The sequence below is a fragment of the Pezoporus flaviventris genome, unplaced genomic scaffold (assembly GCF_033815535.1).
Source record: "Pezoporus flaviventris isolate CSIRO_AGI_PZ_B2104156 unplaced genomic scaffold, CSIRO_AGI_Pfla_v1 ptg000043l, whole genome shotgun sequence".
Lineage (NCBI taxonomy): Eukaryota > Metazoa > Chordata > Aves > Psittaciformes > Psittacidae > Pezoporus > Pezoporus flaviventris.
This window is the reverse complement of record NW_026892591.1, coordinates 555,237-677,132: the sequence shown is the minus strand read 5'-3', so window position 1 is coordinate 677,132 and position 121,896 is coordinate 555,237. Positions and strand designations below refer to the sequence as shown.

At 53.5% G+C, this 121,896-nt stretch overlaps 3 protein-coding genes across 7 annotated transcripts; 2 read left to right on the top strand and 1 right to left on the bottom strand.

Annotated features, from left to right (window-relative positions):
- The first annotated feature begins 287 nt into the window (after positions 1–287).
- On the top strand, positions 288–39,222 carry REXO1 (RNA exonuclease 1 homolog). Of its 4 annotated transcripts, none has more exons than XM_061466732.1 (16): positions 288–605; positions 13,991–15,777; positions 19,547–19,648; positions 22,286–22,487; positions 23,149–23,312; positions 25,157–25,294; positions 26,187–26,310; positions 27,401–27,514; positions 28,972–29,109; positions 30,858–30,971; positions 31,613–31,686; positions 34,884–34,994; positions 35,349–35,464; positions 35,640–35,778; positions 38,237–38,357; positions 39,059–39,222. In XM_061466732.1, the coding sequence occupies exons 1-16, from the start codon at positions 419–421 to the stop codon at positions 39,145–39,147; spliced, it is 3,720 nt and encodes a 1,239-aa protein (XP_061322716.1). In that variant the 5' UTR covers positions 288–418; the 3' UTR covers positions 39,148–39,222. The 4 variants fall into 4 exon arrangements, with proteins under 4 accessions (XP_061322716.1, XP_061322717.1, XP_061322718.1 ...); XM_061466733.1 differs by lacking the exon at positions 288–605 and adding an exon at positions 6,603–6,815; XM_061466734.1 differs by lacking the exon at positions 288–605 and adding an exon at positions 9,816–10,003.
- A 6,240-nt stretch (positions 39,223–45,462) lies between these two features.
- On the top strand, positions 45,463–82,415 carry ATP8B3 (ATPase phospholipid transporting 8B3). The gene is made up of 29 exons (XM_061466755.1): positions 45,463–45,558; positions 47,647–47,715; positions 48,185–48,276; positions 48,874–48,987; positions 49,393–49,491; positions 50,314–50,375; positions 50,956–51,028; positions 51,131–51,201; positions 51,526–51,608; positions 52,145–52,303; positions 53,075–53,163; positions 53,948–54,141; positions 54,832–55,063; positions 55,899–55,955; positions 56,834–56,954; positions 57,440–57,628; positions 58,041–58,153; positions 58,507–58,671; positions 58,945–59,056; positions 59,330–59,405; positions 59,799–59,940; positions 60,367–60,631; positions 61,095–61,318; positions 61,897–61,980; positions 62,260–62,499; positions 62,665–62,803; positions 63,028–63,158; positions 63,658–64,243; positions 82,331–82,415. The coding sequence occupies exons 2-28, from the start codon at positions 47,667–47,669 to the stop codon at positions 63,886–63,888; spliced, it is 3,606 nt and encodes a 1,201-aa protein (XP_061322739.1). The 5' UTR covers positions 45,463–45,558; positions 47,647–47,666; the 3' UTR covers positions 63,889–64,243; positions 82,331–82,415.
- Positions 72,609–93,608, bottom strand: ONECUT3 (one cut homeobox 3). 2 transcript variants are annotated; one of them, XM_061466744.1, is made up of 2 exons: positions 92,541–93,608; positions 72,609–73,465 (listed from the first exon to the last, which is right to left on the bottom strand). In XM_061466744.1, exons 1-2 carry the CDS (start codon positions 93,568–93,570, stop codon positions 73,173–73,175), a joined length of 1,323 nt encoding a protein of 440 aa, XP_061322728.1. In that variant the 5' UTR covers positions 93,571–93,608; the 3' UTR covers positions 72,609–73,172. The 2 variants fall into 2 exon arrangements, with proteins under 2 accessions (XP_061322728.1, XP_061322727.1); XM_061466743.1 differs by lacking the exon at positions 72,609–73,465 and adding an exon at positions 88,479–88,876.
- Between the last annotated feature and the right edge of the window lie 28,288 nt (positions 93,609–121,896).

The window sequence follows — 121,896 nt, the reverse complement described above, 5'->3', positions numbered from 1 at the left end:
TGCTCTGAATCTCTTCCCCTCCCAACCTGCAGCTGTGCCTGGGTTTGCCCCGACCCAGCTGCAGGACCTCGCACTCGGCTTTACCCAGCTCCATGAGGTTGCCATTGGCCGCCCCACACGCGACCCAACCTCCCTCCGCATCCCCTCAGCGCCTCCGCCGCCCCGCGGCCGCCATTATCCCCTCAGGCTCCCGCCGCTTCCCCTCGCCCCGCCCTGCCCCGTGGCCCCGCCCCTCGCCGCGCTCAGGCGCGCTGCGGGCAGCCCTGTGCGGGCAGCGGCGTCGCGGGGGCCTCGCTGCTGGGCCTGGCAGTTCCAAGATGGCGGCGGGGCCGGTACCGGCGGTGTGAGGCGGGAGCGCGTTGTCGCCGCCCGCTCCTCCTCCATCCCCGGCCCCGCGCCCCGCCCCGCAGCCGGCGGGATGTTGAGATCCACCGGCTACTTCCGCGGCATCGACTGCCCGTTCCTCAACGCCGGGGGGCCGGGCGGGGGCCCACCTTGCCGCCGGCCCTACTGCCACTTCCGGCACCCCCCGGTGGCGGCGGCGGCGGCGCGGTGCGGAGCCTCCGGTGGCCCCGTCTCGGGGCTCGCAGTCGGTCACGGCGCAGGTACGGCCCCGGCCCGGCCCGGCTCCCTGGGCCGCGGTACCTCCTTCCCCTCCGTTTGTCGTTCTCCCTGCTCGGACTGGGGTTGGTCCCGGCCCTGCGCCGCTCCCCACCCAGTCCCTACCCCGCAGCAGGAGCGTGTTCTCCCCTGGCAAGGGCAGGACCGTGTCCTTCCTCCTCCTCACGCCCGCCCGCCCTCCAGGGCCTGAATCTGCCTCTGAGTCCTCTAAATCCCACCTGGCCGCGGGGCTCTCGTGTTTCCCCCTCAAGCCCCTCTCGAGTGCGGTGTATCCCCATCACCCAGGTGCGTCCCCCTTGCCCCTGAGCTCTTGTGTTTGCCTGTGCTCAGCCCTGCCCGCGCTCTGGGCCCTTGCTTGTCACCTCTTGTTGCATCTGGAGGAGGGTCTGAAGGGGCTTTTTTGCCCCTTTGGGTGTGAGAGAGGCGGGTGCCTCCCGCGCCTCATCATCGGTGGCATCCTGCAGTTGCTATCTGACACAGGGGAGGTGATGAGCAGCTTTACAAAGTACCTGCTTGCCTGAGGACAGCCTGATGGAGGCTGCAGGAGGACAGCTCTCTTCTGGTCCCTTTCTTTGTCCCTCCGGGCAACCTGGCTCACGTGGCAATGAGGTGTCATTGTGCCTTGCAAACCACTGCTGACAATAACTGTGCTGTCACATCCCTGCAGGAGGTGCATGGATTTGGGGACCTGGAGGAGATGGGTTTTCTAGCCCAGTCCTGATGGGTTGCCCTGGGGGGCTGTGGTGAGCTGGAGCCCCTCGTGAGAACTGGAGTAAGGCATGGAGTGCTGCGAGGCTTCTCGAAGCTTGTCTACCAAAGAGCTACTGAGCTATTCTCCTCAGTTCTTGCAGCAGCTCTTGTTGTTTTACTTACATTATTTGCTGAGCTCTTTATTTTATTTGGAGAGAAAAGCTTTTATTCCTCTCCCTAAAAGAATGCTGCTTGCTTTCTTTTTGTTAACACTTTGTTATTTCAGCAGGTGTTCTTGCTGGTGTGCATGTTCTCTTAACAACCTGAAGCGGAAGTTGTCAAAATAAAGCACAAGTTACGGGGTTTTTTATTGTGTTTGCCTAACTTCAGGTTATCCAGAAGTTTGGAAGACCATTAATTCTTTGTGGCTCCTGGTTACCAGGTCAACTTACCACGACTGTGGTTTAGTTGAAAATAAAGGAATCTTACACAGACCTGTCACAGGCAGACCGATGTCCTGTTAGAAAGACAAAATATTTCGCCTCTTTCAGTGTTCTTTTGCATTTGAAAAGGTCCCTGTGACCCTTCAGGATGGTTCTGTAGGTGCTTGATGCAGTCCTCTTTCGGTTTACTGTTCCTATTTCCCTTTAAAGACCTGTAACGAGTCAGTTTTGGAATCAGACTTGCTCATTTGGGTCTGAAACAGATGCTGCTGTACTAAATAAGAACGGGTGCTGGTTTTGGTTTTCGAAACGGGGAAGTGAAGGTTGGTCTTCAGTAAAACCTCCTGGTGCACCTGGAAAGTGTGTGCAGCTTCTAATACCATCTGAAAAGTGTTAATGCAAGAGTTGAGTGTGAATGGCAAGAAAGAAACCATCTCAATGTCTTGTTAGGCCTGGCTTGGATGCTGGTGCCTCAGGAGAGCTGGTGTTCTGGGGAGTGAGAGGGGTTTAATTGTGGTGTTAGGGCTCTAGGAGAAGCTCTGGCTTTTGAAAAACAAAAGCTAGAGCGTGGCTTAGTTTTCCTGGGTAGAAATGTCTGCCACTTGTGAAAGAACAGGATCATAAAGCTTAACTTCCAGCCTGCTGCCTCCCACATCCCACCACCGGCTCCGTGCCTCTTCCCGCCCCCTTTCCCAAGCTCTTGGCCTCTAATGTATGACACAGCTGTCATAAACAGGGATCCGTAAGTTCTGCCTCTGCTCAGTGTCGGATTTGAGCCATTTTTGCTATGTTGGTTTCGATTGAGAAATGGAAGCTGCTGCAGAGTGCTGCCTTTTAGAAAGGACTCTGCTGGCCTTGCGAAAGGGGCCTGGTTTCTATAGGAGCAGAAGAGGCTTTGGCAGTTATTTTGTAAGCAGTGCTATGGCTTAGCTTCATCTGAAGGGTTCAGGTCGGAGAGCTCCTGTCTTTTCCTCTCTCTGAAGCTCATCTAGCCTGGAAGGATGTATTTAAGATTTACACTAGAGGGTGTAGTAGTTTAGCTGGCAGTCAGGCAACCATCTTCTTGAGAGCAGGTTCTCAGCCAACGGAAGCCTGTCTTGTTTTAAAGTAGCCTTATAACAGTGCACTTGGGCATATTTGACCTATTTAAACGTGTCACTCAAGAAATAAGCTTTGAAAACATAACTTTTTTTGCCAAAGCAGGTGGGTATCTACACCAAGAGTTATAGTTTTCTGGTACAGTGCTTAGAAAAAAGGATAACATCTAAAGAACCAGCCTTCTAAGCATATTGATTTGAGACTGATGCTGGCTTTGATGTTTAAGGATCACTGTAGCACTGTCAGTAACCCCAAAACTCTTAGTAGATCTTCTGTAGCCTTGAAAATAGCTTTTGAAAGCTGAGGAGTGGAGCTGGCCTTGCCAGGCTGTGGTGGGAGGAGGCTGTGGATGCATGCCAGATGGAGCAGAGAGGAGGTGAAAAGAGGAATTAATTGGGACATAGCACTGTTCCCCTTTTCTTTGTTCCCCCCCACCCCTCAATCCAGACTTGCTGGAGTGGTCTGTTCAGTTGTTCATAATAGATGATCCTTATTTTTCATACAGTGCTCTTACGGTCCCAGCTACTGGAAGATAATGGTGAAGAGGCCTTCATGCCATGTTAGATCAGCAGCAGCAGGAGGCCTGAGTTCCCCCCTGTCTGCTGCAGTTCGCATATTGCAGCATTCCCTTTTCTTCCCCTCTGAAAGCAGCTCAGTAAATACAAACTTGTCAGGTGAGGAGGGAGCCAATGGGCTAGGGCACATTTCTGAGTTCTGGAATATATGATACTGGAAATCTGTTCCCTTGTCTTTACTGCAGGTATCTGCCTGCATGGTAAAAGACTGGGGCTACCTGGAGGCTTGTGGAAATCCAGGGCTGGCTGAAAGCTGAGGAAGGTGCTGGGATGGCAGCATGCATCCCTATCTCCACAGCAGTGTTGGTGGGCTGGGAAGTGGGGTGTGAGCCTGGGGAGGACTGGGAATCTGGCGGTCGCAGATTCTCATCCTGACTTGGCTGAAGTGCTTTTTCCAGCTACAAAATGACTAAACCCCACCTGCTTCAGAGCAGGATGAAAAGATTATTGAATGTGTGTGAAGTGCTTTGAAAGCATGCTGTGTAAGTAGGAGGGAAGAACTGCCTTCAGTCCTAAAAGCATCTCTTCAAGAGCTGTAGAGGAGAAAAATAGGGCTCTCTTTAAAGTCTAGGTCCTGAGTATGCTGAAAGACATAAAAGAATTGTAATACGTCTCCTCATAAATATCTTAAGGAAACCAGCTCTTTGGTTTGATGGTAGCTGTCAGGAGATGCATAGGAGGTGGATGTTTTTTTCAGTCCGGAGCCAAAAGCTGCATCCAGGTCGAGAGGTCCAAGTTCCTCTTTGTCTGCTCTGATCCTTGTGTCAGCATGAGCAAAGCTTTGAGCACCCAGCTCGAAATACTTAAGACTGGTGTGTCTTGGCAGTCTGGGCATTTTTCTGGTATGGTCAGAGGTGGTGGAGCAGTTTTCTTGCTGTGTGGATTTTGTATTTGGGTGGGCAAGGCTTTGCTGATGGCATCTTTGAAAGGTGTCTGGATGGGTTGGTTTGGTACCCTGTGATTTGCACTCCCCAGCCCACAAGTTAAGCTGCTGTAACACTGGCTCCTGTTGGCCCAGGTCGGTTGCAGAGAAATCCTTAGGCTTATCTCCCCAGCTTTAACCCTGCTGATCCTGTCGCTGGTGTAGGAAGACACTTTGCTTCTCCCTTCTTCAGAGCCTTCATTCGAAAAGCAACCACGTGGGATAGCTGTGATGTGTACCTAAAATGCTGTTCCAAATAATATTTGGTAAAACCTAAAGAGGCTCTGTAAATGCGAACCCCCAGATTTAATCCTTCTCAGCCCATGTGGCACCACGGGATCAAGGCTGTTGTCTTCTTCACTGGTCAGGTTCCCAATACAGCACATTACTGAGGGGCTGCACATTAAACTCTGCCATGTTTGGTGGGAGCAGCCTCTCTGCTTTGTCTAAGATTGCCTTTACATTACTTGTATTTCAGTGCAGGTTCACACCGTGTGTAGAAAGGAGGAGAAAGAAAGCCTTTACAGATGCATTTTCCTTCTTGAGCTTCTTGTAGGAAAGAGCTTTTATTGTTGTATTTGCCACAGGGAAATGGAATGAGATGGAAATTTCTTAACTGCCTTCATTATGGGAGAGGAAATGGGGTGGTGAGCGTTGGGTGCTGTAGCATGTGGGGGCATTGCTCATACTGCTTCCCCACCCCCCAGTTGTTTTTTTTTAGGCCAGAAATGACCAAAATGTCACCAGTGGATGTTTTTTTCCTTACTGAGTTCTGAAATGAAGAACAGAAACCCCATGTGATGGTAAGGTCGAGCCATGCCTCCTCATGGCCATCAGCATGGTGGCTTCCCAGTGGTTGGGGATTTCTGGTCACGTACCCTGTCAGTGGTGGCAGGTTTCCTGTGGGTGCTCAGCTGCAGCTGCTCTCTGTGTTGGGATTTCAGTGTGGGCTGATGGGGCACTGCCAAGTTCTGGTCTTTCTGCAGGTGGGGAGACTTGGTCCTGAGCTTGTGTGTGGCTCTTCCTTGCTCCGGTTACAGACGTGTGAAAAGCAGGAGGTGGGAGCAAATCTGTGTCAAGCCGGGAGGATTTTGAAGGCTAAAGGTGCAGTGACCTGCCTTGGTGTTGGAGGTGCTGCAGTTTTGAATGTGTGTGTGAGCTGCCTGCTCTCTGCCTGCCACAGGAGCCCTTTGTCTCCTCTGATGGGATTTCTCTCTCCAGTGTGGAATATCTTACCTGACCTTTAAACACTTCCTCTGATTTTTCATAGAATTGTTGAATCCCAGCCCGGTTTGGGTTGAAAGGGACCTTAAAGCTCCTCCAGCTCCAAGCCCTGCCATGGGCAGGGACCCCTTCCACTGGAGCAGCTTGCTCCAAGCCCCTGTGTCCAACCCGGCCTTGAACACTGCCAGGGATGGGGCAGCCACAGCTTCTCTGGGCACCCTGTGCCAGCGCCTCAGCACCCTCCCAGGGAAGAGCTTCTGCCTAAGAGCTCATCTCAGTCTCCCCTCTGGCAGGTTCAAGCCATTCCCCTTGGCCTGTCCCTACATCCCTTGTCCCAAGCCCCTCTCCAGGTTCCCTGCAGCCCCTTCAGGCACTGGAGCTGCTCTAAGGTCTCCCCTTCAGGAGCCTTCTCTTCTCCAGGCTGCCCCAGCCCAGCTCTCTCAGCCTGGCTCCAGAGCAGAGCTGCTTCAGCCTCTTGGTCATCTTTGTAGCCCTCCTTTCCTCCCCTAATCGAGCACTGCAGGGCTGTGTTAGCGCTGAGGAAGTGGAAATCACAACTCATTGGTCCAGGGTTTGCCAAACCACGTTCCCAGTGCTGGGTGAGGCGGATGAGAGGTGCCAGCCCAGTGTGGCAGCTCACCCGGTACCAGCAAGGCAGCAGCGCTGGGTGCAGGCAGGCAGAGGCAGGCACTAACAGGCAGGGCCAGGTCAGGTCATCTCCCTCCCCTGCAGCTTCCTTCCCTGCTGGGACTGAGCACGGAATGTGGGGCTGGAGAAGTGGGATAATGTTGGGCTCTGGCTGGGAAGTGTGTTGCTTTGTGGGCTCAATGAGATCTCACAGCATGACCCTGGGGATCGTTCTTTGGGAAGACCATTGCGTGTGCCAGCTCGTGTTGCTCAAATCAAGTCCAAATCAAAGCGTACGGTTGGGAAAGTGAGATCAAAAGATCCCCCAAGCTGATGGTAGTGCTGCGAAAGAAGCAAACAGTCCAAAACCCCTACAGACACTCGAGTAAAACCCAGTCCCATTTGGGAGTAAATGAGGGTGAAGGCGGGACTTTGGCTTGGGAAGTCCTGCCCTAATTATCTCCGCAGCGCAGAGAGTGCTTTGTCAGCACATGGTCAGCGGGGTTGTGCCAGAAGCCTTTGCTGGAGTGTCTTAGCAGCACCAAGCAGGTATTAAAAGCCTCAAGTACAGCATGAACAAATATCTGCAGTATTTATTAACCACGGGGAGCTCAGGTAATTCTTTGAAGTTTTTGACTTAACTGTGGAGTGAACTGGTGTTTTTTGTGTGGGTTGCAGGACGTGAAGAAGCAACTGCAAGAGAAGGGCCTTCTTCAGAGAGGTTTTCACGTGTTAGCCATTCATTTAATGTGAGACCTTGGTTCCTCAGGCTTCCATCTGCCTCTGAAGTAGAGGGAGGATGCAAAAAACTCAGCTCTGCTTTGAGAGGGTTTTGTTGCACCAGGATTTTCATTGCCCTGTGGGATATACGGCCTCTTTATGAAAGAGAAGATCTGCGCTGAGGAGCAGGCAGTGTGTTGGGTTTGCTGCTCAAGGGTCCGGAGCTGCAGGTGGCTGAGTTGTAAAGGAGTTGTGGAATTCCAGCTTTTGAATTAACTAAAGCTGGACAAGTTTTAAAAGCTGTGTAAGTTTTGGTTCTAGCCCTTCGTAAGTCTCAGCTGAAGTTTCTTAAATGGAATAGGACTTGAAAAGTGCTTTTCTTTAGTTTTGAGTATTGTTTTTAAAAGTGCCTACTTTGACTGCGTTGAAATCCTGTAGTTTTGGGTTTTTTTTTTAAACTTAAATGGGAATTCTTCACCCAAAATAATGAAAGAAAAAAGTCAGGTGTTGATAACTTATCTTGAGCGAGCCAGAAGGCGGCTGAAATGAAGGGACTGGTGGGTGAGGTGAAGTGTTGCTGCTTGTGACCATGCTGGGCAAAGGAAGTTCTTAAGGTGGAGCTGAACAGAGGGAAAAGAAGACAGCAGGATACTTGAAATACTTCTTTTCTTTTTCTTTTCCTTCTGCTTCTTTGCAAGGATGACTTGCTCTGGTAACTAAGTCTTGGAGTAAATCCTTAGTTTTACTGGAGATAGGGAAATATTTCCCTGACCTTTTTCCCAGAAACACAAAAAATAAACCCCTTGTTATGTTTTTTTTTTTTTTCCCCAACAGAATTTCAACTTTTCTTATATATTGAGGAATAACTTTAAAGGTAAAATGAGAGAGGGAGTGGAAAAATCTCCAAAGAATCCAAACATTGAGTATCCAGATTAAAATGGTGAGACACCACTTGTGACTTGCCTCTGATGTTCTTTGCCTCCCACTGTTGTGTTAGCACCAGGGCGGGTGGGACCATCCATCACTGTGGCCATGCAGGAATGTAAATGATGGCTTTTGCATGGGCCTGACCATCGTGTTCTGGCTTCTGCAGCCTCATACTTAACTGATGTTGCTGTGTGGAGCCATGGTGGTCCCAGCTGTCCTCCAGGACTATCTGTGAGGCTATCGAGAGGGTGAAGCCACCATGTTCAGTAGCTTGAGGGCCTTTTAGATGTCTCTTCTGCTGTGGCAGAGACAAAAATGGACAAAGTTGTGTATTCCGGACTAAAATGGGAGGTGTTGCTGTCTGAGCTGCTTTGAGGGGTGTGCCTTAACGTTCTCCTACCTGAGTTGTTCCATGATAGTGCTGCCTGCTCAGGAGAAACATGGCCCATGCTGGAGCTGGATTGAAGCACTCATGCAGGTCCGTGTCTCCTCTCTGACTGCAGTGTGTCAGCAGTCCTGGGAGGCTGAGCTGAGCTAATAGCTCATGGCTCATACAAGGATGGTGTCTGGCTGCTCTTGTCCCTCGGTGTGACCCACTCCTCCCTGTGCTGGTTGTGGCACTAGCTGGAGAACCCCCTGGTCAACCCTTCCAGCCCACAGAGACAGCCCTTTGGTGGCACCGAGAGCTTACATTGGCCAACAACACCTGGTGAAACCAGACCCTGACCTAAAGCAGGCTTTGTCGCAGCAGGTTTAAAAATACCACAGTGTGATGGATGACTGTTCAAACCTTTTTCAGCCTTGCTAATATAAGACTTTCTTTTCTCATATTCGCTTCTTTTTTTCCACTGAAGAAATGATTGTGTTGGTTCACGATGTACTTTGTTGCTGTGGCATCAGATACCTCTTATGGAGTAACAGAAGTTGGGCTTCTTCAGCCTGTAGAAGGGAAGGGTCCTTAAGGGGAGACCTTAGAGCAGCTCCAGTGCCTAAAGGGGCTCCAGGAAACCTGGAGAAGAGCTTTGGCCAAGGGCCTGTAGGGACAGGCCAAGGGGAATGGCTTGAACCTGCCAGAGGAGAGACTGAGATGAGCTCTTAGGCAGAAGCTCTTCCCTGTGAGGGTGCTGAGGCGCTGGCACAGGGTGCCCAGAGAAGCTGTGGCTGCCCCATCCCTGGCAGTGTTCAAGGGCAGGTTGGACACAGGGGCTTGGAGCAAGCTGCTCCAGTGGAAGGGGTCCCTGCCCGTGGCAGGGGTTGGAGCTGGAGGAGCTTTAAGGTCCCATCAACTCAAACCGGGCTGGGGTTCTGTGAAATGGATAGTGGGAGCATCAGGAGAGGCCAGCTTGGACTAGAGTGGCTGTAATACCTCTCAAACCTTGCTTCCCTCATGTTCTTAGAGCAGTACAAGGTTATCGATGCTTTTTATACTGATTTTTTTCATAATGAGATTTACTATTTAAAAGAGGAAAAAGGAGCAAAAAAAAATATATATAAATCATTAGGACTAGTGTTCTATTTAAAGGTGAAGCATTTCTCTCAGCTCCTCTTACCTGCCCTCCTAACCCATTTACTCTGGATGGTTATTTGAAAAGTACTGTTTTAAATCTCAGTGTGAATTATTTCCAGGTGGTTGGATCTTATTGTGAAATGATTTGTTGGAAACTTGCTTTGGGTGCTCGCAGATGAGCTGTGTACCCAGAGCTGCTGTTCCTTTTGTGCTCTTTCCTTCTGGCAAGCAGCAGAACTCAGCCTCCTGGTGAAGCCTGTCTGAAACGTTTTGTTCTTGAAGCCGCCGTCTCTTCTGCAGTGCATTAAATAAAAAGCTTAAAATAATTTTCCAATGCTAATTTTTCTGTAATCACAAAGGTCCATTTGCTGAGTGCTGGCACTGCAAACACAGGCAGGCTGTTAAGCTAACAGAGCTGCTCTGGTGACGTTAAGGTAAAAATGCTCTTCTTTTCTCCAAAGAGGTCTCCCAACAGCTTTCACCTTCCCCTTCTCCCAGTGAATGGATCTTTTGTTGCCAGCTCCAGGTGACCCAGGAGAATGAGTGGCTTCAGTGATGACAGGGCTTGAAATGTTCCCTGTCCTTTGGCTTGTGCTGGTGCCGCTGCTGTGTGGCCAGCAAACCCTCCTGTTCCGAGATCCTCATTGTTGTAAGTGTGAGAGTATCTCATGTTTGCTTCCCTTTTGTTTAGCAGCAGCCACTGCTCCTTAGCACCTCTGTTACATCTGGAAGCAAGGTAGTTGTCATGCACGGCCTCCATGCAATTGCTTGGCTCCTCTTCCAGAACCTGCAACCAGTACCCGTCACACGTTCAGGCTTTTCTGTATTTAAAGCATCTGAAATATGTGTTCTGGTAGGGTGCTTGGAGAAAACAAAAGGACATCTTTTTCTCCAGAATGATTCACTGTGAAGTAAGTTTGAACATCAAACAGGTGACCTTGGACTGCCATTATTCCTTTGATGTCAGCCTTTGTTTACTGCCTTTCCCTGTTGCTCAAACTCGAAGGACCAGTGTACAGCCAGGAGTTGTCAGCTTGTAGAAGCTGTAATAAAACAGCTCCACCTCGGAACTGAGGCCTCATTTTCCAGAACCAACAGGACTGTAACCAGGAAAAAAACCCCAATCAGTCTTAATTTTTGGAAGAATCTTGATTTATGATTCTCTGTACTTTGGGCTGAAATGGCTGATTTGAGTGCAGTTCATTTTGGTGTATTCTAAAGTAGTTCTAGGTGAAATAAATTGTTCAGTGTAGTTCTTTGTAAATTATTAATCACTTGTTCTGTGTAGTGTTGATGTTAACTTCACCTTTTTTGTGTCTCAGAAGGACTATTCCATATGTCTGAGGTACATTAATATATTAAAATTGTTTGTATTTTAAAGTGTCCTGATAGCAGTTTCGTTCGCAATCCTATAAGGAGTTGTCATCTCAAGTCTTCTCTTGTGATTCTCAAAGGACAGCACAGGCTCAATTTTACATCCATCCCCAAAGTTATTTCACTACAAGGTGCCTCTCTTTTTGCTTCAGCAGAAGTACTGCAGACACTGTGTCTATCAGAATAGCTTTCTTTACACCATGGGTATTTGTAGTAGTGTTTGAAATGGAGAGGAATAAATGCAGAAGCTGAAGCTTTTTTGACTCTTGTATCTAGGTTTTAAGAAGGGGTGTGGGGTGTAGCTGTGTCCCTGCCTGTGTAGCACTGGGTTTGGTTACCTAGAGATCCTTTCCTTTCATTTCCTCTCATAGCTTCCTGGGAGTACAATTAGGCATTAGAAAAGGTGGCCTGATTTCAGACAGCGTATTTGATTTCTCTGGCTTTGGAGACTTGCATGTCTATGGCTCTCCATGTATATGTGTGTGTATATTTAAATAAAACCCCTTTCTGGTTGTGTTTCCATTACATTACCTGTAAATGTATCATGGCCAAAGGTGACAGCCCTGATGAGTACCGTGGAGCCCACTTACACAAGTGGCTTTCATGGGAAAGGTAGCCTTTGATCAGCGGTGGTGGGTAATCCATCAGGCCTCTACACGCCTACAAAAGAGCTCTTTCTTTCATGCCAGTGTCTCAAAGCCTTCTGGCATTCTCAGAGATTCTAATGCAGTTTTACATCTGGTCATTCCATTGAAAGGAAATGTGCAATTAGTTTTCTACTACAGATGAACTGCAGAGCATCAGACGCCAGGTCTGTGCTGAGGTTATCTCTATTTTCTCCAGGTCTGTGCTTAGGTTATCACTATTTTCTCTGTATCCTGATAGATTTAAAATAGTTTGCTTTTCTATGTGGACAAGATGTCTTTTATGTAGTTTGGGTTGTTTTTTTCTGGTTAGTTTTAGTGTGGGAGTGTTTGGCTTTTTATTTTGCAAGTCTTTAGATCCACACTCTTGCCTCTGTTTCTTTACAGGCCACCTATATACTTGTCTCTGCACACAGTTCCAGGCTTTCAGCTCTTCCCTTAACAATGCTTGTCCTAAATTTTAGGTCTCCATCTTGAGTTAGAGGGTAATAGCTGACTCCTCCAGTCTTCACTGCACTGGCTTCTCTACCACTATGGAGTTATGTGCCACAAAGGGGTAAGGAATGAAGTGGTGGGTATGGAGGACTGTTCTTTATCAACTCTTAGGCTAATATTTACACCTAATTGTTCCAATAATCTATTTACATACACTAGCCTTGATGGTGCTGCTGTTTGCATCTAGGCTTTTTTCCCTTGTTACTTGCATTTCTTCATGGTTTCTTTTTCTAAGTGGGCTCTGGATATCAACCTGTCTGGTGTTCACCATGCACTGAGGTGCTCTGGTCTGCCACCTTCTGCCATGTGTCAGCTGTGCTGGCTGTAATGGGGATGAGCAGACACTAGTTTTGAAAATGCTCTTTGTGGCTTGGTTGTAAATCACTTTGTAAGGGGGGGGGGGGGGGGGAGTTATAGAAATACATCCCCTTGTTCCTTTTTCCCCACGTTCCTGGTCCTGGGCACAGCTCAGGCTGTCCTTTGGAAGCTGGTGCCATCAAGCTGCGATTGCGTGGGGTCCCTGCTCAGTCAGCAGCTAATTGGTTTGGCAAAAAATCTTTGCAAACCCAAGGGGTTAAAAAGTATTTTATGAAGCTGTTGCCTTTATTTTAATCCAGTCTTTTATTACTCTGCTTCCTTGGAGGCTGGCTCTGCCAACTGTGAGATGGGTTCTTTTCTTATTACCAAGGGAGCTGTGCAGTCACGGATCCTCTTAAAAAAGCCCCCAATCCAAGTGAAAGCTCAGTCTTGTGAGAGTGGTAGAAACAGCCCCTGTAAACACTTTGTTTCTGGCTGTGAACAAGAATTCTGTCATCCTTCTTTGACCTGGCAGGCTGGGTTTTTTCCTGTCTTTCATCTCTCTGCTTATTGTCTTGTTCTTCTGCATACTCAAGCCGGAAAGCCAGTTTTGCTACTACTGGCCTAGCAAAGAACAAGAAGTCCCTCTGGCACAGCAGCATCCAGAGACACTATGATAAAACAAGGATTGAAATCTGTTCCAAATCAAAGAGCAGCTATTAACTCACCTGTCACTTCTCTTGGCTTCCTAAATGCTGAGTTCCTATGTTACTAATCTAATATTTCAAGGTGGAAGTACTTTCCTGCCTATTCTGTGTCACTACACGTGCGCAAGTGACATCCTCTTCCCTTTCCTTTTCACCAGGAGTTGGGAAGGTGGGAGAGTTTGGGATATCGTGGCAGCGAATTGAGTGTGTTTGTGCTTGTGACAACTGCTTGCATGCCCTTTTCAAGATGAGCTCTGATGGACTCTCCAGTTGGAAGCTGTCCCATGGACAGGTTGCTTTGCCATTTCCACATAGTTCTGTAGGGTGGTCCAGCACTCACCAGAACAGCTCCTGTAGAGCTGTGCAGCATGGTCAAAGTGTATCCTCTGTTCATAGTCCTAGAACTGCCCGTGTAAGACAGGCCACCAAAGGGACTTGTCTGCAAAGACAAACGTCAGAAAAGAGAAATGTTCTGGGTGTTTCATTTTCCCATTTTGGGGGTTGTTCTGTGTGGTTGAGTCGTGTTGCCTTTGCACCTGTAGTGTTTTTCTTACTAGCAGCACTGAGTTTGTCAGATAAGAGTGGTTTTCCTGCAGCTGCCGTGAGAAATCCTGAGCTTTGGGGAGTATTGAAAGCTTTCAGTGGGCTTTAGGCATTGGCATCAGTAAGTGAGAACCTAATCCACAGTTTTCACACTGGAATCCTCTTTCCTCCCTCGGTCGCTTCACTGAATTAAGCAGATAATTCTGCTCCTACTCCGCTCCTCTTGGTCCTAATACAAAGATTATTCATTGGTGCCCTGAAGAATATTTAATTTAATGGAGCTTTTCCATGAGTAATAAAAGCACTTTGTTAATAGATCTTTAGCCCTTAAGACCTGGGAGTAGTTTGTAAAATCCAGTCTAGCCACACGCCTGCTGCTGAGCAGAGAACATCACTGTGGCTTTAGGTATCAAACATTTGCTTTGTGGTGCTGAGAGCGTGGCTTTTGGTGGTGTCTTTCAGTACTGGGTTTTGATGAGAGCAGACCTTAAAAAATAACTTTTTAAAGAATTTTACTCCAGAGAAAAATGTACCTCAGTTGTTGGCATTAACTTCTGTTTTCTTTCTCTTTCGTAGAGCGAGGCTATGATCCCTACAACCCCGAGCTGCCCCGGCCCTCGCTGGAGGTGGAGGATGGCGCTCTGGCTGACATGACAGATGTGACACCCGGTATTCTGGAGCTGGAGCTGGTCAACAAAGCCATTGAGGCAGTCAAAAACGAAGTGGAGAGAGAGCAGAAGAAGTATGAGGAGCTGCTAGAAACGACAAAGGAGTTGAGTGCTTCAGAGGCCTCCTCGCTCATTTCAAATACACCTGTGTCAGCTGGTGGGACGCAGAATGATTCCTTTACCTCCTTAGAGTATAATCCAGTTAGCTACAACTTTAATAATAACTCGGACTACAACCCTACTCCTCTGGCTGCTGCTAGCCGGTCAAGTAAATACACTTTTGATGCTTCCCGATCTAAAGGGAGCTCACTGGAATATGTTCCCAAGGCTGTAATACAGAATAAAAAATACAGTAGCACTGTCACTAACAGTAAATATGTGATTGATGACTCGAAGCCTTCTACAGACTTGGAATATGACCCACTTTCGAATTACTCAGCGAGGCTTCTGAGCAAAGCTACGACAAAGGAGCCAAAGGGGTCCAAAAGGGGTAGAGTGCCCAGTTATGAGGAGTCTTACTCTCCTTCACGAAAGAGGCTCTGTGAAGAACTTGATGATGATGATGAAGTGTGTGCCAGGTTCTCTTCCTCTGAGGATGAGGCTGATGTGGAATATAAGGGAACCTCTGTTAGTTCCCAGTCAAAAGCTGGTTCTGAAAGCGAGTCAAGCGATGGGTTATCCCACAAAGAGCAGAGCACCAAGGTGGATGACTTTGTTTCCCAGGATAGCAAAGAAACAGCAGTGCAGTATGGCATGGAAGACCATCCAAGTTCACAGAAAAACCTTGCTAAAAACTCATCAGACAAGAGTGCAAAAGCAGGGAAATTGTGTGCTGGTAAGAACGGCCAGGAGATTGAGCATAAAAACAAAGACTCAAAAGACAAAACGAAAAGGAAGAAATCAGATGTTAGTAAAACACCTGGGCTAAATGAGTTTGGTAAGAAGGAGAAAAGTAAAAGTACAGAAAAAGACAAAGTGCTCAAAAAAGAAGAAAAATTAAAACCCAAGAATGAGGAGAAAAACTGCAAAGAGAAAAGTGTCAAAGGGAAAACTGATGGGAGTTTAAAGAAACCTGAAAAACACAAGTTGGAGAAAGCAGATGGACTTAAGAAAGAAAAATCCAAGTTGGGCAGCAGTAGTTCAGGGAAAAGCAAGAGTGAAGGTGTCAGCAAAGGCTCTAGCACGGAGAAGCTGGGGAGCAGCAAGAAAGACTCCAAGCTGAAAACAGCTGATGCGAAAAATGGTAAAGAAACCTCCAGTCATAAAAACAAAGAGAAAGGGACCAAGGCTCCGGCACTGGAGCGAAAGAAAGAAAAGGTCAGTTCTGTAGAAAAAGGAGATCCAAAGAAGGGTCAGAAGCAGCAGAGTTTGAGTCATGTTGATTTGTTTGGTGATGAGAGTGGAGATGATGATGACAAAGGCTGGCCTTTGCCATCCAAGTTACTTGACGTGAGCTCGGACTCGGATGGTGGTGACTGTGGTTCAGACTCAGAGAGTGAAAACGAAGGGACAAAGAAAGTGAAGCGCTCTAAGTTGTCGAAGTCGTCATCATCTTCCTCAACATCTGATGACATTGATTATTCCATCCTGGAGAAAGACTTGGACTTTGAATCAGATCCAATGGAAGAGTGTCTCAGGATTTTTAATGAATCTACAGATGTGAAAACTGAAGACAAGGGAAGGCTGGGGAAACAGGTAATGCTGGTTTGGGTTGCTTGGTTCTCACCTCTGAATGTGAAAGGATTCTGGTTTAGTTCAGTGCTGTTGCTTATCATAAGTAGCTGAAGAGGGCATCTGTTGGAAGAATCTCACCCTTGTCATGACTGAGTTCTCTGAAGAGTTTGCACTTGAATTTACATGCTGGATTAAAAGCTGCTGTGAAATGTAAGAATGCCATTACCTTTTGTGTGGAAGGCTGTAGGGATAACTCTCAGTTACTTCTGTCTCCATCTGGCCTAAGAAGCATGGTAGCCTAGATGGTTGGAGGAAAGGCCTCAGAGAATATGTTGTGGATGTTTCAAAGCTAAATTTGCTGATCTGGGCAATGCGTTGTTGTTGTTTAAGGAATGTAGTGATAGGAATAACCAGAATAATGTGTTGGTGCAGGTAAGTCAATTTAGTTGGCACTAGACACTTTGGAGACTTTCCAAACTGTTTCCTGTTTTAAATGCATACTGTAGATGTTGTACAAGTCAGCTGTATTACCTGGGAGGTTTAAGGAGGCAAGGTGACAAAATCAGGTGCTTTCTGCGTGCTGAGGGAGAGGGAGGACCAAAGGATGAGTGTGTCTATCCAAGGAATTACTGAGTGGCTTCAGCTGCAGCTATCCTGTATCCAAAAGGTAATGGAGTTACTGGGGTGCCATCAGGGCTTGCAGTGTGTTCCAGTTCAGGTCCCTTCAAACACAGGAAGACTCCCTTTGGGATTATTTAAGATCCCCATGACCTGGCAGTGTGCGCTTGCAGCCAGAAGGCCAGCTGTATGCTGGGCTGCATCCCCAGAGTATTAGCACCAGGTTGAGGGAGGGGATTCTTCCCCTCTGCTGTGCTCTGGGGGGACTCCCTCTGCAGTCCTGATCCAGCTCTGGGGCAGCAGCACAAGAGGGACATGGAGCTGCTGGAGTGAGTCCAGAGGAGGCCACGGAGATGCTGCAAGGACTGGAGCAGCTCTGCTCTGGAGCCAGGCTGAGAGAGCTGGGCTGGGGCAGCCTGGAGAAGAGAAGGCTCCTGAAGGGGAGACCTGAGAGCAGCTCCAGTGCCTGAAGGGGCTGCAGGAAACCTGGAGAGGGGCTTGGGACAAGGGATGTAGGGACAGGCCAAGGGGAATGGCTTGAACCTGCCAGAGGGGAGACTGAGCTGAGCTCTTGGGCAGAAGCTCTTCCCTGTGAGGGTGCTGAGGTGCTGGCACAGGGTACCCAGAGAAGCTGTGGCTGCCCCATCCCTGGCAGTGTTCAAGGGCGGGTTGGACACAGGGGCTTGGAGCAAGCTGCTCCAGTGGAAGGGGTCCCTGCCCATGGCAGGGGTTGGGACTGGATGAGCTTTAAGGTCCCTTCCAATCCATTTCATGATTTTGTGATTATTGATCTGAAGGAGGGGCAGGGTGAGCGCAGAGGAACCATGATACTGCATGGTGGATAAGCAGTTTCTCCTGGCATGATTGATTGTGGACTTTTATTCTACAGTCAGCATCAGAAATGAGTGCTGGTTTCAGGCTTTTGTCAGCTGGGTGAGTGAAGGGGACGTGAACAACGTTTTTCCATTCACAACCTTCTGTATGGGGAGGCCAAAGTGAGGATCTGCAGTGCTGGGAGGAGAGCTCCTCTTTTGGAAAGGATAGCTGGACTGTTAAAGCTTTTTGCTGAGCCCTCTGTTGCAGTCATGGCCCTGACACGTTCAGAGAGAAGTCTGTGTTGCTGACAAGTAAAGTCCTTGTTTCTACTCCTATGAAAAGCTTTAGTAGAAGAAACTATGTAAAGCAGGTCAGTGGAATGATTTTCTTCTGAACTATTACGTGTTACTTGATTTCAGTTGATTAAAATTCAGCTGTTCTTTCTTCAGTGTTTGCTGTAATTCCCAGCTAGGAAAGAGTGCTTTATTTTTGGTTTTGTTTCTCCAAATTGCCCAGGTGAAGTGAAAAAATAGTTTAAGGGCACCTAATCTATAGTGGGAAATCCTGATCCATTGAGAGCTTTCCAAATGGGCTGGATTCAGAAAGTGCTGAACCAGGGGCTGCCACTCACTGCAGACAGTTAATGGAGCTGCAGCGTTGAGCTGTCAGCAGCCACGTGTGTGTCCTTCGATGTGCTTCACCTTACATCCCATCCCTGAATAATTCCTTCTGTTTTGGAAAGGGAGGAACATGCATTGCAGAGGAGGGGGTCCTTGTATGAGCAGTGGGTGTTTGTAAGTAGGTACCTGCTTTCCTCTGCATTTCTGGTTGGTAGGGAGTTTTTTTCCACTGTTTATAGAATAACTTTGTAGATGGAGCCAGTGTTGTTTGGTCTCAACATGCTCGTCCAGAGGGAAGCATGGTACTTTTCCACCTGGAAGGATCACTGGGTGAGAGAGTTTATTAGGGATGTAACTGAATTAACAGACCGAGTTCCTAGAGAGTGAAGTGATTCAGTGGTGATGGACACGTGCTCAGCCTTAGTGGAGTCTGAGCTCATCCCCACATCCAGCCCTCAGCTTTGTTGCTGCATTTCTAAGAGGTTGGCAGGGTTGTCTCTGTGCAGAGCTTTGCCAGGGGTTGTGTTGGAAAACCCAAGGCAGGGTTGGCTGGAGAGCAGCTGGAGTTTTGCAGAGTGCTACCTGAAAGGAGGATGGAGCCAGGAGGGGCCTGGTCTCCCAAGTAACACGGGATGGGGTAAGAGGAAATGGCCTCAGGCTGCACCAGGGGAGGTTTAGGCTGGAGATTAGGAGCAGTTCCTTCCCCAGAGGGTGGTCAGGCATTGGAACAGGGTAGTAGTGGAGTCACCGTCCCCGCAAGTGTTCCCAATTCGTGTAGATGAGGTCCTCAGTGACATGGGTTAGTGGTGGCCTTGGCAGTGCTGGGCAATGGCTGGACTTGATGATCTTAAACCAATAATGATCTTAAATCTTTAATCCAAACCAGTTGATTCTATGATTCTAGGAAGTGTGTTTTATATGAATGAACAGCGGAATCAAATTCAAAGCCTTTAAAGTCTGTCCCCACAGCCTTTAAAGTCCAACCCCCTGCCACGGGCAGGGACCCCTTCCACTGGAGCAGCTTGCTCCAAGCCCCTGTGTCCAACCTGGCCTTGAGCACTGCCAGGGATGGGGCAGCCACAGCTTCTCTGGGCACCTCCCAGCAAGCCTGAGATGTTTGCTCAAGAAGCATCTTTACTTGGAGAGGGGCTGTTACTTCCTCCTGGGTTTCTGGCCATACAGGTATGTGACCTGGGGCTTTGTCACTGCAGTCTTTCTGCAGATAGGGCTGTGGATAAAACTGCAGGGAAACATTTCCCTAAACATGGAGTGTGGGCACCATGGTTTGGTAACAAGCAGGTTTTTTCAGGACCTGCTCTGGCAGCACGTTGTCCAAGGGTAGGCATGAGTCAGCTCCCAAGATCTCTCAGAAAACAACCCAAAACCCCCTGGATTTTGAGATGCCTGGAAAGATGAGGTGTGAGTGGCTGGCAGAAAGCTCTTCAAGTCTCTGGTGGCAGGTAGGGACTGTTGTGAATCATGCCAGTGCTACTCCAGTACACAGCTCATGGAGCGACTGCTGGGGGGAGAACTGTGCTGCTGCTGCTTGTTGGCTTCATTGGTGGCTCTTGGGTTCAAAACAAGGTTTGGTTGAGTCGTTCAGCAGCTGACCACATGTTCTCACCTGCCACCTGCAAGGACTTTCTGTTAACCCAAAAGGAGACTTTTGAGATCTCCTCATTGAGAGGGATCTTCAAATCTACTCAGTTTTGGAAGCTTGTTCTTTTGTATTCCAGCCATCCAAAGAGGAAGGAAATGAAGAAAAGACAGAAGACAATTTAACTACCTTGTTTCCTGGCCAGAAAAGGAGGATCTCTCACCTTGTCAAACAAGGAAATGTAAGTGAAACTTTCAGAAGCAAAAGTTTAGATTCTGGAAAGTGAGGATTTTCTGTCCTGTTACAACCCTGGCAAACAATGCAGCCCAGGTTCAAGCAGTAGTGTTAGTGCTGGAATCCATCTGTGTCAGTTTTCTTCCCTCCCCTTTCTGATTTCTGAAAAGGATGGTTAGGCATGTTACACATAGCAGCAAAACTGTGATAACTTTCATAAAACCAAGGGTAAACTATGGAAGAGTAAATGGGTTCTGCATCTTGCCACACATTGAGATGGACTGAGAGCGTCATTTTTCTCTAGTATAGCTTCATCCAATCACTGAAATAAAAACTAGCTGGACACAAGGTCAGTCTGGGTCTGCTGGTGCTTTTCTTTGTCTTGTGGACCTAAATGATAGCTGTAGGAATTTTGTCATGTGTTTCAAACCATTACCTTGTGTCTGTTCTGAATCAGCCAAGATACCAACAGTATCTTGTTTGATACTCTTCTTTCACAACTGTGAAAATACTTAAAAATACAGAGGTGAAAAATAACAAGAAAAAGCCAAGGAAGACATTCTGATTTCTTTTATTTCTTTCCCACTGGGATTTTAATTCATGTTTTCTCTGAGGGTTTAATGTGTTTCCCTCCAGGTGCCGAGTACAGATTAGTCAGCTTTATGTTCTAGCAGGATAAGAGTGGAGACTTACGCACCGATTAGAGCTGGGGAGTTCAAATTAATTGTTCTCCCTTTCTTCCCTGCCTAGAAAAGGTTTCTTTTAATAATTTGAAGCCCTGAGGTCAACACAGTGTGTTTTATTTAACTACATATCTTCAGCCAGTTCATGTGTTTTGATAAGGGCCCTTTCTTCCCAAGTGAAGAGATAAGAGGCTGAAGCAAATGGGTTGGAAATTCATTAACTCAAATATTTATTGTAAATGGGTGCCTTTTAGACATGTGCAAATCTTTCCATACATTTTCTTAATGTGACAGCTGATCCCAAAATGCTTTCCAAAGATGTGAGCCCCAGTGCAGCCGTTGCATGGGCAAACAGAGCCGATCTGGTGTGCTCAGCAGCAGCAGCTGCTGTGAGAGCACGCACTGGGACCTGTGTTCCCTGGATAACCTCAGCCTGGTGCTGCTGTCAGCTCTGCTCAGGAGGTGCTGTAAGACCTGAGCTGCTGCTTTTACACGCACAGTTATGGCTCCTGCTTTGCTGTGTCGCTCCAAGTCGAATGCTTGTTCTGCCTGTGCTTGTGTTTTATAGCTCCAGGACTGAGCAAAGCAGAAGGGGAGGGAGGTGAGTTCTAGTTTAGTTGCTGGGGGAAATGGTGGGCCAAAGGAATTGAAGGTGAGGCAGAAAATGAGTGTCCTGTCCTGCTCAGAAGTCTGTAATTACACTTTAATGGCTGACTGCATGCACTTTGGTATCCAGAAGCTGGTGTCAGCATCAGAGACAAGGAATGCAGGAGGTGCCAGTTTGCCCTCAATTTGCGGTCTCCGAAACGCCGTGTTACGCATGGGCTGTGCGAGCGCACCCTTCTCAGAAGAGATTTTGTGAAGAAAGGCCTGTTTCTCACAGTTCAAAGGTTATTAAGGAGTGTGGGGAAGTTTGTACTACTGATGCTTCTCTTCTGCTAGAAAACTTCTCTCTTTGCTGACATAATTTCTGGCACCTTTCCTGCAGCCTAATTTTGGACATCAAAGAAAATGCATGTGGGACTTGTTTGTGCTGGTAATGGCTACAGCAGTGAAATGCCTCCAAGAAGCAGGCAGGGGCAGAGCCTGTTGAAAGTTCAGAGCTCAGTTTATGTAATGCTCTAATCCCGTCAATAAGTATATGTGAGCAGTTACAGGAACTTAGAGCCCCGAACCAAGGCTGCTAAGAGGTTTGGAGCTGCTATAAGGTGAGGGTAGATGGCTCTTCAGCATGGGAAAGAGAGGGAGCGAACTGGAAAACTCAAGTGTCACATAGCAAAGGGAAATGCAGAGTAGTTGGTAGGTTTTTCATTGTAATATAAACTACAGGAGAGTGCAGTAGGCAGCAAGGACCTGAGAGTGTGGACAGCATCCAGAACCTGAAAGGAAGTTATAGTGAGGTGGGATTGGTCCCTTCTCCCAAGTAATAAGGGATGGGACACGAGGAAATGGCCTCAAGCTGCACCAGGGGAGGTTTAGGCTGGAGATTAGGAACAATTCCTTCCCCAAAGGGTGCTCAGGCATTGGAGCAGGCTGCCCAGAGCAGTGCTGAAGTCATCGTCCCTGGCAATGTTCCCAAACCAGGTAGATGAGGCCCTTTTAGTGCCATGGATTAGTGGTGGCCTTGGCAGTGCTGGCAACGGTTGGACTTGATGAGATTCAAGGTCTTTTTCAACCTGGCTGATTCTATGATTCTAAGTGGGTTAGGCACAGTGGTGGGGACCATCATGCCATTAAGCCAGCAGTTCAAATACCACTGACCAATTTAGGAACATGGCAGCGTGCTGGGAGGCCTTGCCAGAGGGCGGATCATTAGTGTCATGGTCTTTGGTGAGTGCATATGTTCTGGAAGATGGTTGGGATCTTCTCTCAAAAGCCTGTATTTGCTGATGGAGGGGAGTTGAGGAAGAGAGACCTTTGTTGGGTGAATGGAAGCCTCTCAAACCTTTCTGTCTGTGCAGGCTGAGGTCCCAAGCAAGCCCGTAATCCGGCCGTACCGTCCCCCCACGGCTCAGGAGGTGTGTTACCAGAGGATCCAGCTGGCTCAGCAGCAGGCAGCACAGCTGGCTGTGGCCGTGCAAAAGGCATCTCTTTCCTTGCCAGGAGAAAAGAGGAGGATTGCTCATGTGCCAAATGTAGCCCTCCCCGCAGCGGCCAAACAAAGTAAGCCAGCAGCGTTATCTGATCTCTGTCCTGTCCTCTCGCCTGCTAAAAGACACTGACTTCTGTTTAGGTTTCTCCTGAGCAGATATGAAACTATCAGGAGATGTGGAGCATTGGCCATGGCTTGACTCTGTCCTGTTAGTGGCCAGTGGAAAGTCTTTACCCTGAGATAGTCCATCCTGTGAAAAGCAACAGACTAGATATACAGCCCCGTTCCTTCCTCTGTCTCACACAGCCTCCGTCACTTCAGCCTGTTCTATTTCTGTTTCTTCCTTGGAGCACGTTTGCTCATTTGCTCTTCCATTTAAGCCTCCAGAGATGGCACGAACAGGAGGGAAGTACTAATTAATGCTCATTGGTATCCCTTTGTAGTTGGAAGGACTCAGAGGTGACGTGATGGGTAGTTAGTGAGTATAGCTGACAGGGTTACCTCTTTAAACTCTGCTGACTCAGTTACCCCAAAACAAACAGAAATGAAGCACGTTTCCTGGCAGAAGGTTCCTTCATCCTTGCCTGGAAGGTGGCAAAATTGCCCAATTTGTATCCCTTTGGAGGCTTCCATTTGAAAAAAGCACAGCTTGCAGCATGGGCCTTTTATAGTAAGTTCCTTGTGGCTACTTGAAGCCCAGTGGCAGGATTTTACCTTTTCTGTTTCTTACAGGCCTTGTGAGTAGTAAGACGTCTGCTGCTGGCAGGAGTGTCACACCTTCCAATGACTCTGAAGCACCCACCCTTTCTCTGAAGGCTTGCACCTTAGCTGGGATGGCTTCAAAGACCACCAGCACCATCATGCCGAAAAGGATAGCACACGTTCCCTCTTTACAGGTAAGAAACTGGAAATCTCTCTGGTCATTCCCCATTGAGGTTTAACCAAGCTGCTCCAAACTTAGCTTTCTCTGAAGAGCAGTGTTTTGATTAGGTTGATTAAAAGGGATTGTTTCTTCCTGTGGTTTTCCTCGACAGCATTGTATAAAAAATTAAACACTTGAGGGGCAGAAGCTTAAAAAGATAGAAATACTTAAGTGCTGCTCTGATCTCTTTGAATATTGATCACTCCTCTTCAGCCTGAGCCTTCTGTTGTGCTCTGTGCCTAGGTGTGGAGCTGTTTGTGTCAGAGACTTGGAGCCTTTCGTGTTCAAAAGGCATGGCTGGATTAATGGCCTTCCTGGGCTTTGTGGGCTGTACAAAGGAAGGTGGTTATGAATAATGGCCTGCTGTGACTTGTATAGTTAAAATGTGATCATTTAAACTTCATACTGCTGTTAATATTTGGGGGAAAACCTCTTTTTTACCTGCCTTAGCTTTTGGGTACTGTTGCTATGGGTTCCTTAGCACAGAAGTCCCTCCTTTCCTCATGAGCACTGGGGAACAGGTTACTCACTAAGACAGTTCCAAATACAGTTCCTAATGCAGCAGCAGGTGATGGCATAAGCAGCTGTTAGCTGGAATGGATGGCGAGGAATGTCCTGGTTAATGCCAGGGCTTGATTTAAAGATATCTTTATTGGTGATGTCTTGTGTCAAGATATATCATAACTCTGCTTATTTCTCTAGGAAGGAGAAGTCGTTTTCTTCCTTCCCCACCCAAAAAGCCACCATAGTAACATAGAACTTGAAGCTGATTACAAATAAAAGAAACAACTGAAAGGATAAAATATTTACCAGTGTTACAGAGGTGCTTCAAGGGTGTCATATGGGAAAATGTATATTTGTGAAGAAAAGGACCAAACCCCTGTGAACAGGGCATTAAAGTGGAAGTCTCATGAGGAAAACGAATACTCTTCCCATTGAGCTAACCAGTTGTTCCCCCTTGAATGTGCTCATATCTCCCATGGAGCTGGTTTTATTACATCATTGCAGCAAATGGTTTCGTTTGTGGATATCTCTTGGGTGGGATGGAGACTGACAAAACAATTTGGGTGCTTTAGAGGTGAACATACAATTTCTTCTCTGGAAAAGAGGCAAATTGTGTGATCTGAGGGGTACACTGATGTTTAATGGAAAACTGCAGTGGTGGGTTGTACCTTGTTCCAGTGTGCAGTGTCCAGTGTGCTGGTTTTGTGCCTGAAAAACATGTCATTCAATATAAAGGGGGAATCTTTTCAGGAGCATTATGATTTGCATTAACAAAAGAAGAAAACCCCACTGCAGTAAAGTTACAGGAATCCTACAGAATGTGTGATGATTTAATTGGCTGCCAGCTTGGCAGGAGTGGTTCTCCCATTCTCTTTTCACAGCCAGAGCACCAAAAAGAATATCATGTCTGTTGTGCACATAACTGTTGTGTGTTCATGTCTGCAAAGCGTGGTGCTTGGTACCATCCTAATCTTGAGCCTGCTAATTCAAACGTCAGCATTCTTGTGGTCTGGAATGCTTGCGTGTGTAAATGTAGTACTGTGACTAACGCCACTGGGAGTCTTTGGCTGCTGGATGAGTTGTGTAATGAAACATGGTTGTTTTCTGAGGTAGTTCAAATACTGAAGGTGGCACAAAAGCTTCAAGTGCCGTTTCTAGGACCAAAAATGATGCATGTTATGTTTAGCTTTGGGCAGCTTTTCAAAAAGGAAATTGTGCCACTATTAATAACAGATCAGGAAATGTGACAATCTCAAAGCAACGTACTTCTTAAGCCCTGAATAGCCTCTTTCTCTCTCCCTGTCTCATCTCTAGAGCACCAGCTTACAGAGGCCTGTTATTCCCACAGAATTTGGTGCTAAAGTCCCAACAAACATTCGTCAAAGATACCTGAATCTCTTCATTGATGAGTGCCTGAAATTCTGCTCCTCCTCCCAGGAAGCATTTGACAAGGTCTGTACAAATGCTTGCAGCTTATGAATCAAGTCCACAGCAGTGAATAACCTCCTCTGCCTTGGCTAAGACCTTCTAAATTGCAGCAAACCCACAACAGAACTGCTATCCACATACAGTTCTGTGGAGGAGACTGGCATTAAATAATTCCAGAGTGGATCCCAGGAAGTGCAGTTCCAGGAGGGGTTCCAGTAGGAAATCCCATCTTTCATTCAGAAGGCATTCACAGTCTGTTTAGTAGGGGAACGTGTGTTATGGTCAAGCTGGACAGAAAGGCCTTTAGGTCTGGTACAGCAGCAGACACCTCGTGGAATCTGAGTGTTCAGCACTGATAAGTGAGATAGATGTAATTGGTAAAACTTGCTGCTTGTGAAAGCTTTCAATGAGGCTTTTAAGGAGCCTTCTAATAGTAGAGAATAGCAGAGTAGAGAAAGTGATCTGTTTTATTGGAAAACTTTGGCTGTTAATGTTAGTTGGGTAAATATGGGACATGATATGCTGTGTTTTGTAACCAAAGCAGATGCCACGAGGGTTTCTTTTGTGGGATTTCACCTTCACAGCTCTCTAAGGGGAATGTTCCTATTGCATCCAAGGAGTGACTATTTGTCAGACTTCCTTTCTTGCCAGTTACGATTTTGCATTGCCACCGAAGTGGAGAAAACGGCCTTTCCCTGGCACTTCCACGGCTGCTTTGTTAATCTGTCAGGGATGGTTTCACATGAAAATGCTGCTTCTAGCACTTTGCTTAAAATACAGTTATTTTTTTCCTCTTAGTCACCTAAGCGAGCCCCAGAATCATCCTTGGACTCTGTATTTTAAGAGCCAAACATTTTTGTTCTCCAGCAGCAGCAATGGGAAGGGAGGGTGTAATAATGAATTGCACTGTTTGCAGGCCCTGTCAGAAGAGAAGGTGGCTTATGAACGTAGCACCAGCCGCAACATCTACCTGAATGTGGCAGTGAACACCTTAAAGAAGCTCCGGAGCCTGGTGCCCAATTCCCCCAGCAGTACAAACAGTACGTACCACATTTGTGGTTTACTGATCAGAGCCCTGCTTGGATTAGAAGCCACCGAGAGAAACTTGTTGAAAAGGCAGACCCATTTCTCAGAAGCATTATGCTGAAAGGCAAACAACTGCAGTTAGCTTTTTATAGCCTGGCAAAGCTTTAATGGGCCTTCAAGAGGCAAGTCCTACAATGCTTTGTTGGCTCTCTGAACCTAAATGGAGATAATGCCACATGGATTATTTTTTTTTTTAGCAGAAGTTCTTTAAAATGAAAAGCCCCACTAATGGAGTAACTTTCACATGATGCCTTCAAAGTGATAGACTCGTCCATCACCGCAGAAATCTGTTACACACATTAAGCTTCAAGAGAGAAACCAAGAGGGTTAAGACATTTCATTATTGGCTCTCGAGAGGGTACATTAAACAATCAATTTGTGCTGTTCTTGTGAATTTTTTTTTCCCCCTGGTCTCTTCCCTTTTCTCCCCTCTGTCTTCATTACCTTCATGGCCATTAGTCAGAGCGGCTGAACTTGGGAGGCTGGCCTTTAGGAGAGGCCTGCCAGTTAATGATTAGTAAAAAGCACCTCTCTGCCATTATCTGAAGTGCTGAGTATATTCTAGAGCTCTGAAGCTCTTCTCTGAAAGAAGTTGAAAGATTCAGCATGGGAGTCTGGTCTGCAGGGACCTGACAACAAAGCTTCTCTCTGCAGGTGGCTGATGCCACCAGGCAGCACATGATCAGGTCGAGTTGCTTCTGTGCACAGTCCTCTCTTGCCTTCCATCAGTAGGATGCCTTCTATGCAGAGTAAGCAGGTAGAGCTACCAGAGTTTCCAAGGAGAACTGTAAAAATGGCCTTGCTGCCCTTAAAAAGAAGTTGCTATGAGCTGACAGTGCAAAGAGAAAGCTCCCCATCGTGCTGGAATGAAAATGCTAGGCCACCACCTCACACATGCCGGTTACTGGAGCAGAGCAAGAGTTGCAGAGGATAATTGCAGACCTCCTTTTACTGATGTGTAGCGCCCCAAACTCTAGGACTGAAGTCACTTAGCTGGTTATCTGATCTCTGTCCTCTTTTGCTGCTTCCCTCTTCTCACTACAGAGACAAGTAACAAGAAAGTGGTGTCCCATGAAGCTGTGCTGGGAGGGAAGCTTGCTGCTAAGACAAGCTTTACTCTAAACCGGTCAGGGAGCTTGAGAGCAGAGGATTTAACAGGTAAGACCCTGCTCCTGTGAGGCTGCAACCTGTAAATTACAGCTGGAGGTGTAATGCTGTGACTGGGGAGAGCAGGATCTGGCTGATGCGTGAAGTGCTGTGACTTTTGCCAAGGGCCTGTAGGGACAGGACAAGGGGGAATGGCTTTAACCTGCCAGAGGGGAGACTGAGATGAGCTCGTAGGCAGAAGCTCTTCCCTGTGAGGGTGCTGAGGCACTGGCACAGGGTGCCCAGAGAAGCTGTGGCTGCCCCATCCCTGGCAGTGCTCAAGGCCAGGTTGGACACAGGGACTTGGAGCAAGCTGCTCCAGTGGAAGGGGTCCCTGCCCGTGGCAGGGGTTGGGACTGGATGAACTTTAAGCTCCATTACAACCCAAACCATTCCGTTACTCTATGATTTATCTGCAGGCCAGTGTTAGGGGCATTACCTGATTGTTGTGCAGTGCTGCAGTGTCAGTGAATGTCACACCACTGATCAGCACCTTCTTGTTTCCCCGCTTCAGGCTGCAAGTTCACTGATGTAGCCCGCATGGCTTTGATGTAACATCAGTAACTGCTCAGAGCTGCGTCATGTGTTTTGGGTATTACTGACCTGGGCTCTTATTCCTGTCTGGATTTTACTTGAACTTTCTTGCCCTAAAGCAGTTCTTCACAATGTGCCTGTCAGATTAAAAGCCAAACCTTCAAATACCTCCTCTAGCTCTTCAGGGCTCAGTTTCACTTTTATGAATGTCATAGTAAGGTCGTATTGTAGCCAAAGGGTTGTGCCACAAGCATTATTCATGTTGGTTCAAATCAGTTATGGGTATTTTGGTTGCCAAGAGATGCAGGCAACTAGTTGAGGAGATCAGAGAAGAGGCAGGCAGGCCATGGAGCAGAAGGAATTGACATGGAGAAAGCTTAAAAGGGCCTGTATAGCTCAGCTAAGCAACATCAAAGAGTGCACAGCAATATTGGAAGGGTTTAACATAGCAGCCAAAGAACAGATATTGAGCAGAGGGCAAGATGTTATAATTGTTCAGTGAAATGAAATGAGCAGCCTGAATTCAACAACAGGAAGAAAACTGCTGATAATGAAGTTTTTAACTAGCTGTGGGTGGCTTTTGATGGGGGATTCTTTGGGCTCTGTTCCATATTATCAGTTAAAGCATTTAAAACAGTAAAATGGAAAAGTCTCACATTGGTAACAAAAAAGCCCCTTGGAGAAGTTTGGTTTCAGCTGTGTTTTTCAGATGTAACGCTAGGAGTTGGAGGGGTTAAAGATCAGCTTGTGCACCAGTAACCAGGTCTTAAAAAATGCTGCCCTGACACCTATTTCCCTGTCAATCCTGAACAAAGGCTGAGGAAGCAAGTTCAAAATAGTGGGAGCCCCTGCCAGGAGGCTTGATAGAGCAAACACCAGGAAGAGAAACAGCCCTTACTTAAGTGATGTGTCTTCAGCGTTGTCTTTGTGTGCAGGGGCTGCCTTGTACCGGCGACTGAAGGAGTATCTCATGAGTGAAGAGCAGCTAAAGGAAAATGGTTACCCAATGCCTCACCCAGAGAAGCCCGGCCGTGCTGTCCTCTTCACTGCAGAGGAGAAGAAAACAACTGACTGTAAGCTCTGCTGGCTCTTTCATTCTGCCAGGTTTGATAGATACATCACAACCGGAGATGCCTGTCCTGCTTGCAAGTGCTCTTTTTGCATAAGCATGTTCATGGTCCTCATTTGCTCCATTGGCTGTGACCTCTGTCTCTGTAGGCCAGCCCATGGCAGAGTGTGGCTGCAGGAGTCTGCTGTGTTTCTGGAGGATGAGTTTCTTCAGCTCGCCTGTCACAAGGATATGATTTCTGACACAGGGTTTATGGTTTGTGGCCCGTGGGGCTGTGAGACTGAGGGAGGTTTCTGGTTGCTGCCAAAGAACATAAATTGGCCAGGTTGCCTCCCTGGACAAGCTGCCTTCATTGCACTATCTTGGAGGCTGCCTGCTGTTTTTGCTATGGAAGTGGTTGGAGAGAGGCTCCTGCTCAGTGCTCCCCTCTTGCAGGGGAAGGTTTTTTGTGTGTCTCTATGCACAATGATAGAGTGGGATGTGGGCCAAGCTGGTTGTGCATCATGTCTCGCTGGTTTGGCTTGCATAGGTTTCTGCTTGACCTCATGGTAGCACTGGGCCAAGTAGTTCCCAAAAGCCCTTTTTGCAACAGGACAAAATGATCCCCCCACGTTTCCTCAGGATAGGAAAGGGTCTTCCTCTGTCTGAACTTTCTGAACTCCTGTAGCAGGATTTATGCTTCTCAGACTGATTGGAGCAGGCTGTGGTGCAGTAGGGGTAAAACACATACTAGGGCTGTATTTTGATGTGCATTGCCACATTCCTCTGAGCATCTCTTTGGAGAGACCTTGCTGAAGTGTGTTAAGTGCTCATCCATATTAACACCTTGGGTCTACATTTGTCCTGTGGTTGCTGAAGCAACCTGTATGAAAGCTCTCTTGCATTAACACTGTCGAGTACTGTATTTGTCAGAGCCCATTTCTCCAGTGAACCAGCCAGCTCCTTCAGAGGCTTCCGAGTTTATATTCCTGGTTCTGTTTTTGTAGTGTCCTGCAGATGTTGCAGGATCTTTGAATTTGTCCTTAGTAACTACTGCTGGTCTGTTAATGCTCTGGCCATGGTCAGTGGACAAAAATGGGTTAGACCTGTGTTATGGAGAGCTGGGAATGTGTTAGCAGCTTAAATGCCCACACTCAGGGAATTGCAGAAATCAGTCAACCCTTTTTCTGTGGCTTTTTGTATCTTTCATGTTTGAATTGTGGGCAGTAGAAGCACAGATGACAGGAGGGAGAAGTCTGTAACTGCCCCCTTGGTGGAACAGGCATTCCTGGGTTTAGATGCTGGAGAATCCTTACAGAAAAGCTGTTCGCAGGAAGAACTAGGATGCCATTTGGAAGTGACAAGGCACAGATCCCCTGGAAACCAGGCTTCATTAGCTCCCATGTCCAAAGAATGACTTATTTATCCTGTTTCTTAAAATAACTGTATTGGAGTACAACGCAATTTGCTGTGGATGGAGAAATAATGCAGCAAATGCTGATGTGAACTGTGTTGAAGCTGATGTTACACACCAAAAACTGCAGGGGGTCTGTGAGAAGCATTTGGGAGGGCAAATGCTACAGGACTGCAGTTTTAGGGGGATTGCTGTGTCTTTGTGGGAGTTGGGAACAACATTTGGAATCCTTTTTAACAAGCAGAGTTGTTTCACCAGTATTTGGGGCTTCAGTGATTCCAATTTACTTCTGCTTTGGGCAAGTTAAACAGGTGAAGGATTTCTAGTGACCTGACTCTTGCTTCTCTCTTCTCTTAAAGCCTCCTGCAGGATATGTTGTCGCTGTGGCACCGAGTACATGGTCTCAGCATCTGGAACCTGCATTCGCAAAGAAGAGTGTGTCCATCACTGGGGAAGGCTACGCAAGCAGAGAGGTATAGCAAAGCCCTTCAGAGAGGGCTTAGTTACATGCTAGCTGTGCTCCAGCCCCGAACAGTCTTCCTCGAGCACATCCTGCCTCGGAGCTGAGTTGCTTTGGAGTACTTTGTGGCTTGTCACGCTGGCAGGTGGTGACAGTTCCGAGTTTTGTCACTGGGTGGCTCTGCCGCTGCTGAAATAGCCTTGCAAAGAGCTGCTGGGATGTAGTGGTACCCTCCTGGAAATGTACCCCTGGGGCTGGAGCAGAGGTTGTTCGTCTTTCTGGTTAAAAAGAGTAAAAGAAAGAGCAAACCTTCCTGTGCCTTTTGAAAAGAGTCAGCCTTTTTAGGAGGCTGGCTGGGGAGCACTAGGTGTCTGTCACTGCCCAGGAGAGTTTACTGGTCATTTACAGCCAGGCACTAACCTGGTTTGAGCTCTGCTGTGGTTTTCCATCCAGACTTCTAGAGTTTATCTTCCTGAATATGGGAAACTTAAGCTCTTTAGTTTCCTATGTGTAAATCCATACTTATTTCCCCCCTTTGTTTCACACATTATTATTGCTGTGCTCATCCCGGGTATCTCTTCATGTGAGAGCTAAAGGTTAGATCTCTTGTTTAACAGGACTCTCCTCTTTGACTCTTATCTCTTGCTCTTTCAGTGCCAGGCGGATGGGAAACTCATTACAGCTGCTGCTCAGGAGCTGTGGGTTCACCGGGCTGCCAGGTTGCTAAAGTAAGTTATTGAGCAGCACCTTTTTGTTCTCAGTGACATTTGTCCTCTGCTTACAGTGCTGATGGCTTTGTGATTGTTGCTTGTGCCTCTAGAAGAACGGTGGCTTCCCTGAAGGGAAACCAAGTACTTCTTAAATATCTTTTGCTATGCAAAGGTAGGAGAATTCAATGTTTGGCAGGAGGGAGGAGACTGAGCTGTCTGGAGTGAGGTGGTTTCATTTGCTCTAAGCAAATGTCAATGGATTAAGCTGCCCAGCAAAAGCTCAAATACAGACTTCTTTAAGGAAACATTGAATAAATGAGAAATTAAAGATTTCCTTGCAAGGAGCAGTCCTGGGGCCTTGATAACAGTGTGCCAAAACCTTTCTCCCATTTTTATCTTTCCCAGAAGCCCATGCTGAGTAACTTTCTGCTGCAGGCCAGATCTTCTCATAGTTTTCTATTTACTACATGCCCTTTGTTGTCTTAAGGGGAGGAACCTTCCTAAGGATCTTATTGTAACTCATAAATATTACACCTCTTTGAGGAACAAGAGGGGGAAGGGATCCTAGCACTACAAAGCAGAATGAGAAACCTGCTTGGGGGTAGAGTTTTGGCCCTTTGGTGTAGCTGAACAGGGTCATATCCAGTGGAAGAGGTTCCACATGTATAAAGCATCTTCTTGCCCCACTGTTTTAAAGACCTCAAGTGATACAGGGCCAGCAAGGCTGGCTGTAGGTTCTAGAGAGGTGTGTGTCCTTGTTCTGGCCAAAAGCTAGAGCTGGGAAGTGAATTCTGGGGCAAAATTCAAGGTTTCTTAAATAGGAAGAGTTGTCTGTATGGGCACTATAAAAACCTGCCCTGCACAGTCTGAAGTGAAGCATGGGTAGGATCAGGCAAGCTGATCTGTGTTCCAAAAAACCATCCAGCAGGGAAGTTGGGAGAATTGATAGGGCTATAAAAATATGACTGCTCTGCATGTTTTTGCATGGCTGTTGTAGACCATAAACATTCATGGCCTTTTAAAAAACACACAATGTCTCTAATAGGCTCCTACTCAATGAAGCATGGTACCAGTGCTCCGGGGCTCAGGCATCCTTTCACATCTGCCTCCTCGTTGTGCTGCTGCACATCTCTATGTTCTTCTGGCTTCCTTGGTTTTCCCATCCAAATGAGTGAATTTCACAGGATCCTTTGGTAGATTTAAGCTTGGAGTCTATAGCCTGCTCAGGATGAGGGTATACAATGAGATACTGGGGAGCAGGGTATCTTCCAGCTTTAAAGGGCATTGAAAAGGGTAAATATTTGTAATAAGAAGCTGTTCTAAGTAAGGAGATCTGTAGCTGGTTAGAAAAGCAAATCCGTGTCTTCTTCCAAATACATTGGAGATGGGCCGGTCTGGATTAGGCTGCAGTTAATCAGTATGGCAGGAGATGGCAGGATGGAGCTGTGCTCGTGTCTACTGCTCCGCAGGAGCAGGTGGGTCTGAAGGTGATGTTCTTTGTGATAACTGAGTCTGCTTCTTTGGTCAGAAAAACAGAAGCAACTTCTCTGCCCTTCTCTCAGCAAGGAAGAATTGGACAGCTGAGAATATCTGCAGAAGTGTTCAAGGCCAGGTTGGACACAGGGGCTTGGAGCAAGCTGCTCTTGTGGAAGGGGTCCCTGCCAGTGGAAGGGGGGTGGAACTGGATGAGCTTTAAGGTCCCTTCCAGCCCAAACCATTCCATGGTTCTGTGATCAACTAGTGCAGAAAATCACCTTTTTCCTTCCCTTTACTGCCCAGTTATATTGTATGACAGAGGGAGAGAGGGGCTTGAGCTGCAAGGGAGAGAAACATTTGCTGTCTGTTGGCCTGGTAATCTGCAATTTCTGTAAGCAGATATTCATGGGCAAGTATGGCCTCTTGCTCCTGGGAAGCAGCTAACCATGAGGCCTTTGAACTTTGGATAAAGGGACAGATTGGATTTGGTGTTGTCCCAGCTGCCTTGTTAATGTCAAATGATGCAATTCTCTGCACTGTGGCTCCACCTGCAGTGAAAACTTGTGCAGGAATATATGCAAATGTTCTCCATCTCATTACAGGTTTCAGCTTTACAAGTGCCTCAGTTCCTCATCTCTCCAGTCTTTCTGTCCTGAGACAGACAAGTACAGTTTGACTCCTTGTAGGGTGAGATCTGTGAGAAGCACGATGAAGGAGGCTGTACACAGGCTGCTGGGTGCGAATACATTGAGATTTAAGGGTAGACAAAACTTAAACAGAACAAAACACCCACTGGGGAGCAAGGGAGAGACAGCTCTGGGTGTGGTGCTGCAGTTTAACCATGTTAGTGGGCAAAAGGGCAGTCACAGCCTCTGCCTTGCCCTCCATTACCTCTTCCTGCTTCCCCTGGTGCCGTGGGGCAAGTAACCGAATCACTGCAATCCTACAGTTTAAAGCTTAAGCCAGGAAGGCTTTCAGGCTGACCAGGTAGGGTGGATCTATGCCCGCAGAGGAGAGTGGGAGTTGCACTGTTGCAGCAGTGGCTTAGTGTTGCATTGGCTTAAGGTACTCATGAAATCACTTCCTGAGTTTTCCTGCTGGCTCAGGGATGCTCTTCAGTGCTGGATCTTAGATCCTAGAGCTTTAGGTGGGGATAATGAAGGGTGGTTGGAGGTACTCTCTGTTGCCTCAAGTGCTGGTAGGCAGTAGCTGCTGTTTGTCTGTGAACTGTCTGGTTTTGGAATACAGTGGTATTTATTTGTACACACACATAGGTGTGTGCTCTCTACGGGCTGTGATACATCCAGTGCTAATGCTTGAATGAGGATGTCTGGGATTAGAATCCTGCACCTGGGCATGTCTCAGCCTCAGGCTAAACCAGGAACCCAGCAACTGGAGTTAGATCAGTGCAAGGCTCAGTGTGACCCTTCCTGGGGAATTTCGTTCTGAGTTGAAAGTTGAAAGGCCCTAGATGAGTGATGTCTTGCTCCTACTCAGCATGATGCCAGTAGCCCTGGTGTGGCTTTTGGAATCAGGGTTGCACATGGCTGTGTTTGCTGTTGTGGTGAACTTCTCTGACTGGCAGAGAACTTCCTCCCTATTAACCTGTAGAACTGATAACAGAAATATTCCTGTTTGAGTGGACTTTGAGTGGGAGGTTCTCTTGGAGTGGACTTTTTGGATTCTTGTTCCTACCATCAACAGTTGTCCATTGCACCCCTTTTTTTGTTGTCTTTCAGCAACACGTCCATGATGGGAGGAAGGAGAGCCTCGATGGCTTTGTGAAGACTTTTGAGAAGCTGCCTACCACTGATGGCTACCCTGGAATCTACGCATTAGACTGTGAAATGGTGAGTTCCTGATGATAGGAATTCCGTTTTTGGGGAAGGCTGAGGGTATGGTACAAGTGGCTGAAGGAAAGCTCTTTTTTCTTACCATCTTCTTTGCTTTCGGCTGTGTGCTGTAAATCATAGTGGTCCTGTGCATTTAAATTGGCTCTTATTAATGACTGTTAGCAATGTGTGTTTCACCTGGGGGGGCTGCAAGCACCCTTGAGAAGCTCTAGCTAGCTGGCTGGTACTAGGCAGTGTTTGCTGCCTGGCCTGGCTACACTGGATGTGCTGCATTCTGGGAGTACTCCACAGTCCTCCAGGGAATGGCTCCATTGATACCACTTATCTTCATGTCTGCTCTGTTGCTTGCAGTGCTACACTAAGCAAGGACTGGAGCTGACGAGGGTAACGGTGATCAACTCTGACCTGAAAGTGGTATATGACACCTTTGTCAAGCCAGACACCAAGGTGGTGGACTACAACACCAGGTAAGGACAGTATTCCTTGGGTCCCAGGTCTGTGCTCGGAATCAGGAACTTAGGGGGAATGGCTGGGAGCACTTGTTGAAACTCCACTGACCATCGCTTCCTAATGGCTGGGACACCTTGGCCCTGAGGTGTTCTTTTAGTGAAGGGAGCCCTTCCTTCTGCTCTCACTCTGCAGATTCTCAGGTGTGACAGAGGAGGACCTGGCGAACACTAGCATCACCCTGCGGGATGTCCAAGCCGTCCTACTGAACATGTTCAGTGCAGATACCATTTTGATAGGGCACAGCTTGGAAAGTGACTTATTTGCACTAAAGGTAATTTGCATGTCTTGCATTTATGCCTCCCTCTACTTCCTTCCCACCCTGGTGTGTGTTAGGTGACTCCTTTAAACTTAGGAGCTGTTTATTGCCAGTAGCCAGGAGGACACAATAGATCTGTCTTGTCTCTGAGCCAGTGTGAAGCTGTTTGTGGTGGAAAAGCAAGGGAGTAGGTCATATGAGGGTGAACAAGAGCAGGTTGGAAGGACTGATCCTGAATCATTTGCCTTTCACCCTTGCCATACAGTCAAGAATCCTTTGATGGTGTCAGCATCCTTTGACAGTGACCCTGGCTTGAAGATGTGACTCCTGGCTCTGGAGTCCCCTGTGACCTCTGGATGCCCACAGTAACTTTTAGAAACAGGCCAAGCCTCTTTTTTTCCTCTGCCACTGGAGATAATCATCACAGTTTCTCTCCTGATGTTGAAATGTCTGTTTTCTCTGAGTGAAGTTCTCTGCCTGGTTTGCTGTGATTTATGATGTTACTTAGATCCGGCTATTTTGACCTCTCGTCTGTCTTGTTTCCTGCCTGGCCCATGTCAGTCTGACCTGCATCCCTCAGCCATATCTGCTGTCCTGCAAGGGAGGTCTGTCCTCTCCCCTTGCACTCTGAACCCAGATCCCCAGGAGCTTGGCCAGGGGCACCAAGAAAACGTGCAGCAGGAAGGAGCTGAGTCTTTAGTCTGTGCTTACAAGCCAGAGCTTCCTCCAGCCACTCTTCATCGTGCAGCTGCTTTGTTGAAGAAGCTGTGGCTGCCAACTCGTGGCAGTGGTTTGGAAGCAGGAGGTTTTAATGCCTGCAAAGTGCTTTACCTCTCCGTGGCACCCTTTATCCCAGCCTCTCAGAGCATTCATCATCATCAAAAAATTATTTACAGTTTTAACAGCACAAGATGACTGTGTTGGCCTCTTAGAGGCATGATTCTCTCTTAGCAGTGCAGACACTGCCAAGAGAACGAGCCCAGGAGCAATAAAGCAGTGTGACAGGCAGTGGCATGTCAAGTTGTAATGTCTGAGGGCCGTGGCAGTAAAGTCGACATCTCGTTAATGGCCATGGCAAGCTCCAAATGGTGATAGCATTCCTGTTTTGATTTAAAGCTATATTATCCGATTTCCCCAGTCCTCCTGATCTCCATAAGTAATTATGGTTGGGCCTGGGTGGGTGCCAAACTTGACTGCAGTCAAGGAGGGGTTATCCTTAACGTTGGCAGTTCTGTACTCCAAAGGGTGTAGCAGGTTGCTGCTGTTAAACTCCAGCTGTTCTCAGGCATGACAGAGTTGCACTGTGAAACTATTAATGACCAAGATATGGATTGTCCCGCAACATGAGCTGGTGCATAAGAAGAGTCAAGGCAGAGGAGGAGACTGGATTATCAGGGTCCTGTCTGAGTCATCCTGTGTTGAGCTGGGCAGAGCTGTCTTTTGGTCAGGCACACAGGCCTATCTCTGTGTTTTACTCCTGTACTTGAGAAGTGGGACTACATTCATCCACATTCCTTTAGCTCTCGTTGAACTTGTGCCAACAGAGGATTAACCTAATTTTAGCCTGAGAGTATGAAATTAGTATTTAAAGGAGCCATCTTACTCTGTGTTTATAGACTCTGTCAAATGTGGCCTTTTGGCCCTCCACAGGGCCCCTTGGTGAAGGGTAGGTAGCGTGTGGACCGGTTCAGCATCTTCCTCCACCATGATGACACTTCATACCTAGAGGATGGCAAACCTCTTGCCTCTCCTATGTGCCCAGGCACTTTGACCCAGCTGCAGGACCAGCCCAGGCCTCCCTCCCACACACTGTGTAGTTCCTTATGCCCAGAAGTACAATATCTCTGTGTCTCATTTCATCCTTGCTTAACTGGCACTGGTTAAAAACTTCCTGTTGACTCATTGATGACGAACTGGAGGTTTTCAGGTCAGTTTGCACCTTTAAGGTTAGGCCTTTTCTGTAGAAGCAGTGTGATGTGCAGTGGGTTTTGACTTGCATATCCTTCCTACAGTTGTCCACATCTTGAGAAACAGCTGAAAGGCTGTCACAGGCTTTATGGGGTCAGTTGGTTCCTTGGCTTGGTTTTTCATTGTAAAAGACACTCAGAGCTAAAACCAGCTTCTTCAGGCCAGGGGATTAGGAATTGGCCTGGCCTGTTTGAGTTATACAAACTGTAGCAGCCCTGAATATCTGCTGCTGTGAAGGTGCACTTAGGCAGGGCTCTGAGGGCAGGTATGTTGGCTGGCAGAGCACTGGGAAGCCTGTGTGCATGCATCCTTCAAGGGGGAGTCATCTTTGATTCACCCAGAGCCTCTTGCAAGACTGGTTGGGCTGGAGCTTGGTGACAGCATTACACAGAGCCCGAGAGCCTGACCGGAAGGAGGATTGCTTTAGCATGGTTAATCCTAAGGAGTGTCCATCCTTGTGGGAGAGGGAAAATAAGCATGTTTCTTTCCTGCTCCCTCCCTCCAGCTTATCCATGGCACAGTGGTGGATACGGCCATCGTCTTTCCCCACCGCCTGGGTTTGCCTTACAAACGGGCTCTCCGGACACTGATGGCAGACTACCTCAAGCGCATCATCCAGGACAATGGTGAGAACAAGGAGGAGCTCAGAGTGGGGAGGGTCTCGTGTCCCATCCCACCTGGATGTGGGCTCCTTAGACCTGCCCTTCTCTGCTCTCCCCAAGCCCCATCCTCTTGCTCCTAATCTTTGGTTTGCCCCACACAGTATTTGGCAGTAGCTGTGAATGGCTGGCGTACAAAGTCTCTACCACAGTTTGTTTGAACCCTGCTCTGAGGGCCAGCAGCACTTGCTTCTTCCCTCTCTGTGCTAAGCAGGGACCAAAGAAGTGGTGTGAGAAGGCCAGAATTAGCTCTGACAAGGCTGTGTCATGCCCTCCCTTCCCTCTGGCAAACTGAGATTGACCTTCCTGTTTGAAGCATGGCATGTTCCTTGTAGTCTTCCTTGAGCACATTGGGAACATACTGCTGAGTAAATTGAGGCCTCTCTGACCTCCATAGCCTGAGGTCCTACAGACTAACAGCACTTCAGCCCTTGATTTAAACAAGGGAATGGTGTCAAGCTGAAGTCCAGCAAAGCACGTTTAGTGGAAACCCATCACTGTTGTTCATCATGATCACAGATGCCCCTGTGGCTGCTGGGGCAGAGGGCAGGAGTGTGAGGCAGGACGTTGTCTCAGGAAGCCTTGCTCTGTGCTGTCAGCAGCCCCTGTGCAGCAGAGAGGCTGCAGGGCTGTGGGGGTAACTGCCATCCTTGTCATTCTCTCCGCAGTGGAAGGGCATGACTCCAGTGAGGATGCCAGAGCTTGCATGGAGCTAATGGTCTGGAAGATCAAAGAAGATGCTAAAGTGAAACGATGACTTGCGCTTTCTCTTTCTCCTGTTCCTCCTCCACCTCTTTGAAGCAGTGCAATAAATACTCAGAGTAACACTGTCCACCTGTACGCAGCAGCATGCTACCCCAGGCTCCCCGTGCACTCCCAGGTATCTATGGGACTTCAGGACTCCTGCTGGCACTGCTGAATGGCACCAGCTCACTGCTTGCAGGTCCCTCTGACCAGATAGTGGCTGTCAGATCCTCTTTACTCCACCTGAGGGATACTCTGTGGTACAATTGCCTTGTAGGCAAGGCAAGGTGGTTTTGAGTAGCACAACCAGAGAAAGAGCTGCTTGGTTCCTAGAAGAAGTTTTTAGAGGTAGGTCAGATATGTGCAGAAGGATCTTTTTGGTTCAGTTAAAGGTAGATCTTTTTCCTTTTCTTTCAAATGTAACATATATTGCCTCTGTGCTCTAAAGCTGCTGGATTCCCAGTGTTTGGAGATGGGGGAGCTGGAAGAAGGTTGGGCAGGAAGCTGGAAAGTGAATGGATTGCCTATTTTCTGTGTGAATGGCAAGCAAAGGGTGGAGAGAGCTGAGGATCAAGCCATGTGGGAAGAGATCCGAGTGCAGTCCCACTATGGAAGAGAAAGCCAGAGCCACAAGAAACAGAGGTTATCTGTGAGAGCATGTGGTGGGAGCAGCAGGTCAGAGAGGAATGAGATGGGTCAAGGGGAATTACTGCGTACTGCAGCCCAAGGGATCTCTTTAGTGAGGGCTGGTGTCCTGGTGCTGCAGTTGCTGCAGAAGGGACAAACCACCAGTGTCAGCCCTTGCCCAGAGCTCAGGGAGCTGTGTGTGGGGTAGTGAGGCAAGGGGCAGAGGAGGGGCTTGGACAAACTGGGCTCCCAGAGCCAAGCAGCAACTTGCAGCCTTCCAGGGGAGGAGAGTGGGAAGAGCAGGCAGTTGCAGGTTAGAATCATAGAATCAGCTAGGTTGGAAAAGGTCTTTAAGATCATCAAGTCCAACCTGAGCTTCCAGCATGTCTCCAGTGAGCTTGTCTGTAGGGATCAAGGTTTTTGGGAGCACCTAGGTGTAAGATTGCACCTAAGGGTGGCCCTTTGCAGTCTGCAGGACTTCCCACCAGTCCGTCCCTGAGAGCAGGGACATGGTGCAGGCAAGAGCAAAAGCAATAGTAAAAATTCCTCTTTTAAACCAGTTTACACGTTGGTTGTTTTGAGATGAGCAGAAGACCCTGATACTGTCTGACCCCTTGGACAAAAGCAACTGTCCAGAGTGTGCCTCCATCGTGCTTGTGGCGCCTGGGGCAGGAGCACGGGTGCACTGGTGGCTGTGGTTGGAGGAAGAGCAGAGCTGCTTAAAGTGGTCCCTGACAGATGTGGTTTTGTAGCTGAGGTCCATCCAGGCAGCACCTTAGCCCCATTCTTAGCACAGCCACTGCCTCAGCTGGAGCTGTGACCGCTTCCCAGTGGTGGCTGCTGATGGCCCTGGCACGGGTGGGCTGCATGGCTCCAGTGGCAGCTGCTGGGCTTTGGTTCCTGTTGGAGCTGGATCTGGCTCACTCCTCTGTAGCCAGTGGCAGTGCTGGGTTGGAGGTTTGGGGATGTGCTGTGTGTCCCCCAGCACATCCTGTGGCCTGTCCCACCTCTGTGTCCGGTGTGGTTGGGGGGTGCTGGTGTGTGCACAAGCCCTGGGGGGCTCTCCCCATCCCACTGCTGTCCTCAGAGGTGAGGCTGTGGCTTCCAGGGCCAGATCTCTGCCAGGCTCTCCTGAAGCCACCAGCAGCAGTGGGGACTCTACAGGCTCCTGTTACTGCTGAGCCCTCCTGTGTTGCTTCTGGCAGGCAGTGGCACAGCCTGTTTGTTATCCCAGCTTTCAGGCTGTGCAGCTCCCTGCCACTGCCCCAGTGCTCCGTAGGGCACATCACATAGAATGTGATCACATCCAGCTCTCCTTTGCCAAGCTGCCTCCTTCCCTGCTGTGGGGCTTCCATGTGGAGCAGCCTTCGAACACGTTGGTCCCCCCTCTCCCATTGCCTGTGGGGAACAATCTGTTCCTGCCCAGGCTGCGGAAGAGATGGGAAGTTCTGGGCTACCTACCCAAGCAGGGAAGGCTTGTTCCTGCTTCTGCCTCTTTTCCTTCTTCATCCCCCTGTTTATCTTCCCCCTGGCTGCAGTGTACCTGGAGCAGCATCCATCTACCCTGCAGCCACGTTAGAGCTCAGAGCTGGCTCTTGCCTCCAGCTTCCCCCATGACTGGACAGGCAGTCCCAGCTCCCAGCCCTCTCCCACACCTGCCTTCCCTGGGAAAGCCAGCCCGTTTCTAACCCGGACCTGGTGCACTGCTGGCCTGCTTGGGGAGCTGCCTGCTTGGCTGGCTCCCACCGCCTGGCCTGGGGAAGGCAGCGCATTGCTGCAGGGCCAGGGGACCTCATTCATTCCCTTCCCTTTCCCCACGGTTCACTGGGGACCCCCTAAAACGAGGCTTCTGCTTCCACCTGTGCTGTCACTGGGGGTCCGAGCAAGTGCTGGACCCCTGTAACACTGTAAAACCAGGAGCTGGCGGTTGGTGAGAGGGTTTGGGGTTGTACAGAACTGTTGTAACCTGTAACTTTTTGTAATTGTTTTTAATAAAAGGGTGTTGACTGAATGCATGCTCCTGAGTTTGGGTCTGCTCTGCCTGTGCCTGCATCGGGGAGGAGGGCTGCTGGAGCCGCCCCAGAGGTGAGGAGAACCTGGGCAGGCTTCCCTGGAGCATCCTTTTAATTTGCTGACAGGACGAGGGGAATGGCTTGAACCTGCCCGAGGGGAGACTGAGATGAGCTCTTAGGCAGAAGCTCTTCCCTGGGAGGGTGCTGAGGCGCTGGCACAGGGTGCCCAGAGAAGCTGTGGCTGCCCCATCCCTGGCAGTGCTCAAGGCCAGGTTGGACACAGGGGCTTGGAGCAAGCTGCTCCAGTGGAAGGGGTCCCTGCCCGTGGCAGGGGTTGGAGCTGGAGGAGCTTTAAGGTCCCTTCAGCCCAAACCAGGCTGGGATTCTGTGCCTGCAAGAGGAGGCAAAGCCTGGGGCCGCACGTGCCAGACCCGCACTCTGGACAATCCTTTCTCCCCCCTCCACAGGATGCCCTGGGCCGCAGCGGGGCAGGTCCTGGCTCCTTGTTCCTCCAGCCCAGAGCTGGGCTGGGATCCCAGGAGCACCAGCACCCACCCCGGTGCCCGGCTGCTGCGGGAGAGCCTGCATCAATCTCACAAATGGGGCAGGAATTCGAGTGCCAAGGGAAGGAGCTGATTCAGCACAGAGGAAGAGGTGAAGGTAAAAAGTTCAAATCAAGAAATAAGAGGCTATTAGATGACCTCACTGGCAATGTGTTTTATTTAACGTGCTGGTGATGGCTTGGCGATGGCAGCGGTTACTTGGGATGCTATAAAAGTCACGGCTGACCCATGTTCTCTATGGGCCTCTTGTGGTGCTGGGTGCGCTGAGCTATGGCAGTCACCTCCTGGCTGACACCTGAGGTGGCCGCAGCCATCGGGGGACTCCTCGTGGTGCCCAAAGCATTTTGCTTTCCTGCTTTTCCAGAGCCTGCAGGGTGGAAAGGAGCCCCCGAATCTCCTCTGGGTCATGGATTGAGGCAGGAGGGAGCAGCGCTCACCCAGCCCCAGGCAGCTGGGGGGACCGCAGGCACGAGTGCATGGTCAGTGTCTATCCCGGAGGTCTGAGGTGCTTGGTTTTCCCTGGAAGTGCTGGAGCTGGGGCATCTGCCATGGCAGCAGTGCCCTGTCAGTGCAGGGGGGCTGCGGGGCTCAGTCCCAGCCCTGAACTTGCAGCAGGATGAGGTGGGTGATGCTGCCATCACTGCAGTGACTGAGGTCCTCCTGTACCCTTCAGCCACAGCGAACCGGCCAGTGTGGTGGGCAAGAAACGATCACCACCAGTGCCCAGCCCTGTCCCCTTGTGCCCTGGTCTGAGGTGGCTGCAGGGTGGCCGGGAGCAGAGGAGGAGGGTGCGGAGCAGGAAGGGGACTGGTTGTGCAGGTTTGGGAGGTGGGGGAAGTTTTTGGGTGTTGGAGGCAGGTGCTGGGTGCCAAGGGCATCACTCACTGCTCCATCGGCACTTCTGGTCCAGGGCCTGGTGGGAGGCAGTATCCTGGGGTGCATCAGAAGCAGTGTGGCAGCAGTCAAGGGAGGTGATTCCTCCTCTACTGGCCCTGGTGAGGCCACATCTGGAGCACTGTGTCCAGTGCTGGGCTCCTCAGGACAAGAGGCAAGGAGATGCTGGAGAGCGTCCAGTGAAGGCCATGAGGATGCTCAGCGGTCTGGAGCATCTCTGATGAGGAGAGACTGTGGGAGCTGGGCCTGGTTGGTCAGAGAAGAGCAGCCTGAGAGGGGATCTCATCAATGCAGATCAATAGCTCAAAGGTGGTGCCAGGAGAATGGTGCCAGACTTCTCAGTGGTGCCCAGGATGAGGAGCAATGGCCAGAAACTAAAGCACACCAAGTTCCACCTCAGCATGAGGAAGAACTTCCCACTGAGGGTGGCAGAGCCCTGGCACAGGCTGCCCACGGGGGCTGTGGAGTCTCCCTCTTTGGAGACATCCCAAACCCACCATGGGCACGTTCCCCTGGTGGCCCTGCTTGCACTGGGTGATGTCCAGAGGCACATCCACACTGATGATGCTGGGATCACATCTCCCAAGCTCTGGTCCAGGCTGGGGCATCAATGGGAGCCCAGGAGGTGGTGGCTGGAGCCCCAGGGCTGCACATGGGGCTGTTCCCATGCTGAGGAACAGCCCCTGTCCCGCAGGGAGCATTTCTAAGTTATTATCACTATTTTCCCTGAACAAACGGGGCTTTGTGGCTGCTCAGCCGGGTGGAACGGGGCACCTGGAGCCGCTTGGGCCACGGGCAAAGCGAAAACACCGGGCTCAAAGGTTTAACCCTTCCTTGCAAGGACCAGGGGCACCCGGAGCAGGGACACACTGGGACGGTCACCGCGGTGCCCGGAGGAGCATCCTCTGCCCTGGCGCTCAGTGCACTGTGCCGGGGGGAGCTCAGCTGATTGCAGGGGGCATTGATGGGTGAAAAGTCACCTTCAGTGGCTGCAGTTGCCAGGGTGACCTCGGCCATTCCCCACCAGTGTCATCGGTGCTGGGTGCCACCCGCCACGTGTCCCTGTGCGGGGACACCAGGGCAGGGTGTGGAAATCCTTTTCATTCCTATGGAAGCAGCAAGTGGCTCCGAAAGCATGGGGGGAACGCTGAGGTTTGGAGCCCCGGGCTTGGCCGTGCCTTCCTTGTGCTGGTGCTGCCCTCGTCATTGGGTCTCTGTGGGGCAGAGGATGGGAGCAGCAGCGGGACACAGCAGGAGAGGGCTGGAAATGATGGAATTCCTCACAGGTGCTGCTCCAGGTGTCAACCCTGCAGGAGCTGCCAGGGAATTGCAGGCACGAAAGGCAGGTGATGGGCTGAGGGGGTGGAAATTCATGGCAGTCTCATGGATAAACTCCAGTTTGTCCAAGTGCAGGCTGCAAGTGGTCTTCATCAAAGGCAGCTTGGAATCCATCTGCAGGGAAAGGAGGTGCTGGGCTCAGGGAGCAGGAAGAGAGAAATTCCACGTGTGTTTGGAGACAGGGGCTGGGATAACGTTAACCCAAATCCATCCCGCTGCAGGTCCAGTGCTGGCCAGTATTCCCAGTGGGGATGTGGGGATACAGGAACACGGCGCTGCTGTGTTGTGTATGGACCTAGAACGAGTTATTCCCAACTGCTCAGGAGATGCTTTATGGAGAGCTGGGCCAGCACTTGGGTAATTGCCTCCAGGTTTCTGTGGTTAATTGCCGTGAGCAATTAATCTGCCGATGGCTGATGCAGGACCACTGCAGCGGGGCTGCTGTGCGGGATGAGTGCGGGGTGGGATGGGAGAGCAGGGGGGCACGGGGCTGGCTCTCGTCCCTCCTCTGCCACCACCAACAGAGCAGTTTCTGTCCCCAGCGGGGTTCGCAGTCCCCGAGGGGCTGCTCGGAGGCGGCGTGGTTCAGCCTCCTCTTCCTCCCACCTTCCTCAGCCTCCAGGGCTCTGGTGTGGGGGGACTCAGTGCTCAGCAGTGAAACCAAGTCACCCCCCACCCGCAGCCCAGCTCCTGCTCTCTGCTCGTGCCCGCTCTCCCCCAGCCCCGTTTGGGATCAGCGCCTTCTCCCCTGGGAACCCCGCGGCCGCGGCCCCATCCTCTTGTGCATCCCACGGGAGCGGCTCCTGCGGCAGCTCCGGAGCCAGCCCATAAATGAGGGCAGGCTCAGCGCTGCCAGCGAGGGGAGCCCCGGCAGCGGGAGGGCAGAGCAGAGCAGAGCCCGCGGCCGGAGGTGTGGCGAGGGCCGTCCCCGCGGTCCCTGCGTGGGGCAGGGCGGGCGGCAGCAGGAGCTCGGCGGCAGGATCGGTGCAGGTACGGGGGGGGGGGGGGGGGCAGTGGGGCAGCAGCTCCCATCCTCCTCCTCCTCACGCTCTGGGGCACCCATGGGTGCCCGCTGGACCCGAGGGCGCTGCGGGTGCGGTGGGGGCTCTCCTGCGAGCTGCATCTCTCCCTGTGGACCCCGGGGGAGCCCAGGGCATCCTTCCCCCACCCAAGCACGGATGGGAGCGGTTCGGGATGGGGAGATGCTTTTCCACCTGGAGTCGCATCAAAGCAGGGGGAATAAACGGGGTGAGCGGAGGGAAACTCATGGCCCGGGCATGTGCTCGGAGCTGGGGCTGAAAACCACCCCGAGAGGCTTTAACGAGCCGGGATCCACCCGGCCCGAGCGCGGGGGCATTTCCTGCGTGCCGAGGGCAGGAGGAGGCATGAGCCGGGTGCTGCGCCCGCCACCCGTTGCCCTTCCGTGGGCCGGTGGCTCTGCGATGGGACCGAGCCTGGGGTGATGCTGGAACTGCAGCAACTGGGGGCTGGCGGGGGAGCGGGGCTCCGGGGTTGGTGGGGGTCCCTGGGGTGGCTTCGGGGATCCTTGGGCTTATGGGGGTCTCGGGGTGGCTTTGGGGGGGTCTCTGGGGTAGCAGCGGCTGAGGTCCCACAGGGATGCTGCAGTCACATAAACAACAGCAGCACTCACAAGCCCCGGGTAGGACCCGTCCCCCCCCTTTTCCTTTGGCTGGGTGGGAGCAGGAGGGGCAGAAAGCTGCTCAAAGCAGCAGAGCCTGCGCCGGGGCTCCCAGGGAACCCAAGGGCTCTCACATTAATCCCTGCCCTGAGCAGGAGCTGAGCAACAGCCCCACGTTTGTCTGGAGCTTTGGGATCCCAGCGCTCCAGCGGATCGGCTCCATGGGCGACACAAATCCCCACGTGTTTCTCCAACCCAAACCCTGCGGGCCCGGCGCCCGTTGCTGCTTAAAGCGGGTTCAGTCCATGCAAACCTCCAGGAGCCCAAAGCTCTGCTTTTTAGGGGTGAGAAAGCCCCACTTTGGGTCCTGCCGCACCCAGCAGCCCCAAGGGGCTGGTCCACAGCCAGACCCCCCCGGGGACCACGGGACGGGATGTTCCCTGCCAGGCCAAAAGGAGTGCCTGGTGTTGAGCTGGAGGAGCATCCGTGGGTTAATGAATCACTGTGGGGCCAAAGGAGGTGTGGAGCAGTGGTCAGAGGATGTCTTGTGCCTGTGGCCATTGCTGCCACTTTCTGGTCCTGGGTAGCTCCGGGTTGGGGCCAGGGAAGGGTTTGGCTGCCGGCCCTGGCACCCGCTTCCAGCCTGTTCCTGCAGTCATTGAGGCGATGAGTGAGGTTTGACAAGAGGTTTGCTGGAGCTGCGGCTTCTTGGATGTCCCCGTGGAAGTTTCTCCAACTTGGAATCATTCTTTGTCTTAGCTCCCTCTTTCCCTTTGCCCCTGGGCTCTTGGCGCAGCACCCAGCTCCACCAGCATCCTCCTCTCTCCAATTAGCTGTAGTTTCGTTTGGCCTCACCTGCAGCAGGGGTGCTGTGCAGCTGACGTGCGGTCTGTGGAAGGGGTAAGTGGGGTAATGGGGATTGTTACTGGGTACAATGGGGCTCAGAGACGCCCAACGCAGCAGGGACGTGGGGGAGAGTCAACTTAAGCCTGATCCTGAGCGTGAGGGATCTTCTGAAAGGATGACCACAGACAAAACTAAAGTCTTCCATCCCGATGAGACTCAGGATAGGCTTGGACCCTTCCATGAAAGCCATCATGCCATTTGATGGTTTGGAAGCAGAGAGCCCAGGCAAATCTCTTGGCACTCACCACTGTTGGCCTCAGCTTTGCTATTAACAGCCTGGAGGAAGGTCTGAAGATGCTCTGAGCAATGGGTCAGGGCCCTGCGGGCACCAATGCGTTAATGGCCCTGAACAGCCTCACCTCTCCCATACCCATCCCTGGGGTCCAGCTAAACCCAGCCTTGAGGCTCAGTCCCAACAGCTTTGTTGTAGGTGGTTCTGCCTCCAGCTTGGCCGCACACCTGTACCTGGCCATGGGCAGGAGCATCCCGGGGGGGATCTCATTGCTTCGTGTTGTGGTTGTCCTTGTCCCTAGATCCTGGCAGTGGCACCAGCATGGCTGAGCAGGAGCCAGGCTGCCTGCACGGAAAGAAGCAGCTGCCAGGTCGGTGAGCAGGGAGCGCGTTGTGGGGTTTCACCTGTCTTTAGAAGAAGTAGATTTAGGGTGAATGGGCTGGAAGGAGGGACCACGAGTGGCTGGGATGTGCCTTGGCAGCCTCTGAACTGGGATAGCAAAGATTCAATCAGGAGAGGACCAGCGAAGTCCTGTTGCTTGGAGGGGTTGTGCTTCACCTGGCCTGCTTGTACCACGACCCCAGCACCTGAGCTCGGGTAGCCTGAGGCTTGGAGGGGACGTGTGTGCAGCAGTCCCCCATCTCTGGAAGCTTCTGGCCTCCTGAGCCCTCTGTCCACGCGTTCCGAAGCTCCAGCTCTGTCCCGTTTGCACCTCCAGCAGCTCTCAAGCTGTAGGTGCTCTATGGAAAGCCCATCCAACCAGTGTCGGGTCACCGTAAGCCCAGTGGCACCATCACTGGCTCCCATGGGACGTGCTGAATATCCACTTGCTTTTCCAGCTTTCACTTGGGAGGTGAGGGCCAACGACCGGAGCTACCACAGGCAATTCAAGAAGAGGTTTGCCTTCTGTCTGAGCAAGCAGAAGTACGCGGTGAGTCAGCCTCGGCTCCGGGTGCTGGGGACTCACACACACAGTCCTCAGTGCATCGGAGACTCAGAGTCAACCAGGTTGGAAAAGACCTTCAAGATCATCAAGCCCAACCATTGCAAGTCCATCACAAACCCATGTTTGGAGGATGAAGAGGATCCCTGCCCTAGATCCCCTCTGAAGCTGACAGAAAAGGGGCAGAATCGCAGTGAGGGAGGCCTTTTAGTCTGATGGTCCAATAACAAGAAAGACTGTGTTGTTTTTTTTAAGATTTAATATAACAAAAGCAGATTTTCCTTTTTCCCAGCTAAATAATGGCCCCCCAGCTGGAGGTGAAGGAAATGGTTTTGTCTGGATTTTATACAGCCCTTTCCTCTATAAATCTCCTTGTTTCCCCTCATGGCTTTGGATTTTTGAAGGCATCTCTTACCCCGTGAAAAGTCCTGAAAGCACCAGAACGTCCTTGATTTCCTGTAGTGAGCTGGTTTAGGGGACGTGGCAGTGCGGGGGAACTTGATGATCTTAAAGGTCCTTCCCAGCCCGGTTGATGATTCTGTGGTTCTCCGTGGCTGAACGCCCACTGGGGCCTTTCTTCTGCAGGGCAATGCCATTAAGACAGCCAAGTACAACATCTTCACCTTCCTGCCCCTGAACCTCTACGAGCAGTTCCACCGAATGGCCAACATCTACTTTGTCTTCGTCATCTTCTTACAGGTGAGCTGGGCACCAAGCGTGTGCAGGGCTGCCTAGAAAAGGAAGGATGCCTGGTGGTTGGTCTGAGATGGTGCCAAGGATGCTGCTTGTCAGCGGTGCTCCTTGTCCTGAGCTCAGAGGGGTCTAACCTCCCTTAAGCTTGGTTACATTAAACTGATCGGATGTGGATGTAAGAGAAACCATCCCTAAATAGAAATCCTGCCCTCCAAACGCCCCACGTACACTCCACACTTTAAAAGGACGTGGAAAGCCAACAGGACCGTTCTCTGCGGGCAGACACCTGGATTTGAGTCTTCTTAGATGGGTTCCTTAGGCGCTGGCCGGGGAGAGGAGCTGGGAATGAGGGGGGGGAGTCACCTCAAGCACTCCAAAGTGGGATGAAAGTGTAAAGTTCTCCTCCTCTAGGCCTTCCCCGCGATCTCCACGCTGCCCTGGTATCCTCTGCTCTTCCCCCTGAGCTGCCTTCTCGTCATCCGGGGTGTGCGAGACCTGATCGACGACATCGTGAGTACGGGATGGAGCAAAAGGCTGTTCGAGCTGGGGGCAGGTCCTGGGGGAGCTGGGCAGCAGAAAGGGCCCTCTTGCTGTGGGTGAACTGAAAAGCTTGGAAGTTGCTGTCATTTGTTGTTCCTGAGGAACCATCAAGTCTCCCATGTCCAGGACGCTTTGTGTTTTCCTTTAGGAAGGATGGGAACTGGCCAGTTTGCTTTCCTTGGGGTCTAAACACCAACCCCCCTCATCTTTATATCTTAACCAATGGTTATATTCCCAGGGTGGTCACCAGAAATACCTCGAGGGATTTTAGCCTCTACATTCACCAGCATACATCTTCTGGTTGCTTCAGAAAGCAGGCTGCAGCATGTCCTTGCCCCATGTCTGTGTCTCTAGGCTGAGCAGTTTGGGGCTGTTCAGCCTGGAGAAGAGAAGGCTGCGCGGAGACCTCAGAGCAGCCTTCCAGGATCTGAAGGGGGCCTATAGGGATGCTGGGGATGGACTCTTCATTAGGGACTGCAGTGACAGGACAAGGGGTGATGGGTTAAAACTGAAACAGGGGAAGTTTAGATTGGATCTAAGGAGGAAATTCTTTCCTGTAAGGGTGGTGAGGCACTGGAATGGGTTGCCCAGGGAGGTTGTGAATGCTCCATCCCTGGCAGTGTTCAAGACCAGGTTGGACAGAGCCTTGGGTGACCTGGTTTAGTGTGAGGTGTCCCTGCCCACGGCAGGGGGGTTGGAACTTGATGATCTTCAGGTCCTTTCCAACCCAAGCCATTCTATGATCCTATTCGATGATTCTATGTTTTCAGCTGGCATGGTTTTGTCTGGCAGGGCCGTCACCAAAGCGACAGAAACATCAACAGCAGGCCGTGTGAGATCCTGTGTGGGAAGAGGTGAGGGCCCTGGGGGAGCTGGAGCTGGGTTTTCCAGGTCTGGGTGGAGCAATGGATCCCCTGAAGTGCTGAGCCTCCTTGAGCATAGCAGCGGAGAAAGGTTTTGGTGCCATGGCCCCTGACTCTGCAAACTCCCATCACCTCCCATCCTGCAGCTGCCCTGTAGGGATGGGTGATCCCGTTCCAGTGGCTGACAGCAGGTCTAACGAAGCCCTGATTTGCTGTGATATGCTGGGAGGAGGGTGCCTTGGCCACAGAAGTTTCCGCAGGTCTTCGTATCTCATGGAGCAGTATCATAGCCGAACAGTGGTCCAGGGAAGGACCAACACTGCCCATCCGTGGACAGGGGGCTGAAGGTCCCTGCCACCCACAGGGACATGGGATATGGACGTGACAAACGGGTCCTGCGCTCTCCTCAGTGCTCAGCCATCCTGTGGCTGTGCAGACGCGAGGCCACCACCGCGGCAGAGGAACCGGCACCCGTTCATGCAGGACCGGTCCAGAGGGCAGAAGGAGCCGCAGCCTCCATCCCCGCTGCTCCGCAGGGATAAAAACCCCTTCCCCTCTCATCCTCCTGCAGCTTCCGCTGGCGCAAGTGGCGCGACATCCGCGTTGGGGACATCGTCCGCCTGCGGAAGGAGAGCTTGGTCCCGGTGCGTGCTGCCCCCCCGGAGCTGCCTCTGCCCCACGGCTGGGGATGCGTGGTCAGGAGGGGCTCAGCCAAGTGCTCTCTCTTCCCTTGTTTGCTCTTCAAGGCCGACATGCTCCTGCTGTGCAGCTCGGAGCCCAGCAGCCTGTGCTACGTGGAGACCACCGACATCGATGGGTGAGGAGAGGGGCACGGCGCTGCTGTTGCCATGGGGGAAGAGGGATGGAGCCACGGAGGCAATGGCTCCGGTCCTGGGGACACCCCAGCGTTGGGAGGGAGAGGTCGGGCACACTGCAAGTTCAGTAGCAACCATTGGATGTGGCCAGGGCTCCCCGTGTGAGTGCTCCATGCCTGGTCCCCGTCTTGCTCTTCATTGGCATCACTCATGTAACCACCTGGTCATTAATGGTTGGCTGTGTCCCATGGGCCCGACAGCAGAATTAAGAGCTCCGTCACCCCACAGTGCTGGTAGAGTCTTCCCGCCCTGGCTCTTGTTCACAGGGAGACAAACCTGAAGTTCAGACAAGCCCTTCTGGTCACTCACCAGGAGCTGGTGAGGGAAGAGAGCATGGCTGCCTTTGATGGTGAGTCTCCTACCCGGGCAAGGCTGCGGCATTCCCACCGGGATGGGACGGGTTCAGCCTCAGGAAGTCCCTGTCCCCTTAGGCACAAGGGCCATCAGTCCAACGTGAGGCTGCACTCTCTCCTCCTTGCATGGAGGACCTTCCCCAGCAAAAAGGCACATCGGGGTTGTGCTCCTTCCCCCTGCCCTGCATCTTGATTTTCCTATGGGAATCAAGTGCTTGGCTCCCAAACCGCTCTGACCCCGGGTGTTTTCCCCTTTGGTCCTCCACAGGATGCACATTCCCCTCCCAGAGGCTCTGGGGATGGAGCTGTGTTTGTACCTCCTCTGGTTTTATAGCCCAGTGAACCGAGCACCCTCCTCCAGCTTAGCTTGGATTTGAGCCATCCCTTTCCCAACTGCATCTGGAGAGGCCCCGACCATCCCTGAATCTCCCCAGCACCCCTCTTTGGAGGGGGCAGGAGTGGGGGGCGAGGGGACAGGAAGGTCCTTCCCCTTCCCTCAAAGCCATTACCCGAATCCTGCCCTCTGCCCCAGGGAGAGTGACCTGTGAGGAGCCCAACAGCCGCATGCACAGCTTCACGGGCACGCTGGCCTGGAGGGGACAGACCTACCCCCTTGACAGCGAGAGGATCTTGCTGCGAGGCTGCAGGCTGCGCAACACCGACCTCTGCTACGGCTTGGTTATCTACGCAGGTGAGCGCATCGTGTCCTGCATCCACCCACCTTGGTGGCCTCCTGCGCTTTGGGGCTCAGCGCATCTGAGAGCTTGGACACGGGGAGATGCTGGAGTGAGTCCAGAGGAGGCCATGGAGATGCTGCGAGGGCTGGAGCAGCTCTGCTCTGGAGCCAGGCTGAGAGAGCTGGGCTGGGGCAGCCTGGAGAAGAGAAGGCTCCTGAAGGGGAGACCTGAGAGCAGCTCCAGTGCCTGAAGGGGCTGCAGGGAACCTGGAGAGGGGCTTGGGACAAGGGTCTGTAGGGACAGGCCAAGGGGAATGGCTTGAACCTGCCAGAGGGGAGACTGAGATGAGCTCTTAGGCAGAAGCTCTTCCCTGTGAGGGTGCTGAGGCGCTGTCCCAGGGTGCCCAGAGAAGCTGTGGCTGCCCCATCCCTGGCAGTGTTCAAGGGCAGGTTGGACACAGAGGCTTGGAGCAAGCTGCTCCAGTGGAAGGGGTCCCTGCCCATGGCAGGGGTTGGAGCTGGAGGAGCTTTAAGGTCCCTTCAACCCAAACCAGGCTGGGATTCCATGAACAGCTGTGGGAGGAAAGGGACAAGGTTTGGTGCAAGCAGCACTCCTCCAAGTGTGCAGCCATGGTTCGATTAACCTCTGATTGAGGGATGTGGTCCTCTGAAGCCTTCAGAGGCAGGGAGATGTTGTTATGGAGGAAACCAGAAGCACTTTGCTGCAAGGCAACCCTCTGGGGGCTGGGGCCTTGTGGATTTACTTCTAAAATGTTTCTCATTCAGGATTCGATTCCAAAATTATGAGGAACTGTGGAAAGATCAAGCGGAAGAAAACCAAGCTGGACCGCATGATGGACCGGTTGGTGATCATAGTGAGTGGTGCAAACACCTCCTGGTCTGCCAGCCTCTAGAGTCTTCTCATGAGAGGATGCTTGCTTGGGTGACACTGATTTTCTTAAGTTTGCAGTCTTTTGCTGAAGATACCTTGGGTTTAATATGTTATGGGCACACACCAAGTGATGCTCCCAGGAATTGGCAGCTGCTGGATCCGGGGCTGTCTGCACGTGGTTGTGTTGGCAGCTCCGAGTCCTCAGCTGTAGAGCAGCCCCTTGGATGAGGGAGCTGGAGTATTCAGGATCTCCAGCCCCTCCAGGCCTGCTTGAATGATCCATAACAGTGCAGGTCCAAGGAGGTGGCTTGAGCCAAGGGACCTTCACAGAGCAGATGGAGGAAGGGAAAGGAGAAACCTTTCCTCCACGGGAAGCAAGGCAGCGTGGTTGTAACTGGAGGGCTCTTACTCCTGCTCCTGGTAGTTGGCCATCATCACCCCTCAGACTGGCCGCTAGCATTCCTCTGCTTGCTGGTACTGCAGCAGGAACACCCCGTGTCCAGGGAGATGGTGTCTGAGGCAATAAGGAAGGTGGGAAAGCAGGGGTTTGCTTTGTGAGTGTGTTATGTATGTGCCAACTGAAATACGTGCTGGGATCCCTCATCTCAGCCCAGGATGAGGTCTGAGAACCAGCTTCAGGCGCAAGGACACCTTTGCACAGGCTCACAGCTAAATGAGACAGTCTGGAAGAGGCAATGTTTGGTGCTAGGAAGGGGTCTGATGGGCTCTGTGCGATGGTGCATTCTCACCCTGGCTTCTCGTCTCAGATCTTCGTGGTGCTCTTGGTCATGTCGCTGTGCCTCGCCATCGCCTCTGGGTTCTGGGCCAAGATGTTCCAGGAGAAGCACAGCTACCTCTCTGCTTTCTACAAGCACACAACACCCGCCCAGCAAGCCTTCTTCAACTTCTGGGGCTTCACAATCCTCCTGAGCATCATCATACCCATGTCCATGTATATAATGTAAGAGCAACAGAGCTTGGAAGTGGTCAGAGATCAGGACCCCGCTCCCTGTCCTTGGCCATCATCTGGCACTTGGGTTTATAGCCACAAAATGGGGCTGCACAAAAGACCCATCAGTGACCTTGAAGAAGTCATTCCCACGTGTTCCTTTAGCTGTAAGAGGGTAAGGATGGGAGCGGGGGGCATCTTACAAACACTGATGATGAGCTTTGAGATCTTCTCAGGGGAAAGCCAGAAAAGAGATGCAAAGGCACGTACTGATGCTGGAAACGGGGGGCAGGCTGAGGATGAGACTTGATGCCGGTGTTTTCACGCTGAGCAGCAGCAGGGTGGGGAAGAGAAGGCCACAGCTGGCCATGATCACAATCTGTGCTGGAAGAAGCAGTTTCCAAACTGCCTGGCCCTTTGCTGAATCTCCAGTAAGCATTTTGTCATCAAAGGCCAGATTTCCAGAGGGGACCCCAGTTGCCTGGGCCCCAGTGGGCTCTCAGTCTGGCATGCGGAGCCTTCTGGAAGCCAGGCCACAAACAAGGAAAAACCTCTTTCCTCCCCGAAGCTCAGAGCAATAGGATCCAGGTGGGGAGTTCCCCTCTGCCTTTTCTTCCCCATGTCAGATTCTCAAGTGCCCCTGGGATGCGAGCAATGAGATCTCCTTCCCCAGCGTAAGCTTTCTTCTCCCTGACTCCCTAGGTTTGAATTCATCTACCTGGTGAACAGCTGCTTTATCAACTGGGATCTGGAAATGTATTACGCTGCCAAGGACATCCCAGCACAAGCCAGAAGCACCAGCCTCAATGATCAGCTTGGCCAGATCGAATACATCTTCTCGGACAAGACGGGCACCTTGACGCAAAACATGATGAGCTTCAAGAAATGCTGTGTCAATGGGGCCGTCTACGGTAACCTTTGTAGGGACTCACGAGTTAGGTAAAGCTTGGATTGGCTCTTCCCACTCTTCCTGCCTTGCTGGGGAGCTTGAGGCACGTGGATTGATCCTGGTGCTCCAGCACGTAGACAGAAGATGCTGTAGGGGTTTGGCTTGTTCCCATCACGCACGTTACTGGGGATTTGCAGGGGCCACCATGCCTATGGCCACACAGTGCATGGGGTCAGGAGATGCCCCAAACTCAGCTGAGATCAGCGAGGTTTTCCCTGATGAAAAAAGGGAGCCTGGGGTTAGGAGCCCAGCGGCAGCTCCATGGCAAACGCATGGTGTGGGTAAGGTGGATCCCACCTGGAATAATCGGCTGCCGCTGCCCAGGACAGAGGAAGCAGAAGAGCCGTGGGCCAGTGAAGCCCATGGGATTTTTCTTTTCTATGAAGGTCATGGAGAGAAAAAGGAGGTTTTGCTTTTCTTTGCAGCGTTTTTCTGGTGGAAAGCAGCTTGGTTTCCAAATTTGGGCACTTTGAGGCTTTCTGGTGACCCATGGAGGAGGCAAAGGCGTTATCATCCCCCTCATGTCGTTTCATCACAGTTAACGCATATAATTGCTCAGCTAGAGCTGAGTTTTTAACATTGAAAATGTGTCTGAACAGTCCAAGAGCCAAATAAGTGAAACCTGCCCATCCTGTGAGAGCCTGGCTTGTGACCAGGCTGAGAACTGGTCCCTTCTGGCCAGTCTCTTGAGCAGCAAAAGGAGAGGTCCCCTGTTGAGAACCTGCTCAAAGGCACACACATAACCCCCCTAAGTGGTGCTCCTGTGAGCTCTGTTAGTTAAATTCTTTTCATTTTGGCAGGTACGGGCACGGGCCACGAGGACAAACATCCACGGGTGCGTAACTCCCCCCTCTCATGGAACATGGGGCCAGATGAGGCTCCTTGCTGGGGTCAAAGCCATAGCACAGAATCTGCCTGGGAACATCCCCACGTGCAGCCCCGGGCCTCCAGCCACAACCTCCCGGGCTCCCATTGATGCCCGAAGCTCTGGTCCAGGCTGGGAGATGTGATGACAGAATCCCAGCATCATCAGTGTTGGAAGGGGCCTCTGGACATCACCCAGTGCAAGCAGGGCCACCCAGAGGAACGTGCCCATGGTGGGTTTGGGATGTCTCCAAAGAGGGAGACTCCACAGCCCCCGTGGGCAGCCTGTGCCAGGGCTCTGCCACCCTCAGTGGGAAGTTCTTCCTCACGCTGAGGTGGAACTTGGTGTGCTTTAGTTTCTGGCCATTGCTCCTCGTCCTGGGCACCACTGAGAAGAGCCTGGCACCATCCTGCAATGAGGGGACCCCCTCTCTGCCTGCTCTTTGGACTAAACGGACCCAGCTCCTACAATCTCCCTTTATCACAGAGATGCTCCTGAGCATCCTTGTGGCCATTGCTCACACTAGCAGCAGGCCCAGCCGTTCCAGCCCAAGCTTGCTTACAACAGGGTCCCACGTTGTAAGACCGTGGCACGTGTTCCCTTGGGCTGGTGAGTTTGTTGGTCCTCAGCTGCCAGTTAAGGACAGGGGAACTGGGGTTATAAACCAGTGCAGGTCTGGTTTTCAATTTGCTTTTCATTACCAACCTTTCTATACTCGGCAATGCAGAGCTCGACTTACGAACTCTGATCTGGATTGAACCACACCAGCACAGAGCTGTTGTATTGCAACCAGCAGCATCCCCAGTGCAGTCAGTCTCTCCTGGGTGCCTGCAGCCTCCCTGTGCTTCTTGCAGGGCTCGGGGGTGACCTGGACCCAGAATGTGCAGAAGAAGTCGGACTTCTGCGATGTGACACTGCTGGAAGCCGCCCAGCGGGACAAGGACCCAGTGCTGAGGGAGTTCCTGAGGCTCCTGGCCCTCTGCCACACCGTCATGGTGGAGGAGAAGGGCGGTGGGTTGGCTGCGGTGGATGATGTGCTCGGAGTGGGGTCAAGCCGGTCCAAGGCACTGAGGCCATGGAGGCTTCCTCCATCACTTAGGAAAGCTCTGCAGCGTGGGGAGCAGGGCGTGTGAGAGCCCCTGCACATTTGGGTTTGTTGTAAAGGTTGGGACCGGGATCCATCCCTGTCTGGGATGATGCAGGCCGGCAGCAGCTCACCGTGCTCTTCTGGTCATGCTGGGACTAACTGGTCACAGTGCCTGCTGCATTGATGAACCGGGAAACCGGGGTCATGTTCTGTGGCATCTACAAGAGTTGTCTTTCCTGGGGCCATGAGCAGAAGAGATGAGACAAGAAGGACTGAGGTTCCCAAGGGTGGTGGCCTGGACTTTAGGGTGTCCATAGATAATACTGGTGTTGGGCAAGAACAGGGTGTTTCAGATGTCCAAGAGCTGCTTGGCTGGGAGCCTCCTTGTCTAATCCCAACTCTTCTGCAGACCAGCTGGTTTACCAGGCAGCTTCACCAGATGAAGAAGCATTGGTGCTGGCAGCCAGGAACCTGGGGTATGTCTTTCTGGCCCGAACACAAGACACCATCACCATCAGTGAGCTGGGGAAGAAGAGGGTGTACAAAGTGCTGGCCATGCTGGACTTCAACAGCGATCGCAAGAGGATGTCTGTCTTAGGTGAGTGGGACAGGGTGTCTCAGGGGTCCTTTCCATTCCCAGCCCTGCAAAGGGATGGCACTGGGGTGGCTGTGAGTGATTTAGGATTAACAATCCTAAGGATTGTCCTGGTCATCCCTATGGTTTTGCTCTCCCTCATACCTTGGGGTAGGTAACCAAGAAGGGTTTAAGCAGCTGAGAGTGAGCAAAGCAGGGGCTCAGAGGAGGTGTGTGAGGAACTGACAGCCCTTGAGGCCTGATCCTGCCTTGTGATGGTGTAGATATGGGGGAATTCCTGTGCTTCCTACAACCATAGGTAGAGAGGCACCAGTGTGCACTGTGATGCCTTCTGCAGCAGGGCCATGGCACGGGGACAGCGATGGGTGGGAGTCATCTCTCTGGGTAGCTAAGCTGTCATTCCCCTCCCTCCCAGTGCGGGACCCCCAGGGCACAATCCGTCTCTACACCAAGGGGGCTGACACGGTCATCCTGGAGAGACTGCAGAGCAGAGGGCCCAATGAGACCTTCACCGAGAGGGCGCTGGATGTGAGTCCCACGCCAGCCTGGGGTGGAAAGGGCTGGTCTCCCTGCTGGGCTGGGTGTCCTGGAGGCCCTTGTCCCCCTTGCCTCAGGAGTTTGGTCTTTCTTCCTTCCTTCTGCTCTAAGAGCCTCACATGGGCATATGGGACAGGGGCTAAGAGGGCATCAAACCCCCCTTCAGTGTTCTGCGTGCTCATGGCAAGGATGCTCACGCGGATGCTGTAGGATGGGAGCAGGTCAGAGCCCAGAGGGAGCCCCTCAGGTCCTCTGGCTCTGCCCATGGGAGCATCGCGGCCGGCTGGGGTGATGCCCTGGTCCAGGGGCTGAGGGAAGGGAGCCCTCATGTCCCACCTCTGCAGCGCTTTGCAGAGGAGACGCTGCGGACTTTGTGCCTGGCCTGTAAGGAGGTGAGCGAGGTCGAGTACAGCGACTGGAGCAGGAGGCACCGTGAGGCCAGCATCCTGCTGCAGGGCCGCGCGCGGGAGCTGGACAAGCTGTACGAGGAGATGGAGCAGAACCTGCAGGTGGGATGAGGCTGAGGGTTGTGAGGAACCGGCTGCGCTGGTCCCACCCAGGGCAGGAGCGTGGGGCTCAGCCCTCTGGAATGAGGGGGGTGAAGTGTCCAACCCAACACCCATCCCCTGGCAGGGAGCTCTGCGCCAGGGGTGACTTTGTGACATGCACTGGGTTAGGTACCTCTTGGGTCGTGTCCACCCTTGGGCACGGCCTCCTGGTTGGATCCAGGAGTAATTCCCACCTCTGTGTCTTGTCCTGCCCCATACTCGCCCTCCTTCCAGCTGCTCGGGGCCACAGCCATTGAGGACAAGCTGCAAGATGGAGTCCCTGAAACCATCCAGCTGCTGAAACTGGGCAACATCAAAGTGTGGGTGCTGACGGGAGACAAGCGAGGTCAGTGGAAGCAACCAACGCGTTTCAGCTTCTCCCCTAACCACGACCAGAGATGAGACCCTGGGGCTGGGCAGCAGCCAGGGCCTGCTGTTCCCTTTGGTACACAGCCGATGTCCCACACATCATATCACCCATGGGGAAACTGAGGCAGGGGAAGCATCTGCGATGGCTCAGAGCTGGAGCAGAGCCCCCAGGGGCTGCTGCCCACCAAGGGCTCTTGTCCCTGCGGTGGAGGAGGCAGCACCAGTGGCCACTGCCCCCTGCGTGTTGCAGAGACTGCCATGAACATCGGCTACGCGTGCAAGCTGCTCACGGATGACATGGAGATCCTGGAGGAGAAGGAGGTCAGGTGAGGAGCTGTGACCTCCTGGTTCCGGATGTTGTTGTTGTCCCTGCTGAAGACCCCTTGAGGGCACAGGATTTGGGCAGAGCTCAACTCTGCCAGAGATGCTTCTCCTTCCCTGTCCCAGCCTGGGTGTCCCTGATGCTTTTCCAGGCTTCCCATCTGTTCCTGCTCCTACAGCACTGGCCTCCCTGGCAGGCTTTGCCCAAGCTGCCTCTCCAGCCTCTAAACCACAGGGACAGAGGCTGACTTCTGAGGGCAGTGAGCCCTTGGGACCCCCTCTCTGCCCCCCCCCTATTCCCACCACTGGGAACATCTTCCCGGCGCTGTCTTTACAATGGCAAAAGCCAACTGCAGGTCCCAGCCCTCAGCTCTTCTCCCCCCCCCTTCCTCACGCAGTGAGATCCTTGAGGCTCACTGGGTCAGCAACAACAACTCCAGTGGCAATGGGGAAGCCCAGTCCAGCAGCCGCCTCTCCCAGCAGCACCTCAAGGCTTCACAGCACAAGAAGAGAGCGCTCATCATCAGTGGGGACTTCCTGGTAAGGTGGCACTTGGATGCTCTGTGCTCTGCCCAGCCTGTGCTGTTTGTGCCCTGGTGCTGGGTGGCACCAGGATGTGATGGGCGTCCTTCCCAAAGGGTAGGGAAAGCCCATTTTGGGCTGGGGAATGAAGAGGGGAGAGGGCGACAACTTTGTACCCATCCCTTGGTGTTGGGGGGCTTCAGTCACACTGCTCCAGTCGGTCTCGTGGGATGAGGCATGTTGGCATCAGCTCCCCAGGCTTCCCATGATGCTGGGACGAACTGGTCTCCTGGTCACAGTGCCTGCTGTGTGATGAACTGGGGGTCACTTTCTTGTAGCATCTACAAGATTTAAGAGGATCACTGAAGAGCTTGGGGGGGGGGGGGGGTGTTTCACGCTATGAACGCTACGAGTGAGGTCCCAACCATTGTGCTCTTCCCTAAGGACAAAATCCTCCACACGGGAGAGGTGCTGAAGGAGGAGCGGAGGCTGTGGCAGCGGCTGCCTTGCTGCAGGGCTGCGGGCTCAGAGCTGCAGGGCAGTCTGGTGGAGAAGGCCTTCGTGGACCTGGCCACCAGCTGCCAGGCAGTGATTTGCTGCAGGGTGACCCCCAAGCAGAAAGCCCTCATGGTGCAGCTGGTGAAGAAGCACAAGAAAGCCATCACCCTGGCCATCGGGGATGGGGCCAACGACGTCAACATGATCAAAAGTGAGGCTCGGGGCAGGGGGGAGTGTGGGGTTCAGCCGGTGCATCCCACTGGTGGGAAGTGGTGGTACCCCATGTGCCATCTCCATCACCTCACCACCTCCTTTGAGGCGAGGAGCTGGGAGAGGAACCCCCTTGATGCTGTGCTGGGAGGGTGGGAGAGGCACGGGACCAGCCTGGGACAAGAGCAAGGTGGACCACTTGCTTTGATGAATGAAACTTCCAGCCCCCATCTGTGCAGCAGGCAGAGACATCCCTGCCCTTCTCCAGCAGCCCTGACATGGCACTGAGCTCTTCGCTCACCCAGCCATGCCTGGCACATTGCTCCTGGGGGATGTGATAAAGGGGGCTTCTTCCCTTTGCCCATCACCACTGGATTCACCCTCTGCTCCTCAGCAGGGAAACCAAGCACCCAACTCCCCCAAAACCTCCTCGCCTGCCTTTCACCCCCTCCTGTCCTCTGCAGCCGCCGACATCGGGGTGGGCATCAATGGGCTGGAGGGCGCACAAGCCGTGCAGTGCAGCGACTATGCCCTGGCGCAGTTCTCCTACCTCCAGCGCCTCCTGCTCGTCCATGGCCGCTGGGCTTACCTCCGCATCTGCAAGTTCCTGCGCTGCTTCTTCTACAAGACCTTCGCCGGCCTCATGGCCCAGGTCTGGTTCGCTTTCCACAGTGGATTCACGGCTCAGGTGAGGAATGAAGCCATCAGCAGGGGTTGCATCCGTCCCATCGGTGCTTCAACCCCTCCGCAGAGGATCCCATGCAGGTCTCGTGCCTGGTACTGCCTGGTGGGCACATCACCACCCTGGTCCCCTTTCTCCCTTGCCCTGGTATTGGACTGTCCGATTCGTGGGGGCTGCGTGGCTGAGTTACAACTGGGCATGTGCCTTTTACCTGACTGGATTGGGAAAAGCAGCCTTTTGGATGGAGGTTTGGGATGTCCTGATGAGCTGCAGCTCAGTGTCAGAAAGATGCAGGGAGAGATCCCATGTGCATTTAGCTGGTTTCCTCCAAAATGGGAGCTTTTATCCCAAAGGCCATCAGTGTACCTTGACCACCACCGTGTGGCTCCAGCCCCCCCCCATCTCCATCTGTAGCATGGTCCCACAGTCCACAGACAATGTGGGGCTGATGCAGAACTTGGGGCAAGTCCATGGGGATTTCCACAGAGTTTGGATCTCCTGGGCTCGCCCCTGGTGCCTGGGCATCTTTTGGGAGTCCTTTCAAAGCACCACTGCTCTCACGGCTGCTTTCTTTTCCCTTCTAGCCCCTGTATGAGGGCTGGTTCCTTGCGCTCTACAACATTTTCTACACCGCCTACCCTGTGCTGTCCATGGGCCTTTTGGAGCAGGTATGGGTTCACCGGGCTGCATCCAGCCCCTGTGCCTGGAGGCTGCATCCTCAGTGGGTGTGAGTCAGCCTGGCAGTTGTTCCACCCCATTTGCATGGCTTTTTATGCTGGGACACAGGATCAAGCAGCTCAATGGGCATTTGGAGCTTACCCCATCACCCCACAGGAACCGCGTGTAGGGACCCACAGCAGCATTCCTGTAGCGGGTGTTGCATGGGGTGGGCCCAATCCTGCTTCCCAGTGTGGCGGGGAGGGTGATGCTTGGTGCCTTCTCGGCAGGACGTGAGTGCCAAGAAGAGCCTGGAGTTCCCTGAGCTCTACGTGGTCGGGCAGCAGGATGAGCTCTTCAACTACCGCGTCTTCGGCATCACCCTCCTGCACGGGGTCAGCACCTCGCTCGCCAGCTTCTACATCGCGTTCTGGGCCTTCAGGGACCATGTGGGCAGCAAGGCTGTTGGTGACTACGAGTCCTTTGCTGTCACGGTGGCCACGTCAGCGCTGCTGTCGGTCCTCATGGAGGTGAGCACCCCCCTGCCCTTCCCCATCTGGCCCCTGGGCTCTCTGACACCATCCCCAGCAGCTTTGTGGTTGGGGGGTGACCTCCCTTGGGGCTGGGGAGGAACCTGGGACTGAATGGAAGAGGATCCCCATTGGACGCTGTGCGCTCTGCCCTTGTCACTACAGTTCATCCTGGACACGAAGTTCTGGACGGTGCTGTCCTTTGTGATGGTCGCTGCCAGCCTGCTGCTCTTCTGCCTCTTCTCCTTCTTGACCCAAAGCATCGGTGCCTTCAGGATAGCCCCTGCCATCTTCTGCTTCCCAGGTCAGATGCCTTGGTACTACAAGCTGTTTCCCACCTGGTAGATCCTCTCTCCATCACAACTTCTTGATCCGGCTGTCTTGATTTCTGACTCCAGTTTAGGTGCCATCTCCTCTTTAGACCCTTTGATACCTTCATGGGTGTGGGCCTGTCCCCCGACAGTCGTTCCCTCTGTGCTCTCCACCTTCCCTACTTAAGCATCACCCACCACCTTCTTGCACTAACAGATGCCACCCGGAACGCCCTGACCGACCCCTACGTCCTGCTCGTGGTCCTGCTGTCCCTGGTGGTGAACACTATCCCCTCACTGACCATCCACCTGTACCACACCATGGCAGGCAAAACCACCATCCAGCAGGTGAGGGCTGATGGGGATGGCACGGGGAGGGCTCTGGGGCTGTTCTGCAGGGAAGCCAGCCAGCCAGGACGTGTCACCTCTCCTTGGTGGCACCACTCACCTGGTGGTGGCTGCTCATGCCACTGGTGCCCAAGTCTGGAACTGGCTTCCAGGACTCCCTTGACCTGCCAATTAGGAGGCACTGGGGTCTGGAGCAGGTTTTGGTACCACCCCCAGCCTTCACAGAGCTCATTCCCATGTGGGTTATGGGTTTATACCCTTCTGGTGGTACAAAGAGGTCCCAGATAAGAGCAGGGGTTGAGAATGTGCTCCAGAGCTCCAGCAGCTTTGAAGACCCCAGGAGTGTTCCTATGGTGCGCATCCCCTCGTGGCAACTCAGCTCATGGTGGAGCCGGGAGCCAAACCGTGCCTTGGTGGAGGGCACCCCTGCACATCCCCCCTTGGGGTGAGGGTTTGCCTGGGGGGTGGCCACAGCCCTGATCTCCTCATCTCCTTGCAGAAGACCCGCTTGAAGGCAAAGCAGGCGCCGGAGCCCTCGGTGGAGCTGCGTGCCCACGTCCCCCGTGGCTCCTTCCACCGCCGCTCCAGCTACGCCTTCTCCCACCAGGAGGGCTACGCCGGGCTCATCACCCGCGGGGACAGCCTGCGGGCTGGGGCTGCTCGCCCCGGTCTCCTGCATCCAGAGATGCAAACCTGGGCTTTGTCGTCCCCCCCCAGCCCCTCGCCGTAGGGTGCCCTGGCAGCATCAACCTCCCCCTGTGCTGGGGTGGGAGGTGCTGTCAAGGTGCATTTTCCAATCTCATTTAGATGGGTTTGAAGCCAGGGGCAGCTCCTACGGATGCGGAGGGGCTGGACCAGCCTGGGGGGCTGCTGCTCCAGGCACTAAACTCTGGGACGTGTCCTGCCAGCAGCTCTGTCTGCTCCACACCGGGTGTGTTACAGCCTGTACAGAAAGCAACCAACCTCTGCCACGCACATCGGGCTGGTTCTGGTGCCCGTGGCATTCACATGCATCAGCCCAGCAGAGTAGCCTGGCTTCCAGCAGCCTCTCCTCATCGCTGCCCACCATCTGTGAGGATGCTGAGGTGCTGCCCCATCCCTGGCAGTGTTCAAGGCCAGGTTGGACACAGGGGCTTGGAGCAAGCTGCTCCAGTGGAAGGGGTCCCTGCCCGTGGCAGGGGTTGGAGCTGGAGGAGCTTTAAGGTCCCTTCAAACCAAACCATTGCATGATTCTATGATCTCCACCTCCTTGTCTTTGCTATCCCTGCATGAGTGGTGGTGTCTGCTGTGCGCCATGCCCCACTCCCATGGGACTGATATCCCCATCTCCAGGGACAGCTTGTGCCCACAGGCCCTGCAAAGTGCTGTTGAGGGGAGGGCGGAGCACTGGGGTGACATTCACCAGCTCTGCCCAGAGGGATGGGAGCTGCAGGGCTCCACAGTGGGGACATCAGCAGCAACTGCTGGAGACGCTGGGTGTGAGCAAGTGACCCGTGACTGGATCACCCTCTTTATTGCTCTTATTTTATAATTAAAGGAACTCCAGCTTTTCTCTTGTCTCCTGCAAATCCCTGCTACCCCACCAACAAAGCTGCGCAGAAAGGTCCTGTGGGTCCATCTGTGCGCGCCACCAGCTCTTTGCGACCTGCCAGCACTTGGTGCCATGGCAAAACACACGGCGGGACGTGATACTGGGATCAAAAGAGAGGTAATTCCATCAGCCAGGGGGGCTTGGACCTGCCTGCGGCACACATGCCCTGATGGGTTTGTTTGACAAGTGCTTTGGCCTCATCTGCACCCAGTTTGGGCGAATTAAAGTGTTTATTTTGGGCTCCGGCCAAAGGCTGCTGGATGCTGCCAAGAAATGAAAGTGTCTGAGGCTTCCCCTAGGAATGCTTTCACCCCTGCAAATACCAGATGGAAAACTATGGGGGGGGAAAGGAACCTTTCCCAGCTGCCTGGGCATGATCCCCAAATCTACTCCCTGATGCTCTCGGGGCAGGCCTAGGGCAAGGAATGGAGCTGCGTTGCAGGGAGCTGACCCATGGCACACAACACTCACGCCATGTGAATGACTAGAAAATAATTTATTGAAGAAACAGAAAGCTGCAGAAATACAACACAGTCATGACCAGTAGAGGATGAACAAATAGAGAGTCATTCCTTTTTGTCCTCTTGTAAAACCTGTCAGTAGGCTGGAGTTTGAGCTTCCTGATAGCTTCCCCTGCGCGAGTCATTGCAAAGAACAAGGAACAAACTCCAGAGCACACAGCACAGTTTGGATAAAGTGCCTGACACATAAGACTTTTTATTATTAGTAGTAATATTTTCATTTTTTAACGTTTGCAAATAGCTTTAACAAATATAGTTGCAAGACACAGAGGAGTAACAATTGCATTTCGCTGGAGAGCAAAACCTATCCCATGAGAGTAACGATAAAGCAGCAGCGAAAAGAACCCAACAGAAAGAAATCGATGTCATTAGAAGGAAAAAGTCATTGAAAAACTCAAGAGATGAGGCCCTCAGTCTGTGTGGGATGAGGACGAGCGTCACCTATTGCTATGCAGATCAATGAGCAGTGTTTTCTGGACTGGCAAACCTGAGGCTGCAGATTCTTCCTGGCTGGGTTTATTCTGATTTATTTCTTTTTTTTTTTTTTTTATTATGTAGAAATTTAAGGGAAAAAAAAGAAGAAAAAAAACAAAAACCAAAAAAAAATTTTGTTCTTTGCATTTTTAATTTCTCCTCCTTCAAACCCCCAAACAAAGGCAGACAAAAGAGGAACCGGATCCTGCACGGCAGCGCCTGGAAGGCCAGCCCCAGAGCCGCTGCCTGCACCGCCCCGGCTGCACATGTGCTCCAAGACAAGGGAAAGGGAGCGCAGGGGCCAACCCAGCACCTCCATGGTGGCCAAGGCGGGTTGAGGACAGGGGTTTAGAATCATAGAATAGAATCATAGAATGGCTTGGGTTGGAAGGGACCCCCCAAAGCTCATCCCTGCAATGAGCAGGGACATCTTCACCTAGATCACGTTGCCCAGGACCACGTCCCGCCTGGCATCTTCCCCACCTGGAATCGGATGCTCAGGAAAAGGAACAGGATTTCTTTTACAAAGCCATTTCTTGGCATGAAGAAGCGCCAGCTCCTGGCGTGCCCTGTGCTGATGTCCTCAGAGGAGGAAAAGCTCAGCTCTGCCTGTGCCGTAGTGGGGTGACAATGAGTATAACCCGGCCTGGAATCCCTAGGATCCCAGAGGGATGAGGACAGCACTGCCCCACTGCTGACAGTGGGTTTTCAAAGCACAAAAGCCATCGGTTGAAAACTTCCACTCAAGGTAGAACCAGAGGGCCTGGGGCAAGGAAATTACCTGAATTCCTGAAAACTTCCACAAGTGAAGCAGGACACGGTGGGAGATCCTGGGTCCCCTCCTCTTCCTCACCCCCTGACCATTCGCTCTCCATCACCCCTGGGGCCCCTTTTCTTTTCCTGCTCCCCACAGCACAAAAACGCTCTTCAGGGGCGACCCTGGTTGAGAGAATTGTCTTTAGGACAGAGCTTGGATTGTCATTACCTGCAGAGAAAAAAACATCTTTGGTATCACGGCAAGTTGCTCCTCAAGGCATTTTGGTTGATGTGGGCAGCAGGAACGGCCAGATCTGCCTGTGGGTGATCCAGCAAGTCCTGGTGGGCTAAAGGATAGGGGAGAGTGCTCGGCTCTTGGCTTCTCCAGGGTTCCCCAAGCCACTGGGCTCATGACCCATGATGGAAACGGCTGGTTGCTGTGAGATCCAAGGGCTTGTGACTGTGGGTTGCATCCAAGCCTGGTGAGAACTTCTTGTAGTTGGAAACGAGGTATTTGCCTCCAAGCACCAAAGCTTCTCATGCTGGAAAAGGCCTTGAGAGAGGAAATGGGACACGGAGGGGAAGAGGAAAAGGGCAGGGATGCAGAGCTCCCCCAAGGGCAGGAGAGTTGGTAGCAGATGAGTGGTGCTGCTGGAATAAATATCATCTCTTCCTAAAATCCAGCTCCTTGGTCAGTGGGTCCCATGTCTCCCACCACCACCTAGTACTGAGCATCTCACTGCTGGCCATGAAGAAGGCACGGCATTAGACAAGAGAGGAGACACAAAACCACCCTGCTTTCTTTTGGGGGGGGCACTTTGGTGGGGCCTGAGGAGGTTGAGATCTCTTTCCTCACATTGGGCTGAGCTTTGGGGTCACCTCTAGAGATGGAGGCGAAGGATGGGGTGGTGAAGAGGCTGGAGAGGGCCAAGGAATCAGCACGTTAAGGTAAATGCTTTGGTAATGGTAGGTACCTCTGCCTCCTCCAGGCCTCCATCACCCTCCTGACCTCCGAAGACGTAACTCCTTGTTGCCTCTAAGCAAAGAGAGGAGGAGGAGGGAGCAGGGCAAGGAAGGAACAGGGGATGCGGGGGGGGCTCTCTGGACATTGGCAGAAAGCTCCCTGGCTGTTTAGGGGAGGCAGGGAAACTTCCATCATCCCCTGAGACCTGCGGTGGGCTGGGGTCCTCCAAGACCTCTTCCAATGGCTGGAGGAGTCGTTGTCTTCTTCTTCCCCCTTCAACCAGAGTGGGTGCCTCCATGCAGGGTCAGAGCTGAGCTGGGCGGCACAGGGAAGCCTTCTGGGGCAGCCCCTGGGTGCTGGGTGCTGCCTCCATCCTAAATCACATCCTTGGCAAGAAAGCCTCAGAAACGAGTCACTCCAGTCCATCCCTGGGTCCGGTTGGGCATTGATGCAGCACCATCTTCAGCACCTCTGTCTATGCAGGGTGAGGGCAGAGGCAGGTCTGTGAAGTCATCCCAAGGGATGGGGACTTGGGAGCATCACCTGGAAAGGTCTCAGCCATGGGGTGAGGTTCTGGGGTGCCTGGGGGCCGTTTCCCTTGTCTCAGAGCACACGAGGAGCCCTGTGGCTTTGCCAGCTCAGGTCACGGTGGCTGATTGTCTCTCCTCTCATCTGCACTCAGGATTTGACCCACAGAGCTGGATAAAGCAAGAGAAAAACCCAAACCGAGCCAAAAACCAAGCCCAAAGCACAGAGAGGAGCCAGTGCCCATGGCACGGGTGGGACTGGGTGTGCACACGCTGGGGTCCTGTGTCCCCCACGTCCTTACCGTGTGTGCCGGGCACCCCGTCCTGCCCGGGGGTCCTGGGGGCAGCCCCCCACTTCCCACGTCAGCAGGAGCTGAGGAAGGAAAGAGGCAAAGGAAGAAACTGAGGGGGGATAAATGGTGACTCTCCCGTGCTTGCATGAGTTGGAAAAGACCATGATCCATGCAGAGACGTCCTCATCAACCGAAAACTCATGGACAAAAGAGAAAAGAGCAGTTTGTCCCCTCCCGCTCCCACCCAACCGCCCCGTCCCCCAATAATTAGTACATTACTTCAAGAAAGAGTATATTTTTTTCATGCATAAATCAAATTCATCTTTTTTTTTCCTTTTTTTTGTCTTTTTTTTTGTTGTTTTCTTTTGTCTTCTTTAAATTACATTTGAACACAGAACACAGATAATAAATACTCTCGTACGACATGACTCAGAGAAAAGGAACACATCAGAACGCAAAGGTCTCGTCATCGTTATTCGTTTTTGCTTTTTTTTTTTGTCTTTTTTTTTGTGAAAAGGACTTGTTTTAATATGAAATCTGTAAACTCCAAGGGTCCTTTTTTTGGTTTTTGGTTTTTTTTTTTTTGTTTTTTAATCTTTCTCTCTTTCTTTCTCTCTTTCCACCATGAAACTATCCAGCTTTCCTCTCCTTAACATTCAATACGTCTCCCACTGAACTCGTCAAAGAAATAAGAACATGCCGTCTTCTGCAAAATTATAATTTAACAGTATAAAGCTTCAAGTCACAAATTCCAAAAACTAGCTAAGTAATTTTTTTTTTTTTTTTATCACATAAACTATACATTAAATATTTTGAGGTATTTCAGAGAACATTGTCAAAGGCTTGTAAGGTCTGTGCCGGATGGAAAAGAAGGCTTTCTCCTGCATAGAGAACGTCTTTGGTATCACAAGCCATGTGGGTATTAGGTAGAAGATGGGTGGCAGGGCCACGGGGACGGGCAAGAGCTGGCCAAGGCAATTGTGTGGAGGGGGGACAGGAAAGCCATGGGGATACGGATGCTCTGACCTACTCTGTCAGGTTGCCCAGCAGCATGAAGCACCCTATGAGGGTCCTGGCTAGGCTTGTTGTCACCCGGGTTGCTCTGCACAAGTTGGTCCAACTCAAAAGGAGCCACCTCGGCTGGAGCCTGAACCAAGTAGGTACAATTCAACCCAGGACTTTCCTACACTAGACATTCTGGAGACTGCTGTGGACAAGCATCTTCTCTGGTGCATCCTCCCGCTGCCTTTTGCTAAAGCCAAGCGGTGGAGTGGTGTGGACCTGGCGGTGCCTGTCTCCTCCAACAAGCCAAAAATGCCCCTGTGGGGACTTGGAAATGGTTTGTGCTCAAAGGTGTCGCAGCTCCAAACTGTTCCCCTCAAGGAGGGGTTTGGAGAAACCCCATGCTGAGGCTTCCCACCAGTTCTGCCGTCATCTTTCCAGACAGAAGTGCCAGAACCCTCCCTGTGCTACCAAAAAGGGAAACTGAAGTCCAGGTCTGAGCTGAGGGAGTTAAAGCACCCCATGATGAAGCCCATGTGTTCATCTCGTGGGCTTCTTTAAGGTCCCCGCGCCAGGCTGGGCTGGCAAAGGACACGGAGCAAACGCTTCCCCTGGGAGTGATGCCCAGTGAGAAGGGACCCAGACACCAAGTCAGTGCTCCTGGGGCAGGGAAGGCTGGATGGGGAGAGCCTGGGGACCATGCCAAGTTGAGGGACACAGGGATGTCTGAGAGGGGGACGCACACCAAGGAGCCAGCACCTTTCCCACAGCAGGCGACAAGGGGGATACTTTCCCTTCCATTAGGACAAAGGGTTGGGTTTCTTTCCTTCATCCCAACACCCAAAGCCTACAGAGATGCCAGAATCTGTCCCTTTGGAGAGCTAAGGTAATAGTGAGTCTTTAGGATCAAAGCAGAGGAGCAAAGAAATGGCCACACACCTTTGGTACAAGAAAAAGGCACTCATCTACCACGCTGCCATCCCAGGGTCGCTCGCTTGCCTTCTCCCTGGCTCTCTGGGGACTCCACGGGGCTGGGGAAGGGGGGGGATTTAGGGGGTGCTGAGGGGCTCTCGGCCAGGGTGAAAGGGGGGGTTCTCGGCCGGCTTGGCCGCGGGAGCAGGGAAAGTGGCATTTCCAGCACAGACCAGACAAGGCAACAAAATCTTTGGTATCAGACGTGATTTTCAAATCACAAAAATTGAAAACTCAAGTGAGGTAGCCTTTATTCTCGGGTTCTCACTAGAAATGTCTTTGCATCCTTGAGGGCCTGTGGCATTTACTCTTTTTTTCTTTCTTTTTATTTTTTTCCCTTTTTCTTTTTCTTTCTTTTCCTTTTTTTTTTTCCCCTTTTTTTTTTATAATTTTTTGTTTTGTTTCGTTTTTCCGTGTGTTTTGTTGTGGTTTTTTTTTCTCAATTCCCAAACCAAGGCCCCCTTCCTGGCTTTTCAGCCCTTGAATACTACTCGATGGTGTTCAGGAATCCACCACCATCATCACCATGTCACGACAAGACAAGAAGAAACAACATCAGGGGAAAAATCAGTGGCGGGGAGTGGGGTCCTGGGGGATGAGATTCGCTTTTTTGGGTTGTGGTTGGCAAAATACGCTGCGGCACCTGCCCCTTCCCGCTCCTTCCCTCTCTCCATCCCTCTCTTCCCAGCAATAAACTGGTTTAGTTTGGTGTCCAGTCTGACACCCCCAACCCCACCACCGCTCACCTACCCCAGGAGCTCTTTGTTTAAAGACATCCCCTAAACCCACTGGTGACCGTGGCCGGTCAGGGCTTCATGTGCAGGGGTTTTCCTTTCTCTCTTTTATTCTTATTGTCATTTCTTTCCTATATATATATATTCCTTTTCGGTTTTTTTTTGGGGGGGGGTGGTTTTGGGGTTGTTTTTTTTTCTTTTTGGTGAACATATCCATTTCTTTTTTCTTTCTCCTTTTACCCTTCTTTTCAACAAGGTGCCTTCCTGTTCCACAACTGATTGCTCTCAAAGCAAAGTGAATCTAAGAAACCATAGCACTAGAACACAGATGGTACTATTTTACCCGCATAAATTCAGTAGTGTCCCCTTTGGTTTTTGGTTGACGGTTGGTTTTTTGGAGGATTCTCTCTTTTCCCCCAAGTGGTGGGGGGGGAAGGAGGGGACCTCGCCTCCCTCTCCATCCCCAAGCCTCTCCAGGCTCTTCCCTGTCCCCTTTGGACCTCCTGCTCCTCCTGAGGACAGCCCAGGCTGGCAGGGAGCTGGCAGGGTGGCCGGGCCGAGGGCTGATTGTAAGGGTTTGGCCTCGTGATTGCTTTTTTATATGGCACAAGTCACCATCGAGAGCTCGGAGGAAACGACCGTTTTGAAGCTTAGTACCATTGCTCCAGAAATTCCCGTTTTAAGGCAGGTTGTAAATTGGCACAAACGAAAAAGAAAAACAGCAACAAAAAACTGGCGTCTTTTTTTTGGTTGAGTTGCCGGTCTTGGCGTTGAGTTGGTTGTGGTTTCTGTTGGTAATTCCTCTCTTTTGGGGTTGGGGGGGGGGGGGTATTTTCTCCCTTTTCAATCTCATCGGGGAAGTTTTCCCCCTTCTCACACCCAGGGATGGATCTCACCACCAGATCCCCGGGATTTTTCTTTTCCCACCGTCCACCGACACCGGTTCTTCCCAAGGAGGGGGATGTTTTGTGGTTGGGTTTTTTGGTTTTGCGATTTCTTTGGTAACAACAGTGATGAAAAGGGGGGATGGGAGGGGGCAATAAGTGTTTGTTGAGGGGTGGATGGTGCAAGACACAAAGCCAACAGATCTGCTTTGTCTGTGTCCATTCCTCAACCGAAAAGTGAACCAGAAATCCAGTGGTGAATGCGGAGCCAGTCACCAGGAAAGATCAGATCCTTCGCTCCAAGTCTCTCCTCCCGTCTCCTTTCAAACAATTATAATCTTTAAATACCCGATTTCTGTAGCTAAAATGTGCTTCTTTGACCTGCTTGAGCGCCAGGCGACGCAGTGCAGCCGCGGTCCCCTCTGGCCGTGGCGCCGGGGGATGCTCGGGTGCATGGAGGCGGGTGGCCACGGCAAAGAGTCTCCTTTGCCGTGGAGTTCCTCTGGCAGGGATCCGGGGATGGGTGCTCTCGTGGGTCAGGGTGCATGTGTGCATGGGGGGTGGGTAGGTGTGGGTGCTCTTGGGGGTGTCCAAGGGGAGGGTTGGAGGAAGATGCCCATGGAGGAGACTGGGGCTACAGGAATGCCCTCAACCAGGCTTTCAAACCCTTCAAGGGTGAGGAATGCAAGGGAGTGTGCCAATGGCAAGGAGGGTCAGGCTCATGGGGGGAGCATCTTCCCTTCACGTTCCCCTGTGAACCAAGGGGGAATCCGCCTTGGTTCAGCGGGGTTGTGCCAGAGCCCAGCCCCATGACTCCACTTCTTGTATCTCCCCCACCTTTACCCCTCCACCATAGGAGCCATAAGGGCGGCTGTGGCACAGGTTGAGGTTTGGGTAGGGTCAGGACATGTCCCTCTCCCCAGCGACCCTGGTGGGTAGGTGAAGACAAGGTTTCGTGGCCCTCGAGCACCAGGGATGCATCCAAACAGCACCTCGCCCTCTCCCTCCATCCCAAGTCATTTCTTGTTCCACACAGGTTTCCTCCGAGCCCTCCCAGGTATGGAGCTGATGTGGTGGCAAACCCTGTCCTTGCTCCATGAGCTGGGAGGACATGGCAGCAGGATGTGGCACGAGGCCGATGTCCAGGGGTGATGCCTGGCTGAGGGTTTGGGAGGCTGATGGACCTGCAGCATCCAAAAGCACCCACCCTGGTTGGCTCGGGACATGCGTGTGAGTCTGGGGTTGGCTTTGTCATGAGGAGGATGTCCAAGAAGGGGCAGGGAGGGCTGGGGGACATCATGCTTTGGAGAAAGTGCTTGTAGAAGAAGAGGGGACTCCAGGGTTGGCGCCTGGCTCCTCCTGCCAGCGGTTCATACACCGCCGGCGGGCATTCATGAAGAAGTTGCTGACGGTGTTGAGCTCCAAGCCCAGCTGCTGCGAGATGGTCATCTGCATCTCCTTGGATGGGCGCTTGTTCTCCTTGAAGATGGCGATCAGGGTGCGGCGCTGGAGGTCCGTGAAGACCAGCCGCTGCTTCTTGGGCTGCAGGCTCCTGTCTTTCTGCTGCTCTTGCTCTTTGCGTTTGCAAGCTAGATGTTCAAAAGAGAGAATAGGGCCATTAATTGGTGCTCACCACCCTGGCCCGCTTGCAGGTTGCTTGGCTGCCTCGCAAAATCCAGGCCCTTCCCTCCAGTAAACCTGCTGGCTTGCTGCCCACAAGTCCCTAGGCTGCCTCCCTCCTCTTCCTCCCTGTGCCTCCTGAGTGTCTGCTGAGACGGGACAACAGCCTCTTGCAACATGACTATGAGGAAAGCTTGGGTGAAGCCCATCACCTCTTCAGATGCCCAGGGAAAGTCTCAACATCTCCAGCTGACCCTGGGACTAGAGACTGAGGTAACTCCTTGGGCTGGCAGCCTGACTATGGGGACCTGCTCCATTCCTAAACTTTGGGGGTCATCCATCGGCTTTCCTCATTTCCTCATCACCTCTGTGGATCTCACCGGAGGACTCGGGGAAGTGGTGTCTCTTGGCCATCACATCCAGCTGCCAGCTTGGAAATACAGGAACATTATTCAAAGGCCAGTCTGCAGCCAACGTGTCCCACAGCAGACAGCCTGGAAGGAGTGTTTGTGGTTCTACCTGCTCTGGGAAGGAGTTTTCCTGCTTCCAAAGGCTGGAGAACACCTGAAGTACCAGGAAATCCAGTCTCCCCTGTGTGCCTTTGCTGCCAGATCCTTTGGCACATGTGTCAGGTTGAGCCAGCACTAAATCAGACCTTCCCTACAGGTTTGGCTTGAACCAAAGGTCAGGACAAAGGTGCTGCCACATGGGGATGGGCTGCATAGAGGGAGGAAAGGCCCCCTGACACCATCATGCACCGCGCAGGGGATGGAGAGAGGTGATTATTCACCTCTTCTTATATATGGGGATTTTAACTGCAGGAATATCAAGAGCTGGTGGTGAAAGTGGTGAGAAAAGGTGCCCTTTGCTAGGATATTTTTCTATACAATGATATAACAAGTGAGTTTGTGCAGTGCTGGTCTACACTCAAAGCAGGGCTGACTGCATCAGGGTGCTCAGGGACTTGTCCAGACACGTGCAGGCACTGCAGGAGTGTAAGATGCCCGTGGGAAAGGCAGGGCATGGGTCTGGCCCTCCAAGGCTGGGGACAGATGGAAAGCTCAAGAAAGAGTGAGTAAACCAGGGGCTAAAGACTTCCCAAGGCAAGTCCCGCTCTTGGCCCGAACAAGCAGCAGTTTTCAGCCTTTGGGGTTTCTTGGTTAGGATCTTCCAAGGGATTTTGCTGGGAGGGCACAGGTCCTTCAAGATGTTGGCTGTTGGAACCTTGCTGGATGACAGAGTTCAACTTGCTTCTCGCAGGTACTTCCAGGAGCCTCTTCGACCTGGTGCGCAGACCTTGGAGGGGCCAGAGGCCAAGGCTGGAAGCTGATGCCACAGCGATGGGATGGCATCTTGGGTCCGCACAACAGGTATTCCCCTCAGGCTAACTACCTTCCTGCTACACGGATGCACCTCCTCGGCCAGGCTGAGTAAAAGGGTAGGCATCCGTGTAGCTTAGGAGTAACAGGAGGACGTTTGAAGTGATCTCTTCCTCACTAGAGAACAAGCGAGGTCTTCTTCAGCTGGCCTGCCCTACAAGTCCCCTTTACAACCCTCTGAACTAACAGGGAAGGATGATATCCACCCCTTCCACCCAAAGCTGGGGACATCTAGAGTTCAGTGAAACACATCATTTATCCTGTACATTTAGCCTGGTTTCCCCAGCTGCTGGGGTCGGTCCCTGCCCCATCGCCAGGCAGGTGGTGGAAACCATCAGTTCTGGTCCCACTGGGGCAGGGGAAAAAGGAGGCACCAAGCAAGCAACCACACTCAGAATCAGTCTCCTTGGTAAAGATGGTTGGTGGAGAGCCTTCCCCTCCCCTTCTCCCCCCTCGGGCAGGTTTGGCTGCAAACCATCATCCTTAGGGACAAAGGACAGTCTGAGCCCTGGTTGTGCCGGGGGGACCCTGTCCCAGGGGTACCGTACTCAAACAGCCAGCAGAGAATGGGTTAGTGGAAACCTACCCTATGACCATCAGATGCTTGCAAAAAGAACAAACAAAAAGAAGGCTTTATAGAAAATTCGACTTTTTTTTTTTTCCAGACATGAATTAAAAAAAAATAGACACCCCCACCCCCCCCCCCCCAACACCCCCCAAACCAAGCAACAAGCAGAAAGTCCACACACACACACACACACACACAGAGCACGTGCACATTCGGAGCAGCACAGCTTCACCCACCCACCGCGCGCCCTCCCAGGATCCCCTCAGCATCCCCCCCGGCATGCTCGACTCCAGCCCCGTGCTGGTGGCACAGCTGGGATCTCATGTCCATGGTGGGCACCTCGCCCGCTCCCTGTGAGCACGGCTGTTGCTCTGCAGGGATGGCACTTATCTGTGTCTACCATGTACACACCAAGCACGTACACACGTGTGCAGGTAGCTGTAAACACATCCACCCCTCCGTGAAGCCACTGGGATCCACGTTGTCCTCTTGCTCTCCTGTTGGCACCCATTGCCACCAGCAGTGCTGCACAGCCAGCCTGACCCCCAGATTCCACCTTTTCAACCCCACATTCCCTCCCCTTTGCTCTATTTTTAGGAGTAATTATCCCAAACCAGTCTCCCATTAAGAACTCGAAGCTCCAAGGCAAACACTAACCATCAGGGTGCTGCTCTGTACAACCGCGAGCCAGCGCTAAAACCGAGCGTTGCTTCACCAGAGGTGACACCCTGCTCCACAACCCCCCTATTCATTCCCCCCTCACTTTGGACCTGGAATGCCGCCGCCGGCCTCAATCCCACATTTCCTGGGCTCGTTTGTTTATTTATTAATTCCTTTTTCTGCTGACGCAGCCCAACACCCCTCTTCCCCACTTCAATCTAATTACAGCTCCGCACAACAGGGATCGATAGTGACGCTGCTCAGATCTATTTACGACGACCATCAACCCCCCCTAAGGAGGATCTTGTTCCCACTCCCCATCCCCCGGGCGCTGCTTTCCCATTGGGTCTGTCCCTGTGTCCCCACAAACGGTGGGAGCTGGGGACAAGGGGCGGCCAGGGGCATGGCTCTGACTCCCCCCCCACCCCAGCTCAGGGTAAGGTAAGGGGCTCCCTTTGTGTTTCAAACTCCCTGTTTTCCAAATGTTAAGATCCAAAGGGCTCGTCTTTGGCTTAGTGCTCTTCTTCACTCTCATCTTCCCAGGGGCTCCGAGGGGATGGGGACACGCTTCAGGCCACTTCCACCCCTGCCTCTGCGTTATCCCCCCACACACACCCAGCAAACGCCCAAGCCACGGGGTTTATTCAGTGGGAGAGATGGATTGGGGCTCCCATGGGCAGGACGTTTGCTCTGTCGGCCACTAAGGGGTTGTGCTCCCCCACGATGGGAGGTCTTGCTCTCCTCTCTCCATCTGTCCCCAACTCAATCCACAACGCCTGCACCCCTGAGACCTCCACCGCTCAAACCCGGCTTGGCCGACCAGTGCAGAAGTGTCCAGGAGGGAATGCCACGGTGGGATGGGATGAGTGCACAGAGCCCCTGGCTTCCACACACCAGGCACGCAGCATTTCATCCCCAAGGGAGCTGACCTGCCTGCGGAACAGCCACGGGGAGCGAAGATAAGGGGGGCAAAAGCAGGAGGAAAGACCTCTGGAAGCAGAGGCATCCCACCCGCTTTTCCTGGAGGATTTCTGCCGAGGGTTTCTGCCTCCCTGGACACTTATGTCAGAGGGAGAGCGTTTTCCTTGACTTAACCTTGACAGCTCAAAGCAAAATATCTCCCAAATCATTTCTAAAGGGACATAATAGAGACAATTAAATGGCCGCTCTTCAGAAGCTGCGATTATGCCTCGCAGCGTGAACTCCGCGGAGCATTTAACTAATACCTGATGGCTTCGCAGGCTTCTGCAGCCTGCCAGACCCGGGGTTCTCTATTATACCCGCAAACCTCTGTTTTCTCAGCCCCAGCGTGCTCTCCCTCTCCATTCACTTGCAATACAACCTGTAATTTTCTGCCCACTTTGCTTAAGTGCTGGTGATTTGTTGAAATCACAAAAGACAGCCAGGGGCTTTCAGAGCCAGTGCTGGCTGTAAGCAAGGTTAGGGGGAACAAAAACCCACCGGCTTTTCTCTTTTTCTCCCTGTCAAATCAGCTCACCACGGTGCAAGGGGACGGAGGAGCGTTTAGGGGCTCAGAGTGAAGTGGAGGAAGGGATGGGAGAGAGGGTACGTGGACGTGGTTGGCCAGGTTGGTACAGGCTTCTCTGGTGCAGTGGTAGGATGGGCTCTTTTCACTGGTGAGCACTGGGTGGGAAATGGCCCTGAGCAAAGCTGGCTTCTCCCCATGCCTTCAAGAGGGGTCTAGCCCCTGGGCTGCCTCAGTTTCCCCCTCTCCTCGAAGAGGCAGAGGGATGTGAACCGCTGTCACAGAGAAGGGGAGGCTGTGTCCAGGGTTGTGCAATGGCTGTTACTGGTTCACACCCTGGCGCAGTATTCTGGCAGGTTTGGGGAGCTCCACCTCTGAGCAAACTGGGATGAGTCCAGCGCCTCCCGCAGCAGAGCAGGGTCTGATCCTGAGTTGAATTAACCTCATGGCAGCCGCTTCCCCAGATCTGGAACAGGGTCAGGACCAGAGATCAGGGGGCTTCGTCTGCAAACCAGAAATCCTTTGGTCCACAGCAGGGCCAATGGGATGCTCAGAGCTGGGATAATTTAGAAACTGAGAGACATTTGTTTGACTGCTCTACGTTGGAGGAAAAGAGCCCAAAGAGTTTTGTCACAAAGAGGCATCTCCAGCAGAAATTCAGGTCTTCTCCAGCTGGGAAGGCTCAGTGCTGTCAGGAGAACCCCCGGAACACAATGCAGGAAGAAAGAGCTCACAAATCAACACCAAACTTTCTTTTTGCCTTTTTTTTAAACCCCATTTGATTCCAAAACCTAACAAATGCAGAGGCAAAGCGGATATAAACAGGGTCAACCATACAACCACCGGGCAGAGCCAGCACTGCACTGCCCATCCCTGCAAACGCCACCCTGGAAGGCTGCAATGCTGTGATCCCCCAGGCTTCAGCAAAGAGCCCCCAACCTTCTGGGCTCCAAAACCTGTGGGCATTTTGAGCACTGTGGTCCCGAAGCATCGGCCAACTTTGAACCACACCAAAGCAGAAACTGCCTCTCACTAACGCTCAGAGGCCATCCCGAGCCCAAGAGATGCAGTTAGGGGCTGTGATGTGGCTGCAGAGCTGCAACCTCAAAGTCCTGCTGGGTCAGAGTGACACGGTCTGCCCCACACATGTCCCTGTGCCACATGGCCCTGCCTCAGTGGGGTCAGGCTTCCCCACTGGTGTCCCTGCATCCCGAGGCGCGGGGAGAGCCCCTGCTCATTGGTATGCAGCCAGTGCGCTGCAGGGTGAGCCGCTTCCCCGAGCCCAGCAAATGAAATCTTCCTCGGAACGCTGCAAATGAGGAGATGAGATGAGACAAAGCGCTCACCTCTGCGATGCTGGGTGCTATTTTCCTCCCCTTGTAAAGGGTTTCAGTGAGTTGTTCCAGGGAGCTGCTTGGGTGAACCCGGATGGGGCTGCGAGGAGCCACCAGCCACCTGCATCAACCTCCCCAGCCCATTCCCCAGCAACGCAGGGGCTGTCAGGGCAGCGCAGGTTGGCAGGCGGAGGAAGGACTGGAAATGAAAGCAGAAGTCTTTGTTCCTCCACTCGGTTGACAACGGTTGTTCCCTAGAAGGAGGGGGTCAGCTGGAGGAGACCAGCAGAGCCACCCAAACCTGCAGCAAAGCAGCCGATGCCCGCCCCAGGGGATGCCTCTTTTTCCCTCTCCTGCACTTCTCAAGGTCTGGATTTTCATGGCATGGCATTTTCAGCTTTCCCAGTGCTGAAGCAGATGAGCCGCTCTGGTCCAAGGGTGGGTGAAGGGACACAGAGAAGCTGTGGTGGCTGCAGGTGTGCTTAGCTCCATCCATCCCCACCTGCCCTATGTTTACTCCTGTCCTTTCCAGGTAAGCTGCTACCAGAGGCAGCTGCACCAGCCCCCTCTCACGGACACAGACACAAACCATTTCAGATGGATTAAAAACGTGGGTTCGTTGTTAAAAGCATTTCCTCTCTGCAGAAGTTCGACTTTACGCTTGCTTTGCCAAGAGACCTTCCTAAACGGAGACCCGGTGCCCCGCTCTGCTCTCCCAGCACTGGGGTGAACCAAGCTCAGCTCCCAGCTCTGCCATCACATCTGCTGGCAAAGTCACCTCCCAGAGCTGCCCCATTTCTTCCCTTTCTAGGCCTTTTTCCGGACCAGGGTCAGCTGCTCCTTATTGTCCCAGCGGAGATCACTGCCAGCATAGCCCCGGACCAGCCCAGCTGCCTGGTGTGAGGCAGGGCCGGCAGATGCGCCCTGGGAGTCCTGCCGGCTGCTCCGCTCTCCTCGCTGTTCTCCTGAGTCATCCTCACTTAGTGTGACGAGGGCAAATTGGTGCTAATGAAGTGCTGGAGTCAGGCAGCGGCAGGCAGGAGGCAGCAGCGCCGCGAGGGATGGCAGCAGCAGGGGAAGGCTGCGGCAGGGGGCAGCTGGAAACCCTCCCAAGCCCTGAAAGAAGTTTTCCTTGGGGACATCAACGCTTGCTTCTGCTCAGCTGTGGCACAGGAGCCTCAGCGCTTGCCAGATCTGGTGGGGAAAAGGCACTTTGAGGTTCAGTTTGTGCCACAGGGACAGGGAGAACCAAGTCACGCCGGGCAAAACCCCACGGCTGCGGATCCGGTGCAGTCCACCCCTGCCCTTGCTCCTTCACACAGGAAAGGAGAAGCAAGGATCTGCCTTTGGCATCGGGCACATCACTAAGGGATTCTCATCAGCTCGTTCCTGTGGGGCTCCTCCTGCCAAGCTCCCGCCGCCTCCAGCAGCTCCCAGATCCAAGTGGGAGCGATGCACAAACTCAGCAATCGATGGCACGTATTTCATCGGGGCACTTGTTGCTCCCAAGCTGCTCTCGGCAGAGGGATGGTGCTCAGAGAGGGCCCAGAGCCGTTAGCAGCCCAGGAACACTTGCTGGAGAGAGGGGAGAGGAATAAAGGGGCAAACCAACAGCTCTCTGCCTTCCTGATTACACCTGGCCTGGGCTGGATTCACTGCGTGTGCAATGGGAAGCTCCTTTAGGTGTTCCTGCTCTGCGGTGCAGGAAGATGAGCCAGCAATCCTCCAGGCTGGGGGGGGGGGGGGTCCAGGTTTGGACCCTCTGAAGGCCACTGGGAAGCCCAAGCAGGGACACTGCTGGTTTGGGGTACCCCTTAGCTCTGCTCCAGCAGCCGGGAGCTCCCAGCTCCGAGCCGTTCCCCAGCCGAAGGTGCTGGTGCTGGTGCTCCCAAGGGGTTTTCAGCCCAATGGGGTCCGAGAGCATCCCCATTCCCAGGTATCCGTACCCGGCACAAGGCTGGGTCAGGCCGTGGTCACCACGCACCGAGGAGGGCTCACGGTGCCCAAGGAGCCAGGGGCTGCTCGGGGTGGGGGTGACCCCGCGGGGCTCAGCCCAGCACCAGGCCCGAGCTGACACCGAACTCCCTTCACCCTGCCCCCGGGCTGGGCCGGGAGGGCGGCGGGGGCCGAGGTGGAGCGGAGGGACCCGGACCCCGACACCCGCTGAGGTCCAACGCACCCCATTGCTGCCGCCATCTTGGAGCGCCCATCGCGCCCCTCTCCCCCCCCACCCGCAGGTACCATGGGCCCTCCCCGCCGCGCTGGCGCCCCCCTGCGGTGGACGGGCTCATTGCCCGGCCCGCCCCCCCCCCCGCTGCACAGGGCAATGGGCCGTTCCCATCTCCCCGCACAACATGGGGCGTGCGGGGACGGAGCGGTCCAACCGAGTCCCGGGGGGGGACGGACGGTGAGGGGCCATCCGCGGAGCTGCCCCACGGCTGCCCCCACTGTCACCCCATGCAGTGTCCTATCACCGCCCCATCACTGCCCCACACACTGCCCCATCACCACCCCACAAACAACCCCGTGGTTGCCACACCATCACCATGTAGTGTCCCATCGCTGCACAATGACTGCCCCATTCCTCCCCCGTGGCTGCCCCACCGTGATCCCATGTAGTGCCCCATCACTGCTCCATCACCATCCAACCGCTGCCCGATATACAACCCCACTGCTGCCCCACAGACCACCATCACCCCCGTCCTGGCCAAGTCCTCCCCAGTACCTGCTGCCCTCGGGGCGGCTCAGTCGGTCGCCCCACACGTGTGGGGCTGACACACTGCAGCCGGCGCTAAGCCAGTGGCTCTTAATACACCACTCCAGCGTTATTAGTTGAGCTCCCAAGGCATTTCCCGCAGTAATTGCACTGATCTGCCAGGGATTACACGCTGCCGCTGTAACGATGGATGATGTTTTAATTCCAGCCGGGCCCCTCGGGGAGGGCAGGGCAGGGACCGAGACCCCCGCGCACCAGGACAGGATAGATGGGCCTGGATGGATGCTCCTGTGAGGGGCTTTGGGATGAGAAGCAGTCAGAAACCTGAACCCCATTGGGTGACCAATGGGCAGGGGACACCAGCGATCCTGGCTGGCTGCGGCTCAGCATCCCCCTGGGGCTGCAGAGCAGCCGGGAATGCTCCTGAGTGGCTGGGGAGGACCCTTCCCAGCTCCCAAATCAGTGCTGTTGGGGGGGAATGACAAGCCCTGGCTCTGTCTGCCCCTGGATCCCGCTCTCTGCTCATGTCTGACTGTCCTGCAAGGAGGGAAGCTCCTTCCCTGCAGGATACCTGGAGAGGGGCTTTGGACAAGGGCCTGTAGGGACAGGCCAAGGGGAATGGCTTGAACCTGCCAGAGGGGAGACTGAGATGAGCTCTTAGGCAGAAGCTCTTCCCTGGGAGGGTGCTGAGGCGCTGGCACAGGGTGCCCAGAGAAGCTGTGGCTGCCCCATCCCTGGCAGTGCTCAAGGCCAGGTTGGACACAGGGGCTTGGAGCAAGCTGCTCCAGTGGAAGGGGTCCCTGCCCGTGCCACTGAAGGAGCTTTAAGGTCCCTTCAACCCAACCCAGGCTGGGGTTCTGTGATTCCTCCCACCTGAGCACAGCGAGGAAACATCCCCCTCGCCAACGCTACCTTTAAAAATGACCCCCACGCAGAGCTGTTCCTTCTGGTAAAACAGCAATTAATCACGGCAAGTATAGGATGGATTTGTAATCAGCTCCCCGCCTCCCGCTGCCCCCACTTCACAGCCCTGGGTATTTTTCCTACCCCCGCCCCTCCCCGCTGTGGGGCTGGGGCCAGCGGAGCCATTGATCCTACCCAGTCGATTTTATTGAAACTCCCACGAGTGGCTTTAGCTGCGTGTTGGATATTGCTGGCACATCAGTTTGATGGCTACGTGACCGGCGGGGAGCTCGCGGGCAGGGTTGCAGGCAGGGGGGGTGAAGGGGACGGGGCTGTGGGAGCCGGGGTTTAATCCCCATGGGGCTGGGTTGGTCCCTGGGTTGGGAGCTGCCGGTCCCAGGGGCTTCTGCACGAAGGTGGGAGAGTGAAATGTAAGGGCACGGCTGGGGACCTTGGGGGGGGGGGGGAGAAAAAAGGTGGAAAAGAAAGAAAAGAGAAAGGAGAAAGAAAAAAGGAGAAAAAAGAGAGAAGAAAATGAGAAAGAAAATAAGAAAGAGGGAAGAGAACAAGGAAAAGAGAAAAGAAGGGGAAAGGTAAAAAGAGAAAATTAAGAGGCAAAGGGAAGACAGAAGAAGATGGAAGATGAGAGAAGCGAGAGAAGATTAAGAGGAGGAGGAAAATGAAAAGAAGGAAAAAATGAAAAGACAGAATACAAAAGAAAAAAAAAAGAGAAAGAAAGGGAAAAGGAAAAATAAAAGGAAAAAGGAAAAATAAGAGGAAAAAGGAAAAGAGAAAGAAAAAAGTTGGAGCTCACCGGAACAAAATCATCATCCAGAGAAAGTATAAACCCTCCATAAACATCACTGGAAAAGCTCCTGAGGCCAAGGGGGGAGGACATCTGGGCACCCCGACTCACCCCATGTCCTCCCGAGAGTCCTTTTCCCAGAGGAGATGATGGTGCTGCTATGGCACCCCCAGGCTGAAGATCCCTTCTGCATCGGCCCTGATGCTCCTCCATCCCCAAGCACCCGCCAGTGGGGCAACTGCCTCATGACGGTGCCAAAAAGCAAAGCAAATAAGCAATGTGGGTTTTTAGTTTGAGGTGTGGAAGCAGAGGAAGGGCTGGGAATGGTCTCTTTGGAGCTCAAAAGGGCTGGTTTAGTTTTGGGGAGATGCTATCCAATTTCCTCCAGGAAAAGCAAGCTGGTTTGAAACCATTGTTGTTTTGAATAAATGCCCTGATTTGGAAGAATCGTCTTTAAATTCCTTTATTTTAATCTTGGTGTGGAAAGTACCTGATGATAGCCTTGCTCTTCACCGCATTTTTGCCTCATTTCTGACCCATCGGAACCAAAACGGGCTGCAATGCAGACACACGTGCAAGCACCCACCTCACCACGCAACACATGAAACGCACATGAAATCGAGCCCTAAATCAAGCATGGTCCCACTTCTGGCTGCCTCTGTGTGTGGGGGGAGTGCTTTTGGGGGGTCCAGTTGGAGCATTGCCATAGAGGAGCTCCCGCTGGGAATATCAGGGTAGAGGTTTGCTGCCTTCTGTGTGAGAAATGGCATCAAAATCCCAACGCTTGTTCCCAGAAAGAGAACTAAAGGTGGGCGTTAAGCCATAGATCCGTTTCCAGAGGCCTCTTGTTAAAGCCTTGGGTCCCCCTAAGTGACTCCAAAGCCTGGCAGTGCGGTGCCACCATCCCAGCCTCCCTCTTCCTCCTCACCCCCTGTGTGTTGGGAGGCAGACAGGGAAGGGGCTGCCCCACCACGGGAGGGCTTTGGAACCACAGCATCAACCCCATCATATTTATTCAGTCATCCCATTTGAGCCAAACTGGGTCTAATGCCGGTCCACCCACCAAGCAACCACTGAGCAAGCCCCATTGGAGATCCATCCCCCATTCCGGGCTGTGATTTATGTGGCGTGATGCAGGTCCAGGGCAAAAATAAAGAGTAGGGCCAGATCTGTGGAGTAATTCCAAGGATGGGATGCTGCATGCAGGCACCGGTGTCATTGCTACGCGCTGCTGCACTCCCCAGCCCTGCGACAGGGTCTCCGATGCTCGGCGGTGGAAGCGGCCTTTGCTGGCGGCTGAGCAGAGCCGTTGATGTCTCTGTCAGCCCCTGATGCTATCACCCATCAGCAGCTCCCAATACATTTGCAATTTTATCCCTAATGGAGAGAGTTTGCTCATTACCTGCTCTTTATCGGTAGCAGGACTCCCACAAAGGGGCATCCCTCTCTGGAGCTCGTCTTCCAGCTTAAAGGTTTGGCCTTTTATGTTGGCACCACTGAGTTCCTTGGCTTCAATAACCCAGCATTGAGCTGTTGAGGCCACACATCACGGTGGGGGATCCTTGGGGGAGACCATCACCTTTGCAGCCCTTTGAGGACTGCTTCGGCACGAGCTGTATCCCTTGGGTTTGCTCCACTTTGGGTTCTTATAGGCCCCCTGACAGCCAAACCTGAGGCACCGGGTTCCGGCCGTGCCCTCCCAGCATTCCCTAATCCTGCCAGACCTCAATATTTAGGGCTCCCTGGATTCATGCCAGAAGCGGGAGACATCAGTTCTCCTTTGGACCTTGGTAGGAGACCATCAGCCCCCTGCTCCTCTTGCTGCCTCCTCCTGCAGAGCCTTGGGCTCAACAGAGCTGGGTCAGTTACCGCTGCCTGTGCCAGCAGCAGCAGAAAAAGCTGCAGTTTGCCTTTCTTTCATCTGTTTTTTTGTCACGATGTTGGGGTTTTCCTCCTTGCTGTGCACAGAGATGACGGTCGGTCCCAGCATCACACAACCTGCTCTCCCCACAGCAGGCTCCTGCATGGGGATTTTCTGGCTCCTTCTCCCAAGCTAGGCAGAGCCAAGCCACCCCTACCCTGCCAGGGGTGATGAGGTTGCTCAGACCCCAAAGGGATCACTCCTGCTTGGTGGTTTGTATACAGGCAATTGCAGAGATACAGAACCAAGGCATGGCGACAAGTCCAGGTCTCCCGCTGAGGACATTGGCCAGCGGTGGTGGCATCTGCCCTTCCCCAGATTAGAGGCCAGGCAGCAAATTAACCCCCCCAGCTCCCCAGACTCAGCTCACAGCAACACCAAGTCCTCCAGCATAAAGGAAACAGGGCACGGTCCGGTTGGAGCAACAAGGTCCTGCAGTGCAGAGCTCGGAGGCAAAACCCCAGCAATGAGATGGAGAAGGAAAGGACCATCACTGATCCCAAACAAGGGGGGGAAAGCCGGTACCCGCAGTGGGATGGGGCCAGGAAATACGAGCATCCTCTCCACAGCACTGTCCATCTCAGCCCACCACCTCTACCCACATCCCACCCTTTGTGAGTGCATGTGGGTGTACATGGGTGCACCCATCCTTGCTATGTGGCACCTCCAGCCCTGCATTTGCCCCGGCAAAGCGTTGCCATCTCCATGCCTTAACTTTACCTCCTGCAAAACACCTTGAATCCCATTGAATCCCTTTTAAATAATTTCTGGACCTCCTTACCTTGCCCCCCCCCCCCCCCCCCAGAAACCAACAGTACTTAGAGCGATGGTACATATCCCCGACAGAATAGATATATATATGTTAAGACAGAGTTATTAAGGTCGTTCTTGAAACTATCCATGCAAATATGTCTTGATTTCAATATTAGGTTTTCATTTTTTAAATGCCCTGGTCCCTTTTTCTGGCACCAGAGAATCCAGGTTGCCTTTTTTGTTCACTGTCTTTTAACAACCCTAAATGTTTTAAAAGCCCATCATCTGCTTTGCTTGCTGGAGATGGCCTTAAATCATTTGAGGTATTAACAAGACTTTTGATTTTCTGTTCCATCAGCAAAATCTTGCCACTTGATGGCCACGGTCCTGCACAGAGCCAGTAAGAAATGCACTCAGCTGCCAAAAAACGGCTGCCGGCTGCTCGCCAGCCCCGGCCCATACCCACATGGCTCCCACTGCACCCATCCAGAATCGCTTTTGGCTGAGGATGAAGGCAATTTTTGGCTTCAACTTCCCTTTTTGGTCAATTTTCCAAAGCAGGGGCTGAGCCCAGCCCCTCTGCTCTGCTGCTGGTGCTGTGCGGGAGCAGGGCGCATCCCGGGTTGGTTGGACGCATCCCAGGTTGATGAGACACATCCCAGGTTAATTGAAGTCTCAGCTTGATGCTGAGCCATGGCATTTGTGCAGCTCAGCTCCAAAAAAAGGAAGCTGGGGTAGAGCTGCACCATTTTGTGGATGTGGGGTGAAGGATCAAAGCCACCTAAAGGCTCCATCCATACTCAGGGTGCTGGGCTCCCTCTGTTCAAGCCTTCCCAAGAAACCTCAGGAAATCAGGCAGCAAGGAAGAAAACTCTTCCCCCATCCAACAAGGTGCTTATGCTGGGAGGTGACGGGTCCAGCTTCTGCTGAGAACAGGGAGGCAGCAATTCCTGCAGGAAACACAGCCCATCCTATGGCAGCAGCATCCCAAGCTGCACCCCAAAGTGTGGAGCCAGAGCTCTCCGAGTCCCCACCAAGCTGCAAAGCCCCAGCCAGCCTTCTGAGCCGTGGTTTGGTTTAAATAAAATGGACTTTTCCTTCTTATTTTGGTGTTGCTTTTGCGTTGCCACACTGCCACAAGCCCCGAATGTGGGCTTTGCGCGAGGAGCCCCATGCACCCGGGAGGATTCCATAAGGGATTTCCAGCTCCTCTGCACCCAGGCAATGCTGAAGGGATGCTGGGGAAGGTGAGGAGCTGTGCCCAGGGCAGGGTGGGATATTCCCAGGGCAGGAAAACAGGCACCTGGGCCCTGCCTCTGGTCTTCTCCTGCCTTCACCATCCCACCCTTTCCTCCGCTTTGGCAGACCCGGGGTTTAGCCACAGTGCTGGCATTCACTCTGCGGCACCAGGGCAGAAAGCCCTGCGATGGGAGCATGGGCAGAGCCTCCCCTGTGGTCACTCCTGGGGGTCGGCTGTCCTCTCTGGCTCCCCGGCCCTGCAACCGCATCTGAGCAGAATGAGAAAATATTGGATTTGTTTTCTGAAAGGGGAAAAAAAAAAAAAAAAAAAAGAAAAGAAATCCAATATTCTGTCTGCGATCCCAGACTCCGTGCCTGGTTATGGCAGGAAAATGCTGTAAATCTCCCCTTTCCCCACCAGCGGCGGAAGAAAGACTGATTTTCGTTTAATATTCCTTATTTTCTCTCTTGGTTTAAGGCCCCATCGTTTTGCTCTGCAATCTCTTTGTTGACCAGGGCTTAACCTGCTCTCCCGGCTCTCCCGACCCCAGGAAGTCGCCTCGCACACCCCTCCCAGCAGCTCCCAGGCAGCGGCAATGAGATTTTAATAGATGTATTTTCAAATTAGTTCTGGCCTTTCAAGACTTATCAGTTAAATGAGGTTTTTCAAATTGATTCAAAGGTCACTCTGAGAGTTTTTCTCTTCTCTGTTATCTCTCCCTTATGGTTTCAGTGGCGATTGACAGGACAGAGAAAGAGAAAAACATCACCTCCATGTTGCACACCCAGAAATGAAAAAAAAAAAGGGGGGGGGGGGGATCAAAAAAAACAACAAAAACCCACCCAAAATATGCACCCAAAACTGAGGCGGTGGCACAAAAGCACCCGGCTTCAGCTGGGGACGATGAGTGGGGGGGTGGAGAGATTGGGGGAACCCCATAGGCACGGGTGGTTGTACCCGGTGAAGAAGGGAGGTTGTTTCCTCCTGGGAGGGGAGGGGGAAACCCTGATTTAATATTTAACCGACGGAGGTTTATTGGCCCCTTCTGACGCGCAGATTAGGAGCAAACACACACGAAAACACAGCCGCGGGCGGAGCGAGGCGGCCCCGTGCGCTGATAAGGGCGCGGAGAGGGTGCGGGGTGCGGAGCGGGGCGGATGCAGGCTGCGGGATGCGAGGCAAGCTCCAGGCGGGCGGGTTGGCGGCGGCGGGCGAAGTTGCTTGTTTTTAACGTGCTAAAACGGTAAAATAACAGAAATAGTTCGGATTTGATGAATTTGAGAACACCAAAATCCAGCGGGGAAAAGGGGGGGGTTTCTCTCCGTTCTCGCTCGGTTTCTTCGTGTTCTCCTGAACGGACACTTCGCCCCACCGGGACATCCGGACTCTCGTTTTCCCCCGTTTGACTGCGGCGAAATAATCCGCTCCCTATCCCACAAACTCCCCCGTGCGCCCCGCGACGGGAGCGGATCGAAAGCGGCGAAAACATCCCCGATATCCCGACTCTCCCCCTGGCACAGACCGCGGCCGGTGCCAGGGGCCGGGGTCGAGCGGAGCCGCCCCGGTGCCCTCCGGTGGGAGCCGCCGTCGTTGGGCGAAAGTCGTTTGAAAGAGGCTGAAATGGAAACAAAACTCGTGGCAAAAAGAATACCTCTCTATGTATTTACCGCTTTTTACGCGGGGCGATCTTGTCCCTAATTGTGGCTTTTCGATGTGCTAGTTCGGGGTATTCATTAGCGGCCTTAATTGCCAAAGCTCTCGGGCATTTGCCGCGGCCCAGCCCCGCGATCGTTCTCGCTGTTTCAGGGTGGTTGGGTTTTTAAAACAACGACGGCTCGTGCTGCGGCGGCGAATTGCTCGGGAGAGAAGGCCCTGGGAGGAGAGAGAAAAGAAAGGAAAAGAAACGAAAAGAGAAGAAAAGAAAAGGAAACAAAAGGAAAAGAAAGGGAAAGGAAAAGAGAAAAAAAGAAAAGAAAAGAAAAGAAAAGAAAAGAAAAGAAAAGAAAAGAAAAAGAAAAGAAAAGAAAAGAAAAGAAAAGAAAAGAAAAGAGAAAAGAGAAAAACAGTGAGACAGAAAGACAGAAGGAAAGGAAAGGAAAGGAAAGGAAAGGAAAGGAAAGGAAAGGAAAGGAAAGGAAAGGAAAGGAAAGGAAAGGAAAGGAAAGGAAAGGAAAGGAAAGGAAAGGAAAGGAAAGGAAAGGAAATAAAGCACTGAGGAAAAAAGTTAAACACGAAAAGAAAACAAAAAACAGAAGAAAGAAGGAAAAAAATACAAAAAGAGGCAGCCAAAAACGGGAGAACTGAAGCAAAAAGAAAAATTGAGATGAGGGAGGGAAAAATAAAACGCAAACGCAAGAGAAGGAAAGAGCGGGCTCGGGGAGATCCCTCCCGGCCTCCCTGGGGCGCCGGGCGCGGCCGGTCCGAGCAGAACCAGCCCCCTGGGAGGAAAACACGCGTGGCCGGGGCAGCCGAGAGCTCACCCGGGTTAAGAGCGAAGGAAGGCGGAGAGCGGGAGCCGCTGTGTCGGGAACGGGGCACAACGGTGTTGTCGCCCACCCGAGGAATAATCACGAGGGAATTGCCCAGCCTTGAGTGTCGGAAGAAATCCGTGGCGGGGAGGGGGTATCCACTGGCGGGGGGGGTCTGGCAGTGTGGGAGAGCCCCCACCGACACGCGTGGTGGGCTGGACACGCGGGTATGGGAGAGCAGGAGCCCACCCGCTCCAAGCATCATCCCCCGGGGGCCTTTTTCTCCCCCAGGACGCCGAGGGACCGGGGTAGCGGGGGGGTCACGAAGTTTGTAAAGCTGCATCTGGAACGATAGGGGGGTGATGCGGCCATGACAGCGGGTCGCGGAGATGGATGGCCCGAGGGGACGGGGACGGGCACCGCCAGCTGTTGCCCAGATGTTTCCTCGTGGGACTTCCCGTTTTGCCGAGCCCCGAGGGGCGAGAGGAGCCGCAGGCCCACGGCTGGATAATTAATGGTTCATCTGCGAACGGAGTGGTGGGAGGGGGGATCGGGATTGGGAAGAGGAGAAAAGCGGGAATTGCCATTTATAGGGCCCCGATGTGTTTATTGATCTATGGTTTACTGTCTCGGACTAATACATCAGATGGACTCCTGCAGCCGGGAGGGATCGGGACCAGGACTAGGATTAGGGCTAGGGCTAGGGCTAGAACCATCCTCGCCCTGGCCGTGCCCTGCGTCTAACACTCGTTTTATTCCTTGCACTGGGAAGGGAAAAATCCCGACCAGCAGGACAAGGGTCCCTTGCCTGGTGGCCGGGGGATCGCAGCCCTCCGGGCCTCTCCAGTTCCACCCCTCCCCAAACGCTTGGCAGCCCGAAAGGACGAACAGGCTCGACCGGCGGCACAAGGGGGTTCGGGTTCGGGGGGATTCGCCTGCATCCATCGCTGAGACCTGGCACGGCTCCCCCCTAGCGCAACCCCCTCCCACCGAACCCCACTTCTCCGGGTTCAGCCTGCCCCACGCCCGGGCCCTGGCGGAAGAGACGGCGGGAGGAGCGAAACGAAAGCGGGGCCCAGCGGGGCCGGGAACAAAGCGGCCGGGCCGGGGGAGGCCGAGGCAGCTCCTCCCGGCCGGTGTCCGGGCCCGGCAGATCCCCTGCAGCGACAGCGGCCCGGTTTCAACCGGCGGGGCGGGGGGGAACTTGGATTGGGGTGGGTTTTGTTGTGGTTTTGGGTTTAGTTTATTTCCTCTCTTTGCAGGAAGCAGAGAAGCCAACCCTGTCCCCAGGAAATCTGGGGGGGTCATTTCCATAGCTCATCCCTCCGAGGCGTCCCCGGGGCCGAGGGAAACTTGGCGCTGGGGAATCAAAACCATTTTGAAGAGAACAAACCTCGGTCGGCGTCGCCGGGAGGAGCGGAGCGATGGCAGCAGGGACCGAGCCCGAGCAGGGCAGGGCCCTCTCTGACCCCCCCCCCCCCAGGCCGGCTCCGCGTTTTTATTATCACCATCATGGTTATTATATCAAATTTTGGCGAGGCAGAAGCCACCACCCGCTGCTCAATTAGCCCGAACAACGGGGGCATTAAACGGCCGATCGCGGCAGTGTTTAAATCTTTATTTACCAGAACCTTGTAAAGCCAGGAACAATTTGCATTCTATTAACTGCTTTTCAATAGGGCATCGACTGGAACTAAAAGATGCCACTACCCTGCCCTAATTAAAGAGCAACTGAATTACACTAAATACATATGAACGCTGTTCTCCTCCATAAATAACGGCGGGCTCCTCGCCGTGCCGGGCGGGCCGGACACTGCTCGGATGCGTTAAAAAGAACAATAAAATAGATATAAACGCGTGGTTTATATCCCACGGGCACCACAGGGGCTGCGCGGAGGAGCCAGGGGAAGGACGGGTCGGGCCGGCTGCGGGGACCGGGGTTGCGGGTAAGGCCGGGCACTGGCCCCCCTCTCCGCTCTTGTCCCCGCGACCCCTGCTCACCCCCCTTAGCCACAGAGCACCCAAGCAGAAAAACCGCTTTCCTCCAGCAAACCCGCGGCCCAGCGCCGGGCTGAGGCCGAATTTGCCCCGCCGGGAGCGGCGGCAGGGAACGGCCGTGCCGCCGCGCTGCGCTCCGCACCCGCGGTGCTGCGGGACCCCCGCTGCCGCCTCCCCTCCGGCTGGGAACCGGGGTCAAGGAGCGGGATTCGCTCCCTCATCCCGACGGCAGCCGGAGCCGCGGAGGTAGCAGAGAGCAGCTCTGGCGCTGCCGCCTCTCCCCAGCGATTCCCGGCCCTGCCGCCCGTCCCTCGGCGTCACCGACCGGGCAGCGCGGGCACGGTCCGGAGCTTCCCCGGAGCGAGGCTCCGGTACCGGGTAAGGAGCTCCACGAGCGGCCGCGGTGTCGCGGCTCAGCCCGGACCCGTGGGCCGGGAGCTCTCCGGGGCTCACGGGGGACAAGGAGCCGGCACCGAGCGAATAAGCACCGACGAGGCTGGAAGCAGCCGAAGGGGGGGCCGGAGCACCGACAGGCTGCCGCCTCCCTGGATCCCCCATCTCCTGCCGGCAGGAGCAGGCCCGGGGAGGGTCGGCTCGCCTGAAGCATTATTCACCTTGAATATAATTCACTTTAAATACTATTTCCTCCCCTTTCTACTAAAGGCTTCAAATCGGTAACACCCGCCCCAACCTCAGGTTGCAATAGCATTCCAAGAGCGGGAGCTCCCCACGCGTGTCACCGACACCCCCGAACCCCCCCACCCAGAGGTGTGGGGTAGGCGGCCGTGGCCGCAGACCGCGCCGTGCCCTTACCGGCCAGCCTGAGCGCCGACATCCTCTGAAATTCCGGCTCCTGCAACCATTTCCACATCCTCCGGAAAGTCTCCCGGCCTGACTTGAGCTTACTCCAGGGCTTGGGGTTCCGCAGCAGGTCCGAGAGGGTCCCCTGGGAGCGGCACAAGATCCTCTGCGCGAAGATCGCCTGCGGGATGCTGTAGCGCTTCAGCTCGGCCGTGATCCTCTGAGCCACCTCCTTGGTGTTGATCTCCTCCACCTGCCCGGAGCCGCCGGGCTGGGAGCCGGTGGCCGAGGCCTGCCGCTCCCTCTCGCCCAGGAGGGCCCCTCCGGGCTGGCCGTGCGGGTGGCCGTGCGGGTGCATCCCGTTGAGCGGTGGCATCATGGCCGAGCTGGGCGCCGCCAGCCCCCGCGCCAAGTGCTCCTCGCCCCGGGACAGCATCGCGGCGTGAGAGTCGAAGCCGTTGGGCGAGAGCATCTTCTCGTTGGGCAAGTGTCCCCCGGGGCCGTAGGGAGCCAGCGGCTGCTGGGCATTGTGCAGGCTGCCCAGGCCGTTGGGCAGCGGCGAGAGGGGCTGCCCCATGGCGGGCATGTCCTTGGGGTAGTGGCTGTAGAGGTTGCCCATGGAGGCCAGGCTCCGCTCGTCGCGCATGAGGGTGAAGCTGCCGCTCACGTTGCCGGCCAAGCGCTGGTGCGGGTGGTGATGGTGGTGGTGGTGGTGCGGGTGGTGGAACTTCTCCGAGACGGTGGAGATGGGCGGCAGGTGCTGCAGGGGAGTCAGCGTGGTGTAGGTGCTGCTCAGGCTCATGCCGGAGGGCGACTCGCAGGACATGCTCATGGCGGGGTGCAGCGGGGCGGCCAGGCTGTGCTCGGCGCGGTAGTCACCCCCCTCCAGGATGGAGGCCATGCCCGAGACCATGGCTGGCCGGCCGTGCGGTACCAGGTTGCGGTGCGAGCCCTGCCGCCCGTGCGCCGGGCTCAGCAGCTCTGCGGGTTGCGAGTGCGGGACGCCGTGCAGGCTGCCCAGGTTCTCCATCGCCAGCTCCATGGTGGCCGCCGGGCTCTGCCGCTGCCTCTCCCGCTCGCTTGCTGCCTTCCTCCCACAACCCCCCCCCGCCGCCTCCTCCTCCTCCTCCTCCTCCTCCACCGCCGCCGCGTTTCCCCCCCCCCCCCCCGTTCCTCGCTCCCGGATTAATTCAGACTCCGCTCTCGGGGATCGATCTCCCGCGCCCCGCGGTCAGGCCAGCATCGTGCGCCGGGCCCGCCCGCCCCAGCCCGGCTCGGAGCGCTGCGGAGCGGGGCGCGGGGCGCGGTGCGGGAGCTCGGAGCGGCTGCAGCGCGCCTCGGCCACCGGCTCCCGGCAGCCTCGCTCTGGGCCGCGGCGTGACGTCAGCACCGCCCCGCCCCCCCCCTCCCCCCCCCCCCCCCCGAACCGAGTGTGTTCCCCCCCCCCCCCCCCAGCATCTCCCGGTGAGACCGGGGGGGGGGGCACGGGACGGGCGGGGGCAGCCGGCGGGGTCCGGAGCACGGCGGGACCGCCCCGAGCCCTGACCCCCTCCCGGTGACCCCCCCCGCCCCCGGTGACCCCCTCTTACCAGGTGCTCCCCCACACACACACAGCGAGGTGACCCCCGCACCCCCCGGTGCGCATCTGGCGGCTGTGCCCACCTTGCCCCGCACATCTGGCTGAGCCCCCCCCCGGTGGGTCTGTGCCCAGGCCCCAGCACCCCCTGAGCCCCCTCCGATCCCTCCCAAGGGCCGGGCTGCCCTCGCTCACCCCAAACACCCCCCGTGCTTCCCCACTCGTGTCCCCTGGGTCAGCACCCGGAGGGCATTGCTGACGTTCCCTGGCAGTGGAAGGGAACGGGAGGGGTCAGAGGGGGGCTTTAGCACGAGGAGGGGGGCGACAGGGACACGCGTGGGGCAGCATAAGGTGCTGTGCTGCAGGGCCCTGGGCAGAGATAGTGGGGAATGGAAAAATTAAAGAGGGAAAGGGAAAAGAGAAAGAGAAAATGTAAATGGAAAGGGAAAGGGAAGGGGAAAGGCTAATGGAAATGAAAGGGAAATGGGAAAGGGATACTGGAAATGGGAAAGGGAAGGGGAAAGGGAAAGAGGAAAGAGGAAAGGCGAAATGGTAATGGAATGAAAAGGAAAGGAAAACGAAAGGGAAAGGGAAAATGGAAATGCAAAGGGAAAATGGAAATGCAAAGGGAAGGGGGAAAAGTAAAGGTGAAAGGAAAGTGGAAATGGAAGGGGAAAGGGGAGGGCAAAAGGATGGAGAAAAGGAATAAGAAAGGGAAAGGAAAAGGAAAAGGAAAGGGAAAAGGAGAAAGGGGAAAGGAAAGGGAAAGCGAAAAGACAGAAGGAAAGGAAAAGGGAAAGGGGAAAGAGAAAGGGAAAGGGAAAGTAAGGCAGATGGGATGAAGAGGCCACTCGAGCCGGGCCCAAGCCCGGCCGGGCCGGGCCTTCATGCTTCCCAGGGACTTTTCCGGCCGCTCCCGGTCCCGTCGCCCCGAACCGGGCTCCCCCCGACCCCGAACGCCTGCGGGAAGCTGCTCCGGCATTTCCCGGCCTGCTCCGTGCCCCAGGCCGGGCCGCTCCGGTTTCCCAAGCTTTATTGAAAACCGAAGAGATGAAAACGAGCCCTGCGGACCGTCCTTGCAGCCTCAGTCCCGGAGATGCCGGGACTCCAGGCCGGCCGAGGCCGGGTCCCGGGCTGGCCCCGGAGCTCCGGCAGCGGCAGCGGGGCTGCAGGTCCCGGCTCTCCGGGGCGGGGGCCGCGGGCCGGTGCTCACGGTGTCAGCCGGCTCCGCAGTGAGGAGTTCCGCAAAGATTAACATCCCGTCCAACCGCAGCGCATTTAACCCAACCCAGCCCATCTATCGCATCTTATCCCACCCATGTCATCCATCCCATCCATCCCATCCCGTCCCCAGGAAGCGGGTTAAGTGACCAATATAATAAAATAAAGCCAGTTCTCAAGCGCCGCACAGGGCGGTCACCGTGGAGCAGATGATGCACGGGGAGGAACGGGGTGGTGGTGGTAGCGGGGGGTGTCCCTTCGGGGGCTTTTCTGCCCCTGTTAAGCCCCTATACCACGGTCCAGCCGGGATGTGGGAGGAATCCGGCCCCGCTTCTAGCTCTGAGCCCTGATGTGGCCCTGTCGGGAGGGGCCGCGGGCCATGAGCGGGATCCTGAAATCGGGAGGGAGCCGCATCCTGGGGGCTCCAGTGGGGATGCGAAGTCCCCGATATCCAGGTGGCCGGCGGGGAGAAGCTTCCAGGCAGGTAATGGGACATGGAGCCGGGCAGGGATAGGCAGAGGGGCCTGGAGCCGAGCAGGGATGGAGAGGGGAAGTCCGAAGCCAGGCAGGGATGGGCAGGGGGGCCTGCAGTCGGGCAGGGATAGGCGGGGTGTACAGAGCTGGACGGGGATGGGCAGAGGGAGTACAGAGCCAAGCGGGGATGAGTGGGGGGGGTCTGGAGTTGGAAAGGGATGGGCAGGGGGGTCCGGAGCCGGGCACGGGTAGCCTGAGGCCAGGCAGCGCCAGAAGATGCTGGGAGTAGGGGGGAGTGTTGAGGTGCGCAGCGAGGAAGGAGGTGGGGAACAAACCAGGGATGAAGCGGCCGCGTCTGCAAGGGTTTCATTGAGTGTAATAATGGCGATAGAGCATCGACCGGCCCATCGACCGCCCATCGATAGATCTATCCCTGCAGCTGCCCGCGCTCCCGCCGTCCTGCACAGCGTCCCCGGGTCGGGCTGGGCTTACGCCTCCCCCCGCTCCCCAGCACCGCCAGGCCCGCAGCACCGGGTCCCCCTCCCGCCCCGGGGCAGGCGCTGGACTCTGCCCTCCGCCGAGCTTTGCACCGAGCAAGCAACAAATGAGAGAGACTTTTTAGTAATTAGTGTGACATAATTGAGTAATGCGGGAGCCCCACGTCCGTGTCCCCGCCCTCCCCCCCTCCTCGGCTCTTCCCCGATCGATGCAATATCATTAGGAGAGAGTCACCGAAACCCGCGGGGCTGGGGGAGCGGGGCGGCGGCGGGAGCTCCCCGGGTAGGGCCCGGGCCGCTGCCCGCGTGTGCGATCCCGGAGCCCGACCGGGTTCGCCGCAGCCGCTGCGGCCCCAGCCCGGAGGAAGCCCCGCGGAGAGCCCAGAGGCTCCGGCGATGGGCCGGGTGGCAGCGCGGGGAAGAGGCCCGGTCTCCATTCGCCAGCTGGGTGCTATTGATCCCTTCCCTCGCCTCCTTTTTCTTTCCAAGCTCCCTCTCCCTATTTAATTCCGGTCCCTCTGCTCCTCCGTAGCCGCCCGGGCAGCGCTCCGAGAGGAGCCGGGCAGTGGCGGCACCCTGAGGCGGGGAGTGCGGAGCTGGGGTAACAGGTCCGGGGCAGCCTCCGCCGGTTCCGCCCCCCCCCAACCCTTCCGGCGCAACCGAGGGCTTCTTTCCGACGGGACGAGCGGGCAGAAGGCGCAGCGGGGCGGGCCCAGCCGCTACCCCCAAACCCCTCCTGCCCATCCCACCGCTGCCCCTAGGGCAGAGAGGGGCTCCCCGCACTTAGAGACGCGACCCAGCTCCCAGCCGGCCAGGGCAGGAGGCCGCGAAGAGGCCGGGCGGGCAGCCCCCGGAGCCCGGGGAAGGCTGTGTCGGGGGTAGGAAGCGGTGCCTGCTCCCTGCCTGTACCCCTGCTTGTGTCCCTGCCTGTACCCCCTGCCTTCGCGGGCCGTACCGCTGCTCGCTCTGCGGTTGCTTTGAGCTCAAATCTATTTTATTTTTATCTAATTTTTATCTATATATATTTAATTTCTACACCACCCCCACCCGCCCCCTTAGGAACAGCTCGAAAGCACAAACGACACGGCCAGAAACACATCCAGCGGCGCGGGCAGTGCTGACTGCAGTCGGCGAGCAGGTACAAGGCAAGGACTAAATAAACCAGTTTATTTTGCCGGGCAGGGAAGGAAAAGGAGGCGGTTCCGCGCCCCCCGCCATAGCAATGTCCCTTTAGCAGCCCAAGTTCCTTAAAGTTCTTTAAGGCTTCAAAATAACAGCCCCATCGCCTGGCAGGTGAATTATTTAGTGCCTATAGATTCCTCGCAAACCCTTTCATTTCGGTTCCAAATCTTCCCCAGCCCAGCTTTTGCCTGTGGACGTCTCGATTTTACAACAATCAAGCGGGAGGCAAAGAGCGTGGCAATTTCTGCTAATCGATTTTCCATACAATGGGCCCCAGATGATGTTTTAAAATGTGAGAAACTAAAATGTGTTGGTTTAAATAAGACTTTTGCAATCAATAGCTTTTAAAAAAAGAGACTTTGATACCGGTTCTTGAAGGGGATTCGAACGCTTTCGCTTCCAAAACAAAACAAAGCAGGAGAAAAAAAAAGCCAAAAAAATAAAACCCCTCCAAAAAAGCAGCCACGCCGGGAAAGTTCCGCCCGGATTTGGGGTTATTAAAGCGGGATTTGGGGAAACCCGCTGCGGGGCCGGGGATGGGGGGGATAAGGGGGGGGGGGTGGGAGCTCCAGGACGGGAGCCCCCATCCCCGCTGCTTCACCAATCCCCGCGGTAGCGGGCGGGGGTCGTGCTGTGTGTCCGTCTGTGCCTCCCCCCCCCTTCACCCGGGGTCTCTCCGGCTTTTTCGGGTTCAATTTCCCCTTCCCCGCTTTGCCCGCTTGGCTCCGGGTTTGTGGCGCTACGGGCAGGAATCCGGGAATCCAGCCGGGAAAAAACTCCGGCCCTTTCCCCACAGACCTTTTCCTCTGCTGAAAATCCACCCCCGTCGCCCGCCCCACCGCGATCTGCGCCCTCGGCAGCCAGTTCAAGATAATTTTAGCTGAGAGATCAGGCCCTTTCCCCGCCGCTTTTCCCTTCCTTTTGCAGGATATAAACACATATCTATTACTTTTGTTGTTGCTGTTGGTCATTTCCCCCTGTGAAAAATTTCCCCTTCCGCAGAATCGGCCCCGGAGACGTTTAAGGGGGGGGGTAACGGACGGATCGGGAGCTTTCCCCCCCCCCCATCCCGCCTCTGCAGCCCGCTTACCCCCGCGCTCGGCGGGTGGAGCCGGGGCCGGGTGGGGAGCGCGGAAAAGCGGCAGCAACGGGGGTGAAATCAAGGCGTGGGGCGGCGGAGAGGGGGCAGCGGCAGAACCGACCCCTCCACAGCCTTCCCGGAGACTTTTCTCGTTTACACCGAAACTTTGGGCCGCCCCGAAACTCGGCAGCCGGGAGCGACGGGGCCGCGGCGGGGCGCTGGGCCGGGGTGAGTGGGTTTCTCCATCCAATTCACCCCGGGGAGGGCAGTTTGAGGACCGGAGGTTGCTCTTTTCGATGTAGTCCCTGCAGGTATACCCCAAACGACGCGGCCCCGCATTGGTCCGGCGCAGCCCGGACCAGAGCCGGGGGCCCTCGGGGCTCCGCATCACCCCGCTGCGGCGGCCAGGCCGGGTCCCCCCTGCTGCTCCCAGCTCCGGGAACACCGGCGTGGGCCTCCGGGAGCCTATTTCAACCGCAATTTGTTTTCTAAACTTCCCGGCGGAGCAGCCCTGAACTTTACACCCTTGGAAGCGCCACGGGGAGGGCTCGGCCCTTTTATTTTTTCCCCCTTTTTGGTAGAAATGCGGTGAAAATTGCGGGGGTTTCGCCCAGCTCCGAGGTGAGAGATGTTTTTTTTTCCCCTCCTCCCTCCCGTCCCTTCTCCGCCTTTCACCGGTCTGGCCGGGCAGTCCCTAAAGCGGGCTGGAGTGCGGGTGGATTAACCACAACGTGAGACATGCAACGACTTCGCCCGTGCTTTGCGGGGCAGGGGGTCCCCCAAGCTTCCGAAGTGACACCGCTCCCAGCCCCCTCGCCTCTGCCCTCTCTCACTTTTCGGTCTTTGTGCAGTTCGGGGAGCCTCAAACCCGAGTCCCTGAGCACCCCAAAGGCTCCCCGAGCGCTCCCGGGCAAGTCCGGGATCGAGGAGCCGGGGCCGGTGCGTTGAGAAACATCGAAGGAAGGAGACGAACCGGGCGTTTTCCTCCGCGCTGCATCGCACCGAGCACCGGCAGCACGCGAATTCACTGGACTTGTTTTACACATAACATAGATTAAAATTTATATAGAAAGAGACCGTATTTATTTGATATAGATGCGATATAGATGTAGTTATTGTTTTCTCTGTATTTTCCGTAGGTTTTTTCCTGGCGCCGCAGGACTCCTGCTCCTGGCTCCGGAAGCGTCTCTGCTTTTTCGGAAGATCCCGTTTCTGGAGACTTTTCTCCTCTCTCCCCGCTGTCTGCTCCAGCTCGGCCGCACTGCGGAGCGAACCGGGGAGGGGGTTCCTGGCCCGGAGTGCCCCCGGTTCCGGCGGCTCAGCCCCCGTAACAGGTAACTCTGCTCCCCGGGCAGCGCGTCCTGCGGCAAGACCCAGGGAGACAGCGGGGGAACAGGCAGGGGGGGGAGAGGCAGGGGTAGGGCAGGCAGGGGGAAGCAGGGGTAGAGGCAGGCAGGGGACTGGCAGGGGTAGGGGACAAGCAGGAGGCAGGGGACAAGAAGGGAACAGGCAAGGGCAGGCGACAGGCAGGGGTAGGGGACTGGCAGGAGAAGGGGACACGCAGGAGACAGGCAGGAGTAGGGGGACAGGCAGGGGCAGAGGACAGGCAGGAGTAGGAGATTGGCAGGGATAGGGGCAGGAAGCGATGGGGATCAGGTAAAATAGGAGCAGAGGCAGGAAAGAAGCAGGGACAAGGCAGGGATGGGGCAGGAATCCGCCAACCAAGCAGCTGCCCTGGGCTCAGTGGGGACAGGCTGGATGGGGGGGGGGGGGTGTCGGGGGGGGGGCTGCCCCTCGCCCACCCCAGCGCGCTTGGGTCATGTTGTGTTTGTTACCGAAAGAACCCAAAGCGGCTCGTACCCAGGGCTATTACACAGACACACACAGAGCGCTGGCTGGCCGCAGCCTATACCCACCGCACTGACCTGTCCAAGGGAAACCTGGAAACATGTGAATCCACAGCCCCAAACACAGCCCTCCTCCTCCCAGCCCCACACCCCTATGGGCAGGAAGCTGCCTGCAAGGCAAGTGCCACCCCACGAGCCAGTGAGGCAGTGGCACCCCTTTCCCTGTGCCCTCCTCTCTCCCGCAGCAGTAATTGCTGCTGTCTTTATCCAAACTAGGAGGGGGTGGTAGAGAAAGACTTCTAAGAGTAATTTTCCGGGAATTCTCCTTGGTGTAATTGTCCTGATAATAAATCCAGACGCTTAGCCCCGCGTATGAATTGCTTTTTACCATTTTCATTTATTATTGAACACAGTGGGGAGAAGGGGAAACGCAACAGGGCTCTTTCTTGTGAGAGGGAAGGGGCGAAGGGGGCCGAGGAGACCATTTCTCTGCAGATCCGGGAAATCTGGATGTGTTCGTCATCGTGTGGTTTTGGGGTTTGCTTTATTTTCTCCCCTTAATACTTAGTCTGTTTCCCCACTCCACGCTTTTTTTTGGGGGGGGGTGTATTGAAAACTAATTAAATAACCCGTTAGCTAACACGTTAAATTAAGATCCACTCTTGGATTTAATGATGTCTCCGGAAGAATTGACAGCAATGTGAAGACAGACTGTCAATAGATTCCTTCCCCTGGTTACACTGTATAAATGTGATTAAAACAGATCTCAAGGAAGGGTGTCCTGACATGGTGCCCACACTGAGATGGGGCCATCAAGGGCACTCATGGGTGTCCAGGGACAAACGTCTCCTGAAATGGGTTCTGAGTGGGGAGACGGATGGAAGGATAATGCTGCTGCTCCCAAGGGTGGCCCATGGAGAACGAGAGACCGCCTCACAACATGATCCAGGTTGGAGGAAGACCCTGGAAAAGGCTCATGCCTCTAGAGAAAGAAGAAGCATCCCACAGACCCTTGTTCTGCATCACCCAGCAGTACTGGCCAAGGGGTGCTCCTTCACCCCCAGCCCTTGGGGCAGTCCAGGGCAGCCTTGTGCCCTATGGATGGATCCAGAGCTGAGCCTTGGCTTTGTCCTGGCTCCAGCAGTGCAAACAGTGGCTGGGATGGTGAGCATACACCCATTGCTTTCTGCTTAAGCTCTCAGGTAAAGGTTACCTTAGCATCCAGGCTGAAAAAAAATCAATGGCTGATACAGCATGAGACTCAGAAAGACAACATACATCTATCACTTAGGGATTCGATGGGCTTAGTATAGTCTTGTCAACAAATGATTGTTTAAACAGAATATCTCAACTGTTTATGGCACCCTTAATCCATACATTTAAGCACCACTGTAACATGTCCTGAGCATGGATTGCTCTGTAGAAACCTCTGTTGTTAGGTCCAGAGCTGCAGAACACTTAAGCACGTGCTTAAGTCTCTTAGGCTTCAAATTAATCATGTACTTAAGTGTTTTCCTGGACTAGGCCTGGCCTAAGAACAGGGTAATACCTGTCATTATGGTAATGGATGAAGTCTTTGTTTCCTGCCCTTCATTTACATAGTGTATAAAGGACTAAATGCACCTATGTGTCCTCCAGACACAGAGTCTTCTGGCTGATTTATCCAGCTGATGCACAAACAGACCCAGTGTCACCCAGCCAGGGAGGTTATTTCAGAGCTCTTCCTTCTCCCCTGGGCACTGGAGTCCTTGATGTGGCATTGCATAGCAACCTTCCAGCATCCAAAGGGGGCCTACAGGGATGCTGGCGATGGACTCTTCACTGTAGTGATAGGACAAGGGGTGATGGGTTCAGACTTCAATGGGGGAAGTTTAGATTGGAGATGAGGAGGAAGTTCTTTACTGTAAGGGTGGTGAGGCACTGGAATGGGTTTCCTAAGGAAGTTGTGAATGCTCCATCCCTGGCTGTGTTCAAGGCCAGGCTGGACAGAGCCTTGGGTAACATGGTTTAGTGTGAGGTGTCCCTGCCCATGGCAGAGGGGTTGGACACAGATGATCTGAAGATCCTTTCCAACCCTAACTAGTCTATGGTTCTATGATTTTAGGGAGGTTTGAGCCAGTGGAGCCAGCGGTGGTAGCTGAACCCCCCCCAGGGACTGTGAGTTAAATGATGCAAAGGGAAAGAAGAGAGGGTCAGATGGAGAGGGCTGCAACAAAGAGATGCAAAAGAGAATGAAGAGCAAAAAGAGGCTGGAAAAGCATAACAGAGCAATGGCTATGATGTCCGTGGGGAGCTGAGCTGGCAAAGCAAGGTGCCAGCTCAAACCGGCCTGGAGACCTGCTGGGGGAGACTTGCAAACCCCATAGACCCCCAGCCCACCAAAGCCTGGCCCTGTGGACCCGTGGGTGCTGCTGGAGCCCTGTGGCTGATTTCTGCATTTGATCTCCAACTTAAAGCCAAGCAGGTGGTTAAATGATGCCCTCCCCAAGCTGTCTTGCTGCAAGGGACAGGGGTAAGACCTTCCAAAGATGTCACCTTCCTCTTCTTGCCAAATCTGTGCCCCAAGCTCAAACCCAGCCACAAGTGCCCAGGGAGAACCCTTCTTGTAGAATCAGAGACTCATGGAATGGTTTGGGTTGGAAGGGACCTTAAAGCTCATCCAGTTCCAGCCCCCTGCTATGGGCAGGGACACCTTCCACTAAAGCAGGTTGCTCCAAGCCCCTGTGTCCAACCTGCCCTTGAACCCTTACCATACCCCAGTGAAACCTGTCCTAGCTGGAGGCAGAGGCTGGGCCACTTCTTGTGTGACCTTCCTTAGGGCTCCCTGAGCAGCTGGAGGAGACACAGGCAAGAATCCCTATTCACCAGCACGTGCTTAACTTCAGTCGGTTATGGAACGCCCTTGATGCCAGAGTGGTTCCTGGAAGACAGGGGAAAGCTGGGGCAGCGATGACCACAGTCCTGCTCCCTGTGGGGACACCGTGATGGGCTCCGTCAATGGGTCAGACTCACTCCCCATGGCTTTGGAATCCAGTGGCTCCTGAAGGCAAACCTCTTCAGAGGCTGCTGTACCCGGAGAGCTGGGGAGAGGCAGCTGGGAGAGCAAGAGGGCATCTGCCCCAGCAGGATGTTGTGTTCAGGAAGGTTTCTGTGGTGGTGAAGATCAGGAATATTTTCCCAAGATGCTGCTCAGCTCTCAGGGCCATGGAGAGCTTGTCAGATATCGAGCAGGCTCGTCAATGCTGCAAGCTCTAAGTGAAAGCAGAAATCAGTTAATGGTCTTCCCAAGCTGTCCTCTCGGCGTGGGGAGTCCTCGCAGAACCTGGGGCGGGTGGTTTGGGAGGGGTTGGTGTGCTGCTTCGTAAAGAGTTCATCCAGCAACCAGCGCCGTGTGTATAAAACCATATGTCTGAATAATCACAGCAGGAAGAGGAAGCGGGGCCCTGATTTGAGGAAGTGCTGCCATTCATCGCAATCCAGAAGGATCCACTTAAACCTCCTTGGGAATTTGGGGGAGAGCTTTGGGCCCTGAGATGCGATGGGTTCCTCTGTGAGAATTTCAATTTCTTCAGTTAAAAAATGAAAAAAAAAGCAAGAAATTGGGAAAAAAAAAAAAAAAAAGGAAAATCAAACCCATTCCAGGCACTGTCAGTCAAAGCAGGAGGTTTTGACAAGCTTGAAGGCTGTGGCTAAATTTAAGCTTGGGCGCTTTGTCAAATTTCCTTTTAATGTGAATGAATCACGCTTTCAAAACAAAAATAAAATCACCTGGGGCTGGAGAAAGGAAAATGGTTCTCTTGTAAAATGCTGAAGCAGGACAATCCGATGACTCCAACTCGGCCAATGAGATGTTTGAAAAGGGAGATTCAATGAAGCGGCTGGCTCCTGTGGGGAAATGATTCATTTTGATGGAGCGGCATTGCTCTGGTTGTCAGAACTTTTGGAGTATATCCCCTGATGGCTGCTTGGTGGGAAAGGGTTTCGGGTGCTCCCAAAACCAGAGCACTGACAGGGCTCTCAAGCCGTCATCCCTGTCCTCCAAGGTTTGTGTCCTGCCTTCCTCCAGGTGGTAAATCTGTGTAAGACAAGCAAATTCCAAAAGGCAAGTGCAGAGGATGTGAAAATTGCAGCAGCAGGGTCAGGGCGATTCTTCATGGCAAAGAATTCGGCTCCTTTTGTTACCCTGTGGTAGGATGGAGCCCACAGATGAAGTTCAGGTCTACCTGGATGCTTGTGTGTGAGGTCTGAGCTGGAGCGCGTAACTGCATCCACCTTGGGCTGAGTCGTGTTCAGCTCTACCTGAAACAACATTTCTGGGTATTTTAATTTACATTAAGATAATAAAATATCTTTAAAGCTAATGATACGCATGTGCTCTGATGCTTCTTCCTTTGGCTGAAGGATGCAAGGTGAGATGAGGGTCCATCAACCTGCACACAGTACCTGGGGGTCGTATCAAAGACCCATCTGTAGACCACTTAGGTGCAATACAAGTACTCATCGACTCCCCTTTCCATCAGGAATGGGTTAGTGAGCTTCTCTGCTGCAGGCTGACCCTGAACTGCTATGATAGAAAGCCCCAGAGTTGCATGTTAGACCACAAAATTGAACAAAGAGGTGACCTAGAGAACAGCTGACCCAGTGATAATATGGATATACCTCTGTGGGGAACCCAGAGATGAATTGAAGTCACATAGGCTGTGCCAAGGGCTGAGGGTTGGGATCATAGAATCATGGAATGGTTTGTGTTGGAAGTGACTTGAAGCTCATCCAGTTCCAAACCCCTTCCACTAGAGCAGCTTGCTCCAAGCCCCGTCCAACCTGGCCTTGAGCATTGCTAGGGATGGGGCAGCCACAACCCTGGAAGTGTTCAAGGCCAGGTTGGATGCAAGTCACCTAGGTTGGTTGGATCAGAAGTCCATCTTTGGTGACCAAGCATCAGTCCCTGTTTTCTGCCTGGGAAGCACCTTTGTGTGTGAATTATCTCTTGTGGTAGTTAATAAAAGTAGTTGGCTTTGATGATGCTGGAGAAACTTGGCTTTTCCTGGCTTTCAAAGGAGCTGACCTGCACTTGTGGAAATGAAGCCACTTCACATAGGTGTCTCAGTAGGGGAAGTGTCCACTTGTGAGCACTTGTGGTCTAGTATTAAGTCCTCTGTCCTTCAGCTGTGCGAAGATAATCACAAAGTAAGGGTTGGAAAACTCTTGCGCAAAGACTTTGGGATCTAGATGCGACATCGCCTAGGGACCATAGTAAAAGGCATTGTTAGAAGACACACATACACATATGAGATGCATGGATCTACAGTGGCAGGCATTGAGAGCAGGATCAATATCTGTACAGTAAATACTCTGCAGCACCTGGGAAACAACCGCCCCACCCCTGCTCTTCATCTCATTAAAGAGATGGGCAAAGCCTGGGCATCACTTTTAGGATGAGCTGTTGGAGGCTACAGAGATGATGTTGTTGGGGAGGCTGTTGGAGCGAGAGCTCCAAGGCTTTTGTGGCAGCGAGATCTGCCTAATGAATGGCTCTTTGGAGGGATGGACCTTGTCTACACACAAAATTGGAAGCCAAAATTGGTCTTGTGTAGACACCCCTAAATCATTTTAAAGCAGGTTGGTATTGGTTTGTATAATTCGATTCCTTTACCAAAGCGAAGCGAAATCGATGCAAATGGGGTTGCCATTGATTTCAGTACATCCGCACAAAGGTTTTGCCCCAGTTTAATGAAATCAGTTTAAAACCACACCTTTAGCTAAACTGGCATAACTTTGCGTCCAGCCAAGGTGAGAGGCAAAAGGAGAAGGAAGGAAGGCTCCGTGATCTACCCTAAAAGGAGGCGAGGGAGAAGTGTTTATGAAGTGCATGTGCAGGCAGCGAAGCCTGTTCAAGCAGGCTGCAGTGGCACAAAGTGATAAGGAATGGGTCAATATAGTTTTCTCAAAGATTTTTTTTCTTAAAGAAAGGTTAAATGTGAGGTGATATTGATTTCCCTTTTCTCCCCATCGCTCCTCTCACCACCCCTCCGGCCCCTTCCCCTCCTCCCTGCCCTTTCCCCACCTCCCCGCATCCCAGAGCCATCCTTGGAGGAGGAACTGCAGCCCAAAGTGGCCAAGTGACCAGGGAGGACCACAGCGCCGGCCACGGCACTGACCAATGGGCGCCCAAAGGAGCCCCCGTTGCTTAGCAACCCGCTGCAGAGAGGGAGGCAGAGAGCGCAAAAAGATGGATTTTCAGATTGCAGCAGCCAAGCAGATCAATTCTGCAACATGGGCTACAGTGGCCAAGCGGAATCTCTCTTGCTCCCAGCAGGTATTGATCCAGCCATGCTATAGGCATTGAATGAGCTCTAATAAGTCCTGAGTAAACAGGAACAAGGACTTAAGTGATAGCCCAGCAGTCAAACATCAACTCCCTTTGTCTTCTTCTTCCTCTTCTTCTTCTTCTTCTTCTTCTTTTTTTCTTCTTAATTGCTGAAGGGTTTGCAAGAAAAGGACAATAAACTTTATTGATAGAAAAATAAAGAGTCAGAATATCACTTCCTTTGCAGCCTGGGTGGGTTTGGAGGGGAAAAGTCCCGGCCTCAGACAACCAGGTTGGCTTCGCAGAGTGGTGACCCACAGACACACGTGGTGAACGTGGTTCCCAGATTCCTGAGCTTACTTGAGCATGTCCAAGACTCAATGTGTCCTTCACAGTGTGTTTTGCCAGGCACGGGCTCATGAGGGAATGCATGTGTCTGGAGATGCCCATTTGAAGCTGACATGTAGGTGAGCACGTTCAGGAGTTTGGACTCAGATGATGAGTCTCCTCCAGATCCCTATGGGAGGAAAGGGGAGATTAAACGTCCTGGCAGGGAAATGAAACCCTTCAGGAAGGGGCTAGGAGCAGCAAAATTCCTCCTTTGTAGATCCCAGAGCAGGCAGCAAAGCTGGGTCTGAATGCTGCAGAGCCTGAAGGACATGTCCAGAGCTGCAGGATGCTCAGGAAGAGGAAGGGAGCAGACTTGGCCTTGGTTGTGAGAGTGGTTTTGTTTGCTGCAGGGAGATGTTGGGGCTGAGAGTGGACCCAGGCAAGGAATCTGGAGTGATCCAGGACTCTGATGTCAAAGGGATGCAGAGCAGCATCTGGGGGACATAACCAAGGTTGAAGGATCTGCTTCTGTGGGAAGTGTGTGGCAGAGGCGGAAGAGCCCAGATAAGCTCCACTGATGAAGACTTGACTTGGAGGGTCCCAGGCACCCAGCCAGGGCTGGGCTTGTGCAAAAACCTCTGTTGCTTGGGGTTTCCCTGTTGTCTTCTACTTGGGGGCTGCAGTGACCAGCCCATTGCAGACAAGAGCCTGGAAAACAAACACCCCATGGCCATGTGAAACCCACTGCACTGTCCCTATGCCCCCTGTACCCCCCTGTGTGTGGCTGCTTTGCTCGCCGGTCCATCCCCATACCTCCTCCTGCAGCATCTCCATCCCTGCTTCTTTCCCCAGCCTTCACCTCCCTGCAGAGAGGATCCCCAGCACCCTCCAGTTCTTGCTCTCCGTGCCTCAGCTTTACCTGTTCTCTCCTCAGTTTCCTACATGTCCTAAACTTCTCCCTCCAGCTCCGGGCACAGCAAAGCCTCCAGCCACTGCTGTCTCCCACAAACTGCTGCAGTAGGTGCAGGGAGGACAAGGAGCCCACCCAAAGGGCTGGATGCTGCTTCCTGTTGCCATGCTGGCAAGTCCCAAGTGAAACCAACTGAATAACTGGAGCTGCTCTGGATTTATGCCTCTTTAACCAAGATCACCAGCCAGGTCTCCCCACAGCGATTAGGGGACTGGGGAAATGGGAGCTCTTTGCTTGCACTCGGAGTTCTCTCAACCCACATTTCAGCAGCCTTCGCCATAACAGGGTTGATAACGAATTGATCTGATACCAAGGTGGCTGGTTCCTGCGCTCACCCGAGCTCCCCACCGCAGTTCAACACCCGTTAAACCAAGTGAATCCTTGGATCTTCCAACGCCATCCACAGTGAGAGGCAGCAAAAGGGAGGTGGGCACCTGCGGGCCCAAGCGTGTGGGTGCACGTGCGTGTGTTTGCAAGCGTGGCTCTCAATTACTCCAGAGGAGGGAGAAGGAGAGAAGAGATGAGCACTGGCCCATCCCCAAAGATATTTCCCGTTTCCCAAGAAGAGAGAAAACGCAGTCTCTTTTTCTGAGGGTTTCTGCATTTCAAAGTAATATCAGAAGGGCTTGAAGCTTAATCTTCGTTACCCAGAAGGCTGTAGGAATCAGGCAAAAGGAGAGAAAAAAATCGAATCGATATGGCAGTATGAATTTATTCCCAGGGGAGTCCGAGGTACCAATATTTTCTCTCCCCTCCATTAAAGAGATAGCACCAGCCCAATGCAGAGGCTCCTCATGTGTCCGTCACAGGAGTTACACTGCAGCAATGGGTATGATGACATGGGGGGGGGGTATTTGTGTGTGAAAATCATGGGAGATGGAATGGGATCACCCAGAGGGCTGGAAGGAAAACTCCCAGCTACAGCAAATGACTTCTTTGATTTGCCAGTGTTTTCCTGTACCCCTTGGCTCTGCTTGATGCTGGTGGCTGGGGATGCAGGGAGAGGGGCAGGGATGATGCAGGGAAGTGGCACTGTCCCAGCACAGGTCCCAGGGCTGCTGAGCTGGAGATGTGGGACAACCAAAATACCTTGTGGTCCCTGTGGTGCCAGGATTCACCTAAACTCGGTGCCTTGTAGCTGAATCACAGCTCCCTTTATGAGGGGTTAACAGCTACAGAAGGGACTCATCCTGGCCACGGATCCAGGCTGAAGGCAGCGGGATGCAGGGTTCTGGGAAGGGTGAAGCCCCTGTGTCCCATGGGATGTGGGTGTCATTTCCCAGCATATGCAAAGGCATGTGCACGGCTGGTGGTGGAGACCAGCGTGGTGCCAACTCTCACCTTGCTCCTTTGACACTGGTAATTGCCCTTCAGCAATGCCAGGGTGAGATGTTAACCCTCCAGGGCCAGCCCAGCTCCATGTCCCTGCTGGTGGTTGCTTTGCTGTTGGCATCTCCCTGAGCTCCTTGGCCAAGGTCTCCTAGGGAGGAGCAACACCAAGGACACCAAGGACACCAAGGATGGGGCTTGGAGCAAGCTGCTCCAGTGGAAGGGGTCCCTGCCCGTGGCAGGGGGTTGGAACTGGATGAGCTTTAAGGTCCCTTCCAACCCAAACCATTCCGTGATTCTATGATTCTATGGCACACGGTGAAACTTGCCTTTCAACCCTGGAAAAAGCTGCTTTTGCAGCCACCACACTGCCAGAACCAAGCCAGCATCTCCATATTCATCCTGGGAGAAAAAACCCTTCTTTTTCACTGGTGCCACCCAAAGCTCAGGCTTTTCCTTCCCAGACAAAACCCAGAGGAGCCTCAGGGGCTGCATCACCATCACATTAAATCCACTGGAGCACCCAACCGGGCACAGCTGCGTGTTGGAGCATTCCTTGAGTTGTGGGGTGGGCACCAGGGCCTGTGTGGGACTGGGACACGGGGCAGGCAGCTCAGGGGGGATTTATGGCCTCTTGCTGCACGGCTCTAACCAGAGCCATCAGCTTCCCACCACAATGCGCCCAATCGTTTGAAATCTAAAACAAAATGTAAAACAAGGAATAATGGTAACAAAAAAGGCTTAATTAATTGAAGTAAATTGCATCACAATAGTGATTTCTCAGTAACATGCCTAAGTGCCCCATTATTCTGATTTCACTCAGTATTCATGGATACGAAATAAATCACAGGCCCTCCACTTACAGCCTGCTGCAGAGGGGCAGGGGGATGGAGGTCCTGCCACCTCCTCGGTCTATACGTCGATAACCCCAGCACTTCCCGAGTGTCCACCTTAAATGGCAGCCAGGAAAACTGCCATCAAAATAAGTTAATTATTCAGCTGTTTGGGGTTTTTGCTTGGTTTTTGGGGGTCTTTTGGTGTTTTTTTTTTTTTTTGGCTTTTCCTTTTTTTTTTATTTAATTTTTTCTTAACCTGTATAAAAATTGCCCCTGGACATTCACTGGGAAGCTTTTTCCCCTCAGTGCTGCCCTGTTTATCCATACCCTGCTAACAGCAGTCTGCTTGAAATCATTCTTTTTCCCACTGGCATCCCCACAAGTGATCGCTTGGGCTCAGCTCAGCACCAGGGCTGGCAGCAACCTGGGCATCATTGGGCAGCTGCCTCTTGGAAGGGATGGGTGAGCTGGTGCCCAGTGCCTGAGACCACGGTGAGGGCCAGGAACAACCAATAGACCGGGTCAAGAAGCACACATGGGAGCTCAGCAAGCCCTTGCTCATGGCTTTGTTCTTCCTGCACATACCCATGCTTTATTCATTGCTGATAACTGCTTTGGGAGCAGATTGGATCCTTGTGAAGTGCCAGCCCAAAGCAGCTCAGAAGTGATGAACTGCTCTTTCGGGTGGTTCAATGAGATGTCAGGCTGGAAAGATGGCCCTAAAGCTGAGGTGAGGAGGAGGATGCTGGGCCACAGCCCTACAGGCACATCCCTTTGATGCGTGGAATGGAGTCCCACATCTCAGCATCCCCAGCATGGACCCCACTGTAGAACTGACAGTGGCTTTGTTCTCCTTCCCTTGCTAATCAAGCTGGGCTGGGAAGCGCTGCAGGATGTACCAAGCAAGCGCAGCCTGGAGGCATCTCCTTCCGGAGCCTAATGATGGAAAAATACCTATTGGGTGCTGCAGACCCATCCCTCCTCCCTGCCGGAGCTGGGCTTGGTATGGCCAGCATTGATTTCGATAGCAGGTCAATGGAAATCAGCACAGGGGGGTGTGCACAGACCCTGCGACAAAGCCGTCCTCAGCCTGCAGCTCCGTGGGATCCCACCCTGGGATCTGCTCGCAGGATCTCCTCAGTGTCCCCATTGTCCCTCCTCTGCAGGGAGGACGCGATGCTCCACAGCCACTGCTGTGGTGTCAGAGCTGGGGCACAGCCGGAGAGGGAACGTTGGCTTTTCCCTCTCTCCGCTTCAAAGCAACATCCGCCTCTCTCCTCTCCAAGCATCCCCTGACCCCCATCCCCAAATCTCAGCTACAGCCACCTCACCACCGTGCAATTCCTATGGAGTGGCTGCTGCTGCTGCAAGGGGCCCAGGAATCAATGAATCAATCGCAATCAAGATCCCAGGGTGTAATCATAATTAATGTTCAGCCCTGATTGATCATGTCGTGGGTTTGCCGTGCTCACGTGAGCTGGGGTGATAAAACCGGACTGTTTAATGGTGCACTTGCAGATCCCTTCCCGTTCCCAGCCCTGCTTAGGGCTGTCACCTCTCCTGTACAGGGGACAGAGGTGACCTCCCAGGAGACCCAAGGAGCTATTTGGGGAGGGGGACAGCACGGTGGGGCCTCAGAGGGGGGCAGCTCCATTGGGAGCAGGGTGTTTGAGCAGAGTGGATGACAGCAGTGCCCAGGGTGGGCACCCTTGCCATGACAGAGGGCATCAGGATGGCACCCATGGGGTGGGTGTCACCACGGGGCGCCACAGGCAGCACTGGGGCGTTCAGTGGCCCCTTCCCCAGCTCATGGCTCTCAGCTGTGCCCCTGATGCACAGCTCTCCATCCAAGTGGAAACCATGGGAGCCGGCAGACGCTGGCTGGGAGCCCTCTGAATGTCACAAACACAGTGTAACTAGACTTGGATCAATCCATCAATGCACAGCGGTGGTTAAATAGTGCTGTGCTCACCTCCCTCCAATTAAACTATCATTTCTGATAGATCCCTTTGTGTCTTCGTCTCCCTGCCAGGCTCCTCTGACTGAGGGCGATGTCGATGGCTCAGAGGGTGCTCCCTTCTCCTGCCGCAGCCAGGGCCATGCTGGATTCATGGGATTCGAAGGGATGTAGATATTCCTTCATGGCCCATGCCATGGACTGGCTGCTGTGCTCTGCAGCCCAGGAGAGGACAAGCCCTGGGGACCACCTGCAGCTTCATCCCAAGGTGCAGATGGGAGCGATGGGGATGCTGATGCACTGCTCCTGCATCCCGCAGTGTGCAGGAACCAGAGCACCCACTCCCTAACCCGCTGGGAGCATTTTGCTTTGTGCCCATCCAGGCTGCTTCCTCAGCACCTTCCGAAATCAGCCAGGGAAATGCAGCAGCTGGGGCTCAGCCTGGCTGTGAATCCGGTCCCTCTGCTCTCCCTGGGAATTCAGGGCATGGCTCAGCTCCATCCAAACCCCTCTGAAAGCCCTGAGCTCCCCACAGAGCATTGTCCTTGCACCAGCAGCTTGGTGGAGCTTCCCACCAGGATGCCCAAATCCCTTCTGCTTTCTCCCTTCTGAGAAGGTGCCGGGCTGGAAGGGGTCTTGCCAGGGGCTGGGAAGTTGGGGAGCGCCCAGGGAGCACAGCGGCAGCAGGGCCTGGCAGGAGCCCGTGAAGCAGAGCTGGGTATTGATTTCCCATTGATCCCATGCAACCACATTCTGCAGCGGCTGCTGTCCTACATTTCAATCCCACACCTTTGCCTCTGACTTTAATGGGCTTCATCACAGCCCCAAAGCTTCATTGAACCAAGAAGGGAAGGGAGCTGGCAGGCGACTGCCAGAAATCAGAACAACCTTGCTCCGGGATACAGCTGCATCCCTGTATCCCTCCCAGCTCCAGGGAGCAGGGGACAGGTTCCCTGGGGGATTGTGGGGATGCAGATGCGCCCGCAGCTCTTGCGGGTCCCAAGCCTGATGGGAGGGCGCTGCGGATGCTGGTGGCAGCACCCAACTCTCCAGCTGCTCTTCCACCTCAAGGCCTCTCGCTGCCTTATCCTTGCTGTACCTGCACGATTCCATCTCCCGAACAAAGGGCTCCGACTGCTGCCGGAAGGGCAAAATTAAGCTCCACCTTAACGAGGCTCTGCATAATGATGTGTGTGTGTGGAAGCACCGCACACCCCCCCCCCCCCTCCAGTTGTGAGGTTACAGGCAACACGTCAACACCCCCTGACGACTGGAAGATGAATATGGAGGAGCTGGATCCGGCTGAGGATCCTTGGGCGTTCCTTGAGCATCCATCACGGTGCCAGCAGCCCTGGTACCCGCGCACGAGCTGGGCCAGAAGTGATCCTGATTTATCCTCTGCACCCCTCCCTCCCAATTGCATTTTTCAGCCTCCCTCTTGCTCAGGTGAAAGAAGATGCCATCGTTCTTTTATGTTTAAAGCACACGGCCAAGGCCCCCAGGGGCTGCCTGTGCATGGTGGGGGGAGTCCTTCAACCTGTTCATAGCACATCAGTGTTGAAACAACCCGAAACGTTTGGGTCCAGCTCCTGCAGCAAGCGCAGGGGACGGGCAGCAGGAAGCTGATTGCAGGGAGAGGGAATACAGAGGGAAGAATACGGGGACAGGGTCACCAGGGAGTATGGATGGAGAGAGCAGGAGGCTCAGTACGGCCGTGCTCCAGCCACAACCCTCCTGGACAAGAGTTCTAAGAGATGGGAGAAGGAATTAGAGGCAAAGAGGAAGGGTTTGGTGCTCAAGACCTGCTCAGGCAGGTGGCCCCGGTAGAGGCAGGGCAGTGCCCTTACCCTTCCTTCTCCTTCCTTCCCAGGTTTTCCTGGACTGTGCAGGCAGCGGGCACTGATGTGACGGCTCCGGCTGGTCACTATTCCAGCAACCAAACCACGTCTCTCCAGAGGCTGCCAGAGGCTCAGGTAAACCATGGCTGGGGGCAGGCAGGACCTGGGAGCAGGAGAGAAGGACAATCTGGGATAAAGAGGGGTGGAGGACCTGGGATGAGGGGAGATGTGTGACTTGGGATCAGGAGGGGTGGAACAGATGGGATCAGGAAGGATGGAGGACCTGGAAGCATGAAGGGATGGAGGACCTGGGAGCAGGAGGGGTGCAGAAATTAGACACTGGGATGTGCCCAAGGACACCTCAGGCTGTCCCTGTGGCTATGGGCTCACAGCTCACCTCCATTGGCTCCTTTTAGGGCTAATTTCAACAGGAGAAGCTCAAAGCCAACACCAGCCTCTCCCAAAGAGCCTTCATCCCCATCCCATCCTCCCCCTGCTCCAAGGCAGCTTGGAGGGGCTGGTGGGACCTCTCTGCAGAGCCTGCTCAGCATCTTCCAGCCCATGTGCCTGCTCCCTCCCTGGGGCAGAATCCGGAAGCCGTGTTTGGGTTTGATTTATGCCAAACCAAAAACTAAATACATTTCCTTCAACTATTAACCAGCAAGGTGTGAGAGGGGGACACGAGCTGGGAATTGACTCCGTGACCTTTGGGGGTAGGTTTTTACCTCCCCACCTCCCTCCATTCTCCAGCCCAGTGTGTTTTTACCAGTCCTCACAGCAGAAACAGGGCTGCTCCTGGGAACAAGACATCCCTAATGCTGCTGAGGGTGTTTGGATGATGGGATGATGGGGATGGCACAGGATGCCCAGGCTATGTGGACATCCCAAGCTGTCCTGGCCCCATAGATGTGCGTTCATGCACCCCAACGCTTGAATCCAAAGGGTCTCTCTGATGCCAGTCAACCTGCCCTGCTCTGCTCCATCCCACCACACCATTTTGGATGCCTCTGAGTATATGACTGCCATATGCAGGTCCTTGGGCAGGATAGGGCACCCCAACCACGCATCTGCTCCTACACAGCAAATGTCCTAAAAAGAGACGTAGGGAGGAGGAATGGGTGCCCCACAGCTCCTTGGGCTCACTTGGGCTCCAAACCAGGATGGAGACCAACCCTACCTCTCCACCCTTTGGCTTTTGGCTTCTGCTCTTGCCATTGGGTAGACTCCCAGTTTAGGTATCTCAGGAGGCTTTGGCAAGAAGGCTTCCGGACAGGAGAAAGAAGGCTTTTGGGATGGCTTTTCCCACCCTCCTGCCTTGAGAACCCTCCCTTAAGCCAAGGCACAAGGCTGGCACTCAGGCTGCCCTCGAAGGAGGGCTGAGAGGCCCTGAGGCCGTCAGGAGAAGGCCAAGTTGGCCTCGGCAAGTTGGAGCATCTCCGGCGCAGGCGTGTTCGCGCCTCCCTGCCTCCCTTCCCGAAAGCAGCACTGCGGCAGCACACGCCAGCAAACTGATCAAGGCAGAAGGGCTGATCAATAGGCGTATTGAGCACTTTGCAAGGTACGGTGAGTTTTGCGGATGCAGTGCTAACCTCACGCCGGAGCCCCGAGCAGCCTCCGGTCCCCCAGCACCATCACTCCCAACGCAAGCTCTGCTGCCCCCTCAGAGCTCAGGGTTGGCAGCAGCACCCAGCCTGCTCCCAGGGTGAAGCAGGGACCTTGAAGGCTTGAGGCATTGATGGCACTTATGGCTGGAGGTAAAGGGGAAATGGTCCCGGGGCATTTCTATGCAGGAAGTTCATAGAATCCCAGCCTGGTTTGGGTTGGAAGGGACCTTAAAGCTCATCCGGTCCCAACCCCTGCCACAGGCAGGGACCCCTTCCACTGGAGCAGCTTGCTCCAAGCCCCTGTGTCCAACCTGGCCTTGAACACTGCCAGGGATGGGGCAGCCACAGCTTCTCTGGGCACCCTGTGCCAGCGCCTCAGCACCCTCCCAGGGAAGAGCTTCCTCACACCTAATCTAAACCTCCCCTCTTTCAGTTTCATGTCACAGTCTTGGGGATCACCTGGTTCTGGGAACCCTTGTGGGGTTCGGGGGCTCTTAGAGAGGCGCATCTGAGCTGGGAGATTCCCAGGGATGTGGATGGAGGAGCTGGAGTCACCATGAGGATGGGAAGAGGAGATCTGAGGATGATTTGTAGCTCATGGGGCTGAACCGAAGGCAGTGGTGGGAGGGGGGAACCCTCCAGAGCTCATCCTTCCTTGCAGTGCTTGGATGGGAAGCAAGGACCTACTGCGTGCTTGGTGGCATTGAAGGAGGCCTGTCTGGAAGAGACCTCTGGAGGTCCTCAACCCTAGCTGAGTGTTCCTGGGCTGCAAATCCCAGGAGAAACCCATGGGATGTGCTCCTGGCTCGGCCAGGCTGGCCAAGAGCTGGCTCAGCATCCCCTGGGCTGAGGTTTTGATGGAGAAGGATCTTTGCCTTTAGCATCCCCCGGCTCGATGACAGCCCACAAGGGGATGAGTGGGGAAGGCAGATAGCCCAGGGTGGCTGATAAGGTGCTTGGGAAGATAACACAGAAATGAAACAGAACCTCATGTTACGAGCTGCTGCTTTAAACCTGTCCCAACCCCTTCGCTACCGAGGCATGGATAGATATTGCACCTTGCAAGGTAAAAATAGCACATCTAATGAAGCCGGGGAAAACGTCAATCGTATTTTGTTGGGATTGCAGAGCCCTCTTTTCCACGGTCCCCATGAAAATGTGGAAGAGCCACGAAAGCCCCACGCGGTGATTTGCAAAATGCACTTGAAGCAAACAAATCAGCAGAAACCCAACGAAAACCGAATGTTCTTCCACACCCCCAGGTTTGACCTTCATTGCTCTCGCACAGAGCTTGGTTACCCAGACACCCCCCCCAAAACCACTGTCTTTTAACCCCGCTGATGCTTTAATAGCAATTTGCCATTTAAACAGAATTCTGTTCCAAAACTGAGGCTGTTTGGGAATGGATGGTGGAGGAGAAAGGAGAGGAGGGAGGGCTGCATCCCTGTGCCTGGGGACATGGGGAAGGGATGGACCTGCCTCTTCAATTCTACCTTTGATTTAGGAGAAGGGAAAAGGCTGTATCCGGAGAGGAAGGAAATGTCTTAGCGTACTTTAACCTGGAGGGAAGGATGTGTCCTGGCCCCTGTCCCAGCCCCAGGGCCTGTATGGATTTTGCAAGGAGGAGAGCCATGGGGAGAGTGAGGGATGCTACCTAATGCCATTTCATTTCACTTAGCAGCACTCGGCTCGCATGGGCTCCAATACCCCCATCCGTCACGCTCCTCGTTAGGGAAAATCCATTTTAAAAATCTCTAATTTTTATTTTAAAGTCTAATAGAGCTCGGTGGTAATTTTCACTTTAAATAACGATTACATGCTTCGGAGTACAAGGTGTGCCTGGGCCAAGCACCCCTGCCAGCGCTGAGGAGCAGTCTCTGGCTGCTCTCTTTATTCAGGGCAGGATCCAAGTGATGGTGCTCGGGGTTCCACGAGTGCAATTCCTATTTGCACCTCTTATGTGAGTCCTTTTTATGTTTAAAACAGAGTCATAGAATCACAGAGTGGTTTGGATTGGAAGGGACCTTAAAGCTCCTCCAGCTCCAACCCCTGCCACGCGCAGGGACCCCTTCCACTAGAGCAGCTTGCTCCAAGCCCCTGTGTCCAACCTGGCCTTGAGCACTGCCAGGGATGGGGCAGCCACAGCTTCTCTGGGCACCCTGTGCCAGCGCCTCAGCACCCTCACAGGGAAGAGCTTCTGCCTCAGAGCTCATCTCAGTCTCCCCTCGGGCAGGTTCAAGCCATTCCCTTTGGCCTATTGCTGTACTGACTGATAAAGAGGGATTTGGGACAAACTTTATATTTGGCTGCTCAAGTAGAGTCTGTGCCACGAGCTCCATCACTGCTTGCAGCGCTGCTCCTGGCTAAGGAGCATCTCTCAACCGCAGAGCTCAATGCAGCATCCCCAGGCAGTGCTCAAGGGCTCCCTCGAGCACCCTGAGAAAACAATGATGCAAAATGGAAGGGGTTCAGCCCCTGGGGTTTCTGACCCTACCTTCTCTCATCTCCTCTGCCCTCTCTTGCTCTCTGCCCCTGCTATTTCCCATCTCCCTGACCCCAAACCATGACCCGTGAGCATCCATGCGCACCCTGGAGAAGCCAGGCTGGCTCCACAGCGTTGTGTCCCTTGCAAAGCCCTATGCTGAAGGTTTTCCCATGGGAGCTGCCAGCGTGCTCCATTGTCCAGGGACCCAGCTAGTGGAACTGCCTTGCTTGAAGCACTCTCTACCCAGCCAGGATCAACCTGTCTGGTCCAAGTAGATGACAGGGCACGAGCTGAGCTCTGCTGAGGGCTCTGCAGCAAAAACCCTTGCAGGAACTGGAAGCTTTGTTGGGAGGACAGAGCATGCAGAGAGCATCCAGAGGATGCGCAGGGAGGGAGGGATGGGAGGACACACCGAGGCCTTGCTAACCCACCCAAGCAACAAGCAGAGAAAGAGATGCAAGGATGGAAAATTCCCCTTCATAATTAATAAATGAAGAATATTGTTGTTAATCGATGTAGCTGTGAAGAGAATATCGATCCCAGCCGCATGCTATTTTTTGTGCGGCTTAGATTTTTACACCTCATTTAGAGGCAGGTCTCTCTGGGGACCTCTTAACACCAAAAGATATTTGCAAGAGTCCAAAGTGAAGGGAAGAAAAGGGGGGAAAAAAAAGATTAATTATTACCAGAGCTGGAGAATTATGTGTGTGTCCCGTTGCGGCCAACTGCAGCACTGATTTGAATATTTGATTAATAGCAAATTATAGCCGCGGTTGATAACTTATCTCCTCGCTGGCTATTTAGTAAACAAGTGGGAGCCATTAGAAACATTTTTAATCTTAATCCCAGGAAATTATGCTTATGAAGGCAGCGGCTAACCCTTTGCACGCAGGATGCTCCGCTCGCCTGCCTCATCCTATCCTTGGGTGGTTCCAACCTCCCCATGTCGCCGTTTTCCTTCTTCAAGCCGAATAAATCCCGAGCTGGAAGTGGCGCTGGTGAAAGCACGGAGCGAGGAGCTCTTGTTAGCACTGAGCCTTTAATGAACTGCCGAGGAGATGGTTGGGGATGAAGGCTGGGAACTGCCTGGGGGGGGGTCTGCAAGACCTTGGCCTCAGGGTGGGTTTGTTCCAGGAGGGATTTGGTGCTGCCCGGTGACCCGTGGCTCTGGGATGATGCAGAGCAGGGAATCGTGTGCCAAAGGACACGCAGGAGGGAGATGGCCGCAGCCTTCGGCACACCTCAAGCGTTAAGAGCAGATCAAAGAGCAGCCGAGAGCAGGAGCATTCCTGCCTCCCTGCTTAAAACCACATCAAAGGCAGCAAGAGGTCCCTGGGACACTGGGAGCCACTCGGGGCAAGGCAAGGAGCTGCAGACCTGCTTGTCCTGGCTCCAGCAAAGCCTTGTGCTGCCCGTTGTGCGCGCCGTAGGGCAGGGTTGGAGGGAGAGCGCTGCACCCAGTCAGAGCACAGGATCAGCTCCAGGAGATGGGGAAATGAGCTGTGAAACCTCCAGCCCAGGAATCAGCAATCCCTCCCGCTGCAAGGCTTCGGGAGAGGGTTAGGGAAGGGAGAAAACAACCCCTGAATAGGAGGAGAGCCTCTGCCGAGCAGGATCGCGCCAGATCCTGCGCTATGTGTGTCCTGCCAGTGCTGGGTGCAGGGAGGGCTTGGGGGTTTATGAGATGTTCAGAGCAGGTTTGTTCTTTTGGGTCAAATTTTAGCCAGGGAGAGAGGGGAAAATGTGTGACAAAAGCAAATAATCAGAAAATGCCAAATGTTCGTGTTTCCAATGTCCCCCAAAACAAGCACGGGGAGAAAGGTGCCCCAAAAGGGGAGGTGAGATAAACCTCAGCATTTAGGCACAATGCAAAGAGGGATCCAGCTGGATTCCATCAGCAGGAGGGGTGGGATTCACTCAGCAAGGCAGGGGGAAAGCAGCAGCCCCATGGTCTTTGCTGTGAGATGGCAGAGCATCATTGCCCCCAAAAGCCCAGGGTACCACTTAGGATGTAGGGTGTGTGAATGTGATGGGCGGGTGGAACAGGATGGGACAAGACCCTCCAGGATGTCCCACCCCGGGCAGGGTGCTCCCAAAATGAGTCTCTGCTTCTTCACCCATGTGCTTTGAGGACAGACCTGTCACCTCCAGAGCCTCAGCTCAAAGGGGACTGGGATGAACCATCAAAGCAGCGTGCCCGGGATGCTCTCCCTCCTCCACACTTCAGCAGGGCTCACGCATCCATCTCCTCCTTCGTTCGTGATAGGCCCTGGTGCTGCAGATCCATGCAGATCAATGCAAAATTAATTAGAGTAATCAACTCAGCTGTACCACAGAGATCATACAGGCAGGGTTTTAGGTGACTAATTGGTGGAAGCTGACAGCCAGTGTCCCCGGTGTCTTAGAGGTATTAACACTTTTTTCTCTGTAGATTAATTACCTTTTTCCACCTTTCACTTGATGGGTCTGTCTGTGCTGTGCTGTTTGGGGGGAGCAGGGATGGAGGCCAGGCTTGAGGAGCATCCCATGGAGTGCAGTGCCTGGATTCGGGATGGGCAGGAGCTTGAGTTTGTGTTTCGAGTGACAGCTTTCACACCAGGAGCCTGGGTGGGGAGGGACAGTTGTCCCTGTTCCCCCTGCTGAGCCTCCACTGCACCATCTTTGGCAAAGGCTGACATCCACATCATGAGCCCGAGGCTATTTTACAGGTTAAAAGATGGGTTTGTTCCACAGATACCAACGCGGGGTCTCTGTGGTAGAGACCTAATGAGACTTTAGTGCTGCTGGCATCCGAGCTGGAAACAGGGTGAATGCTCTTAATAGCCAGGGTAATTAATCACCACCAGTTATCTAGTGCTAGAAATGGGTTCTCCATCACTTGGAGATGAAGTCGCCACTGGGCACCTTCCTGCTGAGTGTGCCCTGGCTTGGACAGAAATTATGGCTCAAGAGATGCTCATGCAGTGGTCTCTTGTGCTGGTCCTGGTGGCCTTCACACCACGGAGCCTGGGTGTAGGAGCAATGGGGGATCTGCCCTTGTCTTCAACAAGTGGATCAGATGGGTGACGATGAGTGCTGATGGATCAAACCACACCCGAGTAATCGAAGATACCACTGCCTGAGTGAACCATGTAAAAGACATTGGAGGAAGGTGACAGGGTCCTCCCACTGGTCCAGGACTGTCAGGACTGGAAACCCCATGAGTTGAGCCCTTTGGTGACACTTGTCCCCTTGAGTCATGGGAGTGCTGGTGGAGGGGACCTCCACTAGGTCTGGTGTGGGCAGCTGCTTTTCCCAGTAGAGTCTTGGGCTTTGACTGCCCCAAAGCAAGCTGTTCAATTCAGACTGCTCACCCACATTGATGGCTGGCAGAGGAGGATTGGCACCTTTTGAGCTATTTGTCCCTTCTGACGGCTGGTGTCCGATAGCCAGGATGAATTGTCCTCTTGAGGAGGCGGCGTCTCCCCACCAGCCACCCCGGCCACCTCGGTCTCATCCCGCTCAGGTGATGGGAGATGGATCCTGCCATCATTGATCAAGGGCTCAATCTCAGAAGCAGGTTTTATTGGCAGAGAAAACAGAGAGGAGAGCTAGAAGTACAAGTCAGGGAAGCAAAAGCATCTCAGCCCAGACGGTCCCTCTGGGCACGGCAAGACCAGCTCTAGTGCAATGATGCTGCTTCTTCGAATGAGCAGGTAAGGGGAGTCACCAGAAGCTGATATTTCTGTTACAGGAGCATCCTGAGAGGAGGTTGTACCCGGGGGAGGCAGCACTTGCTCCAAGGAGCTCAGCAGCACGGACGGATGGCCACCACCAGTGAGCTCTGGAGCTGCT

What these genes read in the sequence shown, in the direction of transcription:
- REXO1 (XM_061466732.1), top strand. Translation starts at nt 419, where the DNA reads ATGTTGAGATCCACCGGCTACTTCCGCGGCATCGACTGCCCGTTCCTC. An exon ending in CCCCGCAGCGGCCAAACAAA is followed by an intron (nt 22,488 to 23,148) that starts GTAAGCCAGCAG and finishes TGTTTCTTACAG; the next exon opens with GCCTTGTGAGTAGTAAGACG. An exon ending in GGAGAAGAAAACAACTGACT is followed by an intron (nt 29,110 to 30,857) that starts GTAAGCTCTGCT and finishes CTTCTCTTAAAG; the next exon opens with CCTCCTGCAGGATATGTTGT.
- ATP8B3 (XM_061466755.1), top strand. Translation starts at nt 47,667, where the DNA reads ATGGCTGAGCAGGAGCCAGGCTGCCTGCACGGAAAGAAGCAGCTGCCA. An exon ending in GAGACCTGATCGACGACATC is followed by an intron (nt 49,492 to 50,313) that starts GTGAGTACGGGA and finishes TTTGTCTGGCAG; the next exon opens with GGCCGTCACCAAAGCGACAG. An exon ending in ACAGTGGATTCACGGCTCAG is followed by an intron (nt 61,319 to 61,896) that starts GTGAGGAATGAA and finishes TTTCCCTTCTAG; the next exon opens with CCCCTGTATGAGGGCTGGTT.
- ONECUT3 (XM_061466743.1), bottom strand. Translation starts at nt 93,570, where the DNA reads ATGGAGCTGGCGATGGAGAACCTGGGCAGCCTGCACGGCGTCCCGCAC. An exon ending in GTCGGCGCTCAGGCTGGCCG is followed by an intron (nt 88,877 to 92,540) that starts GTAAGGGCACGG and finishes TTTCCATTTCAG; the next exon opens with CCTCTTTCAAACGACTTTCG.